Here is a 113,304-nt window from a genome sequence, read left to right on the forward strand (position 1 = left end):
AGTACTGTGCACGCATATATCTGTGTGTGAGCATATGTGCTCATGTGCTGAGAGACATGGGCTGGTGCATGGACACGTGTGTGAGCCCATGTGCCATGTGTGGGCCCGTGTGCCGAGTGTGTGTGGGTGTGGAGCAGGGGAAGGTGAGTGGGACTCGGCCTTCCCTCCCGCCCCTCACCCTTCAGGTCTCTTCACCCCTGACAGGCGCTGAGTCCTCTGTGGGCCGCCCTCGGCCTCCTCAGCCATTTGGAATTGTTTATTTGTTTTCGTCTTAATTCAGAACAATTTCATACATGGTTTGGAAACGTTCAGACCCCAAAAAGCAAAAAAGATTTAAAAACAGAAAAGCAGGTTGGAGGGCATTCTGCCACCCCCTCTCAGCCTGCTGCGACCCGGGCAGGTCCCTGAAGGCCCCCTGGCTGCACACCCGCTGTAGGGCTGGAGTCCCGTGAGGAGGCTCTCAGCCTGCACCCCTGCCTGGATGCAGGGGGCAGGGACCGGCTTGCTGCTGGGGGAGGAGCCCCTGTGCCCGCTGAGGCAGCCCTGCCTGGCTGGTCTCACCGCTGCAGCCCGTGTGGGGCTTCCGGGGGCACATCTGCCTCCTCCCCCCTCCCCACCCACTCTGTGGAGCCCTCTAGAACAATCCGCCAGCACCTGGGAAGGTGATCAGGGTTCTGGGAGCCACCCTCTCCCTGCCCGCCTCCCTCTCCTGGAGGGGCTGCCAGGGGCCGCCCAGCCTCGTACCTCCTACCCCCCACTTGGGCCCCCGGGCCCGGGACCAATCCTCCAGGCTGTGGGGCCCCGCCTGTGCTCTGGAGCTTCCCTTCATCGCCGACCCCCCCCATCTGCACTTTAATTTGACCCTCCCTGGGGACCTTCCGGGACGGGCCCACCTGACTTTGACAGAGAAGCTCTCTCCTCTCTGAAGTGGGGGTCCCCACCAGCGCAGAGGGGGCCGGCAGGCTGCAGGAGGATTTGCACTAATGTGCCCGCGGCGGTGGGCAGGAGCTTGGCGACGGGCACAGCTGCTGATTGTATTCACTGGGCGCTCCCTCAGCGTCCGGAATGTTCCTGAATGTTGTGTGGGGCGGGCGGCGTTGGGCCCGGGCTCCTGGGGCCTTCAGAGTGCCTTAGCATCTTTGGATCATTTTTCCCAAGGGAAACCAATTAAGGAAACCATCCCCTCCCCCCTCTGTTTACAAGACACTCGGTCCCGTCCTGTTCTGTCCCGCCCCAGCTCAGTATTTAGGAGATGTCGCACCTCGCGCCCTCGGCTTGATTATTAGCAATACGCATATACTACATAGTCTATTCTACAGCTAAGTCATACCTGCGCCTTCGAGGAAGACGGCCTGCGGCGGCTCGAGGGCCGGAGGTCAGTAGGAGGGACAGGAGATGTGGCAGATACTGTGAGCACGCCTCGTACTTGAACTGTCTGTCTGTGCACTGTGCCGGCGCCCGGCCTCCGGGTGCTTCACTTCACGTGGGATTCGGCTTCTCACTTGGCCCCTGAATGTGGATGCCACAGGGAGCCCGGGCTGGCTTCTGGGGGAGGGTGGCCCGTTTGTGTGGGGCCTGGCCGCTCAGACGGGTCACTGTGGGAATGACACGCGAACAGTGGGCCGGGTCCGGGGCCCTCTAGTCGACAGCAGAGGCCACCCGGAGCTTTAGCTACTGTTGGAGAAAGTCCCTGCTGAAGGGACCCTCCCAGCCTGCTGCAGGGCTGGGGCTGGAGGTTTCAGAAGTGGCAAAGGTCTTTTTGGTATTTGTTTGTTTGAGAACGGGAAGAAGCTTAATGCGGAGTCAAAGGCTTTCAGATCGGACGACCTGCTTGGATTCTGATCAGCCGCATCCATTGCTAGCGTTTTGCACATGATTGTAATTTTTATGTCAGAAGAAGCCAAAACTTGCAATACTATTTTTAGCAGACAAAAAAAACCCCGAACTAAGTGTAAAATGTATAAATATTTTTGACTTGAACATTTGGATGGCGCTGGGTGCGAACAGCCATTCATCCTTTGGACGGAATGTTTGGGCAGAGACTTTTCAAAAGGAGTCAGCTGTCCGGGAGCCTAGGGGTAGCGAGTACTGTAGCTCACGACTGTTAATAAACCCAGTTCTCTGAGCGCCAGCGTTGCCGAGCTGTTCTTTCTGTTGGTCTGTTTGCTTGTCTGTTTGAAGGAGGAACTCCGGGCTCGCGCTCTGTCCTCCCCTTGTATCCTGCTCGCTGCCACACGCCCGCGTGGTGGCCAGTGGCCATTCCTTACACACAGCAGGATGTGATCTTACTTGTAAAGCGCTTTGTAAACTTCACATTTACAAAATAATAAAGTCAGTTCAAACCAGTTTCCTTCACTTTGCTCGAGACAGACAGAGAGGGGAATTGGGGGTGGGGGCGGGTGACCCATCATCTGGGGACATCGAGGGACACTTCAGGACAAGGCCATCCCTGGGTTCTGCTCCCCCTCCTCACCCTGAAGGTCCTACAGGGGGACAGTTGGGGGGTCTGATACCAGGGCAGTTTGCATTAGTGAGGGGGAGAGGCTTCCCTGGGGTGTTGGGGGCTCCCTTTGTTGTTTGCAGTAGGGGGCAGCCCCTCACCCCCAGGACCCTGCCAGGGAGAGCCCCTGCCCCGCTGCCCCTGTCGTGTCCTGGGCCAGGTCTGCCCCCAGGTGGATGGAGGGGGGATTGCATGTAAGGCTTGGCGCAGTCCCTCCCGTGGGCGGGTTCTCTGATCCGGCTTGGTCGCGCCCCCAGGGGAGGATCGGCAGAGCTGGCCCGGAGGCTGAATCTCAGGTGGGCCTCACAGAGCGGCCCTCTGTGCAGGGTCAGCCTGAGCTGCCTCTCTGCCGGCACTGGGGTCTCACTCTGCTGCGGACCTTCCGGACCTTCCAGATCTTCATCCTACACAGGAGCACTTGGTACCCAGTGACTGGCCCTCACCTGGCTTCTGGATCCCTCATTGGCGGGGCTGGGCAGGATTGGGGCGTCCACAGCGGTAGCGCCGGGGGCTCTCCTGATGCAGCGTGCTCCGCTCTGGGGTTGCAGGCCCCCAGGCTAGGAAGCTGCCCCAGCCCCCGAGCTGCTGGCCCTGGCTGGTTTCATCAGGAAAGTGACCCCAAGAGACTGGGGGACCTGGGCCTCGGCCACTGGCAGCTCTCTCGGGCCAGGGAAGTCCAGCCCCCCAAAGGACCATTGCTGGCAAAGCCCTCGTGGCCTCTTGCTCATCTTGACACCCCCTTAAGGAATCAGGTAACACTCAGGACAGGGTGAGGCCTAGGGGTCAGTTGGGGCGGGGGTGGGCGTCCTGACACACCTGGAGGCTCGGAGCCCCTCCCAAGGCCACTGCAAACACGCTCTCTGGGGGATGCCCCCGGCAGCCTGGCCTTGCCCATGGGGGTGTGGCGAGACCCTAGCTGCCTCTGCCACCACATTTTTGCCCCTGGAGACTCCTGAGCCCGCAGGGAGCCGAGGCTTCAGGTGCCACGTGGCAGAGACAGAGGCTGAGACAGGGACAGGGGCAGGTGTGGTGGCCACAGTGTTGGTCAGTGGGGCACTGCATACACCCCAGGGGCAGGTAGGAGCTGGGGGACTCCTGAAGCAGACCAGCCCCCTGGTCCTCACACGGTCTGGAGGTCCACCCCCATCCGAGAAAGAAGGGGGCTCAGGACACTGCCTGCCTCAGGTCCTGGTACTTATCACTCCTGCGCCCTCTGCCGCTGGGGTCCCACACGCGTGCACACCGTGTGCATGCAGATTCAGGTGTGCGTCACACACACACAGCACACATGAACACCTACACGTCCATACTGTACGTGTGTGGGCACACATGTGACACCCACGCACATCACACAGGAACATAGATACAACACGCACCCACAGTGCAGTCCTGGGCTTGAAAACACAGATGCACACACATACACATGTATGTACATGGCTGTGCAAATGTACAACACACGTGGCCCCACCGGGAGCCAAGCCTCCTGGTGCTGAGACTCAGGTGCCAGGCAGTGCGGAGGGGGCCAGAGGCTGGTGCTGGGCTGGTTCTGGAGGCCCCGCGGGCTGGCTGCTGGCAGGACGGGCAGCCGTGGGCACCGCTCCCGTGTGTATGAGCCGGAGCTCACGGCTGGGAAACTGTCGCGTGCAGTCGGCAAACACTCTGCAGCATGCTGTCTGCCAGGCACCAGCGACAGCTTGGCTCTGTCGCTGGCACAAGCTGCCTGGCAGCCCGGGGCTCCCTCACGGTGGGGGGGAGGGGGAGATGCCGCGCATCACTAACTGACCCACGCCCTCCTGTCCCTGTCACGTCACCTGTCCCTCACACCCTGCCCCTCCCCGCCACCCCACTCTTCCCTGCTCCACGTGTCCCCGCCCCACCCTAGCCACCCCAGCTCCCCCTGGGATGAATCGGGGGTCACAAGTCTCCCAGTGCTTCTCAGAGAGCCCAAGATTGGCCTCTGCCAGGGCTGATTCTCAGCTGCCTCTGGTGGTGACAAGGGGCCCCAGCGAGATGCCCCCTTCCTGCCACTCATCGGATCGTCCCCTGCCCGTGGGAAGGCCACAGTGCCAGGTCCCCTGGTCTTTCACTGACAGGAGGGAGAGGTTTGGGGTCGCCAGTGCCCCCAGTGGGCCCAGGACTGCGCTGCCTCGGGCCGTAGATGGTCCAGAGGCGTCAGTTGGTGTCTGTGCCCGCATGGCTGGGGGTGCTCTGCCGCCCTTGCCGGGTTGGGGCCCTCTGACCCAGCTCGGCCTGGGCTCACATGCTCCGTGCGTGGCTGTAGGTCGTTAGGGGTGCAGCACCACAGCCAACACTGCTGGAGCGTTCCTCTGGGCCCTGCCACTGGAGGCTGCAGCTGCTCAGACACCTCCTTAGGGGTCAGGGCAGGACTTGGGCCCAGGACCCCAGGCCACAGCTCAGACGTCCCCACGGGCTGCCTGGGGTGCCCGGGCTGGGCTTGGACACGGCCCTGGGTAGGTTCAGCACCAGAACAACAGCTGCAAAAGAAGAACAAGCCCGAGGTCAAGAGGCACGTGAGCCCAACAAGGAGTCCTGGCCGGGATGGGACCCTCACCCAGGAGAGGGGGTCTCAGCAGGGAGGGGCCCTCATGTTTTCTGGTTTGTTTTGTTTTAGGGCCACACCTGGCAGTGCTCAGGGCTGACTCCTGGCCCGGTGCTCAGGAATCAGTCCTGAGTGCTTGCGGGACCATGTGGGGTGCCAGGAATGGGACCCAGGTACCTGCTGCTCCAGTCCCTCTTCTCCCATTTCTCACTGACCCTCCTGCCGCTGCTGCAGGGTTTCTGGTTCCCGAGTGTTCGTCTGAGGCCACCTGGAGCGTGTCACGGGCGGTGACGTATCTGGGGGGCTGAGTCCCAGGTGGCCCCGGTCACTGAGGTAGCAGGGTCCCCCATTCCCTGGGAGGCCATGAAGGGGCGCAGGGTCTCATGCTGTCCCTGTCTTCAGTGGTCCTGCCTGGTGGCTTGGAACGGCCCCTGCCCTTATGTCTCCTATGCATAGGGAGTGGCTTTTCCTGCTTGGGGGCAGTGGGCAGCGGACAGCGGTGCTGGCCATCACCAGGCCTGTAGTTCTCCCTGGCTGTTCTGGAGTCCTGAGACCCACTGGCGGTCCCCAGCATTCCGCTGAGACCACAGAGCGGGGTGGGGGGGCAGTGGCTGGGCCTCCGGGGTCTTGTTCCTCCTCCTGGAGCCGGAGGCTGAGCCGCAGGGTGACCTTCGTGCCTATCCTGCTCCCAAGGGTCCCCCTGGAGCCCTTCTGTGTGGTGACACCAGCCATCAGCTCTGCCCACATCTTCTCCTCCCTAGAGACATCCACATGGGCCCTCAGAGGCCCTGGGGTCGAGGTCTCTTGGGTCCCGTTTCAGCCCTGCGGGACCCGGTGGGGCCAGTGAGGGTGTCCAGTCTCGCTGCCTCCTGGACAGCCCCTGACAGCCAGCCCTGCCCGGGTCCCTCTAACTTTGAATTCAAACAGCCGCTGTTTATGGCGCCATAAAGGCACATTATGGAACAAGCCATTATACTCCACACACTCGCAAATGGCGTAAACAGCTACTTATGGGGCAGGCGAGCGGTTCACACGGGGTAACAACGATCCTTGATTTGATTTTAGAAGCAATGACAGCGGATTTATTCCTTATCTAATCACTTGGTGCCGCAGGCCATCTAATCACTAGGGGACCATTGAGGGTGCATGGAATCAACCCAGATCAACCTTGTGGAAGGAAAACTCCCCACCCTCTGTACTATGGCTGAGCCCAAATCAACGATTTTTGGATATTTTTAAACAACCTGTGGCCTAGTATGCCATGTACCAGGTACTCTTGCAAGGCACTGGTGGTCAGATAAAGATCCACCTTTGAAAGTCAAAGACTGAAAATACTTTCAACAAAACCATCCAGGACATAAGAGAAGGTCACAACTAACTGAGAACATGATCCCCAAGTCTCAAAAATGGCAGAAGGTAGAGTTGTGCATCATAAGTGAGAGCGGGGTGATGGGAACGGGCCGGAAGGCTGGAGAATAGACTCAGTTCCCAGCCTGGCCCCCGTGGTCAGGTTGTGGCCACTGGCTGACAATAAACCATCGCAACTCTGCCCGACAATAAACCATCGCAACTCTCCAGTGAAGATTTTCATTCGTCTGAAGGACCACGGGGTCTGGCGTATGAATCAGGACAGCAGCTGCCTCTGCCCCGAGAGCTGTTCCCCCCCCCCCCAATCCCTGTGGGGACTGTGCCCATCTCTGTCCCCCGGGACTCGGGACAGCCAAGGCCTCAGGTCCTGGGGAAGGCCGCCAGCCTTGCGCAGAGGGGGCACCCAGAGAGGGTCTGTGGGCTCCTGGCAGGGCAGGCATGGACAGCCCCCCACTCCTGGGTCCCCTTTAGCCTGCCTGTCTTCCTGTCCCCTCTGGGGGCAGATGTGGATGTGGGGTACAGTGGATGGAGGGGTCGGCAGCCCGGGTATTAGGCTTGCCCTGAGACACTCCGCCACCCACTGTCCAGGGCGGTGCTACCAGCTGTCTGAGAGACTCCAGAACCGCCACAGGGGACGGTCACCCCAGAGCAGCTGAGGGTGCTGAGATGCCTCCGGAAAGGCCACACCTGTGGGGAGTCACAGCCCTGAACCCCTCAGGGTGACTGGGGGCTACCCTGCCCCTCCTCTGAGGAGGCAGCCTGTGGAAGAGCAGCTGGGTCACCTGTCCTTGGCCACAGTCGACCCGAGGGGAGCTCACTTGGCTCCCTCAGCTGCTCCTCTCAGGGGCAATGGCCGGAACCACAGTGAACCCCCCACCATGTGGGCAGTTTTGTTTTGGAAACATCTAAAGTCATTAATGTAAATCATGAAATATTCAGCAAGGAAGTTGCTCTGCCCCAGATTCCCAGAAGCACCACAGTTTCCTGTCCGGGACTCCGCGCCTCTGGGGCCTGTAGCAAAGCACTGAAGAGCCTGGAGCTCCCCCACCCACAGCCTGGCCCCTGGTGCTGCCTCAGGGCTCTAGGCAGCCTCCCCCGCAACGAGCCTGTCTCTTCTGACCACAGGCACCAGACCCTGGACTGGACAAGTCAGGTTAGGTCAGAGGGTTCCAGTTCATCATGGAGGAGAGAGTGATGAAGGTGTGGGTGCAGGACAAGGGCTGGAAACAGGGACGCTGTGGGGTGCAACACGGTGTGGTGTGCCCCGAGACCAGACGCAACATGTATCCTGGACACCCCTCAGCCAGCACACCCTCTCAGCCCAGACACCCCTCAGCCAAGACACACCCTCAGCCAGGAGACCACTCAGCCAGGAGACCCCTTAGCCCAGACACCTCACAGCCAGGTGACCCCTCAGCCCAGACACCCCTCTGCCCAAACACCTCTCAGTCAGGAGACCCTTCAGTCAGGAGAACCCTCCGCCCAGACACCCCCTAGCCCAGACACCCCCTCAGCCAGGAGACCCCTCGGCCAGGAGACCCCTCAGCCCGGACACCCCCTCAGCCCAGACCCCCGTCAGCCCAGACACCCCTCAGCCCAGACACCCCTAGCCAGGAGACCCCACAGCCCAGAAACCCCTCAGTCAGAAGACCCGGCAGCCAGGAGACCCCTCAGCTAGGGAGACCCTTCAGCCAGGAGAGCCCTGAGCCCATAAACCCCTCAGCCGAGACACCCCTCATCTCAGACACCCCTCAGCCAGGAGACCCCTCAGCCAGAGGACCCCTCAGCCCATAAACCCCTCAGCCCAGACACCCCCTCAGCCAGGAGACAACACAGCCAGGAGACCCCTCAGCCCAGACACCCCTCAGCCAGGGAGACCCCTCAGGCAGGAGAGCCCTCAGCCCATAAACCCCTCAGGCCAGACACCCCTCAGCCAGGAGACCCCTCAGCCAGGAGAACCCTCAGCCCAGACACCTCTCAGTCAGGGAGACCCCTCAGCCAAGAGACCCCTCAGCCAAGAGACCCCTCAGCCAAGACACCCCTCAGCCAGGAGAACCCTCAGCCCAGAAACCCCCTCAACCCAGATACCCCACAGCCAGGAGACCCCTCAGCCAGGAGACCCCTCAGCCCAGACACCCCCTCAGCCCAGACACCCCATAGCCAGGAGACCCCTCAGCCAGGAGACCCCTCAGCCCAGACATACCCTCAGCCCAGACACACCCTCAGCCCAGACACCTGTCAGCCCAGACACCCCGCAGCCAGGAGAATCCTCAGCCCAGATACCCCTCAGCCCTGACACCCCTCAGCCAGGAGACCCCTCAGCCAGGAGACTCCTCAGCACAGACTCCCCTCAGCCCAGACACCCCTCAGCCAGGAGAATCCTCAGCCCAGATACCCCTCAGCCCAGACACCCCTCAGACCAGACACCCCTCAGCCAGAGACCCCTCAACCCAGACACCCCTCAAACAGGAGATACCTCGGCCAGGAGACCCCTCAGCCCAGATACTTCTAAGCCAAGACACTTCGTCAGCAAGGAGATCCCTCAGCCAAGAGACCCCTCAGCCCAGACACGCCTCAGCCAGGAGACCCCTCAGCCAGGAGACCCCTCAGCCCAGTCACCCCATGCGCCAGGAGACCCCTCAGCCAGGAGAATCCTCAGCCAAGACATCACTCAGCCCAGACACACCAGAGCCCAGCACCCCTCAGCCCAGAAACACCCTCAGCCAGGTCACCCCTTAGCCAGACACTCCGTAGCTAGGAAACCCCTCAGTCAGAAGACCCCTCTGCCCAGAAACCCCTAGCCCAGACAGCGCTTTGCTCAGACACCCCTCAACCCAGACACCCCTCAGCTTAGACACCCACCCCTCAGCCAAGACACCCCTCAGCTCAGACGCCCACCCCTCAGCCAAGACACCCCTCAGCTCAGACGCTCCTCAGCCAGGAGACCCCCTCAGCCCAGACACCCCTCAGCCCAGACACCCCTCAGCCAGGAGTCCCCTCAGCCCAGACACCCCTCAGCCAGGAAACCCCTCAGCCCAGACACCCATCAACCCAGACACCCCTCAGCCCGGACACCTCTCAGCCCAGACACTCCTCAGCCCAGACACCCCTCAGCCCAGACACCCCTCAGCCTGGACCTGGACACCCCTCAACCCAGACACCCCTCAGCCAGGAGACCCCTCAGCCCAGACACCCCTCAGCCAGGAGACCCCTCAGCCCAGACACCCCTCAGCCAGGAGACCCCTCAGCCCAGACACCCCTCAGCCCCTCAACCCAGAAACCCCCATCAGCTCGGACATGTCTGAGCATGTCTTACATCGCACCCTGCATCGTGGCTGTGACCAAACCAGCCACCACGTGAGCAGCAGTGACCTGCGTCCACGAGAGGCGTGGAGCCACTGAGTCCATCCACGTGCCGGGGGCCAGACCTCGCTCAGGGCTTCAGACACGGGACTAATCCAGAGCCCCAGGGAGGGTCCCTGATGGAGCCAGGCCCGGGGACAGCGTGGAAGGCGCATGTCCAGAGGGGAGAAGCGAGTCCCCGAGGGCCAAGCCCGGTGCCCGTGCCCACTCCTCAGCCTGCCAGTGTGGCCACCCGGGCAGCAGTGCAGCTGGAGGGTCAGGGCTGGGCGACCTGAGTGTCCAGGGGTCCTGCTGCGGTCCTGGCTGCACCCCGGGAAGAGCAGACCCGGAGCCTGGGACACTGCAGGCCCGTCCTCCCTCGGCAGTTCCCACTGGGGGTGGGGGCTGGGCGGGAGGTGGGCGTCTGCGTATCCCCACTGCTCACCATGCCCTAAACCAAGCCGCTGGCCAGAGCGCCTGGTTTCCCGACTCCAGGGACAGGCAGAGGCCGTGGCTCCGCCGTGGCCAGCCCTGGGGAGTGGCCTCGATGCCCACCCCGAGCGGCCCAGAGCGCCTAGTACAGGGCAGGTCGCGCTCTCCACCGCCCAGCAGCGGCCAGCATCAGGGAGACGAGACGAGGGGGTGCGGGGGGCCAGCGGCGCAGGCTGCAGGGAGGGTGCGGGGGTCCCGGAGCCTGCCCACCCCGCTCCCCGCACCAAGAGCGCCCCGCGTCCTGCTGGCAGCCCGTGGCCGTGTGCAGGGCAGTTGCTGGCGGCTCGCCCCGCCCTCTGCTCTGGGCTGCCACCGTCTCTGCTCTCCAAGAGGGGCAGGACCGACTCTGGCACCGGGCAAGTCTGGGTCGAGCCCTCCCAACTTGAGGATGCAGTAAGCAGCCCGTCCTTCCCAGCACTGGCGGCGCAGGAATACGCACGGGCCGGGCCTGGCGGGGCCTGGGGTTAAGTGGGCAGCGGGGACTCAGGGGGAGGTTGTCACGGGTGGGGGGACTGCCCCGTGGGGCCCCTGAGTATGATGGCTAGCTGGTCTCCGGAGCACGCTGGCCGGGCGGTGTCCCCGGGGCACCGTCCGCTGACCTGCCCCCGCGGTCTGCAGAGACAGTCGGGAGCGCGGGGCGGGCGGGGCCTGGGGGTCACCGGGCGGGACACCCGGGACGGGAGCTCGGCGACACTGTCACCTCCACGCCGGGGAGTCCACCGCTGCCCGGGGCCTGCCGGGCTCGCAGCGCCGCGGCTCGCCGCCGCCCCCTAGCGGCCACGGCCGGCTGGGCTCCCCGTCCCCGGGCGGAGTCCGGCCGAGCGCTCGGCGGCGCGTCAGCAGGCCGCGGTAGGGGGCGCCGCCCGATCCCGCGAGCCGCCCGCAGCCACTTGGCGGGGCCCTGGTGCGGCTCTGCGACACTGTCTCCCGAGTCGTCCCGCTCGCACCTGCCCCCGAGACCGCAGTTCCGCGGCCGGCGCGCGAAGGCGGGGAGGTCATAGGACTACGATTCCCGGCCTGCCCCGGGCGCCCGCATGACGCACTTCCGGCGCGGCGGCCTCGGGAACCACGATTCCCGGCCTGCCCCGGGCGCCCGCGTGACGCACTTCCGGCGCGGCGGCGGCGGCGGCGCGCGGCGACCGCTCGGGCTGACGGGCGGCCGGCAGGGCCGGGGCGGGGCGGCGGCCAGCGAGGCGGTGCGCGAGGTCCGGCCCCGCCCCCGCCCCGCCCCGGTGACCTTCAGAGCCGGCGGCGGGCGCGGCGGGCGGCTGCGGCGCGATGTTTGTGCAGGAGGAGAAGATCTTCGCGGGCCCCGCGCTGCGGCTGCTCATCTGCGCCGCCGACGGCGCCGAGTGGCGGGAGGAGGCGGCCGAGGACACGTTGGTGGAGCAGCTCAAGGAGCGCTGCCTGCAGCACGTAAGGCCGGGGCGGGGGCCGGCCCGGACTCTCGCGGGGCCCCTGGACCCTGTTTTCACAAACAGTGCATGTCCTTGGCACCCACGGAGGCCGAGAAACGCTGCTCAGAGTTCTCGGGGTCAGGCACCCGAGTGCGGGGCAGTGGGCCTCGGGGTCCCCGAGTGCGGGGCAGTGGGCCTTGGGATCCCCGAGTGTGGGGCAGTGGGCCTCCGGGTTCCCGAGTGCGGGGCAGTGGGCCTCGGGGTCCCCGAGTGCGGGGCAGTGGGCCTTGGGATCCCCTAGTGCCGGGCAGTGGACCTCCGGATCCCCGAGTACGGGGCAGTGGACCTCCGGGTCCCCAAGTGCGGGGGAGTGGGCTCGGGGTCCCCGAGTGCGGGGCAGTGGACCTCCAGGTCCCCGAGTGCGGGACAGTGGACCTCCGGGTCCCTGAGTGTGGGGGAGTGGATCTCCGGGTCCCCAAGTGCAGGGGGAAGTGACCTGGGGTCCCTGAGTGCGGGGTGTGGACTTCTACGTACCCAAGTGGGGGGTGAGAGTGCTGGAGGGCTGTTTTGTGACTGTAATAGCAGGCCAAGAGCTTTTTGGTGCTGCTCTGCCCAGCTAAGACTTAGGGTGGTGGCCTGGCCTCTTGGTGGCAGGGAGGGCCCCAGCTGCTGTCCATTCTCTGGATTATATGTCCTCCGCTTTCTGAGCAGACCCAGGTGGGCCTTGGGGACCGATATTGCAGGGGGCAGGGCTGCCTGGGAAGGGGACTGGGACATGCTGTCTGTCCTCGCGGGCCAGGCGGGGGCCTGCAGGAGCTGCCCGCGCCCCCTCAGCTAGGAGCCCCCTCACCCTGTCTAGGCGGGGCAGACAGATGCAGGCCTAGGGCCGCAGATCACTCTGGGGTGACGCTCATGACCGTGTCCCTGCAGCAGGTCCTGGCCATGGAGCACCTGCAGCGGGACCTCCCGCCCCACCTGAGAGAAAGCCCCGCCCCTTGCTCTGTGGACAGCAGCCCCTGTTGGGCATAACAGGCCCCCCTCTGGGCGGACAGCAGGCATGGCAGTGTGGACAGGGGTGACCAGCACACCCCTGTTGAGTGGACAAAAGTGACCAGCATGCTCCTCTTAGGTGGACAGCTGACCCTGTTGGGTGGACAGAGTGACCAGCACGTCCGTGTTGGGTAGATAGCATGCCCCTGTTGCGCGGACAGCAGGCTGTTTGAGTTCTTGGATCCTGGACCTGCCGTCACTCCCTCTCCCCCAGAGCCCAGACTGCCTTGCCTCCTCTGTTCCCTGCTGCCCCCTGGCCCTGCTGGCCAGCTTCTTGCTTCTCAGGCTGCTGGGGGCCCGGGTACCCTGCCCTCCCCCCTCTCTAATCAAGAAGACTGTCGATCGCTGGTCTTAAAATAACGGGCCGGGATAAGGCCAGGGACAGTAGAGACGAGGGCCAGGAGGACGGTCGTAGTAGGAAGCGGCACAAAGGGGTGGGGGTGCAGTAGGACAGAGAAGGACCGTGTGGCAGTGGGAGTCAGGGCAAGCACCCCGGACAGCACTAGGTACTGGGAGGAGTGGGGCTGTGCACGGCACCTCTCATTAGCAGCATCGCAAACGGTGCCAGAGGAAAGTAAGAGGGAGACCGGGTCTGCCACAGAGACAGGTGGGCGGGCAGCGTGCCGGGACACTGTGTGCTGGGCCCGGTCAGGAGCCATTCTAAAGTGGACCTCACAGTGACTTAGAGAAAATCCTCTCGACCCTGGCTGGTGCCACCTTTCCTGGGGACACCTCCAGTCGGACAGGGGAATGCCTTGGGTACCGGAGGCCTGGCTGGCCAAGCCCCTTGAGGTGTGGGGGTCTGGGCTGCCCGGGAACTGCTGAGGTGGCCTGGCTCTGCCATGGGGTCATCCCGGAGCAGGGCGGCGTCTTCAGGGACAGTGCCAGCAAGGACAGAGCCAGGCGGTCTGTCGAGTCTCTCTTCTGTGGAGCGGCCCCCGGCTCCGGGGTTGGAGGGTGACAGTGCGTGCCCCCGCCCAGCCCGCCAGGCTCTGCTCTCTTGGGGGTGACTGATGTGTGTGCGTGGTGCGTGCACACGGGCCCCAGCCTTTGCTCACACTGTCACAGCCTCTGACTGCATGACTGGGCATGTGGCTGGCGGTGCCCCGTGTCCCTGGCTATCAGTTTGCGGGGACAGTGGTCATGTCCAGGCTGTGGGGTATGCATGGCACTCCTGGTGCTGGAAGTGGGGGGCCAGGGCGGCTGGCTCTTCAGGTTGGGGCGGTCCCCGCTGTTCGCTCCACTGAGGATCTGACCCGGGCCTGCAGGGGCACCGGTGGTGGTTCCAGCTTTGGGGCACAGGATCGTGGCTCTGGTTGGTGTCTCTTCCCAGAGGGGAGCTCAGTACGGTTTCATGTATTCCTGAGCTTCTCGGGTACCCAGAGAACGAGTGGCTCTGAGCGGCTCTGTGCCGGGCCCCAAAGGTCGTCACTAAGGTTTCTTTCTGAAACGTGTTTTTTCCCTCAGTGTGCACCTGGGTGCTTAGAAGACCCCAAAAGTGTGGCCCATCACAAACTAATCCACGCTGCTTCCGAGAGGGTGCTGAGTGACCCCAAGACACTCCTGGAGGAGAACATCCAAGACAATGGTAGGGCTGGTAGGGCCTGGGATGCAGCCCAAGGGGGAGGAGAGGGTGGCAGCGTTTCCCTCAGGACTGAGGGTCTAGCTCCCACCTGATCACAACTGACCCTCACGCCACCGCTGGACTGACAAACAGCACATACTCACCTCCCGTGTGCTCAATCCCGGATACCACACGGGGTCACCTGAGCGTTGCTGGGAGTGACCCCTGAGCACTGTGTGATGCGGCCCAAAACCCAACCAAAGAAGCATGTGGAATGTTTTAAAAAACTGGCAGAGGGGCCGGAGCCATAGTGCAGCAAGGAGGGCGTTTACCTTGCACGTGGCCGACCCAGGTTCCATGCCCGGCATCCCATATGTTCCCTCTGTGTTCCCCAAGCACCACCAGGAGTGATTCCTGAGTGCAGAAACAGGTCAACCTCTGAGCATTGCCAGGTGTGACCCAAAAAGCCAAAAAGAAATGAAAAACTGGCAGCACCAGGAAGCGTCGGCTTGGCACCTGAGGGACGCCTCAGATGGGCCTTTGTCTTTAGTTTGCTTCCAAGCTAGAGTAAGGCCCAGCTGGTCAGCACCCATCACCGGCCACTGGGCCGTCAGCGCCCGTCGGTTGCCGTCTCTGGGGCTGTGCTGGGCGGGCTGGCACCTTGTCGGGGACGCTCAGAGCGGCTGCTGCGTGTCCTTTCTAGATGTCCTGCTGCTCATCAGGAAGCGCTCTCCTGCCCCGCTCCCGAAGATGGCTGATGTGTCCGCAGAGGAGAAGGTGGGTGCCATGGGGGCCTGCGGCTCTGCCCCCGTCATGTGACTGCACCTGCACCTGTCAGACTTTGCCACCCGTGAGAGTTGTGGCGTCACCTGTCGCTGTCCCCTGAGAGGTCTGTGTTGTGGCCTCGTCAGATCTGGAAGAGCAGCGGCTGTCCCTGCAGGTTTCCCGTTCTGCCTTCCGAGGCTGTGCTCTAGGCTGTGGGAGGAACCTGTGCCTGTGTGCGTGGGGCTGGGCCGGGCCTGTGTGCGTGGGCTTGTGCTGGGCTCGGCCCGGCCTCGGCCCTCTCACGGCCATTTCTCCTGTTGCTTTTCGGGGTGGGGAGAGCAGGTTCTCTCTGGGACTGAATTTTGAGGGCGCTCCCCCGAGAACGTGACCTACACAGACATCAAACCTGGCAGCGGGAGGGTCCAGCCCAGTACAGGCATGCAGGATGAGGCCTTCAGCTGTGAGGTCTTTATCTGTCACCACACCTGGCCTGCCCACATCCCACGGCCGCTGCATGCGGGCAGCTGAGCCGACTGATAGGACAGCGCCCAGGGCCCGAGTTCCCCTGAGTGAGAGGGACATGTGGGAGGGGCCAGGCCTGCGTCTCCTGCCGCGCCTGCTGGCCAGTACAGCTCTACTCACTGCAGTCCCGGGGGCGGTTTTCACTCCCAGTGTAGTGGAGTGAGGAGCAGGGTTGCTGCGGGGTGGGGGTGGGCGGGCATCCCTGGGAGCGTGAGTCTGCCGTGCTGAGGGCCTCGGGCCGTCTGTGCCTCCTGAGGGTTCCGCGTTCCCCCTGCCAGCCCCCGTGCAGCCCCGTGCCGTCGCCCTGAGGTGATGTTGTGCTGTGCTGGTGCTGGGCTGCTTCCCCTCTGGCATTCTGTCCAGCCCGGTTCTCCCACTCCAGGGCAGCGGCTTTTTGGAGGGAGGGCCGCGGGCCAGGTTGGCTGGCTGTGCTTGCCGGCCTCCTGCTCTGCAGTGGGCCCGGCCCGGCCGCTCCGACCTGCTGTCCATCAGGGATTCTTTCCCACTGTCCCTGCCATGGGCTCTGCCATTCTGTCTGTCCATCCTGGTGCGCCCCAGGCCTCCTGCGGCCTGGAAGTGAGCGCTGTGGGGTCTTTTCTTCCCAGCCAGGCCCCCTCAAGGGGCTCCGGGCTCACCAGGCCTGGTGCTGCCTCACCTCTGCGTTCTGCCCCACAGTGAGGACTTGGCTCTGGCCGCGACCCGTCTCCTGCTGTCCCTGTCCCCCATCTCCACTGTCCCTCTGTCCCATCTTCACTGTCATGTCCCCCATCTCCACTGTCCCTCTGTCCCTCATCTCCATGGTCCCTGTCCTTCCATCCCTACTGTCCCTCTGTCCCCCATCTCTGCTCCCCGTCCCCGTTTCTGCTGCATCTTGGCCGCATCCCTGCCCTTCTTCCTGCTTTCCTCTGTCCACAGCATCTGTCCTTGTGTCCCTGCCCTGTTCCCAGAGTTCCTGTTGCTGTCACAGTGCATGACCCCTCCACAGATGCCTCCCTGCACACAGAAGCTTCTGGGGCAAGGAGCAGAACCTCCAGAGTCTGCGACCCTAGCTCCTGAGGAAGCATGCTCTTTCCCACGCCAGTGCAGGGGCTCAGGGCGCGTGGCCTGGCTCCCAGCCTTGAACGTTGATCCCGTTGTGGACTTTCTCTGTAGAGAAAGCAAGAGCAGAAAGCCCCCGACCGAGACGCAGTGATGCGTGCCACCGCCAACCTGCCCTCGCACAACCTGGAGCGGGCGGCCGCCCAGACCGGCATGAGGGACGTGAGTGCCCGGCATTCCGGGGCCCTGGGAAGGCTTCGGGGGGACCCCGGGTTTGCCACGGGCCTTGTAGGCCTGGAATCCTTTCAGAGTAGACGCAGCAGGGCTGGAGAGGTAGCACAGTGGGCAGGGCACTTGCTTTGCATGCATCTTCCCGGTTCAACCCCTGGCATCTCCTGGTCCCCAGAGCCACCTGGAGTGACCCTTGAGCACAGAGCTAGGAATAAACCCTGAGCACTGCCACGTGTGGCCTCCAGGCCAAAAAAAAAAATACCCTAAAACATAGAAGCAGTGGGCCAGGGACAGAGGGACAGGGAGAGAGGGGCAGGGAGAGGGCAGGGACAGAGGGACAGGGACAGAGGGGCCGGAGTGGCCAGGGAGCGGCCTTCCCTGTAGCCTGAGGCTGCCCTTGTGCTGCCCGCCTTTCCTTGTGTCCGTGGCACTGGTGGGGTGGTCCTGGTCCCATGCCTGGGGCTCCAAGGCCCCTTGGCAGCTGGCCCCCACCCCCACCCCCCCCCGAGTGTGTTCCTCCCGTGCCCACTGGCCTCTCTTGCTTGTAGTTCCAGACCGAGCTCCGCAAGATCCTGGTGTCGCTCATCGAAGTGGCGCAGCGGCTGCTGGCGCTGAACCCAGACGCAGTGGAGTTGTTCCGGAAGGCGAATGGTAGGATGCCAGCTGGGGCTGCTGGGAGCTGCTTGTGCCCAGCCGGCAGGGCCTCAGGCCTTTTTCTCACCCACAGCAATGCTGGACGAGGATGAGGACGAGCGGGTGGACGAGGCGGCCCTGCGGCAGCTGACCGAAATGGGCTTTCCAGAGAGCAGGGCGGCGAAGGCCCTGCGGCTGAACCAGTATGGGTGGGGGCGCCGTGGGGCCTGGGGTGGGGCCTGAGTGGGAGGGGGAGGGGCCTGAGTGGGGGCACTGCCTTTCAGCATGTCGGTGCCACAGGCCATGGAGTGGCTCATCGAGCATGCAGAGGACCCCAGCATTGATGCCCCCCTCCCGGGGCACACTGCGCCAGCCACGGCCGAGGCCGAGGGCCCCTCCACGTCCCAGGCAGCCGCCGGGACCGGTGAGAGTAACGAGGAGGCCAGAGACGAGCTGACGGAAGTCTTCAAGAAGATCCGGAGGAAAAGGGAGTTCCGGGCCGACGGCCGGGTGAGGGCCGTGCGGGGCCGGGCGAGGGCTGAGGGTCCTTCACGCTAGGGCGCGTGAGTGAGCATCCAGGAACCTCCTCACTGCCCTGCTCCGGGGGCTTGTTTGGAGGACCTGCACCCTCCAGAGAGGCTGGAGCCTCTTTGCTGCTGAAGACCCCAGTCCCCACTTTCCTGCTTGCTTTGGGCCACATTCACCAATGGTTAGGGCTACCCCGTCAGTGCCAGGGGACTGTAGGGGATGCTGGGGGTCAAACCTGGGTTCTCCATGTGCGAGGGATGCGCCTTCGTCTCTGTCCATTTCTCCAGCCCCCCAGACTTGTTCTGGACCTGCCCTTGACCTGTACTTATTCTAGTCTGCCAAGGCCTGGCATCGCCTCTCCTGAGATAGTACTTGGGTTTCTGTCAGGATCCTTGGCACCTGCCATCCTGTACTGGGCCTTGCTTGAGGCACCTTTGCCTCATCCAGGGTCTGTGGCCTTTCCCGGTGGAGTGCTTCCTCCCAAGTCAAAGCTCAGGCTGCCGGGGCTGTTCTCTTGCCACGTGGTTTGCCTCAGGTTCAGCTGTGGGCTGGAGTCCCGAGGGGTCTTACAGAGCTGGGTTCTGACGTTGGCCCACCAGCCAGGGCAGGTTTTCTGGTATTTTCCAGACTCTGGCCTCTGAGAGAGGGCACCCACCCATGGAGACTGAGGCTGCCCCAGCACTGTGCAGGCTCGCAGGTGGGACTCTGGGCCTCGTCCAGGCCGTAGGCTGGTGTCTGGCCCTCTGGTGCCCTGGGCGGGTCTGCTTCACCCCTTCCTCTCTTCTCTCCAACTTTTCCACTCGAGGAGTGTCCAGGAAGAGGGTCCAGCCAGGTCCATGTGGGCTGAGCACTGGGGCTGCCCTGTAGTCTCAGCCCATCACTGTGGAAGCTGATGGGAAACTGCTCTGACCTGACTCTGGCCCCTGCTAGCCACAGATGGGCTGGGACCTCGGGGGCTGCCCAGCCGCCTCTCCCTGGGAGCCAGCCTGGCCCTGGCCCGGGGCATGGCGGGCGCTGGCCTCTGGGGCTTCATCGCTGAGTTTCATTCTAGCTTCAGCGTGTCCTTGACCCTGTCATTCTGGGCACCGTGTTTACAGCCCTGATGGCAACAAGTTCCTGTGTAACACCCCTGCCGCCTCCATCCATGAGTCAGTCTGTCCCACCTGGAAGACGCCCTTCTGAGCCTGCCCCCTCCTGGCATGCTCGTGATACTGTCTGGCTGTGGCAGATGGCATGGTCTTGTCTTTCCTTTGAGCTCAGCGGTGCTCTGTCCGTGGGATCGACCGGTTTATCTGGAATCAGAGGTTCTCAGGAACTTATGTCTCCCCTCCGTGCTTCCTGAAGGCGGTGCTGGTGGCCGCTTGCCACGGCTGTACCCTGACTGTGCTCACCTTGCTGTTGGCCACGCATGTCCACGTGTTGCTGAGGCATCAGGGACCCAAACCGGAGGGTGCTGGAGTCACGCTCCATGCATTGGGGATACTGGAGGCCAAGCCATGGTGCCTTGCCACTGAAGCCCCCTCCCTGGCTCTGTGGCATGTGATTTTGGTGTTTGAGTTGTGCGCCACAGTCTGTGTGTGTGTGTGTGGGGGGGGGGTGTGTGCCAGGAGAGGTGACAGGGACAGAGAAAGTAGGTCCCACAGAGGGGAGGCTCTTGTGTCACCTCGGTGCCCAGGAGTCTGCCTACCCGTCCCTGTCCTCTTGGGCACATCTGGGTGTCCAGTCACTGCCGAGTCTGTGGCCTCCTAGGTCCTAGCTGTGCGGATGAGCTGCCCACAGTGGTGACTGCCAGACCAGGGTCAGGGCAAGGACGGGGGCTTGACCTTGGACGCATTCAGAGAAGCCCTGGAAAATGGAAAGCCTTCTCCCTTTTGCTGTTGTCAGATGACCCTTTTGGATGGAGCGAAAGTACAGTGGGGAGAGCACTTACCTTGCACACAGATGCTTCGGCTCAACCCCCGGCACTCAAAGGGTCCCCCGAGCACCACCAGGAGTGATTCCTGAGCTCAGAGCCAGGAGTCAGACCTGAGCATCATTGGTGTGACCCAAAGGCAATATTTTTTTAAAAAGTGACCCCTTTAAAGTCTGTCTTAAAAAGCCAAGAAAAAAAGCAGAGGGCCAGGACTGGGGCTCTGGCAGGACAGTCAGACCCGCATGGGCCCCTGGTGGCCACCAGCATAGCCCAGAACCAAACACGGAATAGACTTTGTCTCAGAAAGGTCCCATGGGAACCAGGGAGTGCAGCATGGGCGCTGGCCAGTCCTCGAGGCTGGACTGCAGATGAGCTCACGTTCCCACGCCAGGTGAGACGAAAGGATCACACAGTTTCCCAGGCGCCAGGGACCCCCAGGTGGAGTTCAGGAGCCCCTCGCAGCAGGGCCTGGTGCAGGGAGATCCAGGCTGTCCCGGTCTTCTCGGGACCTCAGGTGCAGGGATGAAGCAGGGGGCTGCCGGCCCTCTCACCTGCACTCTCAGGCCCTTACTCACTTTCATTTTAGCTCCTGAAAAGTAAAGTCTGGGGGAAAGGCCCCTTTTCCAGCTTTGCTCACCTTAATTGCCGCTTGAGCTGGTCAGCCGTGCAGAGCCCTCTTGGAGACCAGCCCCTGGCCCCTAGGATGACCCTCCCGACTTAGGGACCTGCCTGCAGCCCTGGGGCTGGAACAAGGGGGTCGGCTTCAGCCAACCACAGCGTGACCGTGGGGCCATAGGAGGCAGGTAGAGGGGGGCGCATGGGCACCTCGAGGACAGAGTGACCTCTCCCTGCAGGCTGTCATCTCCCTCATGGAGATGGGATTCGACGAGAAGGAGGTGATAGACGCCCTGCGTGTGAACAACAACCAGCAGAGCGCTGCCGTGAGTCCTGTGGTGGGAGACACATACACATGGACACACACAGGTACACACACGGTCACGCACGTGGACATGCACACACAATGGGCACACACACGAACACAGGCATGCACACATGGACACTCATACATAAGGCACACACGGATATGCACATACACAGACATGCGCACACGAACATGCACACACACATAGACATGCACACAGACATGCACATACATGAACACATGCACACACGGACACACATAGACATGCACATGGACATGTGTGCACACGGACACGCACACACACCCAGACATAAGCACACTGTCAGCGCCAGGTAGAGCCCCTGTGGCTTCTGCTCAGGTGTCAGCCCTGATGTGCGGGTCATTCTGGCCCATGCTTCCCCCACAGTGACGCTTTCCTGCTCTTCCTCTGCAGTGCGAGTGGCTGCTGGGCGACCGGAAGCCGTCCCCTGAGGAGCTGGACAAGGGCATTGACCCCGACAGCCCCCTCTTCCAGGCCATCCTGGACAACCCCGTGGTACAGCTGGGTCTGACCAACCCCAAAACGCTCCTAGGTGTGTGTCCTGCCGCCCTGGCACCTGCTCGCTCCTGTCCTGCCTCAGTGGTCTTGGCTGCGGGCCTGGGTGGGCCTTGAAACCAGCTGTGGGGCCTCCTCCCTGTGGGTCTGGGTCACATCGGAACCCCAAGGTCACCGTCCGGAAGGTGGTTGGTGACACACCAAGCCTGTTGCCGTGGCATAGGTCAGAGATCTGGCCCACTGGTGACCTCAGCTTTGCTTGGCAGGGGGCCATAGGTGGCCGCTGCTGTCCTCTAGGCTGGCGCGAGTCCTCGTGGTGTGGCTCTCAGGGCTCACCTATTAGAAGCCCCACTTGGCCCCTGCCCGCCCCCCCCCCCCCCAGCGGCCTGCGGGGTGACTCTCCCGGTTTCGCTGTCCTTAACTAGAATCTGCCAGGCAGACCCTGCAGCTCAGCCGGCCCGCAATGGGTTGCTTCTCTGCTCTCACGGGCCTGCCACCTGTCTGCCTGTCTGCTGGCGCGCGCCTTCCTGTTTGCCTTTGTCATCTGCCTGTGAATGCCTGCCTGCCTGTCGCCTGGGCAGTGGCCGAGTGGCCGTGTATGAGGCTGTCCCTGCGTGCTTCCTGCCCTCCCAAGTTGACTGCACTGTGGCCAGGGAAGCCGCTGCCCTCGCCAGTCGCCTTTCCAGTGGTGATGCCCAGAGCTGCTTGAGGGGACCTGGGGAGGGTCTTGTCACGTGGGACAGGGAAGTGGGGCCCTGGGGAGCTCCCAGGCCTGACTGTGCCATGGGCCCGTAGCATTCGAGGACATGCTGGAGAACCCGCTGAGCAGCACCCAGTGGATGAACGACCCAGAGACGGGCCCTGTCATGCTGCAGATCTCCCGCATCTTCCAGACTCTCAACCGCACCTAGGAGGGGGGAGCTGCTGGGCCGCACCTGCCCTACCCACGGAGACGGTCCGGCCAAGCTGCGCCAATAAACGCCCCTTTCCTAGCCCCATATGCCTGGCTGGAGCCGCTGATGTCTCTGCTCCTGTCGCTATTCCCCCGCTGTGCCCGTGCCAGAGCAGCCCGGGCTGGACAGTTCCTTCCTTCTCTCCCCTGTGCCCACTCCTCCCCCTCCCTCTTCCCTCTCCTGTCCTCTTTTCTCTTCCTCCCTTTCCCCGTGCCTCCCCTTTCCTTTGTCTCCCTCCCTCCCTTCCTCCTGCTCTTTCCTTCTCTTCCCTCTTTACCTTTCTGTTCCCTATTTTGGACTCCTTTACAGTGCCTCAGGGTGTTCTTGGCTTTGGTCCCTGTGGGCCTCAGCACCCGGCCTGTCCTCCCCATGGGCCTCAGTGCCCGTCCACTCTGGGCCTCAGTGCCCAGCCTGTCCATCCCGTGGGCCCGCCCTTCTCCTGGCTGGGTGGCTTTCTTACCGCTTATAGCTAATTGGGGGCAGGGTGGGGAGTAGGGTGGGCTGTATGCGTGTGTGTGTGTGTGTGTGTGTGTGTGTGTGTGTGTGTGTGTGTGTGTGAAATTTGGGTCATGCCCGCCAGTACTCCTGAGTCTGTGCTCAAGGTCACTCCCAGTGTAGCTCCGGAGACCATTCGATACCAGGGAGTGACCCAGGATCAGCCGAGTGCAAGGCAAGTGCCTGGTTTAACGTCCACTTTATGTCTGCACTCAGCCGTGGACTCAGGAAGATGTGAGTGGCGAGAGGTCACACGGCACTCGGGGGGCAGCTCGAGGATGGGGTATGCCCAAGCCAGTGTGGCGCCTGGAACCTCTGTTTGGTCAGCAGGCTGGGGAGGTGCGGGAGAGCACAGAGCCAGCAGCCTGCACCCAGGGTGCTCAGTGGCCATCTGGCTCAGACACAGTGACAGCCCTTCGGCCCCACAGGCGACTGATACCAGGTGCCCAGGGCTGTCTCATCAGGGGGTCCCACCCGCTGGGAATCTGTCAGACTCCCCCCACGAACAGGAGCTGGTCCCTGGGGACTGTGGAGCATGTGGCTGCATCTGTCCTTCCTGGCTGGAACAGGCCTTGGGGTGGGGCTCCAGCACCATGAGCTGCTGACTTGGGTGCTTTCTGAACTGGACAGGCCTTTTCTCTGCACTTTGAGGTCCAGGAGCCCTGGTTTCAGTGCTCTGCTCTGTGCCCGGGAGCTGCTCTGTGCCGTACGGCTTCGAGAAGGGGGTGACTCCCCCCTCACTGGCACCGTTCCTTCTGGCCACGCATTTCCACTGAACACAGACCTCGGGCCACAGCCCAGCCCTGCCAGCAGGCGTGTGCCTCACTGCTCTGTGCCTGCCAGCCATGCCACACTCCACCACAGCACCCAGCCCCTGGAGCAAACGCCTGAAGCCGAGAGGCTCCGTGTCGCCCACACTTGGAGATGTTTGGAGGCCAACTGACTGTAAGGGGCTGCTCCTAGTGGTGCCCCCTGTGTGCCACAGCACTCCCCCACCCGCACTCTGAGACAGATGGTGGGTGTGTAGCACGCAGGCGGACATTCGGAGCTGCTCCCTGCAGGATGCAGACTGGCCCAGTGCCACACTGCTGCCCTCCCTTATGGCTCAGGGGCCTGAGTGACCACCAAGAAGGGCGCAGGGCCAAGCACAGGCCTTGCCCGCTGGGCCTGGCTTCCACCCTGATACCGCAGAGCTCCAAGCGCCATCACGTTAGGCACCAGAATAAGAAGCTCAGCTCAGCTTTCCTGCTGGGAACGAGCCGCTCAGTGGCCGCGCGCCGCAGGCTCCCCTGGCGTTCCTGGACCCGACTCGGGTCACAAGGTGGGGGGCCCGGGCACACTCCGACTCAAGACCACGTGATCGGACATGAGGCGTGTGGCCAGAAAGGAGGTTGCCCTGGGCAGTGCCTCTGTTGAGGCAGTGGCAGTTGTACTGCGGGGCAGTCGTGGGGTAAATTCTGTTGACCTGCCAGGGAGACACCCAGCCAGAGGGGCCCTTCCCCCAGCCCTCTGTGGCTCTGGCTCTCCAGGGCCCTGTGAGCAGCACTCCAGGGGTTCTCGCTTCTCATCTGTGGGCTTCCCTGGGCAGGGTGGAGGGCAGAGACGGGCACCGCCTGTCTTGTGTTCCACCTGTGGAACAGCTTTTGCTCTGCTTGTGGCTCCACCAGCCAGCCCCAGTGCCAGGTTCTGAGCAACATGTGACACGGCCAGCCCGGTCAACACCCTCATGCTCTGCGCTCTGTGCCATAGGAGGTCTCTATCTGCTTGGGAAGGTGGCCCTGCCTGGCCTCGTGGCACAGCTCTTGCCTTGTTTGTGCAAAGCCCTGGGTTTGACTCCCGGCACAGACCAAACCAAACACGACCTCCAGGAGTAACAGAGTCTCCTCCCAGTGGCACTAGCAGGAACAAAATGTCAGGGCTGGGCATGAGAGACAAGGAAAGCTGTGATGGGCCATCAAGGGATGGATTCACGAGGACATCAGCATTATGAATGAAATATGCCCAGGATCAGAACCCTGAAGAAATAGCGGCAGGAGCACAGAGAGGAAGGAGAGCTGCAGTAGTGGTGGTGGCATGAGACCACTGTCCACATTGGAGGCATCCAGAGAGAAAATAAGGAAATTATAGATGATGACCAGCACCCTGGAACGGCCTTACCCCAAACAGGATGCACGTTCTTGTCAAAGCACACGCCAAGTCACGAGACAAGTCTTAACACATTTACAAAGATCTAAATCACGGCAAGTATCTTTTGTAACTGATGTTATGAAACTGAAAATGATGCCTGGGAAATCTAGGGACTTGGGAAACACTGATGGGGAGATCCCGCCTGAGCAACAGTTCGCCTGAGAAGAAAAGTAGCATGAAAGGGTCAAACAACAGAATACAATGTCTGGGTTGCAGCAAGATCTTCTCTAGGATGGGTGTTTCTGAGAAGAGAAAGATCTCAGACGAGCACCAGGACTTTACACCTACACTGGAGAGAAGCGAACAGAAGACACCCAGCCCAGAGGCGGCGATTACAGCTTGGGGTCAAACCCAAGAGGCCATTGACAAGACTAGGAATGGTTTTGCCTTTGTCTTTGGCAACGTCAGCTAGAACACGTGAAGACAGAAACACAAAGGGTCTCAAAAGACTAATGTCCATGGAGTAGCGCCGTAGTGCAGAGGGAAGGGCGCTTTCTTGCACACAAAGTCCCACCTGGCTTTGCTCCCGGACATCCCATATGGTTCCCTGAACCTGCCAGGAGTGATCCCTGAGTGCAGAGCCAGCTGTAACCCCTAAACAACACAGGTGTGGCCAACAATGTGAAGAAATGGGTTAAAATTCTAGGGGCTAAAGCAATGGCACAGTGGGTAGGGCGTTTGCCTTGCACACGGCCGACCCGGGTTCGATTCCCAGCATCCCATATGGTCCCCTGAGTACCGCCAGGGGTAATTCCTGAGTGCAGAGCCAGGAGGAACCCCTGAACATTGCCAGGTGTGACCCAAAAAGTAAAAAAAAGTTAAAATTCTAGAAATATTGAATTCATAAATCAGAATTCTTCCAACATAGAACAGCTGAGAACGTAGTTGTGAGAGAGCTCACTTGCCTGGCTTGTGTGAGGCCCTCGGAGGGAATGAGGTAGACGGGAGGGAGGGGAAGGAAGGTAGAAGGGCAAGCATCGGGCCTGTGATTTCTTTAATAAATTGGGTCAAACATTCAAAGAAGAAATAATGCCAACTATTCTCAAGCTGTTCCAAAACATGATACTCGAGCCAGGGATGTGGCTGGGAAGCAGAGCACTCCTCTCACGTGTGGGACGTCCTGGGACTTCCCAAAAGAAAAAAGAAAGTGACAAAATAGTAAACTAATTTGATGACGCTCCCGTGACCCAAAACCAGGTACAATAAGAAAGAACAAAGGCTGAGAGAGGACAGTGGGGTGGGGAGAGCACTTGACTTGCATATGTCCAACCTGGTACGCCATGTGGTCCCCCGCTAAGTCCCTCCAGGAGTGATGCCTACAGAGCCAGGAGTAAGCCCTGAGCACTGCCAGGTGTGGCCCCCAAACCAAAGAAGCAAAGGCAAAGGGCCAAAAAGATGTTAAATGGGCTGAGCACGCTGTCCATACGGGGGTCCGGTCCCCAGCATCCCATGGTCCTTCTGAGCACTGCAGAGAGCAGCCCCCAGAACCCCATGGTCCTCCTGAGCACCGCAGAGAGCAGCCCCCAGCACCCCACGGTCCTCCTGAGCACTGCAGGGAGCAGCCCTGAGTGCAGAGCTGAGAGTAGCCTGGGAGGTCTGTCAGTGTGGGCCCAAGACAAAATAAAGAAGACGCCACTATCCCTGGTGAAGATTGATGTAAAAAGCCTGGACAAGATGGCAGGAGTGAAGATAGATGGTCGGCAACTACACCACCTCCACTTCACTGATGACATCGTTCTTATAACAGCAAACATCAGCCAAGTGGCACAAATGCTAGCCGACTTCAACTGTGAGTATGGAAGGGTCGGACTACAGCTGAATCTAACAAAGACAATGTTTATGAGAAATGGTCTCGTTCCTGACGTTCCATTCACTCTCAATGGGATTGCATCTCTGAATGCAACAGTTATGTGTACCTAGGTCGAGAAGTCAACATGACGATTGACCTGGCACCTGAGTTGCGCAGGAGAAAGAGAGTGGCTTGGAACGCCTTCAAGAACGTTGAAAAAATAGCTAAGAGGACAAGGAACCTCCGGCTCCGGGCACATCTTTTTAATTCCACTGTTCTTCCTTCACTAACATACGCCTCAGAGACCTGGGCCCTACGCAAACACGATGAGAACGCTATTCGGGTCTCCCAAAGAGGAATCGAAAGAGCTATGCTTGAAGTATCACGCTTCACTCAGATGAGAGAAAGAATCCGAAGTTTCGACCTTCGTCAATGGTCAAGAATCGGACGCTGTCTCATTTGCCAAGGCGTTGAAAATCAGATGGGCTGGACACGTAATGAGATTTGGAGATGACTGCTGGACTAGAGCCATTACCAACTGGATTCCACAGGATGTCAAAAGATCACGTGGCCGCCCACCTATGAGATGGTCAGACTTCTTCGTCAAGACCCTGAACAATTGATTTGAGACTCTTCGTGTTCCTTGCCATTGGGCTCATTGGCACACGACAGGGATGAGTGGAGATGCTGCTGGCGCCCGCTCGAGCGAATCAATGAATAACAGGATGTCAAGTGATCGATCTAGTGAAGACGCCAGCAAGCATTTAACAGCACACTGAAGCCCAGACCCCATGGCCAGGGGGTTGATGCCTGGGCAGGAGTGGGTCACCACACACAAGTCAACCTCTGTGATATGAGTGAGCAGAATGAAAGATGCAGATTGTATGAGCATCTCCATGCAGAAAAACGTTTGACAAAGTTCAAGCGGATGTTGTATCCTAGAGGACACCAGGGAGCCCTTAGGAAAACTGTTAAGGCTGAGGCTGACTCCAAGGGGCAGGGCACACAGGCAGCAGCCACAGCAGGGTCATCAAAGTGTGACAGCCGGCCATCAAGGTCCCAAGGCCCACGGCCATCAGGTCCACCCAGAGAAGACTGGAAGCCCCATTTACAGCCCACAGCCTGTGAAAGTGCAATATCCTGGGGCCAGAACCACAGGACCGGGGGCAGGGGTGGGGGGGACACGGTGCTTGCCTTGCATGCAGCTGATTCAGGTCTGTGGGGTGTTTTTTTTTTTTTTTTTGCCTTATTTTAAAGGGTCACACCTGGTAATGCTCAGGGGTTACTCCTGGCTCTGCACTCAGGAATCACTCCTGGCAGTGCTCAGGGGACCATATGGGATGCCAGGGATTGGATCTGGGTCGGCTCCCTACAAAGCAAACACCCTCCCTGCTGTACTATCATTTCAGCCTTCCCAACCTGGATTTGACCCGCAGCACCCAGTATGGTCTCCCAACCCTGTCAGGAGCGAGTAATCCTTGAGCGCAGAGCCAGGAGTAAACCTTGAGCACTACCAGGTGTCGTGACCAAATAAAAGCGAAAAACCAAACTAAAATATAATCTGCTATCACATTAAAACAATAAAATACCTGGTTATAAACTAGGGCCACTAACACCCAGATGTGAGAGGGGCCGGGAGTACAGGCTGAGGGTCCTGTCTGGCACACAGCTGACAAGGCAGGTTTGATCCCAGCACAACTTATGGCCCCTGGACACTCAGGAGTGTCCCAGAACCACCAAAAGTGTGGGCTGAGATCCCCAAAACAGACAAAAAGCTAAGACATGAAAGAAATTGTCAAAGACAAAAATGAATGCACACTATTTTGTATTCACTGATCAGTATACAATGGTTGAAACGTCCATACTAAGAAAAAGAGGACGTCTGTACTCCTCCAAGTTAGCTATGTTTTGTTCAGTTCTTACCATTTTATATTTCATTATGGATTCATAATTTATGCTTTATCTTTAGCATTTATTAGTTATGAATATAACTGATTTATAAATAAATATGATTCCATTAGCATTTTTCTTTCCTCTCTTGGGCTGTGCTGAGGATTGAGCCCAGAGCCTCACGCATGCAAAGCATTTGCTCTTCCCAGAGCCCTGTCTCCAGCCTCCAAAAGCGTTTTAAACAGAAAGGGAGAAACAGGCCTAGATGCCAAATAGCCAAAGCAGTCCTGGGCCAGAAGATCAAAGTCAAGACCATTGTGCTTTCTGATTCCAAATTATATCACAAAGCTTCAGTAATCAAGGCAATGGCAAGGGGGGGATAGATAGGACAGCAGGGAGGATGTGTGCCTGGCACCTCATCTGGTCCCCTGAGCACTGCCAGGAGTGATTCCTGACTGCAGAGCCACGAGTAACCCCTGAGCATTACCTGTCTGGCTGCCTCACCCACCCAAAAGAAAACAAACTGACACTGGTCTTTAAAATAGACATGAATGTGGGGCTGGAGCAATAGCACAGCGGGTAGGGCCTTTGCCTTGCACGCGGCTGACTCGGGTTCGATTCCCAGCATCCCATATGGTCCCCTGAGCACTGCCAGGGGTAATTCCTGAGCGCAGAGCCAGGAGTAACCCCTGTGCATTGCCAGGTGTGACCCAAAAAGCAAAAAAAAAAAAAAAAAAAAAAAGACATGAATGTACCAGAAGAGAAGCCGCAAGCCTCAGCAGGCCTCCATTCAGTCTGAGTTCCACAGAGGCAAGGACAGGTCTCAGTGGAAGAAGCAGTCACTTCAGTGACAGGTGAAAATTAAAGGGGATATTTGGCATAGGAGGTACACAGCTGGAGCCTTCATGGGGGAATCCAGGCCCCTGAGCACTGCCAGGAATGCTTCTCTCCCGGAGAGTGGCCCCTAACGTCGCCCAAATTTGTAAGCCCCCAAATCACGCAATTCCAACAGAAAAACAGGAAAAGCTTCTTGACATTGATCTTGGCAATTCGTCTTTTGATTTGTTTTTTTGCTTCTGGGCCATACCTGGCGGTGCTCGGGGCTCAGTCCTGCTCCATGCTCAGGGATCACTCCTGGTGGTGCTCGGGGCTCACTCCTGCCTTATGCTCAGGGCTCCCGGTGGTGCTCGGGCACCATACTTGACACTTTTTTGGATATGACTCAGAAATACACAGGCAGCAAAAGCAAAAACCTATGGAGGCGACATCAGACTAAAAAGCTCTACTCTGGCTGGGCATGTGCTCGGGGTAGACCCTGACCTTGCATGTGTAAGGCCCTGGGTTTGATTCTTGGCACCACAGAGTCCCCCAAGCACCACCCAGAGCCAGGATTGGCCCCTGAGCCAGGTGTGGCTCAACACCACCTCCCCCACCTCCCACTCCCCACCAAAGGACTAGAGGTAAGGAGAGTTAGGGTGTGAGAAAAGGGAAGGCCAGGGGCACTGTGGGGGGTAAGAGGATGGGCTGACCTGTGACCCAGCATCCCCCTTCTGGCCTTCGGTCAAAGGGCATGCTGAAGTCAGATCTGGAAGTACCACCCACCCCCAGTGTTTGGCATTATTCGCAAAAGCCACCAGGGCATGCCCACCTGTAGGCAGAAGAATGAGGTCAGCCAGAAGAGACAGTCTGCCAGGTATGGATGAGTCTTAAGGGCATCATGCTAAATGGAATTATGGAAATACAAGGGCTGGAGAGAATACAGTGGGTAAGATGCTGGCTTGGCTGGTGGCCAAGCCAGGGTTGTTCCCCCCAGCACGGCAGATGGTCCCCCCAGTACTGCCAGGGGCCCCTTCTGAGCACAGAGCCAGCGTGCCCTGAACACCTTCTCAACAATGAAAAGACCAAGCTGTTGCTTACAACGTTGTATGAAACCAAACAAACAGTAGAGAACCAGCTTCCAGTTTCCAGTTGTAAATTTGAGTTTCTTAGATGCCACCTACTGCCTGGGGCTCCGGGTTAGCAGCTCTGTATTGTGAACTGCAATAATAATTGTGGTTTGTAGGTTGCTAACAAACCTACATGGTTTGATTATTTTTGTTTGGGGCCACACCTGGTGGTGCTTTCAAGGATCACTCAGGGCAACCTTGGGGGAGGGGTGTTGGGGCCTCACCTGGCAACACCCAACGTTTGTCCCCTGCTCTGCACTCAGGGATCACTCCTGGAGGTGCTGGGATTAAACTGGGAGCATCCTTTGCCCGCTGGGTGTCCAACTAGGGTCAGCTGCATGCAAAGGCAAAAGCCGCAATGTCTGTACCAGTTCTCCAGCCCCAACAGTGGATCTTGAATGTTCTTACACGGGGTAACTAGGCAGCGTTAGTGGGGCTGTTAATTCACTTTAATACAATGATCATTTCACAATTTTCATCTATCAGTCCCAAATCATCACAGTAACTTAGAGGATGCCAATTGTATCTCAATAAAGCTTAAGCACACCACCGACTCCTTGTCAGCTCCCAGCTCTAGCGGAGTTGTTTCTATCCCAGGCGGGCAGTCACCCCAGCGGGCCAGCCTGAAGTGCCACACGCCACTGCCACAAGACCTGGGGCGGCACCGCACCCAGGGGCCGCACTTCTGCTCCCCCGGATTTCTGCAGCCTGGCGCCAGGGGGCGCCCCACAGCCCCGGCTCTGGACTCTGCGGGGTGGGGGTGGGAGGGAGTGGAGGGGCGTCCTCGGTGATCCGAGGCCACCCGCTCCGGGCGGTGCTCTGGAGGGGGCGTCCCCGGAAGTGGGGTTGTGCGTGGCCCCCAGACGCCGTGCGGGTCTGGGGCGCCGGTTTCGAGCTCTAGCGCACTTGGAGGCTGTTGACGCCTCAGATCGCAAGTGGCAGCGGCGCAGAGCGACCCCGCACAAACAATGGACCGTGCGGGACCCGCCCGCGCCGCCCGCGCCCCCCGCCTCCCGCGTTCCGCGCGATCCCGCGCCCGGTGCCCGCGGAAAGGGGCGAAGCCCTGGGCACTGCGCCTGCGGCGGGGGGCGGGGCGAAGGCGGCGGGGGCGGGGCTCCGAGCAGTGCGCCTGCGGAGGGAGGCGGGCGGGTGCGCACTGCGCTTGCGTGGAGGGGCGGGCCGACGCCGGGTGGGGCGGGGCGAGCGCCCGCGGGGGCGGAGCGGAGGGCTGGCGCGCAGTGCGCCTGCGGAGCGGGGCGGGGCGGCCGCGGCGCGCGGCGCGCGTGCGCAGGTTGTGCGGGGCGCGCGCTCCCGCCGTTGGTCGCCGCCTCAGCCGCCGCCGCCTCTGCTGCCTCGGCCGCCTCAGCCGCCGCCGCCCGGGCTCGCGCCCGCGCCGCCCCGCCTTGCGGCCCGCGCCGCGCGGCCCCGCCCCGCCGCTCCCGGGCTCGGCCCGCAGCATGCTGCCGCGGCGGCGGCGCCGGCGGCGGTTCTGAGGTGAGGCGGGCGCGGCGGGCCGGGGCTCGGGCGGCGAGGGCGCGGCGCCTTTGTTGCGGCCTCCCGGGGCCGGCGGCCGCCGCGGGCCGAGGATGGAGGCCCCGCACGACGGCGCCGCGGACATAGCGCCCCTGGACCGCTACGACTCGGCGCGGGCCAAGATTGCCGCCAACCTGCAGTGGATCTGCGCCAAGGCCTACGGCATAGGTGCGGGGGCGCGGGGCGCGGGGGGGTCGTGAGGCGGGGCGGTGGGCGCGGGCGGGCTCGAGGCGGGGGGGCGGCGGGCGCGGGGAACGGGGGCCGTGCGGAGCCGTGAGGCGGGGGGCGGTGGGCGCGGGCGGGCTCGAGGCTGGGGGGCGGCGGGCGCGGGGAACGGGGGCCGTGCGGGGCCGTGAGGCGGGGGGGCGCGCGGGCTCGCGAGGCGGGGCGCAGGGGGAGCGCGAGGGGTCGCTAGGTGGGGGGCGGCGCGCGGGGCCATGAGGCGGGGCCACGGGGGGCGAGCGGGGTCGTGAGGCGCGGGGCGGGGGGCGCGCGGGCCGCGCTTTGTTGCAGGTGCGGGCGCAGGTGCGCTTTGCAGCCGCTTCCCGGGACCCCGCGCGCTGCGGAGGGTCGGACCCGGCGGTCGCGGGGCCCGGGGCGGCCCCGCGGCTGAGTCACAGCGAGAAACGCCCGGCGGGGCACGGGATGAAGCGGGTCGCCGGGCTCGGGGGCCGCCGGCGGGCGCGCGAGTCGGGTGGGAGGGTCCGCACAAAGGGGCCCGCCGGGCCTCCCTGGGAAGGTCCAGCTCAGCCCGCTGCGCCCGGCCCCAGCCCCTGCCGCGGGCTGTCACCGCCCTGGACGCCGTCCACACGCCGGGAAATGGGCGGTGGACGCTCCGCCCTGCTGTGGGCTTTCTGGTGGGCTTCGGCGGGGCGCGCGGCCCTGGTCCCGGCTTTGTTCGCGCGCTCAGTGCCGGAGCTGGGTCGGCCTGATATTTGTTGACTCATCCGATAATAATTCAGAAGCTCCTGGAAATGCACAAACTCGAGGCGTTTCAGTTCCTAAGAGCACAAGCCACCGATCCAGGATCTTCTCCCAGACCAACACTACCCCCGTCTCCTTCCGCAGACCTGCCCGAGAGTGATGCTGGGCACTGCACACTGGACTCCGGTGCCCCCCACTCGAGTGGGCATGGGAAGTATGCGCACCGCCTCCTCTTGCGTGTCGCCGGGACTTCACAGGAGCTGGACTAGGCTCCTCTGGATACCGGTGACAATTTTTTTTTTCCTTTTTTTTTCTTGAATCCACCAGGAGGTCTCTGGGATCTTTCCTGGCAGGCTGCCGGGGAGCAAATGTGCTGGGGAGCAAACCTGGGCTAGCCAGGGTAAGGCAAGGGCATTACTCATTGTTCAATTTTTCCAATTTTTAATTTGTCTTAGTAGTAATATAATTGAGTGTGTGGAAAGTCATGCATTTTTAAAATGTGCACGAAGGCTGGAGTGAGTGCTGTGGGGAGGACACTTGTGCGAGGCTAATCCGGGTTCAATCCCCAGCTTCCATATGGTCCCTCAAGCACAGTTAGGAGTGATTCCTGAGTGCAGAGCCAGGATAACCCCTGAGTATTGCTAGATGTGACCCCCCTAAAAAAAGCCCAAAGTTTTAAAAATAAAAATGTTTATGGGCCAAAAGAACCATGTCACTGGAATATACTGTTTTGGGGGCATAAGTTGTAATAAAGGGTTAAAAAAAGGTTTGAAGGGTGACTCTTAGTACCTTTTATAGGAGAGGGCACTGGACTGGGGCTTTTTCTACCAGTATTTTATTTAGCTGTTATTTTGGAGGGTTAGGGTCATGCCCTGTGATGCTTGGTAGTTACTCCTGGCTCTGTATGGGGTGGGGGGATGGGGTTATTCCTAGTGGTGCTCTGGGAAGTATGCAGTGCGGGGATTGAGCCAGAGCTGGCCGAGTGCAAGGCAAGCGCCTGACCCTGTACTTGCTCTCAGGCCCTAGCTTTTGATTTTAGTCTAGGACCTTAGGAGATGTGGAGGTATCTAGGCCTGAGTTTTGCAGGGCAGTGGGGAGTAATAGCTTTTGTTATCTCAAGGACAGTGTGGTGAGAACGCCCCACAGAAGGTACTAGAAGGGATCGTTTGCAGTCTCGTTGCTGTGTAGCTCAGTGCTGGTGGTTCCTTTCGGAGGAGCCCAGGAGACGGAGTGGAGACACACCTGGGTGCCGAGCTGCCCTACTCCGGGCAGGGCCAGGGTGCGGCTGGGCCAGTCCTTCCATTCTGCATTAGAAACTGGGATGTCAGGTTGCACATGTTTGTTGGAGCCCTTGAATCAGGCCTCAGAGACTGAGTTGCAGAATGGGGGTCCAAGTGAGGGCCCTTAGGCTTGGATTGAGCTGCCCCAGTGGTGTTACTGTCCATGCCATGAAGAGCATCTGTGTGTTCGGCAGATAGTTGGGGCAAGGCCTCTTTATTGTTGATTGTAGGCATCACCATCTGAAATGAGAGGCGCACCCAGAAGCCCTTTGCGGGCCCAGAACCATGAGGACTGGTGTTTCTCACTTCTGGGACAGCAGCCACCACACTAGCACTCTGGTACAGCCTCCAGATAGTTGTTTTGGGTCAACTGGCTGTGCTCAGGAGTCACTCCTGGTGGGGCGTAGGGGACCAAGTTTGGTGCCAGGGATCACACCCATGTCAGCTGCATGCAGGCCAGTCGCCCTGCCTGCGGTACTATGTCCAGTACTAGATGGAGTTTCCAAACAAAATCAGAAACATTTGGGGGGGCCGGAGAGATAGTACAGCAATAGGGGTCTTGCCTTGCATATTCTCAACCTGGGTCTCATCTCCAGCATCCCGGTATGCTCCCCTGAGCCCTTCCAGGAGGAGCCACTGGTTTGGCTCAAAAACAAAAGAAAATAACGTTTGGGTTTGGGGTCTCTGTGAGAAGGAGGTTAGAGGGCCGCACAGGGGTGCCAGCATGTGATTTCTGCAACCTCACTTTTCCTATGGTGCTCACTCACCTTCATTGCCCACTCATGGGGAGTCTCTGGGCACCTTTGCAACAAGAGGAATGGAGACACACTTTGGAGCTGTCCTTATGGCTGGTCAGGGGTGAATTTGTGCTTTTGAATATTCATAGACCAGTTTGGGGACTGGAGATGTGGGTCAAGGGATAAACACCTGCCTGCTTCCATTCCTGGCACTGCTGAGTATCGACCTGAGCACATCCAGTCTGAGAACCAAGGTCTCAAGAACTGTGGGGTGTGGCACCTCTCTCTCCCACCCACAACCAGTTTGCACATGTTCTCTTTCCTGCCATGGTGAGATCTTAGCCTGAGAATAGGGATCTGTCTTCAAGTCCAAACCTTCTGGCCTTTGTGTGACTCAGAGATTGCTGAGTGTCATGTTCAGAATCTGAGGTTCTCAGGAAGGCCTCAGCATTTTCATCTTGTGCTCTGTTCTCATGGCTTACAGGCTTCTGATAGGGAGTGAGTGAGTGAGTGTGTGAGTGTGAGTGTGTGTGTGTGGGGGGCAAGTGTACGTCAGAATAAGCTCTTTTAACGGTATCACTGTCTTCCTGTTGTTCATTGATTGCCTCAAGCAGGCCCCAGTAACATCTCCTTCGTCCTAGCCCTGAGATTTTAAAAAGTGCCACATTTAACACTCCCCCTTTTTTTCCTTTTGGGTCATACCCAGCCTTGTTCTGGGGTTATTCCTCGTTCTGCACTCAGGAACTACTCTGGCCATGCTTGAGGGGGGGAACCATACGGGATGCTGGGTATCGAACCCAGGTCAGCCGCGTGCAAAGCAAATGCCCTGCCTACTGTACTATCACTCTGTCCTCAGCACTCTCACTTCTTTGGGTCCTCCGAGTCATGTTTGAGGGTCCTGGGGAGTACGCCTGCTTGGACCCAACGGAGCTGGGGGGTCACTAGGGCCATTCCTGGTGGAGCAAGCTGGTGGCTATGTGGTAATGGAGAGTGAATCACACCTTTGTGTAGAGGCAGGTGCTCCTTTCAGCTCTGCTGTCTGGGTTTTTACAGGTTGGTTTGTTTGCAGGGGTGGGGGGGAGTCACACCTGGCTGACTCCTGGCTCTCCTCAGAGATCACTCCTTCTGGAGCTTGGACACCAGATGGGGTGCCGGGGATCAAACCCAGGTCTGTGCCCTACCCACTGTACTATTGCTCTGGCTCCTGGGTTTGTATTTTGGGGGGTGGAGCAGACCTGGTGGTGCAGTTCTCAGGGCTTACTCAAGGATCATGTGATATCAGGGATATGAATTGGGGTCAGCCATGTGTCAGGCAAACACCTTCACCCCTCACCCCTGTACTGTCCCCTGCTGCCTGTTTCCAAGCTGAGGGTGTCAAGGATGGAGCCAGCGTAGCGTTCATTGCACTAGTAATGATTGACCTCGTGGGTACCATAGTAGGTACGAGGGGCTTGGACCCATCTCCTCAGGCCTCACCCTGGGAGCACTAGAGCACAGCAGGTGAGGCGGGATGCGCAGTTGTTGGAACTGGTGTTTGGGTTACAGGGGCACTGGGTGTTGTGGACGCTTCAGGTGGGCTGTGGTGGGGTTAGGCTTTGCAAGGTGGTTTAGTGTGGATTGCCCCTGAGGAGTAAGAAAGGGTATCTGGCTGGGCCCCTTGAGTGGAAGACCCCTGGGCACCGGGCCTTAGGCTGGGCCCCTTGAGCAGAAGGTCCCTGGGCACCGGGCCTCAGGTTGGGCTCCAGCCACCGGGCTTCTTGACCTTGTTGCAGAGGATTTGGAGGCTGAGATTGTGGGTGATCGGCTTGGGCAGGTCCAGGCTTCCCAGCTGGCTGGGATTTCTCACCTGCTGTGGGGCTGGGGAGAATGGGGAGAGATGGGAGAGAGCCTAGCCAGACCTGCTGCAGGTGGGAGAGGGTCACTCTGTGGTCAGGTGGCATTGCCCAGGAGCCCAGTGGAAGATGCCGCGCCCGTGTGGCTTAGAATAGCACGTTTGTTTCTTCCTATTCCTGAGGCGGGAGCCCAGGATCCTGGCAGGGGCAGGAGGGAAGCCAGAAGCCAGGCTCACAGGCCCTGGTGGAGTTGATTGACAGCAGGGTGGGCGGCAGGGGGGAGTCAGCTGGGCCTCTGCTCCAAGCCTCCCGGGTATTTATAGCCTCTGCTTCAGAGCTTTTCTGCTTGCAGCCCTTGTTGGTGCACACAGGAAGATGGTCTTGGCGTTTTATTTCTATTTCTGACTCCTTCAGGAGCGCTCACCTAGTTTTCTTTCTCAGCCTTTTGGCGTTAACTAACCAGTTCACTTAAAACATCCCCTCAGTCACCGCCGATGGAACTAGTCAGAACTACGTGAGTTCATTTGAGTACGGTGCCGTGAGCTGGGCAGCCCTCGGCTACTTTTCCTATGGTGCCCAGAATGGTCAGACATAGAAAACCTGTGATACTGCACAGGGGGGTGAGAGCTTTCTGAGGAGAGGGGATCTGGAATGTTCCGTCCAACATGGGGAAACGGGGCTTATGCTTGGGGTAGGTGAGGCTAGAGGTCCAGGCACAACAGGCTGGGACAAGCAGAGAAGAGGTGTACTTCAGGCTGGGCTGTGGGCTCACAGGGACAGGCAGGGGAGCAGTAGGCTCATGCAGAGTACGAAGTATAGTGAACAATTTGATTCTGATCCTTGAGAAAACCAGCATTTTGGTGGTGTATTGTTAGTGCCATAAAAGGTCTCAGTTTTGAGAGTGGAGTGGGAAAGTTGAAACAGAAACTTAGACTCCTGTGACAGAACCCCAGACCAGGAAGCATCTTCCCTCCCTCCCTGAGTTCCTTGTCTGGTGCCTGGGGAAGGAGTCTGCACCCAGTAGGGGCCTGGCTCCAGTGTGGCCCACAGACTCCTTCTCATATGAACTGGGAATAAACTGCTTAAACATTCTCCTGCACAGTTTTGTGTGGTTTTACAGTTTTGTCTGAGTGTGGAGTTACCTGGTCAGAGAAGTGTATTTAATTGCCCAGTTCTTAGGGAGGGAGAAAAGAGAGGGTTGGTCCATACTCGGATGTGCTTAGGTATTACTCCTGGCTCTGTGCTCAGGTGTCACTCCTGGTGGGGCTGAGGGGATGGTTGATGGTGTTAGGAGTTGAGTTCAGCAGGTTGGCAGCAGGCATGGGCAATCCCTGTTAGCCCTCAGCGATCTCTCTGTCCCTAACCTTTCTTTGCACCGTGTGCGCAATTCCCATGGCCCTGTGGCTTTGCCAACATTTGGTACTGTCAGTCTTGGTGACTTGAGGGTTGCTGTGGAGCCTGTGAGCCTCACTGGTTTTGGTTTGCGTTTCCCAGATGACGCTTGTTTCTTTTTTTTCTTGGTGCAAGGGCCAGAACCTGGGGGCTTCATGCTTTCAGGCACATGGCCCCAGAAATCAGTTTAAATTATTGGCCATTTGACTGTCCTTTTTGTTTGTTTGTTTGTTTGTGGGCCACACCCGGCAATGCTCAAGGCTCTGCACTCAGGAATCACTCCTGGTGGGGCTCTGGGTATTGGGGATCAAACTCAGGTTGACTATATGCCGTGCACTACTGGCTATACTGTCTCTCCAGCCCTTTATTTTTAAAAAGTATTTTGGGTCACAGTGCAGTGCTCAGGGCTTACTTCTCGCTGTGTCAGGGTGAATAGGGTGCCGGGGATCATACATGTATCAGCCATGTGCAAGCACTGTACTATCTCGCTGGTCCCTGAAGTTTCTTTTTTAAAAAAAAATTTGCCAGTTAAAAAAGTTAATTTTGATTGTTTTGGGGGCCACACCCAAAACCGAGTATGTGGTGCTCAGGTAAGGCACTTGGCTCTGAGCTCAGGGAATATTCCTAGTGGGCTCAGTCCATTATGGGAATCATACCACATATGATTGGTATCAGATGTGCAAGACAAGCACCCTATCAACTGTACTATCACTCTGGCCCCAAAAGGCTTTCATTGGGGACCAGAGCGACTGTACAGCGGGTAAGGCATTTGAACCCCATATGGTCCCCTGAGCCCACCAGGAGTGAGCCCTGAGCACAGATGAGTGTGGTCCCAAAACAAAAGACTTTGATTTTGAGATATTGGTGGTTTGTGGTAGGTAATTGTCCTAAGAGAGCTTCACCCTATTCCCCTATGTTAAGTTCCGGTCAGACGACAGTTGTATGTCTCATCCAGACATTGCAGGGATCAGTTAGGATGGAGATGGCCCACCCCTTTTTGCACACCTATTTTTGACTGGCTTGGCTCTGTCTTCTTCCACAAGGTCTAACTTGGCATCTGTTGTGATGCCTTTCCCTTTGCTAGTATAGGAACTTGGGTGCTGGGCTGGAGAGATGGTTCAGCAGGTACTTGCTTTGCCCACCTGTGATCAGGTATGATCCCTGGCACCACAGAGGGTCCATGGAGCCCGCCAGGTGCGATCCCTGAGCACTACCAGATTTGGCCACTAAACCACAACCAAACTACTAGAAGAATCTGTGCTTTCTGGCCAAGTTGAGAGGCGAGTGATGGTGTCTGGCGCCTGCTTTCCAGGCAGGAGGTGTGACTCAGGGGGCCCCATCTTCCTTGAGTCTCAGGTGGCTACTAGCAGGGTGTTGAAGGCCCTGACTGCACGTGTGGACATGTCCGTGTCTCTTCTGTCCGTGGTTTCCCCTGGGTCAGCAGCTCATTGTAAGTTCTGTAGATTGACCCTTTGACCATTATTAGATAATGTCTCCTTTGGTCATTTCTTTTTCAGGTACTAATTCTTTTGTGTATTTATAAGTGTGCGTGGTATAGTCTTTTCTTTGCCTTTCAACTTTTTTGTTTTTGGGTCACACCTGGCTGTGCCACACCCATAGTGCTCAGGGCTTACTCCTAGCTCTGTGCTCAGGGATCACTCCTTGGAGAGATTCAGGGACCTCTGTGTGGTGCCAGGGATGGAACCCAGGATGGGTATTTGCAAGGCACCGCCCCCTGCTGTGCAGTGGCTCGGGGTCCATCTGAACCAGGGGTTCCCTGGAAGGGGTGCAATGCACTGAGGTCGGTCTCTGGTGTTTGCTTCTCTTTACAGCCTTCTGATGGACTCTGACTTTTGAGGAGCCCATCTTATGTTGCTGATGTTGGTTTTCAGCGTGTGTCTGTGTGAAGTTCTTCACTGCTCTCTGTACCAGACAGGTGTTGACTTGACGTTCTGAGTTGTGGAAATCTTTCCCTTAGGGTCCTTTACTCTCCTCCGTTTTAAATAGCTTTTTTTTTTTTTTTTTTTTTTTTGCTTTTTGCGTCACACCCAGTGATGCACAGGGGTTACTCCTGATTCACGCACTCAGGTATTACTCCTGGCGGTGCTCGGGGGACCATATGGACCATATGGGATGCTGGGAATCGAACCTGGGTCAGCCATGTGCAAGGCAAACACCCTACCTGCTCTGCAATCTCTCCAGCCCCTTAAATAGCATTTTAATGGGGCCAGAGAGGCAGTGCAGGGCATCTGTCAGCTGACCCCACCCATATATTGCTCCCTGTGCACTGTCAGGAGTGAGTCTTGAGTAAGCAGAGCCAGGAGTAAGCCCTGAGCCCTGTCAAGTGTGATCCAAAAATCAAAACCAAAGCAACAGTGTTTACACAACCAGTTAGCCACACAAACAGTAAGGGTGTCCTTAGATTTGATGGTTGTGCCTTTCTATCTGTCCTAGTGATGTGGAAAGCTGTGGTCAGCACAGGTCCCCTCATTTCCAACGTGCCTCTTGGAGAGCCCTTCATCTGGGGTCTCTTTCATCTGTTCTGAAGTGCCCTCGAGATGGTAATGTTTTTCCTCTTTGCTTCTTGTGAAAATGTCTTTATCTTGCCTTCATTCTTTAAGGGTAGTTGTGCCCGTGTGTAATTTGTGTTGACGGTTATTTCCTTTAACATTTGAAAAATAGGGGGGTTCACGCCAGCCCTCCAGCTCAGGGCCACCTGGGACAGCCATTCTTTTCCACATGCTTCAGAGCCTCTCACGGCTTTTAGTTTTCAGGGGTTTTACTGTCATGCCTCCTGGCTTGGAATTCGTTGGGTTTATTCTGTTTGGGGTTCGTTCAGTTTCTTAAGATATGTGAGTTTGTATCTTTCATGACCTACATGCTGATGGGAAGTTTATTATCCTACTTCCTTACTTCCTCGTGCTCCCCTGGGGCTGCAGAGAGAAACGCTGCACACACATTCCCACAGAGCTCGTGTGCTCTCTTCAGGGTTTTATATTTATATAGGCATGTTTATATATTTTTCCATTTGGGTGTGACCCCCAGCGATGCTCAGGACATACTCCTGACTCTGTGCTCAGGGATCACTACTGGTGGTGCTTGGGGGACCCTTTGGAGTGCCGCAAATCTAACCTGGGTTGGACGTGTGCCAAGCAAACGCCTCCCCCCCCCCCCCCCCCCCACTATCAGTCCAGAACCTCCCAGGAATTTTTATTGTTCAGATTGGGCAGATTATGTTTATCTTCCCTCAAGGTCACTGATTCTATGTCATTAGCCATTTTGTGACTGAGCCCATTCAGTAAGTATTTTGTTGGTATTTTTTTCTTTCTTTTTTATTTATTTATTTTTTGCCATACCCATCAGAGCTCATGCAGTATTGAACTTGGGACGCCTGCTTGCAGACCATGTGCTCTAGCTCTTTGATATGAGACGGGGAGTGCATGAGAGTGGAGGCTGCAGCCAGGGTCTTTCCTGTGGGGTTGGGGGGTTGTACTGGTTGAGCCTAGAGCCTTATACTGCAAGGCATGTACTCTGCCACCGAGGAACATCCCTGCCCCAGGTATCCGACAAGGTCTCCCAGGTGATGCTCAGCGGTACTCCTGGCTCTGCACTAAGGAATTACACCTGGAAGTGCTGGGAGACCATTATGGGGTGCCAGGGATCAAGCCTGGTCAGCTACATACAAGGCAAATGCTCTTCATGCTGTGCTGTATCTCAGGACCCTCCAGTAAGTCTTTACAATTCCCTTTACCCCTGTTTTTCAGTTCTGTATCCGGTTCTTTTTATACCCTCAGCTGTGTTCTGGTTCAGGAGAATGTGTACCTGCCGTCTGTTCTGTGGGGTCCGTGCTCTGCTGGGCTGAGACAAAGCTCCTGCGCGCAGGGCTGGTCTTTGCTACTGCTTTGACGCCCTGCTCCGAGCATGCCAGCATTTGACTCTTGGTGTTTGCTCTTGTTTTTTTCTACTAGTAGTTGTGTCCTATTTCTGTTTTTTGCTGTGACTGATGACGTTTAATCATGCCTGCTCATTCTGACTGGGATGTTTTGGAGACTGGGCACTGTTTGTAGCCCAGCATGCTACCGAGAGTATCTTGCCCGCATGGCAAAGCCTGGCAAGCTACCCGTGAGGTATTTGATATGCCAAAAACAGTAACAACAAGTCTCACAATTTGTCATGAGACATTACTGGTACCCGTTCAAGCAATATTTTTTAGTGAAGGCTGCTACCCTCCCACCCAGCCACACTAGTGGGGGTCTGTGGTCAGAGGACTGGCAGTTGGACAGGAGTTTCCGCTGTTTCGGTTCTCTGCACCCGTATCTGACTCTCTGATCGGGCTGATAGAGACGGCTTAAGGGCATGCGGGCTTGGGCCACTGGGACCTGGCAGCACTCAGTGATGGAGCCAGTCCTTGTGTACTGTGGACTCCCAGGCTGTCATACCAGGGAGAGCAAAGACGGGGTCTCCTGAACCCTGCCTGGTACAGGACTCAGAGCACACAGTCAGATGAAGGGGATACCTGCCAGGTAGGCACCGAAGGGTAAGAGAGGGGCCAGGCAGGAGAGATGGTACAGTGGGGAGGGTGCTTGCCTTGCATGGGGCCCACAGGGGTGCGATCCTGGCACCCATATGGTGCCCCGAGCACATCCAGGACTGATCCCTGAGTACCACCAACTGTGTCAAGAAAGAGGGGGGCAGAAGGGCAGCTGGGCACTGCTTATTTTTTGGCGGGATGCGGTGTACTTCATTGATGGTACATGACAGGGTGGGAATCCCTCAGCCTATCCCCTTCTTCAGGGGTCTGGGATGGAAATTCAAATCAGAGATGCTCACTTGCAGATGAGTGGGGGAAGGGCCCCCAACAGCTGAAGGCCTCTCTATCTCTCAGTGCTCTCGCTGGGGCTGGTGGTCCTGGGGGGCTGCTTACTCCTTGGAGGCCATGTGGACATTGAGGTCCACCATCTTTTTGCTGTAGCCAAATTCATCGTTAATATCTGGACATGAGCTTGACAGAGTGGTCGTTGAGGGCCATGCTAGCTAGCCCCAGCATCGAAGGTGGAGGGTGGGTGTCTCCTAGTCACTGGAGACAACCTGGTCCTCAGTGTAGCCCAGGATGCCCTGAGGGGCCCCTGTCAGGCCGGGTGACCCCTTTCTTGATGTCGTCGTATTTGGCAGCTTTCTCCAGGCGGCATTTGAGATCCATGATGGACATGTTGAGGGTTGGGGACATGGCCATGCTGGTCAGCTTTCCGTTCAGCTCGGGATGACCTTGACCACAGCTTTGGTGCTGGTGGCAGCTGGGATGATGTTCTGGGCCGTCCCTCGGCTGTCACGCCAGAGTGTCCCAGGGGGGCCATCCACAGATAGTAGTCATGAACCCCTCCATGATGCCAAAGTTGTCATTAATGACCTTGGCCAGGAGTAGGCAGTTGGTGCAGGAGGCATTGCTGAGAGTCTTGAGGGAGTTGTCGGACTTCTAGTGGTTCGTGCCCATGTTAAACATGGGGGCACCAGCAGAAGGGGCGGAGATGATAGCCCTTTTGGCACCCCACTTCAGGTGGGCCGAGCCTTGTCCCTGCTAATGAGACCCCAGTGGACTCTGTAGCATCCTCAGCGCCAGCCTCAGCCCATTTGCTGTTGGGATCTCACTCCTGGAGGATGCAGACAGGCCTCCCATTCTTGGCCTGGACTGCCATTGAACTTGCGGTGGGATCATACTGGAACTCGTGAAAAGGTCATTGGTGGCCACGATTTCCACTTTGCCAAAGTTAAAGGCAACCCTGGTCACCAAATCAGTTCACTCGGACCTTCACCATCCCGTCTTAGGGATGTGGCTGGCGCTGAGCACCAAGAGCCTGGGCACTGAATCGTGCATGGTAGCGGGTGGCTTCCTGTCAGGTCCGTGTGCAGGTCATAGTTCCAGTGACAGTGTGACGTTCAGGCTGTCCGTGGTGTTGCTGTGGTCTTTGGTGTGTCTGGGACTCCCCTGTTTCTGCCACCTTGCTTCCTTTGTAGGGTGCACTTGCGGTGGATGGCAGGTCTCCGCACCGGTCCTGGAACTCCCAGACTGGGGCTGCTGGTGGCTTTTCTGACGGTCGGGGAGGAGAGTGAGCTTCATCCAGGCTGGGTATGGGGGTGTCGGGGGGCGGTTCTGTCAAGTCTGGTCCTTGGCCTGCTGGGGTGGAGGCTCCTGTGCGGCCCTGCTGGTGCTTGGGGGCTACTCCCAGCTCAGTGCTCAGGTGTTCTGGCAATGCTAGGGGGAGCATGAGGTGTGTGTTCACGTAAGACCAGTATCTTCACCCATTTTGTCTTCTTGGATTTCTTCAATTTACGGTGCTGTTCTTTGGGCCGTAGATTTATTTCCCTGCTTTTAATACTGCTGTTTCTTGTGTGTGTGTGTGTGTGTGTGTGTGTGTGTGTGTGTTTTGTTTTGTTTTTTGTTTTTGGGCCACACCCAGCAATGCTCCAAGGTTACTCCTAGCTCTGTGCTCAGGAATCACTGCTGGCAGTGCTCGGGGACCATATAGGTTGCCAGGAATTGAACCCTGGTGGCTTTTGGTGAGGCAGGTGCCCTCCCTGTTGCATTACTGCCTCGCCCCAGTGCTGTTAGTTTTCATAATTTTACCCAGTATTGAGGATTGTCATCCCATTTCTGTTTCTGCCTTATGATTTCTGTTCCCTTTTTCTGGGTCTAAGACTGCGTCTAAGCCTTCTACCATTGTTTCCCCCCCTTTCCCCATCTAAAATTCTGCTGTGACATTGATGTATGAAATTCAGTTTAGTTATTATCTTTTCCTGAATTCCCAAGGGAGTTTTTCCCCTTTAAAAATTTTGGTTGTCATAAAGTAACAAAATAGGAGACTAGCACCCAAGGATGGCCGAGATTAGTACCAGAAATTTTGCTCCATGACTTAGAGGCCAGCCACACATGCTAGGGGAAAAGGGAGCTCAGATAGAGAAGGGAGCACCAAATAAAGGGTGTTGGGAGGATCCTCCCAGGATGGGAGAACCATGCTGAAAGTAGACTATAGAACAAACATGATAGCACTCAATGCCTCTTTTGCAAACCACAACACCCAAAAGGAGAGAGAGAACAAGAGGGAATGCCCTGCCACAGAGGCCGGGGGTGGGGGGTGGGGGGCTTGGAGGTATACTGGAATCTGTGGTGGTGGGAAATGGGCACTGGTGGAGGGATGGGTATTTGATCATTGTATAATTGAAACCCAAGCACAAAAATTTGTAAGTCTTCAACTGTACCTCATGGTGTCTCACTACTAAAAATTAAAAAAAAAAATATGTAGAGACAGGGGGCTGGAGCGATAGCACAGCAGTAGGGCATTTGTCTTACAAGCGGCCAACATGGCCGACCCGAGTTTGATTCCTCCACCCCTCTCGGAGAGCCCGGCAAGCTACCGAGAGTATCTCTCCCGCACGGCAGAGCCTGGCAAGCTCCCCGTGACGTACTCGATATGCCAAACACAGTAACAACAAGTCTCATGACGGAGACGTTACTGGGCCCGCTAGAGCAAATCAATGAACAACGGGAGGACCGTGATCCGTGATGTAGAGACAGAGTTCTTGTCTCAAAGGTACTGTTTTGTTATCTGATAATGGTAAAGATTTTGAACTTTATGCATTTGGCAAGGAATTTAACTACAGAATGATTATAACTTCGTTAGGATAGTGATAAATAAATTGGTACACAGGAAAAAATATTTTGGTTGTCCCCTCAGACTGCACACAGCACCCCGTTGTCCCTCAGAACGTATACAGCACCCTGTTCTCCCTTCAGACTGCACACTGCACCCTGTTCTTCCCTCAGACCAAATACAGCATCCCGTTCTCCCTCAGACTGCACACAGCACCCGTTCTCCCCTCAGACTGCACACAGCACTCCATTCTCCCTCAGGCTGCACACAGCACTCCATTCTCCCTCAGGCTGCACACAACACCTCTTCTTCCTTCAGAGTACACACAGCACCTGTTCTCCCCTCAGACTGCACATTGCACCCCATTCTCCCTCTGACCATATACAGCATTCTGTGCTCCCTCAGACAGCACACCGCACCCATTTTCCCCTCAAATCTGGCACACAGCACCCCTTCTCCCCTCAGACTGTACACGGCACATAATTCTCTCTCAGACTGCACACAGCACACAGTTCTCTCTGACTGCACACAGCACCTTGTTCTCCCCTCAGACAGCACCCAGCACCCTGTTCTCCCTCAGACTGTATACAGTAACCCATTCTCCAGACTGTACACAGCACCTTGTTCTCCCTCAGACTGCACACAGCACCCCGTTGTCCCTCAGACCTCATACAACACTCTGTTCTCCCTTCAGATTGCACACCACACCCCATTCTCCCTCAGGCTGCACACAGCACCCTGTTCTCCCTCAGGCTGCACACAGCACCCAGTTCTCCCTTCAGACTGCGCACAGCACCCCGTGCTCCCTCAGAAAGCACACAGCACCCTGTTCTCCCTTCAGACTGTACACAGCACCTTATTTTCCCTCAGACTTCACATGGCACCCAGTTCTCCCCCTCAGACTACACGCAGCATCCCGTTTTCTCTCAGACTATATACAGCACCCCTCAGGCTGCACACAGCACCCTGCTCTCCTCAGACTGCATGCAGCATTCGTTTCTCCCCTCAGACTGCGCACAGAACCTGTTCTCCCCGAGATACTGCACACAGCATTCGTTCTCCCTTAGGCTGTATTCGGCACCCCATCTCTGCCCCAGCACTCCCCTCTACCCAGTGTGGCTCCTCAGGACGCCCCCTGCCTCTTGCAGGTGTTGCCTTTTAGAGACTGCTTCCAGTTTGTGCTGCTCGCGCTGCAGCTGGAGGGAGGGCATGGGGTTGCTGATGGGTGGTGGGCATTCCCATCCAGCCTGGAGCCAGTCGAGCTGCAGTGGGCACTGGCTGTGCTCTCTCTGTGCCTGGGAGCCTTTCTTGCCTCTACGGGGGCCTCTTTTTGTGGGAGTGGTGAGGCGATGGGGCACTGGTTAGAAATGTTGCCCTCCTGGGGCTGGCTGTGAGTGCTGCTGCTCTGTTGGGCTGCCTAGTGGCTGGGCCAGTGGCGTCATCTCTTTCGGAGTCACTTTGGGTCCTATCCTGAACATGCTAAGACCTGGAGCAGGTTCCCGAGCTTATTCACTCTGCTGCCCCTTTTCAGAAAACAGGATGCTCACCGCATCTCATTGCACCCCCTCGCCCCTTTGTGCCCCCACACCCCTGTACCCCAGAGCACAGCAGCCTGCTCTGGAAACACTGATCTGGGTCCCTTCCCTTTGTCCGCGGACCCCAGGCCTCACATGTGGGTGGTGGGTGCTCTTTCCCACTGAGCCCCCCGGCCCAGGTCTGCGCTGGTCTGAGGCATGTTGAGACAATCAGGCCGTTTCCCAAGGTGGGTGGAGATATGGGCAAGGGTGTAAGGTGGGTCAGCCCTTCCCACCTGCCAGCTTAGCTCTTAGGCCAGGCTACTGCTGGCTCTGACTCTACGTGTATGACTTTTGGTTTGTTTGGTTTGGGGCCACACCCAGCGGAGCTGCTCCTGGCTCTATGCTCCAGGGACAGACAATTCTCAGGGAAACCTGTTCAGGGAAACTTGTGTGGTCCCAGGGACCGAACTGATTGTCCCTGAAAAGGGCAAACATCTCCTGCGGCTATGCACGGGGATTTGGCCCAGCCTCTGCCCCAGGGCTTCCTGGCATTCGCTTTTCTCTCCTGACTGACCTCTCCAGAGGTTGGGTTTTGGGCTGGGATGCAGGGCTAGGTGACCTTGGGTCATTCTGCAGGCTGGCTGGGTGAGGGGCAGTCAGTGGCAGATGCTGATGCCTGCCAGTACCCGGGACAAGTCTGCGAGTGGTACTGGGTGTGTGTGAGAGTGCCAGTGGCCCAGTCTCCCTGCAGTGGCATATCCGTCCTTCCGTGCGGTTTGCTGGGCCCCAGGGAGCCTGGGAAGTCTGGGTCACTCTGGGTGGTACAGTGGCAGTGCCTGCCCAGGAATCCTTGGTGGGCTCTCCCACATCTCACTAGCTGGAAGATGAGCTAGTGCTCCCGCCTGGCCTGATCAGCATCCCCGACCCAGTGAAGGGCAGGTGAGGGGTTGCAGTGTGCCTCTTTGTAACTACAGACTTGTCAGCACCCTGTCACTCACACATCAGTTCACCATCAGTCAGAGTGACTTAGAGACCCGAGTCAGGAAAAGCCAAGCCTGCGGAACACAGGCAGATCCAGGGTGGGGTTGAAGGGAGAGAGGGGACTTCCTGCTGGGAAGCCTCAGGTGGCCCATCTCTCTCCTTGTTTAATTCCACACCTGTGTGCCATGTTGCTTTTCCTCATTTCACCCAGGGAGACCCCAGGTTTGGGACAGCAAGCCTGTCGCAGAACACAAGCTGCCTGCCCTCAGTATCCCTGGGTGATGTCTCTGCTGCCTGCTGTCAGGGGGCAGCTCATGGGCCCTTCCTGACAGCACCACCTCGGCCTTCTCAGCTCTGCCCACACCTGCAGCACGTGCCACCCTTTGTCCTCTTAGGGAGTCTCCTGCCGCTGTCACTGGAGCTGCTGTGGTTTCTTTGCCCGGCCCCTCTAGTTGCTGTCCTCTGAGGACCTCTGTGCTCCCTGGAGGCTTGCACTCCCTGCTGCTGTCTCTGTTTCTGCCCATCCTTTTGGGCACATGCCAGTGTGGATGTCCGCCACCTCTTTCTTGTGCTTTGATCCTGTATTTCTGCCTCACATACCCCTGGCGCAGGCCCCCCTCCACTGTGCCACTCTCCCTCCATTGTGGCTTCTGGGCTGGCACGGGCATCTGTGCTGTGGCCTGTCAGCGGCCTCAGAAACCTTAGTGTTTGTCTGCATCTCACCCCTGCACAGGGCTGCTTGCTCACAGCTGGCTTCTGTCCCGCTCACACTGGTCCCTCCATGACTTCCTGCTTTATGGGTCTGACCCTGTGCTCTAGCTTGGATGGGTCACCCTTAGGACCGGCCACCTGAGCACCCGCGCAGCCTTACTCAGGGGCCGGGCCTTCCTGGTTTCTGTGAGAGGCACTTCGTTGAAAGCCTGTCAGAGCCGGTCCCGGGTGGTGGCTCAGAGAACTGCAGTGCACCTAGCATGTGGGAGCCCCCGGCCCTGCCCCTGCACGTCCCCCTGAGCACCATCAGGAATGAGACAGGTGCTCGGGTCATGGCTTCCTGTGCACAGCCAGCTTACATGTCTGCCTTTGCTCCTGGGGACAGCGACTCCCTCTGCTCCCTTACATTGATGCCAAGGCCAGCAGAAGTCTTCTGCTGCATTTGTTTGGTTTTGGTTTAGGAGCCACATTGGCAGTACTCAGAGCTTACTCCTGACTCTGTGCCCCGGATCACTCCTGGTGCTGCTCAGAGCTTACTCCTGGCCCTGTGCTCAGGGATCATTCCTGGTGCTGCTTGGGTGACCCTTTGGGGTGCCAGGGATTGAGCCTGGGTAGGCTGTGTGAAAGGCAAGCTCCCTACCTGTTGTACTGTCTCTCTAGTCCCTTTCCCACTGTATTTGTCCCAGGGCTCGCTTTTTTTTCCAATTTGAATAACTGGTTTACAAATTTATTCATGATTGAGCTCCAGGAATAAAGCTTTTCAGCACCCCTCCCTTCACCAGCGTCCCGTTTCCTTCCCACCCCCAGTCTGCCTCTACAGCAAGCAACATTTATTTTTTGGATTTAGGATGCTGTTCTTGTTATGGTTTCATGCTTAAAACCTTAGCACCTTCCAGCACCCCTTCCACCTCCAGAGTGACCACTTCCCTCCACAGTTATCGTGCATTGTGTCCCCCCACACCCCTGCTTCTCCCTGTAGCTTCTCTCAGCCCCAGACACATAGCAGCAAGTTCTATGATTTCATCTTCCGGCCAAGTAGTATTTCATTGTATGGACTGTAATTTCTTCACCCACTTGTCTTTCCTTGGGCACCTGAGCTGTTCTGGATTTGGGCTATTCTGAATAGCCAAAATCTGGTGCTGCAGTGAACATAGGTATGCAGATGACTTTCCTACATTGTGCATCATCTTTTCTGTTCCGGACCTTCAGATGGCACTGGGATGTCTGGTCACGGATGTGGTGAACACAAGTGGGATCTGGGACAGTTTTGTGCTCTGAGCAGGCTGTGTCCCCAGCCAGTGCCTGCCCTGCCCCTGTCGTGCAGCTGCGAGAAACACCGCAGAGGTGAAAATGTGGGGAATGAGGGTCACAGCCCACTGGCTTCCACCTAGTGGAGGCTGCGGATCCCTTGCCCTTCTGGACATTGTCTTTTCCGCCATCCTCCAGAGTTGGGGAGTTCCAGCAAGCCCTGGTGGCAGGTGGCAGGGCACAGAGCGTGGGAAACATCTGTGCAGCTGAGGGACCCTTAGGCTGTCCCAGGCCCTCCAGGGAGAACACAGGCAAGAATCACACCGAGAGCACAGGGAGGAGAGGCGGGTGGGGAGCTCTGGCCCAATGGAGGCCTGCTGCCGTGTCGCTGCCATGCCTTGTGCAAGTGGGAGGAGATGTGGACTGTGCATAGACTGGTCCCCCGCTTGGCTCTGGTTCCTGCTTTCACAACTCTGAGACACGGCACTCGCTCACTTGGTGCCTCCATTCCATGTTGCTGCTGATGGGACAGCTCTGGAGGTCTGTGCAGGGGCTGACCCTGCAGTGCGCTGTCAGGCAGTGTGGCCTGGCTGGAGCTTGCAGGCCTGTCCTGATCTTCCCAGGGCCCTGAAGGTCAGGGTGCTCCTCTCGGGGCCTAGGGAGCCAGCAGCACTTGTGTCTGGCCGAATGGAGCTCCTTGGCGCAGTGGGGGGGCTCACCAACCCTTCTCTCCCCTTCCAGACAACATCCCTGAGGACCTCCAGGACCCTTTCTATGTGGACCAGTATGAGCAGGAGCACATCAAGCCCCCAGTCCTGCGACTCCTGCTGTCCAGTGAGCTGTACTGCCGCGTCTGCAGCCTCATCCTGAAAGGGGACCAGGCGGCCTCCCTGCAGGGACACCAGTCAGTCATCCAGGCCCTGTCCCGGAAAGGAATTTATGTGATGGAGAGCGATGACACCCCAGTGACAGACCCCGACCTCAGCCACGTGCCCATCAAGATGGTGAGAGAGCCTCACCCCTCCCCGCTGGTGCATGCCCATAGTGGACGCCTCCGGCACTACTATGACCTTGCATGGCCCTTGTGGTGAGGGCCCACACTTGGACCTATGGCGAGAGCCAGAGTGGCCATCCAGGGCTGCCCGTGCCTTGGGCCTTGTGGCTCCCAGTGCCAGCTCGTGCCTCGGAAGACAGGCCTCTGCAGAGCTGGGCTGTGGGCCAGCCAGGCCTCACTCCTAGATTGTTTGCAGCCGACCAAGAGCAGCCAGTGCCGCAGCTTCTCCTGACAGCTGGTCAGCCATTCTTGGTCTCTCAGCTAGTTTGAGGGCTCTGACCTACGGTTTAGGCCCTGCTGTCATCCTAGTTCCGTGTTGTCGCTCTTGGACTCTGAGGCTTCATGTGCAGGGCCCAGGGTGCTCCTTGGCTACTGGGCGGAGCAGCATGAAGGCCACGGGGCCTCTCGTACTTAAGGCTATGTCTCGTGCCTTTCCCCAGTTAGGAATAAGGGTGCCATCTCCCCTCGGGGCCCTCACAGCGTAGGGTGCAGGCCTGCCTCACTGAGGCAGGTGCAGATGGGAGAGGGTCCCAGGTCCTGGCCTGTGGGAGCAAACGGGAGGTGGTGTGTCTGACCGTGCCTTCCTCGCAGAGTGCCCACATGGCCATGGTGGATGCCCTCATGATGGCCTACACCGTGGAGATGATCAGCATCGAGAAGGTGGTGGCAAGTGTCAAGCGCTTCTCCACATTCAGCGCCTCCAAAGAGCTTCCGTACGACTTGGAGGATGCCATGGTGTTCTGGATCAACAAGGTGCGTGCTGAGGCCATGTCCGGGGTGCGTGTCCCTCACTGCCTGTGCCCAGTCCTGCTAAGGCCCAGCTGGCAGAGTTCTGAGTGGAAGTGCCATATTGGTCTGTTTGGTTTGGGGGCCACGCCTGGCTGTGCTCAGGGCTTACTCCTGGCTCTATACTCAGGGACCCTATAGGGTACCAGGGATCAAACCCGGGTTGGTCATCTGTGCGGGGCAAGCACCCGACCCATGTCTCTCCTTTTCTCTCTTTAATTCTGGGGTTTTGCGGCCTTTTGGGGTGGTGCTCAGGCTGCTACTTTTTCTGCTCAGAGGCCATTCCTGTTAGCCAAGTGAGGCTGGCCTCTGCGCACTGAGCGTGAGCCTGTCCTATGGACCATTTCCTGGTGTGCAGAGTAGTTTCTGAGCATGACGGAGTTCTTGGTGCCTCTCCGGTATTGGGGGTTGGACAATCACTTCCTGAATGCTCTTTTTCCCTTCTATTGGTTTTGGGGGGAGACCCCCCTGATCAGGGACCCTGGGGCTGCTCCCAGTGACTCGGACAAGTCAGTATTAGGGCTCAGGTGGCACCCAGCAATGTGGGGGAGCTGTGCAGTGTCAGGGATCAGACTCGGGCTGGGCACATGCCACGCAGGCACCCTTACCCCTGTACATGTCTTCAGTACCTCTGCTCTCACTTGTAAAAGCAAACAACGCAGGGCCGAGCAGTTGTACAGCTGGGGGGGGGAGGGGGGCGGGCGATGGCCATACACCCAGGTGACCCGGGTTCAGGCCCCAGCACCCCATGTTGTTTCCTAAGCACTGCCAGGAGCAGTCCCTGCGTGCAGAACCAAGAGTCAGCCCTGAGCGCAGTGGGTGTGATGTAGACCTTTGTACAATGTATAGAGAATGGTTATTTTTGGTAGTTTGTAGCACTAAAGCTTTTCGCTTATTAAGCTTCCTGATTGTAGACAGGTTCAATTAGGGATGACTTTGCTGATGAAATAAATGAAATAGGTGATAAGACCCACGTGGAGTTAGTTGTGCCCGTTGGTGCCATTGTTTAGATGCTCTCTCATAATTCAGTTTGCACTCGTGTCCCTCATACTGTGAGGGCTTTTATAGCCTGTTTCTTTTGCCATGTAAGAATGTTTGACTACTGGGGGCTGGAGTGATAGCTCAGCGGGTAGGGAGTTTGCCTTGCACGCGGCCGACCTGGGTTCGATTCCCAGCATCCCATATGGTCCCCTGAGCACCACCAGGGGTAATTCCTGAGTGCAGAGCCAGGAGTAACCCCTGTGCATCGCCGGGTATGACCCAAAAAAGCAAAAAAAAAAAAAAAGAGAAAAGAATGTTTGACTACCTAGAACCCCATTGTTGTACGTCAGACAAGACTTACACTTGTTCTCATGGTCTTGAGCTCATTTGCCTTCCTTCTGTGGCTTAACTACAATCAGACATATAGGTGGATGTTTCTTTTGCCACATTAAATCTTGATTTTTTTTTGATGGTTTGTTTTCTTTAAAATAATGTTCTTGTTGCTGAGTTGTGCTTAGTGATTGAGTACTTGCCTTGCATAGGTGAAGTCTTTGGGCTCAAACCCTGGTATTGAAAAAAGTTCTTTTTTTTTTTTTTTTTTTTTTTGCTTTTTGGGGTCACACCCAGCCATGCACAGGGGTTTCTCCTGGCTCTGCACTGAGGAATTACTGCAGGCGGTGCTCAGGGGACCATATGGGATGCTGGGAATCGAACCTGGTTCGGCCACATGCAAGGTAAACACCCTACCCGCTGTGCTATTGCTCCAGCCCCAAAAGTTCTTTTTTTTCCTTTTTAAAGTTCTTTTTTTAAAAAAAAAAAAAAAGATTTTTATAAGGAACTACTGTGATTTGGCTGGAATGATAGCACAGCGGTAGGGCGTTTGCCTTGCAGGCCACCAGCCCGGCTGAGCCGGGTCCAATTCCTCCACCCCTCTCGGAGAGCCCGGCCAGCTACTGAGAGTATTTCGCCTGCACGGCAAAGCCTGGCAAGCTACCCTTGACATATTCGATATGCCAAACACAGTAACAAGTCTCACAATGGAGATGTTACTGGGCCCGCTTGAGCAAATCGATGAACAACAGGAGGACAGTGCTACAGTGCTAATGTGATTTACAAAGTTGTTTATTATACAGTCGTTTCAGGCATTTTGTGTTCCAACATGACCAGTGACCGTCCCTCCACCGATGCTCTGGTTTCCCTCCCATTCCCAGCCTGCCTCTTTAGGCACATAACAAGTTTACTTTCATATTACTTGTTCCAATAAAACTTTAAGAAATGGCGAATAGAATGATCAGAAAACAGGAAGAGCCAGTTGGTGATTGCTGTATGATTTTAAACTATGTAAATAAGGATAAAAGTGAAAAAGTTCTTGTCATCAACTTTACATTCCACCAAAAGCTCTGGGCTGGGGCGGGGTCGTGAGCTCCAGCATTGGCCTAGTGTGGGGCTGGGCTTGATCTCCACACCACGTACTCCCCCAAGCACTGCCAAGTGCCCCACTCCTCAAGGCTCTACTTTATAGGAACTTTTTCTTCCAGAAATGTAGCTGTTTAATTCTGTTGTACATTCAAAGCATGGTCGTGAAACTTGGCTATGGTTTTACTTGTCTTTTGTTTTCTGATTCAGTTACTTAATAATTTCTATAGATGTCTTTTGTTTCTTTCTATTGAAAATATTTGGGAAGGGGTTTGGGCAACACCTTGGCAGTAATCAGAGATCACTCTTGGCAGTGATCAGGAGACTATGGAATACCAGGATAGAACCTAGGATGGCTGCCTGAAAGCAAGTGCCCCACCCACTGTACTGTCTCGCTGGTCTTAAAAACACTTTGGCTAGTGATGGTGCAGAGGTAAGGCACTTTTCCTGCGTATAGACTACCCAGTGTGATCTCAGAGCACTGCATGCTCGCTCCTGAGAATAGGTTCAGCAGTAGCCCCAGGTCAGCCCCATACTTTTGCTACCTTGTCTTTTTTTTTTTTCTTTTTGGGTCACACCCAGCGATGCACAGGGGTTACTCCTGGCTCTGCACTCAGGAATTACCCCTGGCAGTGCTCAGGGGACCATATGGGATGCTGGGAATAGAACCAGGGTCAGCCATGTGCAAGACAAATGTCCTAACTACTGTGCTATTACTCCAGTCCCACCTTGTTGGTATTTATGAGCATTTTTCTCCATTCTTTAAAGCTGTTCACCTGATCTGCCAGTTCCTTTTAAATGCTCTGTGTGGTGTGTGTGTGTGTGTGTGTGTGTGTGTGTGTGTGTATGTTTACATCTGTGATTCGAGACGGGGATAAGAGGGTGCTGGAGTGTACGGGCTCTAGGCCTTGCCTCAAGTGGCCCTGCTATTCCCCAACACTGCTGAGCATCAGAGAGGATCCTTAGAAGTGATTCCTGGGCCCTGACACTGCTTGGGAGATACACCCAAGCCAAGTGACGGATCTGGGAGAGAGAACCTTCATTCCTCAGTTGTACTAATGTGTAATTATTCTTGTAGTTCTTTTTAATTTGATAGTTGGAGCCACGCGTGATGGTACTCAGGACCAGGTGATGCCGAGGCTCAAACCTCGTTCTATGCATCCTCAGAGACCTTTGTGGCCCAGTGTGCAAGGAGGGCTCTGCAGAGAGGTCCAGCAGTTGGTCAGTGACACGGTCTGCATGGCCTGTCTCTCTGCTGTCAGGGCTCCTGTGCTGGGTTCCAGGCCCAGGGTGCTTCCCACACCAGCCCACCCCCTCTGTTCTCCCTGCCCTGTCCTGGGGCCTCGCTGGTAATTTGATTCATGTAGGCCTGAAAGGTGGAAGCAGTGGGTGGAGCCAACCCATGGACGCCAGTGTCGGAACAGAGTCGCCTTTGAAACAGAACTTCTGTTTTAGGTAAACCTGAAGATGCGAGAGCTAACGGAGAAAGAAGTGAAGCTAAAGCAGCAGTTAGTGGACAGTCCAGCTCATCAGAAGGTACCGGGTGATTGTGGCCCTTGCTCCAGGCCAGACTGTGTGGACGGTCTCTGGACCCTTGGTTGGCTGATACTCTAGTTTCAGTGTGGGGAGACATCTGTGTCTCACTGGCTTCCTGGGGAGGGGTGATCTCTTCCTTAAGCAGGGGCTGAAGGCTCTGTCAGGAGTGCCGGGAAATTTCTAGAGGTCAGCAAGTCATGACAGATTGCCTCTGGCTGATCCCTGACTGAGCTGTGGCGTGGCTGCTGGGTGCTGGGGGCCCTGTTCCCCAACTGGGTGTGCCATGAGCAGCACCAAGACTTGTCTGGGTGGATAGAGTGCTGGTGTGTCCCTTAACTCCTGCCCACTCTGGACCCGGGCTGCCCTGGACACCTGCACTGTGTCCCCCAGCCACATGCTTCCGGCACTTGATTCCAAGACTTCAAGACCCCTCGGATGGGCAGTGAGAATGCACTGAGCCTTTCTGGGGCCTGTCTGTGCCTGCCCTTTCGGTGCCCAGCCCATACCAAGTTCCAGCCAGTCTTGGCTCCACAGAAGTGCCTGCAACACCCCCCGCTGCTGCGTCCAGGCCCTGGGCGGGTCCCCCTCTCAGGACACCGCCTGGCGTGTCCACACTGTGTGCATGCGTGTGCCACGTCGGGTGGGCCTGCTCTGCTGACCTCCTCTCCCACCTTCCTTCCCTGCCTCCTCAGCAGTCTCCCTCCAAGTGGTACTGGAAGTTGGTGCCTGTAAGTGGACTCTGCCTCCGCCATGTGCGTCACCCGCTTCCATCAATACTGCCCCCCCACCCGCCTGCTCTCCGCTCCCCGCCCTGGGTCTCAGTGCTCCACCCTCTGATGCTGTCCTTTCTGTGGCAGCGCTGAGAGCCCCCTTTCGCGGTTCCCACACCACACACCTCACGCAGGGGTCTAGCCAGTTTCTTAGCTTCATAGAGTTTCTTCTGGCGGGTCAGGTGTTTGAGCTACACCTGTCAGTGCTTAGGGTTTACTCCTGGCTTTACACTCAGGGATCACTGCTGGAAGGGCTCGGGACCATCTGGGTACCACGGATCGAACCTGGGTCAGCCACGTGCAAGGCAGGTGCCCTCCCCATGCCGTGTCGCTCCAGCCCGAGGTGGTTTCTTTCCACGTGCTAAAGAAGAGGCAATCGTTCTCTCTGTGTAGACAGGAGGGGGGTGATAAGTAACCTAATTTCTATTACTGTTTAGAGTCTGCTCTTTCATCACCGGCCTGTGCTGACATTTAGTGGGCTGTCTCAGACTCTGGGGCTTGTCTGGTGAGAGAGGCCTCGGCACGGACCCTTCCTGGGCTCTGGAGACTCTGCTGTTGTGGGCTGGGAGCCCTTGTCCCCCTCAGGGCAGAGTTAGGTCAGCACGGAGACACAGTTTTAGAGCCTCACTGCTTCCCCTTGAAGAAGCAGTTTCGAGACCGTGTCCTGCCTTGCCTGCCGTCGGTCCCATCCTCGAAGGCAGCGCATGTGCTCCTGTGGTGGTTTCCAGCAAAGCTGGGAGCGGAGGCCTCTGGGCCAGACAGTGCTCAGCATCCACTGGGAAGGAGAGCAGGGTGCCACCCTGATGGCAGGGCTGGTTAGCGGGCCAGGGACAGGCCCAGGGTCGCTGAGACCTCGTTGAGGTTCTCTGTGCAGTGTACTAGCAGCGAAGAAGAGGAAAACATGTTTTTTTGGGAATCGCGTTATTTGACTTGAATCCTGCGGGCCAGGGAGCTAACAGGAACATGTGTGAGTGAGCAGGTGGTGAGCTGTGGCGCCCACCAGCTGCGGATCACGGCCAGCCGCTCTGGTAACACTGAGGGGACCTCCTAGACAGTGGCCTGCAGAGTCGTTGGTGTGGTCAGCAGCAGATGTGGATCCTTGATCTCAGGGCCCCTAATTTTCAACTCCCCCTCCATCTTCGCGAGCACCATCTGCTTCCTGCATGCTGTGGCATCCGTGTGTGCGTGTCTGTGTGGACGCCTGGCCATGCATGCTGCCCGCCCGCCCACGAGCGCCTGTGCCGTTCTGAGAAACAAGTTAGTCCACAGCCAGGGAGCGCCCCCATCGACTCTGGCAAAGAGGCCGGCCATCAGGAGCCTTGGGTGTGGGCACCCTGACACACAGCTGGTGGCACCAAGTGGCCACAGCTCTGGGTGCTGGTGCTGTTATTGGCCTCTCGGGCACAGAGGGGGTGGGGACTGCACACAACGGGGGCCTGATGCCTTGCTGACCTCCTTCCCTGGGTGGCTTCTGGGTCAGAAACGGACGGCTGTTCATGGGGACAGCCAGCAACGAGGCTGGGGACAGGACCCTGGCGCCCTGGGCTCACTGGCCTTGCTCAGTCCACTTTCCTGGTGCGTTGCTGAGCCCATCAGAGTCTGATGTACAAAATGCATAACTTTGTCTGACCCATTGTCTGAAGTCCCTCAGACCGCCTTGGGGCTGTTTCTGAGTTTTCCGGATGCTGAGGTTGGACTGAGGAACCAGGAAGAGCCTGTAGCTCAGGCTTCACGTGGCAGGCGCTCACTGCTTAGCTTGTTTCTCGGGCTGGTGGCCACCATGGCCACAGGCGCGGCCTGGAGCCCCAGCACTCACCGCTGGGGCCACTCAGGTCACACGGGCGGGTCAGCCTAGTGAGCGTCCCGCACCCAGCGCCACTGTATCCACTTTGTGTAGTGGCTGCGCATCCATTCTGGAAACGTCTGTCCTTGAGAGCATGGGGAGACCTTTCCTCTGGTCCCCACAGGTGCGCTACCGCCGGGAGCCCCTGTCCACCAGGCAGCCGCCCCACTTCCCGCTGCTGGATGACCTGTTGCGGGATGGCTGCGACGGCGCCGCGCTCCTGGCTGTGATCCACTACTACTGCCCTGAGCAGATGAAGCTGGACGGTGAGTGCCACACAAGGGTGCCCAGCAGGCATCGGGGTGGGCACACTGGACGGGTCTCCCCCCGTGAGTGTCCTTCCTGCTGGTCTGAGCTCCCTCCAACAAGCAGCCTGCTGTACCCCGCAGCGTCTCCGCCCAGGGTTCCCTGCCTGCCTCATACTTGGCTGCACATCCATAGTGCCTGAGGCTGGAGGGCAGCCTCTGGTCTGTGGCAGGTCCAGTCCCTGGACGTGGACACAGGGGTGAAGTGTCCCATTGTGCTAGGTGTGGGCATCGGTGTTTTGGACAGTCCACAGTGGGGCCAAATCAAAGAAGGGGCAGGGTACGAGTCTCCTGGGAAATCCATCCAATACTGATGGAAGCAGGCAGAGAGGTGGCCAGGTGGGAGCGTGCCGAGGAGAGCAAGAGCTCGGCCAGATACCTCCAAGTGGGCTGGGGAGACCCAAGGACAAGGGCATGCCTAAGCCCATTCTAGAACCTCTAGTAGGGACTCGCGTAGGCACAACAGCGTGCTAGGGACCCCCTGGCGCTGGGAGAGTGGATGCAGCTAGGGGATTTTTGAGTCGAACTACCCCCTGCTTCAGGCAGATTCCAGGAGGGGTTTTGAGCAGATCCGAGGAAATAAGATGATGGCTGAAAGCCAGGGAAGGGGCCGAGCGATAGCTTGACGGGAAGGGAGTTTGCCTTGCACACAACTAACTCATCCCCGGCACCCCACATGGTCCACCAGAACACCAGGAATGAGTGACCCTAAGCACTGCTAGGTGTGTCCCCAAAAGTGTGGAGGGGGGGCCAAAGCAGATGTTGGCCAGTGGGCCCCAGGGCTCCTGTCAGCATGCCATTGTCGCCCATACAGTGAATGCCGCCAGGGCCCTTGATGCTGGGTCCGGCCTAGCCTCAGAATGGCAGGCACCGTGCATGAGCTGTAGGACGGAGAGGGCCTCGTCCACGGACAGAGGGAAGGGGGCAGTGCAGCCTGAGACCTGGTGTTGAGGGGACAGAGCTGGGCCTCCTGACTGGGATGGGTCTGGCATGGCTGGTGGGTGTCCAGAGAGCCACATTCCCTCCGTGAGGCTGCCTCCATCAGCAGAGTTTGACTCAGTGCTTGGGAACCCGGAAAGCAACGGCCGAGCCTTGGAGCTGTCTCTCTGACTTCAGGGATTTTTAATAATTTTGGGATGGGGTGTTTATGTTTATGTTTTTCTTGTGTATTTTTAGTTTAGCTTTAGTCCCCTCCCTCTCCCTCTCCCTCTTGTTCTCCCTCTCACTCCCCCCCCCCCCGCACACACCCTTTTTAGGCACTGCGTTTGTTACTAAGAGGCCTTCATGCATGTCTCTTTATTTTTTGCACTCGATTCTTGTCCAGAGTGATCATTTCCAGCTATCATTATCACAGTGGTCTCGTCTCTGTCCTAGTTGCCTTCCCCCACTCCTTTTGTGGCTGTTTCCCAACCATGCACCTTTCTCCTGGCCCTTGTTTCTACTGTCCTTGGATATTCGTCTCATACTATGTTTTGGGATTTTTTTTATCCCAATTATTCTATGCTTGTCCCTCTCCTTACTCATCTCAGCTTGATTCTCTCCATGTCCTCCCATTTATAAGCAAATTTCATGACTTCATTTTTCCTAACAGCTGCATAGTATTCCATTGTGTAGATGTACCATTATTTCTTTAACCAGTAATCTATTCTTGGACATTCGGGTTGTTTCCAGATTCTGGCTATTGTGAATAGTGCTGCAGTGAAATAGAAGTGCAGATGGTTTTTCTGCTATGTGTTTGTGAGTTCCTGGGTTGTATTCCCAGGAGCAGTATTGCTGGGTCAACTGGAAATTCGGCTTCTGTTTTTTTGAGGAATGCCCATATTGTTTTCCAGAAAGGCTGGACCAGTTGGCGTTCCCACCAGCAGCAAAGAGAGACCCTTTCTCCCCACATTGTCGCCAGCACTGGTTGTTCTTGTTTTTGATGTTGTCAGTCTCTGTAGCATGAGATCTCATTTTTTTAATTTGGGTTTCCCTTATAATTAGTGATGTAGAGCACTTATTCATATGCCGTTAGCTATTTATATTTCTTCAAGGGAATTTTTTTCATCTGTTCATCCCATTTTTTGATAGGATTGTGTGCTTTTTTTCTTGGAAAGTTCTACCAGTGCCTTATATATCTGTATATCTTGGCTATTAACCCCTTATTAGATGGTAAAGGTAAAGGTAAAGGCCCTCCTGTTGATCATCAATTTGCTTGAGTGGGCCCAGTAACGTCTCCATTGGAGACTTTGTTGTTACTGTGTTTGGCATATCGAATACGTCACGGGGAGCTTGCCAGGCTCTGCCGTGCAGGCGAGATACTCTCGGTAGCTTGCCGGGCTCTCCGAGAGGGCCGGAGGAATCGAACTCAGGTTGGCCATGTTGGCTGCATGCAAGGCAAACGCCCTGTAAATAATCAGAATTTTTTGGCGGATGGTCAAACCCGGCGATGCACAGGGGTCATTTCTGGCTCTGCACTCAGGAATTAACTCTTGGCGGTGCTCGGGGGACCATATGGGATGCTGGGAATCGAACCCAGGTCAGCCTTGTGCAAGGCAAACGTCCTACCTACTGTACTATCTCTCCAGCCCAATCTGATTTTTAAAAGAAACATTTGTTAAGGCTGGAGCAGTAGTACAGCGGGTAGGGCATTTGCCTTGCATGTGGCCTACTCGAGTTCAATCCCTGATATCCCATATGATCCCCAAGTACCACCAGGAGTGATTCCTGAGTGCAAAACCAGGACTAACCCATGAGCATATCAGGTATAGCCCAAAAACAAAAATAAAAAATTGTTGTACTGCATAGAACAGTGGGGAGAGCACCTTGCACCTGGCTGACCCAAATTTCATTCCTGGGCTGGAGCGATAGCACAGCGGGTAGGGCGTTCGCCTTACACGCGGCCAACATGGCCAACCCGAGTTCGATTCCTCCGCCCCTCTCAGAGAGCCCGGCAAGCTACTGAGAGTATTCGATATGCCAGACACAGTAACAACAAAAGTCTCCAATGGAGATGTTACTGGGCCCGCTCGAGCAAATCGACGATCAACGGGAGGGCCTTTACCTTTACCTTTACCACCCCATATGGTCCCCTGGCCACGCCAGGAGTGATTCTTGAGCACAGCTAGATGCGTGCTCCCCCTCCGTCCCTCTTCCCCACAGAAGCATTTGCTGTGGGTTTCTCTGGAGACCCCTAGCTGTGGGCTGAGTCCTGGGTGGGAATCCTTTCGGTCCTTGAAAGGATTTTCTTTATAGTAAGTTATGTGTCTCAAGTCAGTGTGCTGTAACTCACAAGCACGCATATCTAGGTTTGCAGCCAGAGCAAGCTTAGATTTTCAGTACTGCTCTGGACCCATCTTGAGCAGGTTCCCATCTGCCTGCACATCACAACTCAGTGACAAAGCCTGCTGGACTCCCGGTTGTAGATCTGGCATCCTCTAGATGGGAAACGTGTCCAGTTGTCCCCCCTGGGTTGCCACCCCCTCTATGAGTCTTTGACCCCACAGTCTCCTGGCTCAGGACCCTGGGTGTTCTGGGATATGCCTGATACTTGCCTTTAATTTTTACCTCCACCTCAACCATGGACTTTACTCACGGAGTGTTTCCAGTGGGTGGCAGCATTTTGGTCACTGCCACTGCACAGCCCAACCCCAGGTGGATGCTTGTGTGGGAGGCCTGGGCTCAGTTGCCGGTGGTTGTCTTTAGGCTTTTGGGTTCTTCTTCCTTCCAAACAAATGATTCACAGGGCTAGAGAGATAGGATTGCATGGAGGGTGTTTGCCTGCAAGTGGCCAACCCAGGTTTGATCCCCGGCTTCTCACATGGTCTCCAGGAGGAACCCTTAAGCACCGCTGGGTATGGCCCAGAAACCCAAATAAATGAACAGGTGTCTTGCAATAGTTGCTGTGACACCCTTCTCAGGGTTACCGCTGCCTTGGGTGACAGTTTTCTGTTTGGAATTTGACATGCATGAAGGAGTTATGAGGTGGTTTCTTTCTGATGAGTCTTTCTTTTCTTAGATATTTGCTTGAAGGAGGTCACGTCAATGGCCGACAGCCTGTATAACATTCGGCTTTTGAGAGAATTCTCCAATGAGTATCTGAACAAGTGCTTTTACCTCACCTTAGAAGACATGCTGTATGCACCCCCGGTATTGAAGGTAATGGCGAATGAATTGTTTGCGCTCTGTCATAAAGCCGCAGGCTGTCTCACGCATCTTGTTCCGTCGTAAGCAGATGTGAACAGCTGTCTCACGTGTCCTGCTGGTTTTCTTTCAGCCGAACATCATGGTTTTTATCGCTGAGCTCTTCTGGTGGTTTGAAAACGTCAGGCCAGATTTCGTTCAACCCCGGGACGTTCAGGAACTGAAGGATGGTGAGTGCCTGCTCCCCGCAGAGGCTGTTTGCCCAGAGGTTCCAACTCCACTCCATGGCCTGAGGTGTCAGTGGCTCACGGCACTTTCTCCCAGGGCTTGTCCCTGTACATCCAGTGCCCAAGGACCAGCCAAGTCACTCTGACATGTGACACTGCCTGGTTTTGGCAGTATGCGGGCCAGTGCAGACTGCTGGGTTCTGCTCGGGCCCAGTCAGGGCTGTGTGCCACCTGCAGGCCCATCCCTGCCCTGCCCTGCCCTGCCCTGTTCTGCCCAGGAGTCAGGCCCATCCCGGTCTGTTGGCAGACTGGTAGCAGTGGGTGACAGGGCAGTAGCTGCCTGCCTCTCTGTGTGGTCAGTGACACAGCTCTGCCCAGTCTGGGGCCCAAGGTGCCACTTCTGTCCAGTGACATGCTGGGGCCAGCCTACCTCAGAGCTGGAGTCCCAGATGGCCCTGTGTGACCGACGTGCTGGGACATGCTCTCTGGTGCCCTGTGAGCAGGTGCTCAGGTGCTGCCGCCCCAGTGCACACCAGCTCTGTGGCACATGGGCTTCTTCGTAGCAGGGTCCTGACTGCTCCCAGGCATCAGAGCTGCCTTGTCATGGCGGGAGCTTTCTCTGGGACACTGAGCGTCACCCCAGCCTCAAGGCCTCCTTCCTATCAGGGTCCTACTCAGGGAGGGGTGAGCTGAAAGAGCCACTTTGCTACAGGACGGCATGGTCAGGCCCGAGGGGTGTCTGGGTCTTGGGGGAACCGGGTCATTTGGGGGGGCGGGGCTCATGAAGGAGCAGGGCTGTGGCGTGCAGGGCTGTTTTCTCTCTGCAGGGCATGATGGTCGGTTCTGATCTACTGTCTCTTGTCATAGGAGTTTCCACAGCCCAAAGTGGCCACCTCTGCTGTGCTCGGGAGCCTGGCTGCCTGAGGGTCCACTGGGGTTTGTCCCTGTGGGTAGGGTGGGTGTCCTGGGGACGCTACTGCCTCCCCTGCCCTCTCAGTGCAATGACTACACAAGCCAGGGGCCTGTTACCAGCTTCATCTTACCCGCTCAGTGCTGCTCGCACTCCTGTTAGCCTCTGCATCTGCTCTGAGGCTGCTGGCACAGGGCCTTCGGGGAAGTGTCAGGTGCTCTTCTGCGGACTCAACAGTTAAATCGAGGGACTTGGTAGGGCTGGCAGTCCTTGTGGTAAGCTCGAGGTGCCTCCCCGAGTGGGACTTGACCACAGACCCCGCCCCACATCCCAGCTTCTCAGACCACTCAGTGTCGGGCCCTGGGGTTGGGGGCCGCCTGCCGTCATCTCTGCCTTTCCCCTCCATCTCCTCAGTGAGCCCTGCTGGGGACCCCCTCCCCATGCTCAGAGCCCCACCACCCTAACTGCCACCCTGCCAGGGCCTCTGGGCGTCTGATCCCACACAACTGGGCAGTGTGGGTCCACCTTGAGTCCAGCTCAAGGGAGCAACCTCAGGTACATGCGGCCCAGGCCTTTCTGATGCTGATGGCCGTGGGTGGTTGATTCCAGGTGGGTGTGGCTTTGGGGTGACCCCCACAGACTGGGGGCAGGGAGCTGGTGGGCGAGCAGCTCCTCCTCTGGAGGGGCCTGTTGGTCCTTTCTGCCCTTCCCAGAGTTCACAAGCCCTGCGTTGTCCAGTGCTGCTGAAGTCCAGCCGGTGGCCAGAGCGCCCAAGATGCTCCTGCCAGTCCACATGCTCTTTTCAGTGCCGAGATGGTTGGCCTGAGACGAAGCGTGACTCTGAAATGCTCTTCCCGCAGCCAAGGCAGCGCCACACCCAAAGAGCAGCCGGCCCCCGGTCCCCATCTCCAACGCCACCAGGCGCAGCTTCCTGGGCAGCCCTGCAGACCTGCGGTCCCCCGCCCAGCCACCGCCTGAAGGGGCTCACAGGCACGGCCTGCACCCCGACGACCCCGAGCACCTGTGAGTCCACTGCCCCGGGGCCGAAGGGGGACTGCATGTGTGTCTGCAGGGCAGGGTTCCAATTGTCCCTCTGAGTCTGTCTCTGCCCAGCCGGCACCCACTCTCCCGGTCTCGCCTTCAGGGGCAATTAGAAAGAGCCCAGTGGGGCTGTGGTGCGGGCTCTGGCCTGTGCAGACCACGTCTGCCTGGCTGCTCTCGCCTCATCTTGTGCTCCCCTTTTCTCCAAGAATTGCGCAGTTGCTGTGACCTGGGCTGCTTCTGTTGAACTTGTGAACCTCTGTTCTCTCTCCAGCGGGAAGGGAGCAGCTGCCTGTGGCCCCTCACATCCCCTCCTCCCTCTGAGGCAGAAGCAGCAGAAGCCGGTCCCAGGAGCAGAGGACTCCCCTGGTAAGGAGGCAGCTTCCTGAGTCTCGGTACTGGATGGGTTGCCAAGTGTGGGCACAGAACGACCGTGTCATCTTGGAGCAGGAGCTCCTGGCGCTGTTGGCGTCCATGGGATCTGGTCACTGGCCAGGGCCTCTCAGGAACTGTGTTGTCCACAGTGCTACGGAGCAGCCTGCTCCCTTCTAAGGCAATGGCTGACGCGCTCCTCCTCCATTTCACAGATCCACGGCATCGGACCAGTTCTCTGACCCGTGTGGACAGTCAGCCGCGAGGGGCGGTGACAGTGACGGCGTGGGCAGAGAGAAGAAGCAGGTGACCGCTGATGCTGACCCTCCCTCCCCAGTGTAGTTTGTCAGGTCGAATAGTGCTGCTCCGCATAGCACACCCCCTAACCCCTCGCCCCATCCCCGCCCCCATTCCTCCCTCCGTCCTGTGCCTGGGAGCACGGCACACTGGGTCCGAGTCAGCTGTGCAGATGCAGAGCACAGGGCCGCGCTCTCCATGCTGCCGTTTGAAACCATTCTCGTTCCTGGGTGTCTCTCCACTTCGCCTCTCGAGCTCACTCCCAGAGCACCGCACTGCTGGGCTAGTGGGTGACAGGCTCTTGGGACCCGGCTGAGCAGGGACCCTGCGCCTTGTCTTGGTGGCGGGTCCACGCGCAGCCCACATCAGCTTCTCCCTCCCCCGCAGGCCCACGTCACAGCCTGCGCCCTTTGCCCTCCACCACACTGCTAGCTGCGACATCGACCCTGGCTCTGGGGACAGCATCAGCTTGGCCCGCTCCATCAGCAAGGACAGCCTGGCGTCCAATGTCACGAATGTGACCCCTCAGAACCAACCACAGCCCCCTGCCCTCAGACCCAATGGGAAGAGCCTGCTGAACAATGTCGACATCGAGGACGAGGACGAGGAGCTGGTGGCCATCATTAGAACAGACCCGGGGCCCCAGGGTGGGGACCAGGGCCTGGCAGCCAGTGCTGGCTCCCCCCACAGACCGGCAGGCACCCTCGAAAGTAAGCCTGAGAGTTTCTTCCTGGAGCCCTTGATGCCGGCTGTGCTCAGGCCGGCCAAGGAGAAGCAGACGGTCACCAAAGAGGACGAGTGCGGGGAGGGCAGACCGAGGGGCTTCCTGCCCAGGAGATCCAGCGAGGACCGCCAACCCCTGGGCAGGAAGAGAGCACCTGGGGCTCCCCTCAGCCGCGACCCAAACAGGACTTTCACCCCCATCTCGTCTGCAGAACTTCCTGCAGGCTCAGCCCCCGTGGAGGCGGGGCTGCAGGCGGAGGTGGCCCCCGGTGGGCCTGTGTCCAGTGGCGGCCTCGACCCGTCGACTCTGGGCCAGTCTGCGGACGGCTTCTTTCTTCATGTGGCCGAAGCCAGCACCCCCACTGGCCGCTCCAGGAGTCCCCGCCTGCACAGCCCAGAGACCTGGACCCTCCTGCGGCAGGATTCCGACTCGGACGCGGCCGAGCTGGAGGAAGCTGGGCACAATGTGGGGGGAGAGGACCACCCTGCGGGGATCTTAAGGTATGGCGGCGAGGAGGAGTCGGCCAAACTGCAGGAGGACCTGAAGGTGAAGGAGCATGAGGACAAGGACGACGCCAGTGGCCGCTCCAGCCCCTGCCTGAGCACCGTCTCTCAGCTCAGCAGTGTCTCCGTGGCCAGCGGCAGCGTGAAGATGACCAGCTTCGCCGAGCGCAAGCTTCAGAGGCTCAACAGCTCCGAGACCAAGTCCAGCACCAGCAGCTCCCAGAAGACCACACCCGATGCCTCAGAGAGCTGCCCGGTGCCCCTGACCACATGGAAGCAGCGTCGGGAGCAGAGCCCGAACCGGCAGAGCAGGGACCACGCCAGCCTGCTGGCCTCAGAGCTGGTGCAGCTGCACATGCAGCTGGAGGACAAGCGCAGGGCCATCGAGGCGCAGAAGAAGAAGATGGAGGCTCTGTCCGCCCGGCAGCGCCTCCAGCTGGGCAAGGCCGCCTTCCTGCACGTGGTCAAGAAAGGGAAGGCCGACGGCGCCCCGCAGCCCCTCAAACCCGAGCCCCTGTCTCCGGGGTACTCGCAGCACGATGCACAGGACCTGCATGGGGGTGTCTGCAAGGTGGAAGCCGCGCTTCTGGAGCCCGGGGACGTGGACAGAGACGGCCTGCCCGTGGGGCCGCAGCGGCAGCTGGAGAAGAGCAAGGTGCTCCTGGAGGCGGGCGAGGGCCTGGACGTGGGCGAGTGCGACCTGTCCATCGAGAAGCTGAACGAGACCATCAGCACGCTGCAGCAGGCCATCCTGAAGATCTCGCAGCAGCAGGAGCAGCTCCTCATGAAGCCGCCTGCCCTGCCCGCGCCGGGCGCCCAGGACCAGAAGGGCAAGGCGGCCATCCACTTCGTGGAGCCGCTCTCCCCCACAGGGACGACGGCTCCCCGCAAAGCCGCTCGGGGGGGACAGGGCCGGAATGGCCGCTCGGGACGGCCAGCAGAACTGAAGGGCCTCAAAGACCGGCAGCCAGGCTCCTCCCGCAGCAAGACCCCAACGCCCGGCCTGGACAACACCCTCTCGCAGGGCCGGGCCTTCCTCCCAGGTGGCCACCCCCAGAAATCCCCCGGGCCCGGCGACCCTCCCGAGAAGGGCTTCTTGGAGAGCCACCGGCTGCATGACGAGAACAACCAGAGGACCTTCGCCTTCTGCAAAGACACGAACATCGTCTTGGAGCAAATGGGCTTCAAAGACGTTCTGGATGGTAGCGTCGGGGAGGGGGTGCCGGGCTCCCCAGCGCCCCCGGGGAAGGAGAGCGCCCGTGCAGAGGAGCCCCTGCGCAGCAAGGCCAGCCTCATCGAGGTGGACCTGTCCCACCTCAGAGCCCCTGACGAGGACGGCGAGCCCGAAGGCCCTGACAGCTCCACGTGCCTCCTGGGTGCCGGTGATCAGAAGCCGGGAGTTGGCTTCTTCTTCAAGGTAACGCCAGAGCACGGGGCAGGTGGTGGCAGGCAGCTCCCTCTCCAGCTAGAAGAGCGCCTGCCTGGGACTCCCTCACCTGAGCCTCAGCCTCGGATCCACACAGGCCCCTCTCATACCCCTTTTAGCCCAGAAAGCAGTACACCCCGCCAGCGTCATGGCAGGCTGGGTGTTGAGCTGACGGTGACTGTACGTTCAGAAATCCTTTATTTTCAAAGAACTTTCCACTTTTGAGTCACGTCACGGTGGCTCATGCCCCGTGGTTTAGGCAGTGCTGTGGGGACTGGAGGCCCGTTCCTGCCTCTGTGCCTTTCTTGCCGTGTCTCTTTGGCACGGGGAAGACAGGAGACGTGGGCGCATCTGTCCTTAGCGTCTGCTTCCCTGAGGACTCGCCATGTTGCTCGTCAGAGTAGGAGCTTTGGCGTGTGGACTTCTGCGGGAGGCTCCACCCAGCAGTGCTCAGCAGATCTTGCGGCCTGTGGCTCTGCGCACACTCGGCTGCTGGGGCAGGCCTGGTGTAGCTGTCGGTGGGCATGTCCGGGGGGTTCCACATAGAGTATGTGCTTGCAGGATGAACAGAAGGCGGAAGACGAGCTTGCCAAGAAGCGTGCGGCCTTCCTCCTGAAGCAGCAGCGCAAGGCCGAGGAGGCGCGTTTGCGGAAGCAGCAGCTGGAGGCGGAGGTGGAACTCAAGAGAGACGAGGCCCGGTAAGCTGGGCTGCGCTGCCCATGCTCCCGTCCCCGGCGGGGCAGATGGGCACCAGGGCCTGTGCCACCAGTACTGCCAGGAGCCTTCCCAGTGCCCTGACCGGGGACACCTGGGACGCCTTTTCCCTTAGGCGTAAAGCTGAAGAAGATCGGATACGGAAGGAAGAGGAGAAGGCCCGGCGGGAGCTCATTAAGCAGGAGTACCTGCGCCGGAAGCAGCAGCAGATTCTGGAAGAACAAGGACTGGGCAAACCCAAATCCAAGCCCAAGAAGCCGCGGCCCAAGTCAGTGCACCGGGAAGAGTCGAGCAGCGACCCGGGAACCAAGTGCACCTCCACCCGTGAGTGCCAGCCGTGCCCGAGGCCTGTGCCCCCACCAGGGTCTGGGCCGTGCAGGCGCTCAGGAAAGCGGCTCTTGTCTCTCCACAGCTGACAACTTGAGCCGGGCCCAGTCGGGCTCCAGCCTGTCCTTGGCTTCTGCCGCCACGACGGAACCCGAGAGCGTGCACTCTGGAGGCGCCCCATCCCAGCGGTGAGGGGCAGTGAGGGGAAGGGCCAGGCTGCAGGCGGTTTCCAGCTTAGCCATAGTTGGAGTCAATGAAAGTGAAAATGTCAGGAAAGGAAAGAAGCATGGGGGAGGTTTCATAACTCAGGTTTGCTGGGGTTTCAGGTCAGGACAGTTGAGTGTGTGCATGGGGACGGACCGGTTCTGCTCTCAGGAGGGAGGAAGGGAGGGAGTGAGCCTCCGTCCTGGACCTTTTATCCGCCACTAGACTGGCTCTTTGCAGTGACCTCTTTTCTCTGTCATCCCGGAGTGATCGGGCCAAAAGGCTGAGTGAGGCCCAGCGGAGCATCCCAGAGGAGCTCCCTGAAACATGCCCTCCGTGATTGGAGAGGGTCTGGGCGCAGGCTGGGCTTCTGCCACCTTTTTTTTTTTTTTTTTTTTTTTAATTTTTATTAGTGAAACACCATGAGGTACAGTTCATAGATTTACACTTTTTTGTGCTTGGGTTTTGATTATGCAATGATCAAATACCTATCCCTCCACCAGTGCCCATTTTCCACCACCATGGATAATATCCCTCCCACCCCCATCCCCCCAATCCTACCCTGCCTCTGTGGCAGGGCATTCCCTTTTGTTCTCTCTCTCCTTTTGGGTGTTGTTGCTGCCACCTTTCTTTCCGCCTGTCCTTCAGGGTGTGTGGCCCACCACTCTTTCTGCAGTGGCCATATTCTCCTGTCCCCGTATGGCCAGTGGCTTTTCATCCTGGATGTCCTGGGATTTGTGGATGACCATCTCTGGAATTCAATTCTGTTGGTGTTCCTTGTTTGTTTTGGGATCATACCTGGTGGTACTCAGGAGTTACTCCTGGCTCTGCACTCAGGAATTATTCCTGGCGGTGCTTGGGGACCATATGGGATGCCGGGGATCATATGGGATGCCTTGGATCAAACCCAGGTGGGCCGTGTGCAAAGCAAGAGCCCTCCCACTGTACTATGCTCCAGCCCCTCTGTTGGGTTTTAATTCTGGCGGTGGATTCAACAGGGGGGCTCAGGTGCTCACTGCCTCCCTGTGCCAGGAGTGGTGCCCAGCCTGCCCGCTGGGGCTATCCCTGATGCGCAATGGCTTGGATGGCTCAGACTCAGTTTGTGTGAGAGAGAGATCATGAGGAATGTGTGTGTGTGTGAGAGAGAGAGGGAGGTGTCATGGTGAGTGTGTTCGTGAGAGAGAGGGAGAGAGCACAGTGAACATGTGTGTGTGTGTGTGAGAGAGAGAGAGAGAGAGAGAGAGAGAGAGAGAGAGAGAGAGATCATGGTGAGAGGGAGAGATGGAGGGGCTGGAGCAATAGCACAGCAGGGAGGGCGTTTGCCTTGCACGTGGCCGACCCGGCTTTGATTCCTAGTATCCCATATGGTCCCCTGAGCACCGCCAGGAGTGATTCCTGAGTGCAGAGCCAGGAGGAACCCCTGTGCAGAGCCAGGTGTGATCCAAAAAGCCCCAAAAAGAAAGAGAAATGGTGAGCGTGTGTATGTGAGAGAGGTCATGGTGAGCGTGTGTGAGAAAGAATGGTGAGTTTGTGATGGAGAGGTCATGGTGAGTGTTGAGAGAGGGGGAGGTCATGGTGAGTGTGTGTGAATTTCTCTGCCTGGGCACTGGCAGGGGCCTGGCCAGCCCTGTGCCAGTTCTGGGGGTGCAGGCCTGGGGCACATGCTGCCCGTGTTAAGCGGTGCAGTTGTGCCCAGAGTGTTGGTTGTGCTGCCCGCGAGGACGGCTGCCCGTCCCTGGAGCACTCACCAGCTCTGCCCCTCATCTTCTCTGCAGCGTCGAGTCCCTGGAGGCCTTGCCTGTGCTGAGCCGCAACCCCAGCAGGAGCACCGACCGCGACTGGGAGACCGCATCGGCCGCCTCTTCCCTCGCCTCAGTGGCCGAGTACACAGGTGACAGCCCACTCCCTGACAGGCTGCAGGGTGCACGTGCATGTGAGATAGAGGATGGGGGAGAGGTCATGGTGCGTGTGAGAGAGGGAGAGGTCATGAGGTGTGTGTGGGTGTGTGCGAGAGGGAGAGTCCAGGGTACATCTGGCCTGGAGGTCCTCAGGCTGTGCCCCTTGGCCTGTGCAGCCCCATGGCTGAGGCGGGTCCCGCGGGCCCCCTTTGCTAGGATCCCCATGGTGTTTGCGGCCCTGCACACTGTCTCCCAGCCCAGGACTTAGATTTTCCTGGGGGAGTTCGGGGCTGTTCCTGGCAGTGCAGGGTCTTGAGCCTGGGCCCGTGTGCTCAGCATGGCTCTTTCCCTTGGAGCTCCCCGGCCCCAGGTGACTCCAAGGGCCAAGTGGGCACCTGCAGTGCGTGAGGGGCCCTGGGTTCCATCCCTGGTACTTCATGGTGCCCTCAGCACTGCTGGGAGTGGCCCCCCAACTACAACCAGTACCCCCCAAAATAAAACCAAAGAGTCTAAGTAGTTGCCGGGAAGTAGCTCACTCTCTCAGTAGGTCAGAGAATGTGCTCTGCATGTGGAGCTGCATGAGGCCGCAGCTCCTCGGCCTCCAGAGCACTGAGTCCTTTGCACAAGGCCCAGGGGACAGGGCACTTCCTGCTCCATTTCTAGTGCCTTTTCTCCTTAGTTTATTCACATCTCTGAATTACTTTGAAAATGTGTGAAGCTCCTAAGTTCCTGTTTTCAACAGTCACCAACATTCTGAACTGATGGCGCAGCCTGTGCCTCGGTTCAGGAAGGTGTTTGCTGGCAGTGCTCCCCTGGAGCTGCTGATTGTCCTCCCCTGGTGTCCACAGGGCCCAAGCTCTTCAAGGAGCCGAGCAGCAAGTCCAATAAGCCCATCATCCACAACGCCATATCGCACTGCTGCCTGGCCGGGAAAGTGAACGAGCCGCACAAGAACTCCATCCTGGAGGCGAGTACCGGTCCCCTCGCTTCACCCCGGGCGTGTCCGTGGGTCCCCTCAGCAGTGCTGGTTCTCTCGCTGCACTCCGGGCATGTCCGTGGGTCCCCTCAGCCTGGTGTTGCTCCGTATTGGGCAGGCTGAGGTAAGCAGGCGCTGGCTGAGCCTTGGAGCCCATGTGCTGTGCCTGTGCTTGATGTTTTCGGGGTTTGTGATTGCTCCTTCCTGTGGCCCCGGCAGGCCCAACCTGGAGCCTTCTCACTCGCGTCTGCCTAGGATGGGTGTCGGCATGGTTCTCTCGGGCTCTTGTCCTCACGCCCACCCCAGGGCCGTGCCGTCCTCGGGGCTCACCCCTGCGTGCTTGTGCTTTTCCACATTGCCCTGTGGGGCGCTTGGCGGTGCGTGCGTTGGATAGAGCAGAAACTGAGCCGCTGTCCAAGGTGGAGGTGCGGAGCTCACCGCCAGACTCCCAGGCACCATGTTGAACTACATGGATGATGTGATGGGGAGCGACCCCCTGTTTTCCTCATCTCTGTCCCCTCCCCTCCTCACAGGAGCTGGAGAAGTGTGACGCCAACCATTACATCATTCTCTTCCGTGACGCTGGCTGTCAGTTCAGGGCGCTGTACTGCTACTACCCTGACACTGAAGAGATCTACAAGCTGACAGGCACGGGGCCGAAGAGCATCACCAAGAAAATGATGGACAAACTGTACAAGTACAGCTCGGACCGGAAACAGTTCAATCTGATCCCAGCCAAGACCATGTCTGTCAGCGTGGATGCACTCACCATTCATAACCACTTGTGGCAGCCCAAGCGGCCCTCAGTGCCAAAGAAGACACAGACTCGCAAATGACGGCAGCCACTGACACGCCCTATTTATTGTCCTTCCGTTCGGGTACGAAGTGTGAAACGCAGACCTGAGAGAACCCCTCCCCTGGCGCCCACGACGGGTGTCGGGGACCCGTGCTGCCGCCGTCTCTGCTGATCCCAAGGCAGGCGGGGTCGGGACAAGAGGACAGGCGAGAGCCGGGTCTCCGGGCTGTGGATTCCTTTTACTTGAAGTTCTCCTCAGTGGAAAGCAGACGCTTGATGGGATTGCTGCCTCTCACCTCACCCTTTTTGCACATGACCTGAGGCCCTTCCCGTTGGCCGCTGTGATGTTGGAGAATGTGGAACTGACCTTCCTCCATCTTGGTCAGGGTTTGTGAATGTCTGTAGGAAAGGAGTCGGTATCGTGGTCATATATTTATTGATTGTGTCTACTGCCAACGTTGCTATTCAGTTCTAAGATTTCTGAGAAAAAGTCTTTATCCTTGCTGCTCAGCAAAGTTTACTGAAGTTTAGGAAAAGCCTGGAATCTGTGGATAAGAGCAGACTCTCCATCCCCGGGAGGATGGCGAACGGCCGGGCAGCACTTTGCCTGGTGGGAGCCAGGCGAGCGTCACAGATCACAACCAGCGGGCTCGAGGTTTTGGTTTGTTCACTTTAATAAAGACAGATTTTGGTAACGTTGAACATTTTTCACTCTGAGCATGCTTCTCTGCAGAGGTGGTGCTCCTGGGCTGGCCCGGCTGTCACTGCACATCACCTGACGTGGCAGCCTGTGGAAGGGGGGGTGGTTCTCTGTGTCAAGTCGTAACTGTGGTTGCTTATTTAAAAGAAACTGGTTCTTCACAGTTATTTCTGAAATTTCAAGTTATTGGAATGACTTCAAACTCTCTGTGTTGGCCCTGACAGTGGTTCCCTGATGGCAGCTGTGCCCTGGGCCTGGCCACTGCCCCTGTGGCCAGGAGATTCTGAATCACTCCTCTTAGCTTTGCACACGTCTCCTGGGAGTGCACCTCCAGTCTTCTCTCACACTGCAGGCAGACCGAAGATGTGAGGAACGGGCAGGGGTGGGTGCTCGGGTGTGTAGTTTAGGTCGAAAGGTAAGTGGCGGCTCACACGGAAGGAGGGAAGGAGACCGGTGGGCCGGGGAGAGGGGTGCCCCGGGCTGCAGCTCTCACTGTCTTATCTATTCTGAGGAAGCCTTCAGTGTAATAAAGTGAGAGCAGGCCTGCTTCCGAGGGGCACGTGTTTGGGGTCGTGGCGTTTGTGTCATCTAGTGCTTCTGGCTGTGGGGGAGTGTCTGTCTGGGGGACTCCGGCAGTACTTGGCACTTGCTGGCCCTGCACCAGTGCCCGGAGCAGGCTCTGAGCTGGTGTTCCAACTTGGCCCGCTACTGCGAGGGGTTAGCTGCTGGGTCAGCTGGTCTTTGTGAGTGTCGAGAAAGCAGAATCCTGCCCGGTGACTGTGTTTGGCACCCACTGGACACTATAGTTTAGCTTGGCCATGCCGGCCCTCACAGCCCTTTCCATTTCTCAGGACTCATCTTGGCCCCTTCTGTCCGGGATGCTGGTGAAGGTGGTGTTTGTCTGCGGTGGAGGCATCACTCCTGGGGACGGCCCTTCCCCACCCCACTTGAAGGCAGCAGTGCCTCAGGCTGCAGGTTCCACAGGGACTGGCCACAGCCCCCTGGGGGCTAGGCTGTGGGAGGCCTTGGGAACAGCATGGGATTCTGGTTGCTGAGAGAGCAGTGCTGTGGACACAGACACACCCGATAGTGCTCAGGGATGGTGGCTGAGTGTACAGTCAGTGCCCTGCCTGCTGTGCATCTCTCAGCCCTGAGTGTCCCAGTCTCAACACTATCCCCGGGGGACATGTCTCGGAACAGACTTCGCCTTGTTACCCCTCGGAACTTGCTGTTTCAGGCTGAGGAGCTTGTGGCTGCCTCCCGGGCAGGGAGCCCAGGGGTGAGGATGCGTTAGGGGAGGCGGATCATGACCTACAGGCCAGCAACAGCCTCTGGGTGGAGGCCTGGGCACCTTGCATCACTTTGGGTCCCGGTTGTTGGGAGCCCTCCTAGCTCTCGCCGAGGATTGCCCAGGCGCCGAGACCTCTTACCAGGTGCTGTCCCCCAGCTCACAGGAGCCCCTCCCCACTGGCGCACTCCCATGCTGGTACCTCCAGCCACACTCCGGCCTCGCTCTCTTGGGAAAGTGGAGCTGCTGGAGGCCGCTGGGCATACAGGGCCCGTCCTTGGTGGCTCCAGAGTGCCCAGGGAGTAGCAGGGCCAAGTATGACCAGCAGACTGTAGGCATTTCCTTTCCTGTGTCCCCCAAAGGGGTGTGGGAAATGGTGCTGCTGTGGTCCACCGCCCTCCAGCTGTCTCATCCTGTGGTGATTTGGGGGTGCTGGTGCTGAGCACCCACCTTGTGTCCAAGGGGTCTACATATTCCAGGAGGGACAAGAGGCTGCAGTGGCACTCAGGCCCCAGCGGCCGAGTCAGGGAAGAGAAGCCCCATAAAGTGCTGGTGAATGTGAGGACTTGGGGGAGCGACACCCCTTCTCCATCCCTCTCTGTGTCCCATCCACCCCGACTCAAGTCTCAGCTCTGTAAGAACCGAGTTCTCTGAGCGCTCCACGCTGTGTGTCCCGGTTCCTGGGTCCTGGGGTCAGCGGTGGTATCGGGGTTGCCTAGAAGCACCAGGGAGGATCTGGTTGTGACAGGCACTGGGGCTGTCAGCACTGGGGAGCAGCTGTGGGGACCTGGCTGCTCGGGACAGTGCATGGCTGGAAGCTAACCTGTAGGGGTGGGGGACTAAGCCTGGCCCTGCAGGCTTAGTCCCCCAAACATCCCCCCCCCCCAAACATGCATGCACGCAGATGTCAGGCTCTAGAAATGGTTGGGGGTGGAACTTCTGTGGCTAGAGGTTGGGACAGTTGTCCTTGTCCTGCAGAGAAAGCCCGAGACCCCTTCAGCTTAGGCCTGAATCTCCCAGGACAGTGACGGGTTTCCCACCCCCATCCGTGGAGGTGAGTGTTGGGGAGAGAGGTTCCCCGCTTCCCACAGGAGAGGGGGTTAGGGGGTAAGCAGGCTAAGTCAGCGGCGACTCTGGTAGAGTGGGTCCCCAGACTGACCTGATAGGCGGCTGGACATCCCCTGATCTGATAGGTGGCCAGACACCCCCCGATTGACCTGATAGGCAGTTGCCCGATCCCCCCGGCCTGTCGGGTGTCAGTGGAGCATGGCCTCTGGCTTGTCTTTTCCCGCCAGCCAGAGGGTCCAGCATGAACCCAGGTGTGCGGTGCTGAGGAGCAGAGGAATGGACAGGAACAGAGGCCTCTCTTCTGGGTTTCCAAAGGGCCCTGAGAGAACTGTCGTCAGGAAGGGCACCACTGAGATGGCAATGGGGTTACAGAGGCCAGGAGAGCAGCTCTTGCCAGAGGCACCCCCTGGAGGCCTTGCAGGAAGAGCCCTCACCTTACTGGGCACACAAGGCAGGGGCCTGCTAGACGGCTCTGGCAGCAAGCGGGCACTGGCAGGCCATGGGAAATGTGCCCAGGAATCCATGCCGATGCCTGGCTGGAGAGGCGGGAGCAGCCAGGAGATTTAGGGTGCTGCAGTTGCCAGGCGCCAGGCAGCAGGGGCTGCAGCCGCCACCATAGGCCTGGTCACGAGTTGCGGTACGTTGTGCAGACGAGGGTGGTTGAGATTGGTAAAAACGGGTTACTGGCTTCCACCTTGTCCTCTGGCCCCCCCAATGAGGCGTCAACCCAGACTAGCAGGTGGGTGTCCAGGATGCCACTGAAGACTTTCGTGGGACTCTCAAGGGGTGCAGACCCCCGATTAGAGCCCTGCCCTGGATAGTAGGGTCCTCCTGCACCCCTCCCTGCCAAATCCCAGGACCCCTGTGTTCCCCACCCCAGCAGCCCTCCCTGGCTGCCCACTGCTACTTCGGCAGCCCACTCTTGGGTCCCAGAGGGGGTGAGTCACTGCTCCTTCACCCCCCCCCCTCAGAGGCATCTCCCACAGTCCCTGCAGCCCGCATCCCCCTGCTGCTGGTCTTGGGGCTGAGCACGTGTGCACAGAGGTGGAGGGTAGCCCACCCGGGACCCCCATAGCCAGCCTGCTGCAGAGTGTATCTGTTTAATAGAAGGTTCCAGCACCTGCTGTGCAGAATCGTCCCCAGGAGCCAGGGAGCTGTCCAGATCCCCGCTGGCTCCAGACACGACCTTGTGCTTTGGGGTGGGACTCCTGGGGCCCTCATGTGAGAGCCAGCGCCCCTGCCCACAGTCAGTCTGTGGGTCCCTGTGCCAGGGCCTCCAGGCCTCCCTTTGCTGGTTCTCCGCCAGCTCTGGTGAGCCCTCCCGAGTCCCCAGGACCAACAGGCCCTCGGACAAGGAAGGCTGACCTGAAGCTCTTGGGCTTGGCCAGAACCTCAGGGACGTGCCATCCCAGAGGCCTGCAGAGCCCTCAGTCTGACGCTGCCAGGGGCCAGGCAGCAGGGGCTGCAGCCGCCACCACAGGCCTGGTCACGAGTTGCGGTACATTGTGCAGACGAGGGTGGTTGAGATTGGTAAAAACGGGTTACAGATTGCGCCACGGTCTGCAGAATCCGTCGGGGCTGCGTGCTCAGCCGGCTCAGAGCTGAGTCTCGTCATGCGTCTCGGGGTGAGAGGACTCCAGCTTGTGGTGACAGCTGCTCTTCGGGCTCTGAGAGCTGCTGGCCACGTGGGCCAGGGGGTCGCAGCGGATGAGGTACCTGCGGAAGCACCAGGACCCTGAGTGCCACCTCCCCCTGGAAATCCTGAGCAGGCACTGGGACGAGGGTCTTACACGATGTCATTGGGCTCCAGCCTGGTGTCGGGCGGGGGATTGATGAGGACGTAGGAGAGTGTGTTCTGCTGGTCGTTCATCTCATCTGCAGGGGAGACGCCCGGGGGGCACCGCTCAGTCGGCCCCACGGCAGGGACACCCGAGCCAGCAGCAGCCACGGACAGGGGCACGGAGCCCACCTGCCACGTGCCCCGTGGCCCTGGCCTCTGCTCTCTCCTTGGCTCTCCAAACCTGCCGGCACTCGGGGGGGCCCAGCGTGCCCCTTGTGAGGGGCCTGTGGCTCCCCCGTGGCCAGAGCCTTCTGGAGAAACTGCAGTGCCCATGGCTGTGCGGGCCCAGCACAAGGACCTGAGTTCCCCACAGGGAGATGGATGGCCTGCCTCAGTTTACCACCTGCTGTGAGCTCGGCATCTCCTGACTGAGACAGTACACCAGAAGCCCGAGCATCTTCTGCCCAGTGAGGTCCAGAGAAAGGAAAGGCCTCAGGGGCCAGGAGGGACTCTGACCCCTGGGTGGGTCCTGTTGTGCTTTCAGGGGCGGGGGTGCAGGCTGCAGTGTGTGACTACAGTGGGGTGCACAGCGGGCCTGGGTGCGCAAGAGCTGGGGGGCACTGGAGTGTGTGGGGGGCTGGGGTGCAGGGGCTGGGGAGCGGTTCAGACCTGGGCCATCTGCCACCACGCCCAGAGGGGGGAGCCCAGCTGGGCATTTTTGGGGCGCTGGCGACAGGGATGGGGTCGGGTCACCCAACATGCTGGGCAGTGGGCCCTAGGCAGGGTCAGCTATGAGGCTAGCCTCATATCCCCAGGATGGATAGGCAGCCAGCAAGGAAATGATAGTGTCCCTCTGCCCTGTGGTCATCCCGCCTCCTGCCTGGCCACACCCCACCCTGCATCCCACCTGGGGCCACGCAGAAGCCCCAGGCTGCTCCCGGGAATCGTATACCAGGGGCTTTGTCTCTGTTTTGGTGCAACTGAAGGGCACCCAGGAGACCCGCCGCAGTCTGGCTAAGGGGGTGCCTCCCGCAAGACCCTGCCCATCCACTGGCTCTATGTCCAGGACGTCAGGACTGCCCTGTGGGGGTGCAGGGAGGTCGAGCAGCTCAGCCCAGACTGACACACGGGCACACCCAGCTGGAGGTGCCACAGTGTCCCCTGTGTGAGCCCTGCCCTCCTCTGAGGGATTGGGAATGGGGTCCCATCCCCACCTCACTGCCCTATGGCTCCAGCCCTGACAGCACACGCCTGGCCGAACCCTGGTCTGCTCTGACCCGCCAGGCTGCTGGGCGGGGGCTAGTGGGCATTGTCTTGGCAGAAATGGGGTCACGCAAGCTCTAACACAAATGAGAGTGGTGGATGTGCCCCTGGCCTGGGGGTCACCGAGTCGGGGCGGGAAGCCTCCAATCTCAGGAGCCTCCTGGGGACATCCACTGGATGTTTCCCACGCGGAGTGGCGCCAGGCAGCCCGCCCGTGCCCAGAGTAACAGTGGAGCGACTCCATGGCAAACAGGCGTGAGTGCCCAGCGGGGGTGGCCGCCACAGACAGGGGCTCAGTCTTGCAAAAGGCCCCCTGATCTGCTCCTGCCTGGACACCTGCCCACCAGCGAGGGGGCATGCCCCGTGTGTGCGGCAGCCAAATTACCTTGCAAATATCCCAGGTTTACCCGATTCATGACATCACTGGCTGTTAAATTTGCTACATCCTCTACAGAACATACAGGAAAAGGGACAGACAGACAGAGAGAGAGAGAGATCAGCGAGGCAGGCGGGTGGGCAGCAGCCAAGGGTGGCAAGGGGCGCAGGGACGGTCCGCCATGCTGGCCGGGGGTGTCACCCTGCTGCCTGCACCCTCCAGGGGCAGCAGCTCCTCCTGGGCGGTGCCCTGGCAGCATCACACTCAGCACTGCCCAGGTGAGCCGCAGGAGGCAGGCGCAGAGACAGCTTGGGTGCTGAGCCCTGTCCCCAGAGACAGGAGGGAGGGGGCTGACAGGTACTTCCCCGCAACAATTCAGGGGTGCTGCAGACAGGGACGGTGTGGCCTCCCACATGCAAGACGGCCCTGGACACCTCCTAGACTCCTGCACACTGGCCACAGGCAAGGGTTGGGGGCCTACGTCAGGGCCCCTGCTGGCGCTGACCCCCCACGGCCCACCTGCCCGCCCCCCACCTCGCCGAGCTGAGCGCCCACCCGCGCCTCACCGTAGCCCGTGGTGGGCAGCCCCAGGTGCTTCATGCGGTTCCTGACCAGCTCGGACAGCTCCTGCCGCTCCGACCGCCGGCACAGGCTGAGCCGTTGCTGGCTCCACACGGCCGCCGATGCCTGGGCGGCGGGCTTGGCGCTCCTGCGGCTCAGCCGCCGCGCCCACTGCAGGCTCCTGCGGCGCGGGGGCTCGGGCTCCGCGGGCCCCTTCTCCTCGCGCGTGTCCTCGCACTCCTCCATGTTCACGGAGACCTGGGGGCGCGGGCGGTCTGCGCCTGGCTGGGCACCCACCCCTCCCCCGCCAGGTCAGCACGGTCCCCCGGAGCGCTGGGGCGAGGCTGGCTCCCCACAGAGGCGACCTGGGGCACTCACCTGCGCTCTGAGGTCTGGGGGCTGCAAAAAGAGCAGGAAGCCACCGGTGGGTGTGTGCGCCCCCGCCGGCCCGCCCCGCCCCGCCTGTTGCCGCCCGTGCCCGCCAGGGAGGCACCTCGAAGACGTGGCACTCGGTGCGGTAGATGCCGATGGGGACCTCGGCGCTGGACGAGCACAGCTTCTGGAACAGGCGCCCGTAGGTGCGGATCCACAGGTCGGCCTCGGTGATCTTCATCTGTGGCGGGGCGGGGGCCTGAGCGGGGCCGGCGGGAACCCCGGGCCTGCCCCGCGTCCCCGCAACCCCCGGGACAGTCCAGCGCCCGCCCCGCGCCCCGCCTCGTCCTGACTCACAGCGCAGAGGTAGCCAGAGCCGGGTGTGGTGTCCAGGCCCAGGAGCAGCCTGGTGATGGGAATCATGTAGTCCTTCACGAAGGACTGCGGACGAAGGCTAGCGTCAGCTGCGCCGCGGGGCGGCCCACGACTCCAGGCGCAGGGTGCGTGTGCGTGCCGTGCATGCGCGGGGTGCGCGCGGGTGCAGGGTGCGTGTGCGTGCCGTGTGTGCATGCCCGTGTCGCGTGTGCGTGGGGTGCGCGCGGGCTTGAGGTGCGTGTCTGTAGGGTGCGCGCGGGTGCAGGGTGCACGTGTGGGAGCAGCCAGCAGAGCCGTGGGCTGACCTGGTACAGCAGCGTGTCCAACATGCTGATGCTGAAGACGCGTCCGGCCGCGAAGGGCAGGCGGAACATGAAGGCCAGGTTGGAGCCGTTCTCGCGCTCCCGCTGCAGAACACGAGCTCAGGCCGCGCTCCCCGCCGGGCACCCGGCTGCACCCCACACTTGGTGCCGGACCCCTGGGCCGAGCTCAGGCTGCGGGTGATGCTTCAGACATGCAGCCCACAGCCTGGCCCCACAGCTCAGTGCTGTCTAGTGGACACCCAGGGGCTGGCTGCTCACTGAGGGGTTCCAGCGCTCAGGGTGGGCCTGGCTGGCCAGGGCTGGGGCTCCTGTGTCCCCAGGTCCTGCCCTGTGTCCAGTCCCTTCCAGGATCAAGCTGACCCCATGACCTGCCAGCTGGCCACTGTGGGCTGGGCAAGCAGGTTAGGGGTCACCGCCACTGCTTCCTGGAGGCCTGGAGGTCTGTTCCTGGAAGCCCCCAGGTGTCTGAGCCCAGTAGGAGGGTCTGCCCCCAGTGGCTGCACGGTCACTCCCTGCCCTGTGATCTCAGACAGGTCCTGTGCCTCGTGGCCTGTCAGACCATGTCTGGGGAGGGGAGAGGGGCTCGTGGCAGGGCTGAGGCTCTGGGGGCTGTCCAGTCCCCACCCCGGGCCCAGGAGGACGTGTCTGCCCCTGGAGATGCCCCCGGCCCCCAGGCCATCGGCACAGGGGGTCTCACCTTTTCCAGTTTGGAGAGCGCCAGGGAGTAGCTGTCCTTGGCGCGGAACTGCATGAAGCGCATGTTGGACGGGTGCGTGAGCTCCGTCGTGATGCTGAGGCTGGGGAACAGCCTGCGGGGCAGCGGGGCGTCAGCGGGGACGGACCTGGGGCTGGTGCCACAGCCACCCACAGCCCGCCCGACCTCACCGGAACATGGTCTGAACGTTGACGATGGTCTTGGCGTCAGCCATGTAGTCCTCCTCGGCGCTCATGGTGCTCTCCTTGTCCACCACCACCAGGTTGTCAGCATAGATAATGCCGCACTGCAGGAGACTGTCCAGGCTGCCGGGCACGGGGCTGGGCTGGGTGAGGCTGTCTGGGCTGCGGGGGGAGGGGGGAGTGCCGGGGGGAGGGGGGCGGGGCGGGGCAGGGCAGGGCCCTGGGTAGGGGTCCCTGGGTGAGTGTCCCTGGGGGTGCCAGGAGCTCCCTTTAGACCCGCCCTCCCTGTGGGTGGGGCTCCTTACTTGTCCACAGAGCCCTCCATATAGTAGACCATGGGGAAGCAGCAGATGGCCTCCAGGAAGTGGTGGTCAGGCCTAGGGAGAGCAGGTCCTGCGGGTGCCGCCTGTTCGGCCTTTGCTGTCCCCAACCCGTTCTTAATGGCACCCAGGGAAACTGAGGCCCCAGGGCAGATGGCCAAGGCTGAACCCTGGACCAACTGCCAGGCTCTGGAGGCAAATGGTCAGCTCCAAGGGCTCACAGTTACAGGAACCGGGAGGGGCTAAGAAGCCATGAAGGACAAAAGGGAGCTGTCCAGCCCAGGATAAGGAGGGGCTCGGGCGTGAGCTCTGCGGGTGTGGAACAAGCATCCTGTGGCCTCAGAAGTTTCCTTTGAGGGGCCCCTTCCACAGGCCGGGCTGGCGGGGGGACCCACTTGTTGTCCAGCAGCAGCACGATAGGATTGAGCTCCCGGCGGGAGCGGTAGTAGGCCCGCAGCGGCACGATGAAGTTGTACAGCCCGTTGCCTGCAGTCTCAGCAGACACGATGATCAGTTTGTTCTTGAAGCCGTAGGCCTTGGCGTCCTCGGAGCTGTTGTGTTTGCAGCCCTGTGGGAGGCGCCCGGCCAGACGGGCAGCGATGAGGGGGCTGGGGGCCACGTCTGCACCCCACCCTGCTTCCCCACCTGCTCCATGGGCAAAGATGCATCAGGGGCTATGAGGACACCATGTGGGCAGACTGTGATGTGTGTGTACGCTCAGCAAAGCCATGCACAAGATTGTACTGCAGGTGTGTGGACACGCGGGTGTGCACACAGGTGATGTGCAGGTGTGTGTGCAGTGCTCCAGGTAGGGGCCCATCTTTCCTGCAGGCAGACACAGGTCTGTCGTGTGTAACTCATGGCTGGTGCAGGGCAAGTGCTGCGGGATGGGGCAGCTGGCTCCAAGGCATCTGCAGGCAGGGGCAGCCCTCCAGGGCCCAGGAGCTGCCTGAGGAGCACAGAGCAGGCCAGGTGGAGCCGTGAGGGACAGAGCTGAGCAGGGTGTCGGGCAGCCACCGGTGCAGGGGGGAAAACAATGGCACTCGTCAGCTGACAGAGCAGCTCCTCACTGCAAAGAACGGTGACTGCAGAGAGACCTAGCCCACGCCCCGTGGCCACTATCAGATGCACATGGGACACAGTCACCTCAGGGCATTCCAGCAAACTCAGAGGAGAACAGGCTGTGCTGAGGAACATTTTAGATTAGGAGACAGCAAGAGGCAGGAGAGAGGGTGAGGGCCAGCTGCATGCGAAAGCCTGGCCAGGAGGGAGGCTGGACGCCACCGGGCACCAGGGGCTGCGTGTGTGCCTGCGTGTGCAATGCCTGGAGTATGGCCTGGCCACTCCAGAGCTGCCCAGCATAGGTAGCTCCACAGAAATATCTAAAAACTCAGGAAAAAAACCTTTTCTGGTTTAAAAAAATGAAAAATGGAAAGGAGGAAAAGAAGAGAAAGGAAGGAAAAAAGGGAAGGTGCCTGCCTTCAAACAAGGGTGGGCAGCACCGGCTGCTCAGGGCCCTGGGCACCCCAGCACCTGTGGCCTGTCCACTCACCTTGTCCAGCCTCAGGCAGCAGAAGGGCGCCCTCACGGGCAGCAGGTGGCACAGAGTGGGGGAGCTGCCGATGTAGGGTGAGTTGGGGGGATAGCCCTTGACGTACCTGGAGGACACAGACCCTCAGCAGGTGTCCCTGGCCTATCTCAAGCATGGGGGCAGCAGGTCTCAGACAGTCCATCCCTGCCCACTTGGTGGTGGGGTGGGGGTGGGGGCTCATGGCTTCCCCAGAGCTTGGGATCCCCTGTGGCCAGCCCCAGACACTCCAGAGTGCGGTGTAGTGGGTTGGCATCCAGGCCGAAACCCCACACCACAAACAAGTACACGTGCCCAGACACCCCAAAGCCAACAATGCAGAGCATAGGTGGACAGAAAGGGGTGTGCGTGTAGACGCCCCACAAAGTGGGCTCCAGGTGGACACTGCTGGGGGCGGGGCCTGCAGCTAGGTTGCTTTAAGGCAGGCCCAAGTGCAGCAGGGTGTGGATTGGGGGAGGCCAGGGGGGACCCGGCTTAAAGGGTCCCTCCCTGTGTCTGGCCCTGCCCACTCACTCCACCACAGAGAGGGCCTCGTCCTCAGATGGCACCGTCTCATCGTCTGACTGGTCACTCAACAGATCACAGGGCAGCAGGGCTGAGCTGTCCGCTAGCTCCAGGACGGGTGCGATGCTAGGCCTCCGGCTGCCTGCGCCATTCTCCGTGGGCAGCGCCAGCTTCGGGCCTCCACTGCTCGGCGCCGGCTGGCACTCGGCGCTCTGCAGGTCCATGGCCACGGTCCCTGGGGCAGAGCAGAGGCCCAGGCTGGCAGCCCCTCCCTGGGTGGGCGCCTCCCCTGCAGGGTAGATGGCCCGGGAAGCGACTCACCCATGGACGCGATGACACTGTGCACCGGCAGCCGGGCCGAGCCGTCCCAGGGCCCCGCCGCGCGCCGCTTCTCCTCCTGCTTGAAGATGAAGGCTGAGTTCTCCTCCTTGGTGATGTTGATGTAGAAGCAGGTGTCCGAGGCAGCCAGCGTGTGCCGCGGGCCCGGGTTCAGCAGGATGCTCTTGTTCTCCTCGCGCTTCAGCCCCATGAGGCACACACCGTACCTACGGGGCACACGAACTCTCCAGGGCTCCCCCTCCCAGTCCCCAGGTGGGGCCCCTCGGACCCTGGGCTGTTTGTGGTCAGTGCCCCTGTGACTCAGGAAGCAGAGGCCACACCGAGGGTCTCATGGCCTTGGACACAGACCCAGGACCCGGAGGGGACATGTCCCAGCCATGCTAGTTGCCCAGCACCCTCCGGTCATCTATGTTCCCAGCCCAGGCTCTAGTTCAGTATCCCCAAGGTCCTTCCCCAGCATGTCCCCAGCACCCCCACTACCAGTCGGGCATCCCCGCCCCCACATCAGAGACACCAGAACTTCCTGGCCTGCCCCCTCAACGTGCCCCACATCCCCACACCTCTATGCCCTGCCCCGCATGGACTGTCCTGCAAGATGCCCCGCCCTACCCTTCATGCCCACCCCAGTCCCTCACACCCCGCCCCTAACCCTCACGCTCTGCCCCTAACATTCATGCCCTGACCCCATCCCTCACACCCTTGCCCCAGCCCTTCACGCCCTGCCCCAGCCCCTCACGCCCCGCCCCAGCCCCTCACGCCCCGCCCCAGCCCCTCACGCCCCGCCCCTAACCCTCACGCCCCGCCCCTAACCCTCACACCCCCGCCTCTATCCCACACACCCAGCTCCTAACCCTCATGCCCTGATCCCAATCCCTCACACCCTGCCCCAGCCCTCACGCACGCCCCGCCCAATTCCCCCCACCCGCGCCTGCGCACTTCTTGTGGGCGTGGAAAGCCGCGTAGGTGAAGCTCTTGCCCTGGTACTCGCGGAAGAACTTGCTGTCGCCCATGCGCACGTGGTAGACCTCGTTGCCTGAGCAGCGGCCGTACATGCGCTGCCACTGCTCCGGGGACTCCTGCCCTTCCCTGCAGACAGGCGGGCGGGTGGTCACAGGTGGGGACCGAGCCCAGGAGACCCGGAGGCCACTCGGCGGGTTTAGATGTCAGTGGGGCCGTCTGGTCACGAGGATCGGGGAGCAAGGCCGGCTCGCAGCCCCCCTCCACCCTCCCAGGACTCACTGGCCGCGGGACGTGTGCACGAGCAGCGTGATGAGCGTGGACGTGGCCGGGCAGATGCAGTTGAGGGCCAGCATGGCGTACTTGCACTCCTCCTCACACACCACGTGGTCTGCGGGGCCGGGCGCTGAAGCCTCCTGCCCTGTGCCCTGCCCGCCCCCGCTGCCCACCGGGCTCTGGTGCAGCCCCAGGGGGAGGCCAGGCCGCCTGTCCCAAGGCCCCGCGGCGGATGTGCCCGCAGCGCCGGGGATTTGTCCGTCCGCTGCGGCCGGGTCCTGCCAGACAGTGCCTGGCGGCTGGACGCTCAGGCCAGGACTGGCAGCCCCAGCAGGCCTGATGGGGGTCCCTGCCCCCGCACGCAGACCCCCACCCCCACCTACCTGCGAACTTGACGTGAAACTTGTTCTCAGGCTTGAGGATCTGGACGTACAGGGGGCAGTTGGGGGCAAAGTCCTTCACGGCCCAGGCACGCAGGATGGTCTGGTGGTCCTGGGGGAGGGAGGTCAGGGTCAGGTGGGGGGGCGGGGGGGGGGGAGGCGGGGGACTCGCAGGAGGGGGAGCAGTGCTCGCTGTGGCCTTGCTCACCGCGGCTGTGCGGTCCACCTCGTTGCGGCTGCTGAGGATGAAGCAGGCCTCCCCGTTGTCCATCCTGTAGAGGGACCCGGTCTGGATTGCGAGATCCTGCACACCCTGGACCTCGGACAGGGCTGGGGTGCAGCAAGGGGTGGGGGTCCCCAGGCCTGATGACGGGTCCCCAGGCCTGATGACGGCTTCAGCCCCTCTTCTACTCCCCCAAAGCCCCCGCAGGGTCACAGAGGCCCCACCCAGGCAGACCTGGGGGGGCGGGGCTGGACTCCCTCCCTGTGACCTAGAGCCCAGAGGCGACAGGTGGGGGCCTCAGACCCACTTCACCTCCAAGTGTGCGCAGAAGGCACTCTCGGCCACGCTCAGGCACAAGCTAGAAACTAGAAAGTTCCTTGCAGCATCTTAACCCCAGCCCCCCCACCAGCTGGCCTTGCCTAGCGTCCCCAACTGGCTTCTCAGAGCCTCTTTGGCCAGTGCGGACCTGGGACCTGGAGCGGTCGCCCAGGGCCCAGCTCTGGCCAGCACCCGCTCACTTGGCGCGCATGAGGTCCTGGTCTTTGAGCGCCGATCCCTGGAGGTAGATGACTCGCTGGGACCACAGCGGGATCTGCAGCACCCTGCGGACCTGCACGTCCATCTCCGTGGGGCACAGGATGACCACGTAGTAGTCCTGGGGGCGCGGGTATGATCGCATGGATGCTGCCTCTTGCTCACGACACCTGGACCCGCGGTCAGCGCTCCCGCCCCCAGCATCCCCCCTCCCATGCAGGCGCGGTGCCCGCCCCCAGCAGCCCCCTTCCCCCGCACACACCTGGAGCCTCGGGTGCGCGTAGAACTCGTTGAGGAAGTCCATGAGCAGGTCTATCTTAAGTGAGCTCACGCACAGCACCACGTGCTTCTCCGTCTGTGCCCGGTGGCGGCTGTAGTTGCCCCCCGACTTCTGCCGCTCCATCCACAGGTACACGAGCTCCTCAAACTGCAGGGGCCAGAGCGGGTGGGGGGCTGCAAGGGCCCAAGACAGGGCAGGGACAGGCACTGGCAGCACTGCAGGGCTCTGGGTCCCCCCATTCATGAGATCTCTGGGTCTCCAACCCCCAGCCCGCTCACCCTGCAGGGATGTGATAGTGGCCAGAGGGGACAGGGTAATGTCACCACTGGGTGGACACACCTCTGCGTGTGAGAAGGGGGGTCCGGCCTCTTATTCCCTACCCGCTGCCCCTGGTGGGCCCCTGCTGCTCCTGGGCTGGGCTCTGCACCGTCGGCACCCCAGGGGGACACGCCTTGCCTCAGATGATCCTAGAGACCCCGTGTGCAGGCTACCACTGCTGGGGATGCACGTCCAGGGGAATCAGTGACCCCTAAGAGCCACCACCCAGACCTCCAAGAGTCGGCTGGTAGGAGTATCTTTGTAGATGTAGTGAGGTGGGAGCTCAGGCAGGGCTGGGTGCCCTAGTCCTGGGACGGTCATGAAGGGCTGGCATGGACCCTGAGCACCCCAAGTTCAGGCCCAGGTCTCCGAGGGAGACTGGTTTTTCTGTGCCTTCTTGGGTGGTCTCAGCTCCCACCTTGAGGTAAGCTCCCACCTCCAGGGGAACTGAACTGGAGGCCTGGAGGGCCTGGGAGAAGTGGGATGGGGACTGTCTCAGCCTTCGGGCCTCATCCCCTCCTCTGTCGCCCAGCCCACTCCACGGCGGGACAGAGGAGCAGCGCCGAATGGCCACATGAGGAAGGTTCCCTCGGGAAATGGCCGTGTCCGCATGGGGTGGAAGGCACAATCAACCAGGGGACATGACCCCCCTTTGTCCTGCGGTCCCTGGGCCCCAAAGGTGCATGTGAGCTTGAAAGAACACAGAATGACAGGCAAGGGTGACAGGTTTCACTTCACACGCGCACATGTGTACACGTCAGTTCTAACTTGGAATAACTATGTTGGAAACTTGTAATTCTGTCGTAAAAATATGGCTTCAAATATAATGCAAACGCATCATCAGACATAAAACTCGGCACATGTCGGAAAGGTCACAAACAGCGTGAGACATAGGAGTATGAAGTGCCACGTGACCTGACCTGTGCAGCCAAGGGCATGTGCTGGGAGGTCGTGGGGCTCTGCACCACAGGAAAGGGGCAGGGAGGAAGGGGAGGTAGGCCGGTGGGGGCTGCCCCCTGTGTCCCTGACGTGGGCTCCTCACCCAGGTTGCTGTGACAAGGCCAGGGAGAACCGGGGGTTGTCTGGCTACTCCTCCCCTCCCACCCCAGGCCAGGAGGCCCATCTGGCCCCACCCACCTGCAGCGGCAGTGCCACCAGGGCCACACAGATCATGACGACCACCAGCAGCTGTGAGGGCCAGATCTTGGGGGTGACGTCGCCGTAGCCCACAGTGGAGAAGGTGACGATGCAGAAATAGAAGGAGGTGAGCAGCGACAGGTTCTCGCCCGCACGCTCCAGGTGCTGGATCCCGCAAGTCCTGGGAGGCCCAGTCACCCCCAGTCACCCCCAGTCACCCGCGGGACCCCCTGCTGGAGGCTCTGCTGGGCAGCGGGGCTTGGGGGCTGGCATGGCTCCCCCTCCGTGGCCCTGCCTGGAACCCAGACTGGGAGGTGCTGCCCACAGGGCCTAGGACAGCCAGACTGACAGATGGACATGGTCACTGGGGAGAGCTGGGCCACCCAGGAACTTCCTCCCCCGGCAGCCCATCCTACTGAGGCTGTGTGAGGGTGTGGGGGACAGGAGTGGGTGGAGCTGGGGCCCTGCTCCCCTGCCCACACTCACCCCGTGAAGACCAGGCACAGCAGGGTGCAGAAGAGGATGAGCACCTGGTTGAACATGGCCGACTGCGTGCGCAGGATGGCACGGTGGAAGTCATTCTAGGGACGGGCACCGCAAGCCGGGCGTGAGCCGCTGCTGCCAGCCAGGGGCCGGGCATTTGGTGTCTAGGGCCCCGTGGGCTGCCACTCTTCCAGATGCCCCTTCAGGCGTCCAGCAGAGGACTGTGAGCAGCCCTGGCCCGGGTGGCCATGTTTGATGGCTCTGGGTCACGTGGGGCTGGCTTGGGGGACCAAGTCACAGGGTCCTGGGGGCCCTGGGTTTGTGTTGGGGGCCCCTGGTGGTCCTCCCTCCTCCCTGCCACCATGCCCCAGGGCAGGGAAAATTGGGGTGAGTGCCCTGTGTCTCCTGCGGGGACCCCTGCTTGGCCTGCATGAGGGGCTCTGTGCTCCCATTGGCCACGTGACACTGGCCGATGTGGACTCTCCCTGTGAGAGTCTCCCTGTGCCCCAGGCACCCCGGCTCGCCCCTACCCGCCCCTTACAATCATGTTCTCCAGGGCATGCTTGGCCAGCCAGCAGTTGAGGAACACGGGGATGAACAAGTTTCGCAGCGGTGGCCAGAATATCTGTGGGGAGATGCGGGTGAGGACGCGGGGCTGGGGCTGGCCTCCCCGCAGGGCTGGCCGTCACCCACTGTGCAGATGAAGGGCAGTGTGGTGATCATCTCCAGGACGAAGGACACGCGGAATATCTGCTCCCAGATGTTTCCCTGGGGGCAAAGAGGCTTCAGCGCTGGTGGGCTGGGGGCAAGCAGCGCCCCCCACCCCCCCACCCCCCGCCTCTCACCTTGTAACTGAGGTAAATGAGGAGCATGGTCTCCAGGAAGCTGATCACGGCCACGATGACCTGGAGGGCGAGGGGCATCTTTGGGTGGTGCCGGGGTGGCGGGGTGGCTGGGCACAGTCCACCACACCCCAGACCGGGCCCCACTCACCTGGACGGCCCACAGGGCCACCTTCCTCTCCACCCACAGGATGGGTGCCCTGAGCACAGAGGGAGTCAGGCAGCAGCAGGGCACCCCCAGGGGCATCTGCCCTGTCCTGGGAGGGCCTGCGAGTGCCAGGGACTGAGGCACCCAGGGGAAGGGGGAACTTGCAAGTGTGTCCAAGCTCGGAACAGGCCTGTCAGTCAGGGTCACTGCCCGCCTTCTCAGTGGCACCCGCTGTCCTGGCCATGGAACGTGAGTTGCAGAAGCAGCAGACTCACAGGGATCTCTGCTTCCCCATACCCCAAACTCGGAACCCCACGGGAGGGTCCACAAGGTGGGGGCTGGGTCCAGCTGCTGATTCCTCACTTGTTCCTGAGGACCTGGGCTGCTGCACCCTGCAGGCAGGTGTGGCCTGACCAGTACACTGCAGAACACCACCCCAGAGGCCAGCCAGAAGGAAAGGAAGGGCAGGGGCTGGGGCCTTCAGGCTGGAGGGCGGGGCCTCTGGGGAAGGGGCGGGGTCCTGTGAATGGGGTGGGGCTTTGCATGTATGGGCGGGGCCTCTGGGGAAGGGGTGGGGTAGTGTGGTATGGAGGCGGGGCTCTGGGAAGGGGCGGGCTCACCAGTTGATGTCAGATGATGACTCATTGAAGGTGTAATTCTGCTTCGGGCAACCCCAGCTGTGGAGAGAGAGCTGGCCAAGCTTAGGTCCCCAAGGAGCCTTCCCAGGGCACCGTCTTCGAACCCAGGGCCTGTCCGAACACTGGGGTGTTAAGGCAGTCTCACCCCTCAGGCCTCAGGACAGCTGCGTTCAGGTGGGGGGCTGGGGGAGGCCCAGGCATGGCCAAGGTAGACGAGGACAGTGGGGCCTCCCTCCCCAGACCAGGCCAGGCAGGGGCATACTCTCGCCCTTGGGCTGACCCGAAACTGCCCCCCTCAGCTCCATGCCCGCATAGCCCTGGGCTCTCCACTCCACTTCCTCCAGACAGTCCTGCCCTCCTGGGTGTCTCCCCGTGCCTCCCCACCACCATTTTGCCTCTAGCCAACCGCCCATCCCCATCCTGCCCATTTCCCAGCCCACCATCCATCCACTGTCCTATCGGCCTCCATCTGTCTGCCCATCGCCCTGTCCATCCGGCCCTCCATTCCTCCAGCCCTTCCTCCGAACACCCCTGTGTCAGGGTCTGTGATGAGGATACACACCCGGCATGTGTAGACTCACTAGACTCACTAGACTCCCGGAGTGGGAGAGCCCAGGAAGGGGGCTGGGAATCACCGATCACATGGTGCATCAGTCATGCCCATCCTGAAGGTGTGCACTCAGGTGAGTCAGGGAGTAGCCACCGGGCTGTGAACAGGCCTGCCCAGGAGTCTGGGGGCAGGGCCGGGGCCCAGGGCCGACTCGGCCCTGAGCAGCTTGCTAGCAGGGAGCAGCTTACTGAGGGAAGATGGGGTGGACAGGCAGGCCTCCCACTGGTACACGGCCCTCAGGTGGCACCAGGGCACATGTGAGGGCAGCACAGAAGGAGCAGCAGTGGGCGCGCAGCTGTGCTTACGGGCCGTGGCCGTCCCCCACAGACACTGGAAATGTGGGGAGACAATGCATGCTGGAAGCAAGAGGACATGGAGGTGATGGATGCCCGGAAATCAGAATCAGGAGAGCAGTTAAGAGATCCCCAAAAAGAACAAAAGAAGGGGGCTGGAGCTCTCGCAGGAGTGCCAGCTTCAATCCCCCTCACCTCGTGAAAGGGTCAGGGACTTGTGCATGCAGGGACCAGGTCCTGTCGCAGGCCCTGCATGGCTCTGGGTCCATCAGGTACAGCCCTGAACCAGGGCGCCAGCTGACCCCCCGCAATACCAAGTGGAGCCGGCTGGCTCGGAGCACCTCTTGGGAGGCCCTCTGCACACAAGATGGGAAGCAGGGCAGTGGGGGGAGCGCGGGGCAAAGGGTAGGGTGCCCCCGAGACCTTCCTGGCCGTCTTGCCCGTGCACCTACATGCTTGCACGTGTGCGTGCTCAGGGGCCCAGCCCGCGGGCACCCGCGCACACCCACCATCCAATGCCCTGGGCTGGGTCCTCCAGCAGCACGCGGACGATGTAGAGCAGACAAGTGAGCAGCTTCAGCGAGAAGTTGAAGAGCCGGATCCTCAGGCCTGCGGGAAGGGGGTCAGGCTCCTGCCGGAATCCCCCAGGCAGAGTCTTCACGGGCTCATCCCCCCCTGCCCCGGCACAGGCCCCACTCACTGGATCTCTGGTTCTTGATGAAGAACAGCTTCAGCCGCTCCTTGAATGTGTTCTCGTTGACATAAAACTCTACTTGGACCCTATGGGGCAGGGCGGGACATGGGGCCAGCGAGTCCAGGGGCAGGCAGGGCAGAGGGCATTGCAAGGGACCCCACCTGAGCTGGCCCTGAGGTCCCTGCTGCCTGTTCAGCACATAGCATCCTGAGCACACACCGTCTCTCCTCTCCAGAACCTTCCAGAAGCCAATAGTTGGTCACCCTGCTGGCCCCGAGGGCTGTGGCCTGGAACCCACCAGGTCAGCAGTTCCCCCCACGAGCTGCTTACCCATCAGTCCTGGGCACCCCATCCCTTCAGTGTACTAGAACAGGCCACGGGGCCCAGCAGAAGATGCCCCAGTGCATCCCAAGGTGCACACAGTGGGGACAAACCTGGGTCCGGACACCCTGTGGACCTTTTACCTGTGCGGGTGCTTCTGCCCACCACTGTCCCCCACAGTCTTGGCATTGCTATGGGTCTCACTGCCCCATGATGAGATAAGCACAGGTATACTCCACATGCCCCACTGCTTCAGAACACCCCACCACACCCAGTGCACCCCACTGAACCCACTATACTTCATAAACCCCTGCACCCTGAACCACACCACCAAGAAACTCACTGCACCCCGTCACTCCTGCACCCCATCAACCCTGCACTGTCACCCCGTGCCCCGACACTCCTGTGCCCCATCACCCCTGCACCGTGACACCTCTGCATCCCTGCACCCTGTCATCCCTGCGCCCCGACACCCCTGCACCCCAACACCCTGTCACCACTGTACCGCGACGCCCATGCACCCTGTCACCCCTGCATCCCATCACTGCTGCACCTCAGAGCTCCCTGCACAGATCCCCTTCCTGAGCCCGGTCCTGTGCAGGTTTGTTCCAGGGTCTCTGGGGGCTAAAGAAAGCCCCCCTGGACAGGCTGGTGGGTCCGGGCATTCCGGAGTAGCCAGGTCCTCACAGCACCTGCTTCTAGTTCTCCCTGGTCTAGTCACAATAGAGCTCCAGGGAGGTGGCCCCCTCCTGCCCTAGCTCTGACACCCCCTCAATGTGCCCCAGGAGACTTCCCACCCCAGCCCCTGCCTGCTCCCAAGGCCCCTTTCCCGAATGCCCACTGCCTTGAGCCCAAGGCCCTCCCACCTGCTCCCCGACACCGAGGCAAGTTCCTGCTCAGCCACCTGCCACAACACACCTCCAGCTGCACCCCCCTGGGCCCGCCCCACCCAAGACCAGGCACAGGGCCACAGACCCCCCCGGCTCCACCCTGCTTCCTGTTCTGAGATGAGAACCCAGAATCGTCCCGCCAATACTGTCCATGGGAAGTCCCTGCCCAGGCCCCATGGGTCAGGACTGGAGTCCAGTCCTGTTCCATTCACGTGCCCCATTCTCTCAGGCTCAAGTTACCCTCCACGGGGCCGAGCCTGGCGGTGCCAGGCACAAGGAAGCATGGGCTTACATTTCCACAACTGCGGCCACAGCCTCGCTCACACCGTGGCCGCCAGCACATTCCAGCTGTTCATTTCCCTCCTGGAGTTTCACTGGCATAGGGCAACTCTGGGCAGGAGCAGAGCCCACCCTTTGGTGTGCCTCGGCAGCAGAGCGGGTGTGGGCAGAGCTGCAGCTCTGACTCCAGGGCCTGGAGCATTGTGAGAGGCGGGCATGTGCAGTGCCACACCCCTGGTGGTGCCCAAGAAAGACGTCCCAGAGACCGATGGCGGCGCCTGGCCCTGGTGGGTGCCCTTTGCTCTCGCTGGGGGCTCTTGGTCCCGGACACACAGGGACCAGCCCACAGGAAGGCTCTTGGCCTGAAGCTCATGGGAGGAAGGGAGGCAAAGGGGGTGCAGGGAGAGGAGGGAGGAGAGGTTGGGGATGACACAGGCGTGTCCCTGGGTGTTCTCCCTGCACCTGCCCCTGTGCTCACCCGTGCATCCCTGCACTCACCCCTGCATTCTGTACTCACTGCTGCTATCATCCTTGCACTCCTGCACTCACCGTGCATGCATGCATTCACCCCTACACAACACCCCTGCACCTAGCCCTGTGCTCACCCCTCACCCTTACATCCATGCACTCATCCCTGAATCCCAACACTCAACCCTGTTGTAACCCCTGTATTCCTGCACCATCCTGCTTCCCTGAATAGATCCCTATACACAACACCCCTGCCCCTGCCTTCACCTTTGCATCCCTGCACTCACCCCTGCATCCCTGCACTAATGCCTGCATCCCTGCACTCACCCTGTCGCCCCGCATTCCTGAGATCACCCCTGCATCACCCCTAACAACACCCCAACACCTGCCCCTGTGCTCACCCCACCATCTTTGCATTCACCTCTGTACCTGGCAGTCTGCTCATCCTGCACCCTTGTAATCATCCCAGAATCCCTGAACTCACCCCTGTTGCCACCCCCGTGTTCTTGCACTCACCCCACACCCCTGCATCCCTCCACTCACCTCTGCCTCTGTCCCACTAGCAGATGATGTGGTGGAGTTCGGGCGTCCTGCGGGGCCTCAGCAGTGTGAGGCCCACTGCCAGGTGCCATAGGGGCCCAGAGCAGACATGATTCTCCAGCATGCACTGGCGGCCTCGTGGGGGCCCCAGAAGAGCCCAAAACTGCACCAAGCCCAGCCCATCCTGGCCACGTGGATGCTCAGCTGGGGGCCAGGAGGGAGCCACAGTGATCCACCCTGTCAGAGGGCTTTGGCCAGCACCTGGCCAGACATGGGGACTGCCCTGAAGCACAGGGCTCTGTGCCCCTGCGGCCCATCCCAGGTGAGAAGACTCGAGAGCTGGGGTGGGGCGGGCTCACCTGCCTGTGTCCCTGCTCTGGCCGCCCCAGGTGGACCTGTAGATCCCCTGCATGCCAGCAGGGGCGCTGTCCAGTGGGCAGGTGGAGGCCCACAGCCAGCTCCTCCTGCAGAAGTCAGGCCACTGGGGCCCAGACCAAAACAGGTCGGGATAAGCTAGACAGGATAAACCAGGACAGGCCGGGGACAGGCCAGGGTGGCAAACAGGACAGACCAGGACAGGCTGCGGGAACAAAGCAGGACAGGCCAGGGACACTGGGGGATAAACAGGACAGGTCGGGCAGGCCAGGAACAGGTGGGCACAGATGGCCTGTGCCAGGGGCTCCCGAGGCCACCATGGACGGGCCAGGGGAACAGCGGGCACTTTTGGCCTTGTCCTGCTGGGTCAGAGCAGGGTGTGTGTGAATGGGGCACTCTGCCTCTCCGCTGCTCCGAGCAGGGACTCCCGCAGAGTCCCAGGCTGCCTTCCCATGGTTGTGAGGTCTGAGAGTCCTTCTCAGCCCCCTGCGGGCACCCCACTTACTGAGGCTGGGAGGAGTCCAAGCTGGAATCTTCCACCTGAGGCCTGGGGACACGGAGTGATGGTCAACAGGAGGACGGATGGACAGGCAGGCAGACAGATGGACAGACGGATGAAGGAGGGCCCGGGCTCCAGGCCAGGTGTGAGCAGATGCACGGGCAGCATTGCGGCCCAGAGAGGCAGGGCGCCTGTGTCCCCTGACCCACGGGACCCACACAGCCTGAGAAGCAGCCAAGGGCCAGGGAGATGCACGCACCCCAGGAACAAGCACCCCAGCCAAGCAGCAGAAGGAGGGGACCCAGGCCCAGAGGGCAGCTCTGCCCTCCAGGGTCACAGGCAGTGGGTGACAGCCTGATCAGAAGTTGGGTCCTCCTGGACTGTGCAACCCTCATGCTCCCTGTTCGAGCTGGCTCCTGGGGTGACGAGGCACTAGACAGCCTGGGGGACGATTCGGTGGGTGCGATGTGGGACCGGGCAGCCGGAATCTAAGGGGGACGGGGCAGTTCCCCGGTCACAGCAGCTCCGTCCCGCGGGGCCTGGGCATGGGAGCCTGGGGTCCAGCCAGGAGGGAAGGACCCAGAGGGACCCAGCCCAGGTGGGCCGAGGGCAGGAGGTGGGGAGCCCTGGTGTGTGTGAAGCAGCTCTGGCCTGCCCTCAGGATCCTTGGTTCGCAGATGCCCCCTGCAACTGCCACGTGGGGCCCTGGGGCTGAGCACACGAGGCTCGGGCAGTCAGCCTCTGTCCAGCCGTGCTCCCCATGGAGGGCCCACCCCCACAGAGCTCCTGCCTCGGCCCCTGTGCACCCCCATGAAGCACCCCTAGGCTTGCCCTTCATGGAAGTGGGCAGGGGACACCGTGGAGGTTTCCGCCAGGGTCCTGTGCACTGCACTGTCTGGAAGGCCGCGAAGGGACCCGGCATCTCGGCAAGGCCAGGAGACTGTCGCCACTGGTCTGCAGCATCCAGACGCCCAGGGCCTGGGGCTGCGCTCCACAGGGACAGCCCCAAGAGGCTCCAGCCTGCTGATCTCCCGAAGGGTGTGCGTATCTCAGCACCCGGGGTGTCCCTCCAATGCCAGAGAGACACACCCGACAGACACCCACCCCCTCACTCCGCCTGCGCCTGGACCACCTCCTCCAGGGTGCCCTCCTTCCCCTCACCCCCACTCTCACTTGCCAGAAGCACCTCCCTGGCACCTGTTTGCCCCCTCCAGTTGGCAAGGCTGCCCAGGAGTAAGATCCTGATGGGCAAGAACCCTGAGTTGGCAGCCCCAAGGCGCCCAGCCCTGGCCGCGAGTGCTCACTCTCCCTTCCTCTGGCGGAGCATCCCAGGAGTCTGCCAGAAGAAGAGACGGGAGGGGCCCTGAGGGGTCTGGGCAGTGTTGGAGAGAGGGGCCCGGGACTGTTCCCCTGAAGCGGCATCCCGTGTGCATGGAGATGGCTTCCTGGGAGCCCCTGCAGCCCCGGGGGGGGGGGGGGGAGGGGGCAGGACACAGCTCTGCACCACTGCCCCGGGAGTCTAGGAAGAGGCTGCCTTTGTGTCGGGGCCCTGCCCAGGGCTGCCCATTAGCTGCTGGGGCCACAAGTGCTGTAAGAAGCACTTACCACTGCCTGGGCCAGCAGGGCCAGGAATGAGCAGGAAATGGGTGTGAGGCGGGGAGTGGCCAGGAGGGAGGGAGGGTGGCGAGGCCCTCTGCCCTTCCATCTGCCAGTCTGAGGGCTTCCAAGGCTGGCACAGTCGCGCCCCTCCCTGACCGTCAGGTGCCCAGTGCCCGATGTCCACTCCCTGGGTCCCTTCAGGATGCCCAGGGCACCCCAACCTCCACCTGCCCATGCAGCTCCCGGTCTGTGCCATGGAGTGCGTGCCCACACAGGGCAGCTCTCATCCCACGCAGCCTCCAGGAGGATGGATGGGGCCCCAGGCCCCCGCACAGCCCCAGCACCCATGGAACGGGTGCGGGTGCACCGCCCTGGGGCCGCCTCTCAGGCCGCCTCTCCTCAGCTGCCACCACTGCAGGCCAGGGGTGCCTGACTGCAGCCGCCTCCCAAGTCTGGTGCCGACCGGGACCAGACCCCGCGGGCCGCCCCATCCTGTCCCCGTGGACTGTCCCTGCCCAGGGCTGTCCCTGGAGCTGTCCCTTTCCCCAAAGGCTCTCCCCCTCCCCGAAGCTGTTTGACTCCCCCATCTGTCCCCTCCGTGGGACTGTCCTCTTTCCCCGACTGTCCCCTCCCCGGTCTGTCCCCACCCCCGGGGGCGGTCCCCGGGTCTGTCTCCTCGGGGCCATCCCCTCCGGGCCGTCCCCTCCCGGCCGTCCCCTCCGCGGGCCGAGCCCCTCGCGGGGCGCAGGCGGCGAGCAGGTGCGGGAGCCGAGCGCGTGCGGGGTGCAGCGGCGGTGCCAACCCTCCCGGCGGTCGCCCGCGCCCCTACCTCTGGCCCACGTCGCTGCCCACGGAGCCCCCGCCGCGGGCCGGCAGCAGCGGGCTCAGCCCGTGCGGCTCGTCGGGGGCCGAGGCTCCGGCCGGGGCGCCCCCCGGGCCCGCCTTGCCCTCGGACGGCGAGCGCTGCAGCTTGGCCCGCGCCATCCTGCGGGAGCGCTGGCGGGGGCGGCGGGCGCTACCATCTCGGCGGCGGGGGACCCCCGCGAGCGGCGCAGTGGAACGGCCGAGGGGGCGGCGCCGGCCCCGCGGGCTGCCCCCGGGCCCTCCCGCCCCACCCGGCCGGTCCAGGTGAGCCGGGCGGGCCGCAGCCTCGGGCCCCCAGCCCGCGCGGGTGCTGTGTGTGCCCCAGGTAAGTGCGGGTCTCTGCGTGCAGACGTGTGCATGTTATCTGCGTTTACTGTGTATATGCAGCACACACGTGTGCTGGGGGGTCCATCCACCTGCCTAGCGCAGCTGCCCGTAGCTTAACGGTCTTGCCACAGCCCAGGAACCCGGGGCAGGGGCTCTGCTGAGGGTGCTCCTCTCCTCTGGGGACCAGGGCAGGTACTGTGTGGAGGATGCGAGGTCCTGGGGTCAGCGTGGGGACACTGCACCCCTCCCCACTGCGAATGAGCTGAGGCCTGTGGAGCCAGACAGTGATGGTTTATGCTGTTTGGTTTAACATGTGCAAAGGCAGGAAGGAGGGGGGAAGGGAGGAGGGAGACTGAGAGTGAGCAAGAGGGGGAGGAGAAAGAAAGGGAGAGGGAGGGAGGGAGAGGGAGAATAAGGTAGAGAGGGAGGAGGGGAGAGAGAGAGGGAGAAGGAAAGAGGGAGGGAGGGAGAGGAGCGGGAAATACTTCAAAGACAAGCATGGGTGCTCGGCACCCCACAGGGGTCCGTGAGACTGAGACTGCGCGCGTACACACCGCACTCCTGCATCGCTTGCTGGGGACGAGGCTGAGAATAGTCCCTAGAACCAGCCAGGCCTCTGACAGCAGAGGCTGTCTCTGAACCCCAGACACAAGGAGAGTCTTTCCCTCCTTCCCCCTGCCAATGCCAAGCAGTGCAGAGGCTGGGGTAGGGGGCCAATTGCAGCTTGTTCAGGCCCCCAACCCCACCTCACCTCACCCCACCCCTGCTATCTTGGGATTTAAGGCGAAGCACCAAGAAGGCCGGAGCGCAAAGCCCAGAAGCAGGGCCAGAGCAGGGCCACTTTCACCAGCTTCCAGACAAGAAGGTTTGGGGGCGCAGAGGACAAGCAAGCAACCCCCAGGACGTGGGCTTGGGCGGTTGTCCCCGTGCTGAGCCAGGAGACCTCCCCTTCCAGGAAAGAAGCTTCTGGAAGGGGCACGAAAGCTCAGAGACCCCGGGTCTGCGGTGAGTGACTTCACTCGGACGGATGTGGCCGCCACTCTTTGGGGGTGGGGGTGCTGAGGGTCCTCAGGAAGACCCTGCAGCTGGAGACCCCCGAGCATCCTCACCAATGGGTGGACCGCAGGGTGGCTGGTGGTTTGCAGGAAGTCTGGGGGGCAGCTGGGGACACTCTCCACAGGGTAGGTAATATGGGATCTGGAATGGGGTCGGGTCGAAAGGGGCATATGCTCTCAAAGTTCCTGGAACAGAGTAAATGACAAAGGTCCCGGGGCGAGAAAGGCACCAGAAATGAGAAAACCTAGGGAGTCAGCGCTGGGTCTTCGGAAGATGAACACAACCGACCAACTTGTGGCAGATGGAATAAAAGAGAAAGACTCAGGTCACTAAGGGAGAGGATGTGGGCACTCTGCTCCTGGCCCCCAGACAAGGAGCAGAGCCCCCCGCGCCCACAGGAAGGGGCAGCGCCTGCAATGGAGCTGCAGGGAGACTGGGCTCTGGTGCCCAAGAGGGCGAGGGGGACTCGGCCCTCACATGGCCTAAGAGTCTATGTGCAGAGGCGCCATGAAGATTCCACAGCAAAGCGTCAGAAAGTGAGTGGTTGGGAGAGGCAGCGGCAGGCAACACTGGTCAGCGTGCCCAGCCCTCCTCCAGTCCCCAGTCCCCAGGCGCCACAGCCCACTCCACCTGCCTTCTCAAGAACCAACACCATTCCTTGAACTTGACCCCAAACCCAGAGGAGGCGACTTTCAGGGACCCATTCTGCCAGACAGCAAGCACGCCCTGACGCTGAAACCACATAAGAACATCAAACACTGAGCCGACCACTTCCCTCAGGCACACTGTCAGCCTGCACTGGACGCCAGGACCCAGGCACGGGAGGGTCATCATGTGGGCCGAGAGGGCACATTCCTGGAATGCAAGGACGGTTCAAAGAGGAAATGGTGTGATACATCACATTAACCAGTCGAGGGGAAAAACAACCCGCGCTACCTCAGGGGCTGAGGAAGAGCACGGGGAAAGTCCAGTAGTGCTCAGGATGAAGAACTACTCAAGGATGTGATTCAAGGGCCGAGCACAGCATGTCTGAAGACCCCAGTCGGGCCCAGTACCTCAGCCCCAGGTATTTCTCTGAGGCCACTGAGGGTGGCCCGAATAAAAAGTCGAACAAAAGGAGAATACCTCAGTGGAGTCTGAGTAGGCGGCGCCACACCGTGGTGAGGCCACGGTAGGCGGTTGCTCTGCCTCAGGAGGCCGGTGGGCGCCCGGCGGTTCACCGTGTCCAGTCAGGCGGCCGGGTGAACAGGCAGAAGGGGAATAAAGGCGCCCAAGAGGGCGAGGGGGACTCGGCCCTCACATGGCCTAAGAGTCTATGTGCAGAGGCGCCATGAAGATTCCACGGCAAAGCGTCAGAAAGTGAGTGGTTGGGAGAGGCAGCGGCAGGCAACACTGGTCAGCGTGCCCAGCCCTCCTCCAGCCGCCCCGCCTCCTCGCCTGGCCCCACCTCCTCGCCTGGCCCCGCCTCCCCAGTTTGGCCCCGCCTCCCCAAGCCTGGCCCTGCCTCCTCCAGCATGGCTCCGCATCCCCCAGACTGGCCCTACCTCCCCCAGCCTGGCCCCGCCTTCCCTCAGTCTGGCCCCGCCCTCCTCCAGCCTGTCCCACACTCCTCCAGCCTGGCTCCGCCCTCCCCCAGCCTTGCCCCACCTCCTCCCGCCTGACCCACCCTCCTGGAACCTGTCCCACCCTGCCCTCCCCCGCCTGGCCCCGCCTCCCCAGTTTGGCCCCGCCTCCCCAAGCCTGGCCCTGCCTCCTCCAGCATGGCTCCACATCCCCCAGACTGGCCCTACCTCCCCCAGCCTGGCCCCGCCTTCCCTCAGTCTGGCCCCACCCTCCCCCAGCCTGGCCCCTCCCTCCTCCAGCCTGTCCCACACTCCTCCAGCCTGGCTCCGCCCTCTCCCAGCCTGGCCCCACCTCCTCCCGCCTGACCCACCCTCCTGGAACCTGTCCCACCCTGCCCTCCCCCGCCTGGCCCCGCCTCCCCAGTTTGGCCCCGCCTCCCCAGCCTGGCCCCGCCTCCCCCAGCCTGGCCCCACCTCCCCCAGCCTGGCCTCACCCTCCCCCAGCCTGGCCCCTCCCTCCTCCCACCTGACCCACCCTCCTGGAACCTGTCCCTCCCTAGCCTGTCCCCACCTCCCCCCAGCCTGTCCCCACCTCCCCCTCCCCCCCCACGCCTGTCCCCCCTCCCCCCGCCTGTCCGCCCTCTTCCAGCCTCGCCCCGCCCTCCTCCAGCCTGTCCCGCCTCCTCCAGCCTCGCCCCGCCCCCCTCCAGAAGCCCCACCTTCCTCCAGCGTGTCTCTCGAGAGGAGACTCCAGCAGCCCCGCCCTCCTCCAGCCTGTCCCGCCTCCTCCAGCCTCGCCCCGCCCCCCTCCAGAAGCCCCACCTTCCTCCAGCGTGTCTCTCGAGAGGAGACTCCAGCAGCCCCGCCCTCCTCCAGCGTTTCCCACGCCCTCCCCTACTCCTGACGCCAGCAGCTCACAAACAGCCCGCTTCACCCTGGCGGAACGCCTGATCACAGCTTGTTTATTTGTTTGGTTTTGGGGCTACACCTGGCAGTGCTCAGGGCTTACTCCTGGCTCTGCACTCAGAAATTACTCCTGGCGGGGGTTGGGGGACCCAATGGGATGCTGGGGATCAAACCCCCGTCAGCCACGTGCAAGGCAAATGCACTCCCTGCTGTCCTATCACTCCAGTCCTGGTCACGGTCCATGGAGAGTTTGTAGCACCCCCAACCCAGCGACTCCCACCTCCTGGTACTCTGAAGCCCCCTACCTGATTCGCCTGTACCGCCCCCTACCCCGGCTGCACACCCAGTGGACTCACTCCGCCAACGGGACCACAGAACTCAGAAAACACCTGGGGCGAGGATTCCCCTCCCCCTCGTGTCCATGTCGCTCAACGGGCAAGTGAACGGAGGTCTCCTCACAACACACAACACAGTGGGGACCAACACCACATGCAAGGCCGTCACAGTCTCCTACGAATGTCTCTAAGGCCCCGCCGCTGAGACAAACAAAGCAGGCTCCACAGCATGTCTGAGAGGAACACTGCCTGGAGGTGTGGCCCCCACCTCCCTGAGGAGTTGCGCCAGAACCCCCCAGGGCCCATGACAGACAGCCTCTGGACCCTGGACCCCTGCAGGCGCTCCCCCGCCTGGTGTGCGGACAAATAGCCGCTATTGCCCAATTGCGGTCACACTCCCTCCTGTAGGCAGACAGAGGAGAGAGACAGTGCTGAGTTCTGAGTTCTGAGTTCTTTGGTCCCGTTGGCTGAGTGAGTCCACTGGGTGTGCAGCCGGGGCAGGTCTAAGACCCAAGGTGAGGCAACTCTGTGTAGGGGGCGGAGGGACTGCCCTTCCTGCCCTGCCGCCTGGATTGGGGCCAGACCAAGCCTGTTCCTGTTGCTCTGGGCTTACAGCGGCCCCTGCCCCGCGCTCTGGGAAAGCTGAAGGGCCCGACAGGTGAGGCCCACCCTCACCTCCTGGGTCCTCATTCCCAGGAGAGGCCGCACATTGCCGCCTCCGCTGAAGCCAAGGTGTGAATCATTGCTGTGCCTTTGTCCCAAGAACTGTAGGGACCTGCCTGGACCGCCCCTCAAGCTGGCCCATACTGCTGCTCTGCAGGGCTGGAGGCAGACCCGCACAGCAGGGCAAGACTGTGGAGCTGGGGCCCAGCCCCGCGCGGCTGCAAGGGAGTCCCCTTGCCCAAGGAGGTCCCTCACCCCTGTGCTGTGCAGCAGAGCCAGGTCACCGCCAGGATAAGCTACCCACTTGGCACTGTCAGTCTGTCTGTTAGAGCCCCGCCCATCCTAGCAGGCCCCTCCCCGTCCCTGGAGCCCCACCCATCCTGGCACTCTCCTCCACCTCCCTGGAGCCCCACACATCCTAGCACGCTCCGCCCCCTGGGCTAGAGCCCCGCCCATCCCAGCACGTTGCTCCCCCTCCCTGGAGCCCCGCCCATCCCAGCACACTCTTCCCCATGCCTGGAGTCCAGCCCCATCCCAGCACTCCTTTCCCCACAGGGAACTCTTGCAGGACTTCCTCATTGCCCCCTGCAAATTCGAGACAGCTGGGCACAGCCTAGTCTCACCTCAAACCTCTCCAGTCCTATCTCTGAACCCCGCCCTGAGGGACGTCTTTCTGTGTGGGCGTCACTGGACGGCAACCAGGCCAGAGGCGACAGGTCAACTTCCTTAGGAGATGCACTGTCAGGAGCTGGCCTGCATGAGGTTGGCTGCCACACTGCCCCACACCTGAGCAGCTCCCAGCACCTGCCCATAGCGTGCCTCTAAAAGAGTCTCCTAGACTCATTCTAAGTACTGTTGGCACCCTGACAGTTTTCAGCCTTTCCTGCTCTGCTGCAAACTCGAAAATCAAATATTGGGAGAAATGCTGATGAAATGGTCAGTCCAGGGCTGAAGGGTTAGACCTGTAGATACCCCCCAGCCTTCCACCCGCAGCAAATAGAAACACATGCACACACACAGATGCGCACTTGTGAACAAGACAAACACACACAGATGTGCATGCACACGGTGCACATGGTACACATGCACAGGCGTAGTCAGGTATACTCATGCACAGGCACACAGAGGGCACACACCATACACATATACACACAAACGCACACAGGTACACAGAGATACACCCATGCACACAGGTACCCACAGGCACACTTAGGTAACACACACACAGGCAGACAGATGTACACAAAGGTATGCACAAGAACACACAGGCACACAGAAATACACAATGCACACACATATACAGAGGCACACACAGGCACGGACACACAGGCACACTCAGGTACACTCGTGCACACACAGGTGACAGCTCCAGGAGTCCCCGGCTCTCCCCGCCCCCAGCCCGCGCCAGCGGAGGCTGCAGCCGTGAATACTGGTGTTTACCGAGCAGCTATTTGGGGGAGAGCAGGGAAAGCAGCTTCCTGCCGCTCGCTCAGCCTACGGCGCCCTCGAGCCCGGCCGCCTCCAGGGGCCTCCTGGCCGCCTCTTCCCCGAAACGCTTCTGCGCCTTCCTCCAGGGCTCCAGGGGAATGCGGGCGGCCGGGAAAGCGGCCCCCCGGCTAAGTGGCCGCAGCCCGGCCCGAAGGACAAGCGCCCTCAGTCAATAACAAGTGGCGACGCAGACAGCGCGACCCCCCACAGCGCACTTCCGGCCCGCGGCCGCGGATCAGCCACGCGCCGCGCGCGAGGGGGTGGGGGCGGGGCGGGAGTGGGTCTCCGGGGTCTCCCTGGCACCCAGCGCCCGGCCCCTGCTCCGGGCTTCCCCCTCCCGCACCCCCCAAACTTCTACGTCCGGGAGCCCAAAGTTGCGGGGTGCGGGGCGCGGGCGCGCGCTCAGCACCGCGGACAGCGGCGCGGGGGCGGGGGCGACGGGCACTTGGCCTACCTGTCCTCGTTCTGGAAGGGGGGGTCTCCCAGCAGCAGGTCCCGGAAGCGGTACCGCGGCGGCAAGGGCAGCCCCTCCGGGTCCAGGTCGCTCATGCTGAGGCCGCCGGTGTCCGGGCGCGCGCCGTCCCCACGGCCACCGTCCCCGGCGCCCGGCTGCCTGCGGGGACACGCCAGCGCCCCCTCAGCCCTGCCCTGGGCGGCCGCGCTGGGCATGAGGGGGCCGCGGCTCTCTCCGCCTGCTCCCGCCCCTGGACCCCGCGGCTGCTCCCCCTCCCTCCCCACCCCCTGCTCTGCCGGCCGCCTGCGCCCAGCCCAGCTTGGCTTTCTGAGGCCCCAGATGCCCTCCGAGGCTGCGGGGGCGCGTCGGGGGGCCCAGGAGCCCAAGAGAACACCCTGGCCGGTGCCTGGTGGGGGGGCAACAGAAACGGCACAGCCGGGGTAGGGGGTGGGGTCCCCAATGGATCCCAGCAAACCTTCCTGTCCCACCAGGCCGTGAGCAGCGGTGGCAGCGACCCTCTCTCTGGGCCAGGCTGGAGCAGCCTGGACAGTCGGGAGGACCCCGGGACCAGCAGCCCCCAGGGGCCAGGCAGCATCTCTCCTGCCCACTGCCCATGTCCCTGAGATCTGGCTGTGGCTCACAGACTGGGGAGGGGAGGGGGTGCAGTGCAGGGCCTCACTGTCCCCCTGGTGGGCACAGGTAGTGCCCAGGGCCTGCCACCGCCTGGTGACAGGAGTGACCAGAAGCAGAGGGGAGCCCGTTCTAGAGGCACAGAGGGACAAATGGAGGTCCAGGCACTAGAGAGTGGGGTCCCACTGCCCTCTGGAGGGGCTTGGGGCACTTTGCACTGGGGCTGGTGTGGAACTCCGCCCCCTTCCCCCGCCAGGGGCCGCCCAGCAGAGCCCCTGAGCCTGGCAGGCGGCTGACCCAAGCCGAGCTCAGTGTGGGCCCAGGGCCTCGGGGTCACGGACTCAGGCCCCAGGACTTGGCAGTGCTGAAGAAATAACATGTTCTTGGTGCAGCCACGTGGCTGAGTGCTTTCCTGGCTCAGCGGGCCGTGGGCAGGCACCGCCTTGTTTTCTTGGCTGTTCCTTCTGCAGCCATGAGCACCCCTCGGAGCTGGAGCCCGGGACAGCAGGACCCCAGTATGAACTGCTCCTTGGGGGCTCCTCTCACTCCTGCCAGCTAGAGCGGGGTCTCTCAGGAGCCCTGCTTGGCTCTGGGCAAGGCAGGAGGCTGCATGTCTCCATGTGGGGTCCCCAGACTGCCCCTCACAGTGCTGCAGCACCCAGGGTCCCTTGAAGTGACTCTGTGGGGTCCAGCAGAGCCCCTGGAAGCCCAGGACCTATGTGCTGGCAGCTGCACCCCAAGAGGTGGGGTCTGAAGAGACCCTAACTCGATGTCACTGAGAGCTTCCGGGTGTGGGGAGATGAGGGAGTCCCAGCCTGGCCGAAGCTGAGGGGTCCAGGTGAGCGAGGACAACCACAGACATGGATCCCAGACCCCCAAACCACACCCCTTCCTCTCCTGTGACAGCGAAGACTGAAGACTCCGTGTGGCACCATGACCCTCAGGCTGGGGTAGCCCCCAGCACCTGGGCGGGGGAGGGGTGCATGCAAGCAGGAGGCAGGGAGTCCCCAGCCCCCAGCACAGGGCAGTCAGGCTTGAGAGCAGCGGGGCCTGCTGGTGGGGCTGTGGGCAGCCCATCTCCTCAACACCCCCAGGCTTCACTGGGAAGACAGAAGATGGCTGGGTTTAGTGCGCTAGCAAAACATCAGGCTGTGGGGCTGGCCGGGCTCCCACAGATGCACCCCTGACCCTGGCGCCCAGCCCCGCACAGTCTCCCTTGGCAGCTGGAAGCCGCTCTGGGAGCCTGGCCGGGTGCAGAGCTGAGACGCAGCTAGAGGGGCCCGGGGTAAGAGAGGGTCCGGCCCCGGGAGCTCATGCCCATGCTCATCCACGCCAGGGACCAGGACTGGCTGCTGTGTGCCAGTCTGGGCACGAACGGCACGGCACAGACTTCGTGGGGCCCCATTGCCGAATAGGCCCCAGGCAGGCAGAGGGGGGCTGGTGCCCTGGTGCAGTCAGAGGACCCCAAATGGCAGGAACTCTTGCTGCTTCTGTCCCCTCGAGGCCAGAGGGCCTGTGAGTAGGTCTGAAGGACAGTAATGGGCAGCCCCAGCCACACCATCCCCCTGATTCCTGACCCCCTTCCTGAGGCCGATGTGGACCTATTTCCCACCTCAGACTGGAGTATCCCACACAGCACTACGGCTGGGCCCTTGAGCTCAGTGGACAGAGCACATGTCCAGCACGCAAAGGGTCCAAGTTCAACCCTGCACCACATGGCCCTGAGCACTGTCAGCTGAGGTCCCCAGCACCTCTAACACCACACAGGATTTACCTGAGACCAGAGTGAAGGTAGGGCTAGGCATGACTCGGCAGGCAAAGTCCCAGCAGCATCCTGCACCTTGTGTGTGGGACCCCCGAGCACTGCACAGGAGCCGTCCCCAGCACCCAGCTGTGGGTGTGTGTGTGACCCTCTGGGCAGCTCTGCCAGAGGGCGTGGTGACTGCAGACAGCACACGGCCAAGTAAGGGGGCAAGCAGGAAGGCCACTGGACAAAAGATTCGTAAACCAGCAGATTCCATTAGCAAAGGAGCCGTGGGGCGTTATCTGAGTCCCAGCTAGGGGGTTCACTGGTCAGCATCCAGAATGAGGTGGGCCTGGACAGCCGCACGGGGGCAGCCCAAGAAGCAGGGGCCTCCCCAGTTGCCCGAGCACGCCCACGGGCTTGGAACCCCAGCAGCCGTGGCTGGAGCACAGCACATGCCAGGTGGGTATGTGTGCCTGTGCATGCTCAAGGATGTACATGTGGGTGTGTACATGTCTGGGCATGTGTGTAATGTGCACACACAAGGATGTCTACATGAACACACATGTATGGAGTGTGTGTACAATGCCTGTGTGCACATGAGTTCATGATGCCTGCACAGCCGGTGCCCAGGGGAGTCTGCAGACACTGCAGTGCCACTGGGCTCTGTGCCAGCCGGTGGAAAGGCCCATCCCCGCAGACCGCCGCAGAAAAGCAAAGAGCTGCCTCTTCTTGGTAATTAAAAGCTGGGGTTGTCCAAGGCATCCAGCAGCAGGGCCAGCCTCTGGGAACCTGCCCTCCTTCCCTAAGGGCAGGCGGCTGCATCGGGAGGACACCCACCAGCAGGTGTGAGTTCACTAAGTAAGAGCGGGTGAGAGCAGAGCTGCTTCCAGGCCTTCCCCGGCCTCCCCGCAGAGAGACAGATGGAGAGATGGAGAGATGGAGAGACAGGGAAACAGGGAGACAGGAGACAGGGAGACAGGGAGATAGGAGACAGGGAGACGGGAGACGGGGAGGCAGGAGACAGGAGACAGAATACAGGGAGACAGGGAGAAAGGAAATGGGGAGACGGGGTGGGGGGGTGGACAGGGAGACGGGGAGACGGGGACCACAGCCTGAGGGTGAAAATGGCCCGTTTAATGCAGAGCTGCTAGCATACTGATAAAACATCTGAGGGGGGTTGAGGAATAGGACTTAGATGTGATCGATCATTTACATCTGAAAATTTACATAGATCATTTACATAGGAAGTCATTAGCATAGGAAATTCTCTTGGGGAAACACTGTCTCCTGGGGAAATCTAAATTGCTTTCATCTTGCCCTCTAGTTGCATATATTATCAATACTTGCAGTTGTTTGGATAAAAACAATAAGAGACAAAGATCCCAACACTTCTTTCTCTGGACTCTGAGAGCAAGCAAGGCTTTTTAATACTTAGCTCTCTGGGCTCTGAGAGCAAGCAAGGTTTTACCGCAAATCCCAGACTAAGTCGTCAGCCAGTTCAGCTTGTCCTTCCCCATGGGGGTCCTGTCTCTTAAGTTGTAACAGCTTGCATGCACAAGACCATGAGTTTATGTTCTCTAGACTGTCCCATTTCAACGCCGGGGTAGCTTCACCACTCGCCCCGGGTCTATCCCAGTCCCATGGCAGCGCTTCCCTTTTGGGGTGTTAAGAACTACAGCAACTGAAGCCTGAGTCTAGTAATTATGACAGATGCCCAGGAGTAGATATATTTCAGAGTCAATCAACTCCCACGTATTAGGAGCACAGCATTAATGGTCTTTCTGTGTTTAACCAAAGAACAGTCATGGTCACGGTCCTTCCATTGTTCATCAATTTGCTCGAGCGGGCCCAGTAACGTCTCCATCGTGAGACTTGTTGTTACTATGTTTGGCATATCGAATACGTCACGGGTAGCTTGCCAGGCTCTCTGCCATGCGGGAGAGATACTCTCGGTAGCTTGCCGGGCTCTCTGAGAGGGGTGGAGGAATCAAACTCGGGTCGGCCATGTTGGCTGCTTGTAAGGCAAATGCCCTACCACTGTGCTATTGCTCCAGCCCAACCAAAGAACAGTACTCTATATAAAAAGACTATGGGGGAAATAGAAAAGCAGGTACAATTACACAGCACTTCAAATACAAAATCGCACAAATATAAAATCCAGAATTACCAGAAAGTTTTAGCTTATAAGTAATTAAGACTGACTTGGGGAACTGTGACAATGAGAAGTAAAATACAAAGGAAAGGTTAAAGATAAACTTTGACTTAATTAAGGATGTTAGCAAGAGCATGGTTAGCTTCTTCTGGAGAAGGAAAAGGGGCAATTCATGGCTGAAGCCTAAAGGACCCAGGGTTAGTACCCAACAGGCAGAGGAGGCGGCAGCTGTGGGCTGGGACCTACCTGGGCTGTGCAGCGCCCATTTCTGCCCATTTCTCGGGCAGGTGGCGAGGCCCCGGATGGACCACAAGGCCAGGGCTCAACCCTGAGTGTTCCTGCTGGGCCAGTCCTCCCCACCCTCATATCCCTCTGCAGGCCCCCTATACTGTCCCCAGGAGCTGTCACGGCGGTGGTCTGGTCCTCTGGGCAGCCTGTGAGCCGTGTCCAGAGCTTATGCAGCACATGGGGAGGATGGCCCCAACGATGGGGCTACAGTGGGCACTCTAGCCTGTCCTCCAAGGTACCCCGCCTAACCCCCTCTCCACACCTTTCTGCAGTGATCTCACGTCCCCAGCACAACTGCTGACCTGTCACCATTAAGCAGGGACCACTTCAAGTCCTAAACACACAGGCCAGTTACAGCCCCAAGCCCCTCTCTGCTGGGCTGATTCCAGACACATCCTGGAGATGGACAGAGTGGCCCATTGGGAGGTGATAGGTACAGATGACAAGGTCATGGGTGATGTTCGTGTCCCCTCTGCCCCTGGCCTTACAGAGAGGGACCCTGCACGCCCATGGGGAGACCTCCCCCTGCACCGGCTCTGTGCTGCGGGTCTGGTCCCTCCCGGCCTGTTCTGGGCAGGTGACACTGAGGTGCCAGGAGTGCTTTCCACAGTTTCCCGGGAAACCATGCTGCGGACAGGGAGCGGCGTGAGTGCCTGGCCAGCGCTGACCGCACCGGGCACGGGCACAACGGCCACTAGGGGGGACGAGCGGCCGTGCTGCCGACCCCGCCCCCAGCGCCCCAACTGCAGCTGCACCCGCAGGGCCACGGACGGACGGACGACGGACGGACGCACTCACCGGTTGCTCCCGTGGGCGCCCCTCGCCCTGCGGGCGCCCACTCCCTGGGCGGGGAGGGCGTGCGCGCGTACCTGGACACGCAGCTGTCGTCGAACTCGAAGGTCCGGTTGGTGTGGCCCCCGCGGCCGCCCCCGGGGCCGCGCGCCCCGTTGGGGAGCGCCATGCGCTCCTGGGGGGCGGCGAGGAGGACCGGGAGACGTGGCTGCTCCCCAGGCTCTGCCCCGGCGACACTCGGCCCCCGGCGAGAGAGGGGCGCGCCCCCTGCCGCGCGCGCCGGGAACTGCGGAGGGGGCGGGGCAGGAGCGGGCGGGGGTCCCGTGCCATCGCGGACCCTACTGCGCGGCCAGCACGAAGGGGCCTGACCCCCACCCAGCGCCTCCATGGGGTCTGCACGCAAGCGCCACGACGGCGCGGGCAGCGTCCCGAGAGTCCAAGGTTCCCCGTGACCGCCCTGCGCGCCCCTGCCCACCCCTCCCCCAGGCCCCTTCCTGATCTGGGTCCTCCGGAGTCGCCCTTCGCCCCCACACCGCAACCCCGCCGGGCCTGGGGGGATCTTTGGCCCGGTCCCCAGGGCGCTGGCCAACCTTTGGGGCAGCCGCAGCACCTGCTCTCCTCCCGGGTGCCCCCACCATCCCGAACGAGGAGGGTCCACGGCCAGTGGGGCCCGCAGGGGCCAGACCGGGAACCCTCAGGGAAGCAGAGTGGGGGGACAGGAGAGGGCAGGCGTGGTGTCGGAGCACCCTGGGCGAGGGGCCTCAGGACCCTGGACGTGCTGGGGGCCGGGTCAGCGGGCACCCCCGTGCAGCCCCCAGGCAGTCGAGTCTGTGGAGCCGGGAAGCGCGCCCAGCCCCGCCCCTGCGGGGCCCCTCGCTCCCGGCTCTCTGGAAGCCCACCTCCAGGCGCCCGTGTGGGGAGCAGGGCCGGCGTCCAGTCACCCTTGGCCTTCGGGCCGGCCCCTCCGGCCCGCCTCCCGCACCCTGCAGCGCGGGAACCCTGGGACCGCTCTGCGCCGGACGGGTCTGCCCAGCGCTGTGCTGTTTGCTTTGTGGGGTGGTGCTGCGGGTCTCTCCTGGCGGGCTCCCTCCTGGGGCAGTGCTCTGGACTCTCGCCCTTTGTTTCCTCTAGCGCGGCAGAGCGCGAGACCTCCTCTGCGAAACCTCCGGGGCCTGAGAAGCGCCCGGCCCAGGCAGCGTGCTGCAGGGCCGAGCTCCGAGGCTTCCCGGGCCAAGGGTCAAACAGGACTTGGATCCAGTCCACCCCGCCGCCCACTCAGTTACCAAGGGGGTTTAGGCCGCTGACCCGCGGTTGCCCACACTCATCCCCAAGTTTCTAACGTCGCGGAACCACTCCTGCGACAGGACCAGCTGGCCTCGGAGAGGGAGGGTCCAGTGCCACTTCGGGCACTTTCCTGGGAAGAACTTTGCGGCGCCCGGCCCAGCAGGCAAGAGCCAGTGGCAGGGCAGGCGCAGAGGCGTTCCAAGGCAGGACGCTGGCCTAGGACACGCGGGACTGAGCAGCGGTCCGGAGGGCCGAGGCCGGAAGAACGTGGGAGCGGCCCATGTGGCGCAGGTGCGCAGGTCACGTGTAGGTGAGGGCAGTGAACACGAGAGGGATGGGTAGCCGGCCTATTCAGTTTGGCTGAATTATGTGGGGCGGGGCTGTGCGCGTGGTGGCGGGGCTTGTACTCAATGGGCGTGGCTGTGCACAGGGGACGGGTGTTTGGGCTGGGGGGCGGGGGTTGCGTTCCTAGGGCGTGCTGCGCCCATCAGGTGTGGCTGTATACGGACCGGAGCTTGTGCTTCTGAGGCGTGGCTGTGCTGTGCGGGGGAGGCGCGCAGGCTGTGCCTG

The 113,304-nt window shown here is 60.2% G+C and overlaps 3 protein-coding genes across 8 annotated transcripts; 2 read left to right on the forward strand and 1 right to left on the reverse strand.

The window, feature by feature from the left end:
- Positions 1-11,420: 11,420 nt before the first annotated feature.
- Positions 11,421-22,298, forward strand: UBAC1 (UBA domain containing 1). The gene is made up of 10 exons (XM_056132791.1): positions 11,421-11,678; positions 14,177-14,297; positions 14,977-15,050; positions 16,713-16,820; positions 17,378-17,480; positions 17,557-17,665; positions 17,747-17,972; positions 20,757-20,843; positions 21,258-21,396; positions 22,155-22,298. The coding sequence occupies exons 1-10, from the start codon at positions 11,541-11,543 to the stop codon at positions 22,268-22,270; spliced, it is 1,221 nt and encodes a 406-aa protein (XP_055988766.1). The 5' UTR covers positions 11,421-11,540; the 3' UTR covers positions 22,271-22,298.
- A 9,837-nt stretch (positions 22,299-32,135) lies between these two features.
- Positions 32,136-73,788, forward strand: CAMSAP1 (calmodulin regulated spectrin associated protein 1). 3 transcript variants are annotated; one of them, XM_056132787.1, is made up of 18 exons: positions 32,136-32,320; positions 51,162-51,424; positions 52,066-52,227; positions 56,113-56,193; positions 56,886-56,921; positions 58,931-59,072; positions 63,109-63,248; positions 63,367-63,463; positions 65,231-65,393; positions 65,686-65,780; positions 65,999-66,089; positions 66,468-68,724; positions 69,295-69,431; positions 69,563-69,771; positions 69,860-69,962; positions 71,754-71,869; positions 72,725-72,843; positions 73,386-73,788. In XM_056132787.1, the coding sequence occupies exons 1-18, from the start codon at positions 32,206-32,208 to the stop codon at positions 73,686-73,688; spliced, it is 4,629 nt and encodes a 1,542-aa protein (XP_055988762.1). In that variant the 5' UTR covers positions 32,136-32,205; the 3' UTR covers positions 73,689-73,788. The 3 variants fall into 3 exon arrangements, with proteins under 3 accessions (XP_055988762.1, XP_055988763.1, XP_055988764.1); XM_056132788.1 differs by having other exon boundaries at positions 56,889-56,921; XM_056132789.1 differs by lacking the exon at positions 56,886-56,921.
- A 4,399-nt stretch (positions 73,789-78,187) lies between these two features.
- KCNT1 (potassium sodium-activated channel subfamily T member 1) lies at positions 78,188-106,083 on the reverse strand. Of its 4 annotated transcripts, none has more exons than XM_056132799.1 (31): positions 105,842-106,083; positions 96,594-96,635; positions 93,222-93,301; positions 93,031-93,130; positions 91,601-91,657; positions 90,984-91,032; positions 90,836-90,895; positions 90,684-90,758; positions 90,532-90,615; positions 89,994-90,088; positions 89,508-89,688; positions 88,035-88,199; positions 87,757-87,893; positions 87,224-87,287; positions 87,019-87,127; positions 86,642-86,750; positions 86,339-86,488; positions 85,385-85,608; positions 85,073-85,298; positions 84,524-84,629; positions 83,367-83,539; positions 82,957-83,028; positions 82,640-82,774; positions 82,452-82,563; positions 81,737-81,838; positions 81,414-81,497; positions 81,178-81,297; positions 80,690-80,969; positions 80,133-80,195; positions 78,495-78,579; positions 78,188-78,420 (listed from the first exon to the last, which is right to left on the reverse strand). In XM_056132799.1, exons 1-31 carry the CDS (start codon positions 106,054-106,056, stop codon positions 78,300-78,302), a joined length of 3,675 nt encoding a protein of 1,224 aa, XP_055988774.1. In that variant the 5' UTR covers positions 106,057-106,083; the 3' UTR covers positions 78,188-78,299. The 4 variants fall into 4 exon arrangements, with proteins under 4 accessions (XP_055988774.1, XP_055988771.1, XP_055988773.1 ...); XM_056132796.1 differs by lacking the exon at positions 105,842-106,083 and adding an exon at positions 99,016-99,193; XM_056132798.1 differs by lacking the exon at positions 96,594-96,635 and having other exon boundaries at positions 105,842-106,082.
- Between the last annotated feature and the right edge of the window lie 7,221 nt (positions 106,084-113,304).

This window comes from Sorex fumeus, unplaced genomic scaffold (genome assembly GCF_029834395.1).
Source record: "Sorex fumeus unplaced genomic scaffold, SorFum_2.1 ptg000095l, whole genome shotgun sequence".
Taxonomy (NCBI): Eukaryota; Metazoa; Chordata; class Mammalia; order Eulipotyphla; family Soricidae; genus Sorex; species Sorex fumeus.

What these genes read in the sequence shown, in the direction of transcription:
- CAMSAP1 (XM_056132787.1), top strand. Translation starts at nt 32,206, where the DNA reads ATGGAGGCCCCGCACGACGGCGCCGCGGACATAGCGCCCCTGGACCGC. An exon ending in CGTTCAGGAACTGAAGGATG is followed by an intron (nt 63,464 to 65,230) that starts GTGAGTGCCTGC and finishes CTCTTCCCGCAG; the next exon opens with CCAAGGCAGCGCCACACCCA. An exon ending in AGGAGCAGAGGACTCCCCTG is followed by an intron (nt 65,781 to 65,998) that starts GTAAGGAGGCAG and finishes TCCATTTCACAG; the next exon opens with ATCCACGGCATCGGACCAGT.
- KCNT1 (XM_056132799.1), bottom strand. Translation starts at nt 106,056, where the DNA reads ATGCCCAGCGCGGCCGCCCAGGGCAGGGCTGAGGGGGCGCTGGCGTGT. An exon ending in ACGCGCACCCGAGGCTCCAG is followed by an intron (nt 87,894 to 88,034) that starts GTGTGTGCGGGG and finishes CCGCGCCCCCAG; the next exon opens with GACTACTACGTGGTCATCCT. An exon ending in GCTTTCCACGCCCACAAGAA is followed by an intron (nt 85,609 to 86,338) that starts GTGCGCAGGCGC and finishes TGTGCCCCGTAG; the next exon opens with GTACGGTGTGTGCCTCATGG.
- UBAC1 (XM_056132791.1), top strand. Translation starts at nt 11,541, where the DNA reads ATGTTTGTGCAGGAGGAGAAGATCTTCGCGGGCCCCGCGCTGCGGCTG. An exon ending in GGAGAACATCCAAGACAATG is followed by an intron (nt 14,298 to 14,976) that starts GTAGGGCTGGTA and finishes TGTCCTTTCTAG; the next exon opens with ATGTCCTGCTGCTCATCAGG. An exon ending in AGTTCCGGGCCGACGGCCGG is followed by an intron (nt 17,973 to 20,756) that starts GTGAGGGCCGTG and finishes CTCTCCCTGCAG; the next exon opens with GCTGTCATCTCCCTCATGGA.